This window comes from Rhinatrema bivittatum, chromosome 14 (genome assembly GCF_901001135.1).
Source record: "Rhinatrema bivittatum chromosome 14, aRhiBiv1.1, whole genome shotgun sequence".
NCBI classification, from domain to species: domain Eukaryota; kingdom Metazoa; phylum Chordata; class Amphibia; order Gymnophiona; family Rhinatrematidae; genus Rhinatrema; species Rhinatrema bivittatum.
In genome coordinates, this window is record NC_042628.1 from 47,776,403 (window position 1) to 47,898,233 (window position 121,831).

The 121,831-nt window shown below is 45.4% G+C and overlaps 2 protein-coding genes across 14 annotated transcripts; one reads left to right on the forward strand and one right to left on the reverse strand.

Moving 5' to 3' along the window:
- Positions 1-13,259: 13,259 nt before the first annotated feature.
- On the reverse strand, positions 13,260-48,863 carry C14H7orf26 (chromosome 14 C7orf26 homolog). 4 transcript variants are annotated; one of them, XM_029576280.1, is made up of 7 exons: positions 48,732-48,863; positions 47,127-47,325; positions 46,595-46,816; positions 34,909-35,074; positions 24,557-25,084; positions 18,404-18,443; positions 13,260-14,158 (listed from the first exon to the last, which is right to left on the reverse strand). In XM_029576280.1, the coding sequence occupies exons 2-7, from the start codon at positions 47,316-47,318 to the stop codon at positions 13,996-13,998; spliced, it is 1,311 nt and encodes a 436-aa protein (XP_029432140.1). In that variant the 5' UTR covers positions 47,319-47,325; positions 48,732-48,863; the 3' UTR covers positions 13,260-13,995. The 4 variants fall into 4 exon arrangements, with proteins under 4 accessions (XP_029432140.1, XP_029432139.1, XP_029432138.1 ...); XM_029576279.1 differs by having other exon boundaries at positions 48,456-48,733; XM_029576278.1 differs by lacking the exon at positions 48,732-48,863 and adding an exon at positions 48,564-48,731.
- Positions 48,790-120,797, forward strand: ECI1 (enoyl-CoA delta isomerase 1). 10 transcript variants are annotated; one of them, XM_029576283.1, is made up of 8 exons: positions 48,804-48,926; positions 56,745-56,872; positions 74,328-74,456; positions 88,516-88,643; positions 97,014-97,160; positions 98,632-98,753; positions 110,754-110,932; positions 120,227-120,797. In XM_029576283.1, exons 2-8 carry the CDS (start codon positions 56,830-56,832, stop codon positions 120,391-120,393), a joined length of 915 nt encoding a protein of 304 aa, XP_029432143.1. In that variant the 5' UTR covers positions 48,804-48,926; positions 56,745-56,829; the 3' UTR covers positions 120,394-120,797. The 10 variants fall into 10 exon arrangements, with proteins under 10 accessions (XP_029432146.1, XP_029432143.1, XP_029432147.1 ...); XM_029576282.1 differs by lacking the exon at positions 48,804-48,926 and adding an exon at positions 49,190-49,333 and having other exon boundaries at positions 56,708-56,872; XM_029576281.1 differs by lacking the exon at positions 48,804-48,926 and adding an exon at positions 49,196-49,339 and having other exon boundaries at positions 56,708-56,872.
- Positions 120,798-121,831: the final 1,034 nt, after the last annotated feature.

Sequence of the window (121,831 nt, forward strand, 5' to 3'; positions counted from 1 at the left end):
TAAGACCCTCTCCTTAACTGCTCAGCCCACTGTCCGAAACCTTGGAGTCCTAATCGAACCCCTCCTGAACCTAAAAACTCACATCAGCCCCGTCCTGAAAGGAGGTTTTTACAAACTTAACATCATCAAAAAGCTCAAGCCACTACTTCACACTCATGATCTTAAAACAGTTGTCCAAGCCACCATCTCATCCAAGCTGGACTACTGCAATGCCCTATACCTTGGACTCCCTCACTCTACCAACAAACCCCTCCAAATACTTCAAAATGCCACGATGAGACTCCTCAGCAACACATGCAGAACAGACTACATCACCCCGGTCCTTAACGACCTGCACTGGCTCCCCATCTCATTCCGTATCCTGTTCAAAACCCTTACCATCGTTCACAAATCTATTCACAAGAGTGACTCCTCATGGCTCACTGAACCTCTCCAACTCTCCCAATCGACACGCCCTACTAGAGCAAACCTCGCCTGCACCTTGCAAGTCCCACCCCTCAAGAAGGCCCGCCTCTCCACAACCAGAGACCGGTCCCTATCTATCGCCGGTCCAACCCAATGGAATGCCCTTCCTGCCCACCTCCGCCTTGAGCCATGCCCCATGAAGTTCAGAAAAATGCTCAAAACATGGCTTTTCCACCAGGCCTTTCCGGACTAGCCCCCCCTCTCCCACTTTTCACCCCGACCCCCCCCCCTCTTCGATGTAAATATGTTTATCCTCTTACCCACTTCTTCGATGTAAATATGTTCATACCCACCCCGAATCTTTATAAATATGCTATGTTCTATATATCATGTTTTGCAATCTTTGTAGATATGTTCATATCCCTCCACTCCCCCCCTCTTTCTTTCCTAGCTTGTTATCTGGCTCCTCCTCATAGCCTCTTCTCTGTTTATTGTTCTCATGTTACCCCCCTCCCTGTTTAATGTAATTTCTACCTTTCGTTATGATGTAAACCGATATGATGTGTATTTTAATGTCGGTATAAAAAAAAAGCTGTTAAATAAATAAATAAATATGTGGTGGGAGTGCCCCAAAGTGGTACAGACATGGGCAAGAGTACAGGAATATATCCAACATACATTAAGACCAGATCACTCTAACTCCCCAGCTTTGCTTATTACAGGCTGATTCGGAGGAGGGCAACGTCTGGGAGCGAGAGTTGTTAACGCAGGTAGCCCTAGCAACCAGATGTGAAATTGCTTATTGGTGGAAGAAAGCTGAGACACCAACGTTACGTGATGTTCTGAACAGATTAGATAAAGTGTATCTTATGAATCACCTCACGGCGGCAAGGCCTGATCAGCTACTTAAATTTCAGAAAGTTTGGGAACCGTTTGTTAAGGGGAAACTCAAGGAATGATGGTCTGGAGTCTAACTACTGCAGTTGCTGTTGATATACCAAAAGGTAGTTCCCCTAGGCTGCAAAACACATCTTTCTACCTTAAGACTTATCAGTGCCTCACTCACCTTATCACCACTCTGTTAAGCAAATAACCTCTGAGAATTGGATCAGAAGGGAGTGTATGCTGAGCCGGCTATTGGGGGGGGGGGGGGGGAACGGGGGACAGGGTATGAGTCGGAGCCGAAATCCGACGCACAAACTACCGTCGCACACAGACTCATTCAGCACAGAAAGCATATGCATCGAGGCAGCATTCCACGCCGACTCATAAGGAGTCGAAATAGACACTCTGCCTCGAAACAGACGCATTCGACATCGAAACAGACACACTCTGCCTCGAAACAGACGCATTCTGCGATGCGTTCAACGCATTAGACGTCAAAACCGACGCAACATAGATTGGAAGAGGCCCAAACATTTACGTCAACGCATTTGACTCCACAATCAAAACATTCCACTCATAAAAGACAACATTTGGTGCGTCGAGGTTCTTCATCTACACAACCTCGAAAATCGTCATTATCTCCAACGTAGGTGGACCCTGCTACTCCACATAGTCGATCTTTACCAGCAGAACCTTGTCCTAAACGTTCAAGATCTCACGTCTCCCATAGGCACAGAGATACAAAGAAGTACACAACCAGTGATCCAACTCGTCTGTTTTATGAGCAAAGTCCTAGTTCCTCAAGAACAAAACGAACCAACACATCCACCTCTTCTTCAGAGGTGGAACTGATTCATGTATCATCTTCTCCTACCTCCTTATGGAATGTTTCCGACAATTCATCAAGCTCTCATTCATATTCTGCACAACATCAGCGACCACTCTCTCGTGAAAGTAGAGATATGGTACCAGGGAAGGATAAACAACCATCGCACTTACAAGTAGAGACATCTCTCCCACGGGAGCCAATTCAGCAACCTAGTCGCCCGAATATGCCACCCCAAACATGAGAAGCGTTTTTTCAGTTGTCTCAAGCACTTTCAGGTTTTTTCAACACTTTGCAGACAACGTTCTCGTTGCCATCTCGGTTGCCCTCCACTTCTCCAGAACCTCCACAACCTGTCAAAGAATTATCTCCGACTCCTCCGAGGTCTCCGGTTTCACTTCATTCTCCTAGACTGGTTGATGATCCCTCCTCACCACAGGGAATGGATTCACCACCTTCCTCACCATCTTCCTCTATGGGATTTCCATCTGATCCACCAGATCAACCTCAGGAACCATACTCACCCCCGGAAGACCTATCATACCCAAGGTTTTTGGATAAGATGGGAGCGATTCTACATTTAGAGACCCAGAAACTCCCGGACCCCAGAATGGAAACCATGTTCCCAGTGAACCAACATTGCTCCCCCCACAGGCAGTACTTGACAAAGTGCGAGAGAAATCATGGGATACTCCTTTTTCTATACCAGCGGTGGCCAGAAAAACACATCTTAAATACAAGATGCAAAAAACACCTTGTTATTCTACACCGCAACTACCACACACATCTATCGTGGTAGAATCGGTGATGCAACGGGCTAAGAAGTCCAAACTACATGCATCTGCCCCACCTGGTCATGACAATTGCTGCTTAGATGAATTCACAAAGAAGATTTACCAAAATGCCATGCTATCTTCTCGAGTATAGCACCACCAATTTTATATGGTGCAATACCTTTACGAGTGCATCCAGGAAACTAAGGGAATGTTGGACTCCACAGACTCCGTTCCACACCCTCTTCAGGATATGGAGAAATGTACCAGACATTTGCTTCGCTCCATTTATGAAGGGTTCGAAACATCGAGAGCCTCAGCTACAACGATTGCAGCAAGGCGCATGGCGTGGCTCAGACCCAGCGCCATCCGAGAAGATCTCCATGAGAAACTAGCCAACCTACCATGCACGGGCGACAATCTCTTTGGAGAACATTTTCAGGAGACAGTCACAAAATTAAAGGACCAGGCGGTATCTGTTCAATCTTTTGCTGGCCCATCTCAATATTCAACCGCAAGACGCCAGTTTGGACCCTCGCGCCGTATCCAATATATGCATTGCCCGTACAGATCCTATCAGTCTTACAGACCTACGAATTACCAACCATACCAACGCCCTCAACAGCAACAACATCAGTTAAACAGGAGGGGTAAACCAAGAACTCAACGCCCGCAGACTCAACAGTCAACAATAACAGCAAAAACTTCACAATCTTAAGTTTTTTGCCGCCACCTCCACCTCAAAACCCACTGGGAAGAATCACAGCTCGTTTTTAAGCATGAACACATAACATCAGACCATTGGGTCCTAGACATTGTACAAAATGGGTACTAATTACAATTCATAACTACCACCTCCCTACCTCATCTACCGGTCCACACAATAAGGATGTTCCATCCTCAACTCAGACAAGAGATTCTCTCGCTCAAGCAACAGGGAGCGATCCGTCATATTCCACACACAGCCCAAGACAAGGGTTTCTACTCCCCATATTTCCTCATTCCAAAGAAATCCGGTGGCCTTCGCCCAATCTTAGATCTTCCGAGAGCTCAACAAGGAAAAATTCAAAATGGTATCCACAAATCAATCCTGCCACTCCTTCAACGAAATGACTGGATGTGCTCAATAGATTTGAAGGACGCCTATACACACATTCCTATCCATCCTTTCTAGTGGCGATACCTATGCTTCCAATACAAGAAACAGAGTTATCAATACAAGGTTCTTCCTTTTGGCTTGTCGGCAGCCCCAAGGGTTTTCACCAAATGCATGGTGGTGGCACATGTCAGACAGAAGGGCACGCGCATTTTCCCATACCTGGACGACTAATAGTAGCCTCAACCCCTGCTGCACTCATAGATCATCTTCATCAAGTGATTGATTGTTTGGACAAATTGGGTCTGGTCGTAAACTTTCAGAAATCAATGTTACAACCGACACAAGTCCTACAATTCATAGGAGCTCGATTGGACACCATTCGCTACAGAGCTTTCTTTGCAGAGGACAGGAAAAGCAAAATTGCTTACCTTGTAATAGGTGTTATCCCAGGACAGCAGGATGTAGTCCTCACATATGGGTGACATCAGTAATGGAGCCCTATGTACGGAAAACTTCTGTAAAAGTTTCTATGAAACTTTTGACTGGCACCAGAGTGCCTACTGAGCATGCCCAGCATGCTATGATATTCCCTGTAGCAATAGCGTTAGCCAAAATAAAATAATAAAACGTATTGGACCCAACTCCGCAGGGTGACGGGTGGGTTTCGTGAGGACTACATCCTGCTGTCCTGGGATAACACCTATTACAAGGTAAGCAATTTTGCTTTATCCCAGGACAAGCAGGATGCTAGTCCTCACATATGGGTGATTAGCAAGCTAGAGGCTGAGTCATTTTGTAGTGAAGCAACAGTGAACTATTGTTGTTGAAATGAATCAGCCGAAATCACAGCAGGTTGGATGTAGAAGGAGTTGGGGTTATACTGGAAACAAGTTCTTTAAGACAGATTGTCCATATGCTGAATCTTGTCTTCCTTCTTTGTCTAAACAGTAGTGCGCTGCAAAGGTGTGAAGAGAACTCCATGTTGCTGCTTTACAAATGTCCAGAATAGGTAGAGCGAAGGTGTGCTACTGAAGTTGACATTGCTCTGACTGAGTGTGCTTTTACTCGCCCTTGAAGAGTAAGGCCTGCCTTTTCATAACAAAATTGTATGCAATCTGCTAGCCAGTTGGACAGAGTATACTTACCCACTGCTTTACCTGGTTTGTTTGGATCATAGGATACAAACAGCTGACTGGATTTTCTTTGGGCTGCAGTGCGGTTTAAATAGAAGGATAATGCACGCTTACAGTCCAAAGTGTGTAAGGCTCTTTCACCTTGATGGGAATGAGGCCTAGGAAAGAATGTTGGTAAAACAATGGATTGGTTCAAGTGAAATTCTGTGACAACCTTAGGAAGGAATTTAGGGTGTGTTCGGAGGACTACCCTATCATGTAGGAACTTTGTGAAAGGTTCGTATGTGACTAGCGCTTGCAATTCACTGACCCTTCTAGCTGATGTAATGGCTATGAGAAATACCGTTTTCCAAGTAAGGTATTTAAGGTCACAGGTATTTATGGGTTCAAATGGAGAACGCATAAGCCTAGATAGTACTACGTTCAGATCCCATTGTATGCTCGGGGAATGAACTGGAGGTTTAATGTGAGTTAGACCTCTCATGAATCTGCTTACGAGAGGCTGTGTAGAAATAGGTGCATCTCCCAGTTTGTTATGGTAAGCTGAGATTGCACTTAAGTGTACCCTTACAGATGACGTCTTAAGACCAGAGTCTGAGAGATGGTAAAGATAATCTAGTAGCGAGGTAGTGGGGCAGGTGAAAGGATCTAAATCTTTCTGAGTGCACCACAGTGTAAACCTTTTCCATTTGTAAGAATAATTCTTTCTAGTGGAAGGTTTTCGTGAAGCTATAAGTACTTGAGATATAGTGGTTGGAAGGTTGAGAGGTTGTAAGATCAAGCTCTCAACATCCATGCTGCCAGGGACAGGGATTGAAGGTTGGGATGGCGCAACTGGCCCTGTTCCTGAGTTATCAGATTTGGAGCTACTCCCAGGCGAATTGGATCCCTGACTGATAGATCTAGCAGTGTGGGAAACCATACTTGTCGAGGCCAATATGGGGCTATGAGTATCATTGTCCCCTTGTCCTGTTGTAGCTTCACTAGTGTTTTGGTTATGAGTGGTATCGGAGGATACGCGTATAACAGGCCTGAATTCCAGTGGCGAGCAAAGGCGTCCCTTGGTAGGCTGTTGGACTGCCAGAGGAGGGAGCAGTAATTGTTCACTTTGTAGTTCAGGTGGGATGCAAAGAGATCTATTGTTGGTTGACCCCAACGCTGAAAAATCTTGGTTGCTAGCGATGGGTTCAGAGACCACTCGTGTGGTTGGAAGTGACGACTGAGGCGATCCGCTACTGTGTTGTGGATGCCTGCTAGGTAGGTGGCCCGCAGAAGAATTGAGTGTGCTAGGGCCCAGTCCCAAATCTGAGCTGCTTCCTGACAAAGGAGGTACGAGCCTGTGCCTCCCTGCTTGTTGATGTACCACATGGCTACTGTGTTGTCCGTTTGGATCAGAACAGTTTTGTGTGAAAGGCAGTCCTTGAACGCATGTAGAGCATAGCGTATAGCTCGAAGTTCCAGAAAATTTATTTGAAAGGAGGCTTCTTGCCTTGTCCACATTCCCTGTGTCTTTAGGTGAGCAATGTGCGCTCCCCACCCTAAGGTGGACGCATCTGTAGTTAAAGTCACTTGTGGAGCTGGTTGCTGGAAAGGCAGGCCTTTGAGCAAGTTGATTGTGGATGTCCACCAGAGAAGAGATGATCTTAGATCTTGTGTGATACGAATGGGAGTGGACAATGGTTGAATGGCTTGAATCCATTGAGATTTGAGTGTCCATTGCGTTAGTCGCATGGTGAGCCTGGCCATGGGAGTAACATGAACCGTTGAGGCCATGTGTCTGAGTAGGGTGAGGCACTGATGAGCTGTAACTCAAGATTGATTGCGAACAGAGTGCGCTAGGAGAACGAGCGCTTGAGCACGGTCTCTTGGAAGAAAGGCTTTCGCTGTGGTGGTGTTGAGATCTGCACCTATGAACTGCAAGTGGTGAGATGGTGTGAGATGGGATTTCTCATAGTTGATGAGAAACCCAAAGGAGTGAAGCAATTTTATTGTGAGATGGCGAGAAGAGAGAGCTCCGCTTTGTGTTTGACTGCTGATGAGCCAATCGTCCAAGTAAGGAAAGACATGTACTCTTTGCTTGTGAAGATGTGCCACCACTACTGCAAGACACTTTGTGAACACTCGAGGTGCTGAGGCTAGGCCGAAAGGCAGTACTCTGTATTGGAAGTGTTGACCTTCCACCAGAAATCGCAGGTATTGTCGATGAGGAGGAAAAATGGGAATGTGAGCGTAAGCGTCTTGAAGATCCAGAGAGCAGAGCCAATCTCCTTTTTGAAGAGGTAGCATGGTGCCTAATGACACCATCCTGAATTTTTCTTTCTTTAGAAATTTGTTGAGATTCCTGAGATCCAGGATAGGACGTAGGCCCCCGGTTTTCTTGGAATGAGGAAATATCGGGAGTAGAATCCTCTGCCCCACTGAGGCCTGGGAACCCTTTCTATGGCCCTGGCAGTCAGTAGGGTGGATAATTCTGCTTGTAGAATTGTGGAGTGATGAGACACTGTCCAAGATGGAATAGGAGGATTTTCGTTTGGTACAGTGAGGAAATCCAAGCGGTACCTTTGAGTTGTAATTGAGAGTACCCATTGGTTCGTTGTGATGGAGGTCCAAGTTTGATGGTAATGAGAAATTCGGCCTCCTACAGGTAATTGTGGATGAGGATTTTGGGAATGGCTCCTGCTCTCTGGTTGTATTTCAAAACCCAGAAGTGGATGCCGCAGGCGGAGGCTGCTGAGGCCTAGCAGGTCTCTGGCGAGGTTGTGACCGTTGAGTAGGCCGTTGTTGTCTGGGTCTGGTTGCTGGAGGATAATATCGCCTAGGACGATAATATGGTTTCCTTGGTTCCCTTCTTGGAAGCCTCCTAGAAGGTTGGTGTAATTCTTGTGGCAGCTGAGACAGCTGTTTAAGGGTTTCAGTGTGGTCCTTGATGGTCGCCACCGCCTCTTTGACTTTATCACCAAAGAGGTTTTCCCCCAGGCAAGGCAAGTCTGCCAAGCGTTCCTGTACCTCTGGTCTCAGCTCTGATGATTTTAACCAGGCCCATCTCCTAGCTGTGATTCCTGACGCTGACAACCGGGAGGCTGTCTCAAAGGAATCATATGTGGCCCTTACCTCGTGTTTGCCCGCCTCTAGGCCTTTGTGCACGAGTCTTAGCAATCCGTCCTGAAGTTGGTCAGGTAATTGGTGTGACAGTGTTTCAACCTGTTTCCACAGGTCTCGCTGGTACTGATTCATGAAAAGCTGGTAAGAATTTATTCTGGATACCAGCATGGCAGCTTGAAAGATTTTCCTTCCAAGATTGTCTAGGAACCGGTTATCTTTCCCAGGAGGTGTGGAGGCATGCTGTTTTAACCTCTTGGCCTTCTTCTGGGCCGACTCGACCACTACTGATTGATGTGGCAATTGAGTTTTTTGAAAACCTGGGATGGGCTGAACCAGATAAGTGGCATCAGCACGCTTATTGACTGCCGCCACAGACCCAGGGTGCTCCCACATCCTGTACATCAATTCCTGTAAGACCTCGTGAACTGGAATGGCAAGAATTTCCTTAGGAGGATCTACGAATTGAAGTACCTCCAAGGTTTTTTGTCTGCTGTCTATCTCTGAGAGGAGGGAGAAAGGGATGGTTTCAGACATTTTCTTTATAAAATTAGAAAATGAAATATCCTCCGGTGGTGATTTTCTCCTGTCCTCTGGTGGTGAAGGCTCAGAGAGGATATCTTCCTCAGATGAAAATTCTGAGTCACTAGTGTCCAGAGGATGCCCTGTTGGCCTAGGAGGCTTAAATGGGATCTCAGAGACTGGTGTTTGTGGTCTGATGGGTGGTATGACACCTGACGGACCTGGTAATGGTTCCTGATGTTGACCAGAACCTAGATCTTGTGGTGAAGAGGAGAAAGCATGGATAAGTGAGTCCAATCTGTCCATCAAAGGTTGAAAAATGGACGAATCATGAGTTGGCACCGATGGTGTCATCAGGGTCGGTGGCCGCATTGGAATCGATGGAATCTGAGGCATCGGCATCGACGGCATGGCTGGTTGCGGCATGGACGGCACCGGTGCTGGAACAGACGTCATCGATGATTGCGGTGATTTCCTCGGCATCGGCATCGAGGGTACTGGCGATGGAATCGGCGATCTTATTATGATCGGTGTCGATGGTAGAACTGGTGTAGCAGGTCGCGGCATCGCTTCGACGAAGGCATCCCTGACCGCTTGGCGTATGTAAACGTCAAGTTCCGCCCGCATGGATGGTGTGAACAGAGCACCCATGGGGGGAGGCGGTGGTGGCGACATCAGTACATCCTCAGAGCCCTGAGGAGGCACAGTTCCTTCCGCCGGAATCAGCGAGGATCGCCTTGTCGATGGCTCCGAAGCCTTACCCTGGAGCCGGGGTTTCTTAACCGGTGCCCTGTCTTCCGTCGATGGCTCTCCGGGTATCAGTGTAGCGGATGCCGTATGCGGCCTACGATGCCGATGGCGATGTTTGTCTTTTTCGCGGGCTTTTTCACTGCCCGATGTTGACGCCCTGGACGATGGCGAGGGGGAGGAAAATGGAGCGTCTCCCGACTCACCTGAATGGCGTTTTTTCAGGACGACTTTCCTAATCGACCCAGCCGGAGACGATTGTGTGGAAGTAGATGGAGCAGTAACCAGTTGTATTTTAAACAACTGTTCCATTTTGTCTAACCGCAGACGTCGACCTTTCGAGGTCATCGTAGCACATAAGGGACAATTTTTTACATCATGCCCTTCACCCAGGCAGAGGACACAGTCCTGGTGAGGGTCTGTGATGGACATGTTCCTCGTGCATTTTGGGCATTTTTTGAAGCCTGTAGTCATTTTGTGGCCGGACAGCCGTCGACGGCCTATGACTCAGGTAAAAAAATTGGAAAAACGGAACGGAACCGCGAAATCGGTAAAAACTTACCGCGATGTCTATACTAAGGGAGACCCTTTGCGGTTGAAGTTTTTTAGAGTTTTCCGTGAGGAAAAAGTTGTGGAGAATCCCACAGGACTCCTAATAACCGCGAGGCTAACTGCTTCGTGGAAAAAAGAAGACTAAAGGGAGACCCCTGTGGCAGGGAATATCATAGCATGCTGGGCATGCTCAGTAGGCACTCTGGTGCCAGTCAAAAGTTTCATAGAAACTTTTACAGAAGTTTTCCGTACATAGGGCTCCATTACTGATGTCACCCATATGTGAGGACTAGCATCCTGCTTGTCCTGGGATAACAAGAGATGCAAAAATTGCTACTTGCCATAAAGGAGATGCACAGACCTTCTGCACAAAACATACTCCAAATATTGGGACATATGGTGGCAGCCATCTTCACAGTCCCCAATACAAGACTACACATATGTTGTCTACAATGGGGATTGAAATGACAATGGCAGCAACACTGGCAACCCGTCTCTTATTCACCTCCGAAATGACAAAAGATGTCAATTGGTGGCTGAAATAGTCTGTTCTCTCCAAAGGAATGTTGTTCAGTCCTCCTCCACACAATGCAGTCCTCAACACGGATGCCTCGCGCAAAGGGGGGGAGAAGCACATCTAGACCTCTTGGAAACACAAGGACTGTGATCCCCACAAGAAAAGAATTTACAAATAAACTTACTGGAACTCAGAACCATCCGTCTAGCACTGAAAGTGTTTCAAAACCATCTACAGGGCTGGCGAGTGATGATCTACACGGACAATCAAGTAGCCATGTATTACATAAACAAGCAAGGCGGGTCCGATTCATGGTCTCTCTGCAAGGAAACTCTCCAAATATTTCAACACACACATCAACATTCAATTCACCTCCAAGCAACATACCTTCCCAGAGTGATAAACACTCGAGCAGACCGTCTGAGTCGGATATTCCATCCCCACGAGTGGTCACTCAATCAACAGGTAGCTCAGAACATTTTCAACGAATGGGGGATTTCAACCATGGACCTCTTTGCCATAGAAGTAAACACACAAGTTCCACGCTTCTGCTCAGTATGGCCCAGTCACAAAAGAATAGCACAGGATGCTTTTCTGATCCCTTGGACAGAAAACTTAAATGTACGCCTTTCCACCCCTTCCTCTCATCACAAGGACAATACAACAATGTATTGCGGACTCTGCTCAACTTATTCTAATAGCTCCAGCCTGGCCCAGGTAACCATGGTACAGTTACCTGTTACAACTCTCCATAGAAGAACAGATATGCTTACCGAATCGGCCGGATCTTCTCATACAACAAGGGGGAACACTTCTCCACCCTCTTCATTCGTCCCTTCATTTAACAGCTTGGAGATTGAACGGTTCCTTTTATCAGAATAAGGTATCTCGATTAAAGCCCAAGATATTATATTAGAATCTAGAAAACCATCAACCAAGAGAAATTACATTTTTAAATGGAAGCGTTACTCCGACTGGTGCACATCCAGAGGTATTCCTCCTATAGACTGTCCACCGGAATCCCTTTTAGATTATCTACATACACTCTATATGTCAGGGTTAGCAACGTCATCGATTAGGGTGCATCTTAGCGCCATATCACAGACCGCATGACGGTCAACCAATTTCAACGCACCCTCTACTGTCTCATTTCCTTAAGGGTCTATCACACATACAACCTCCAATTGCAAAACCACAAGTACCGTGGAACCTCAACGAGGTTTTGGAGCAGCTCATGCATTCTCCCTTCAAATCTATGGCCTCTTCTCACATAAAATACTTCACGTGGAAGGTAGTTTTCCTGGTCGCAGTGACATCAGCTCACAGAGTCAGTAAACTACAAGCCTTGGCTCATTACCCTCCATATCTGCAGTTTTATCACCATAAAAACAGTACTCCGCACTCATCCAAACTTCCTACCAAAAGGTAGTTTCACAGTTCCACTTGAACCAATCTATTGAACTGCCGACATATTGTCCAAAACAACATTCCAATGACAGAGAATGCTTATTCCATACGTTGGACTGCAAGAGAGCTCTACCCTACTACAAAAATAGAACACATTCAGACAACTGTTCCTTTCTTTCAACCCAAATTCCCCAGGTCTACCGGTAACAAAGAGGACTATATCCAGCTGGTTTATGCAATGTATCGAGTTCTGCTATGCGAAGCGAAACCTACCGCTTCCTTCCCAGCCAAACGCTCACCAAGCGAGAGCCGTAGCTACTTCAGTTGCCCATCTACGCCACGTTCAACCTGTGGACATTTGCAAGGCAGCTGCATGGTCCTCATTGCACACTTTTACATCCCATTACTAACTAGACCTGCAGTCAAGAGAGGACGCAAAACTGGGCAGAGCAGTACTAACATCATTAACGACAGATCTGGGTCGACAACCACTAAAACCAGATCTCGCACAATCGAAAGACTATTAACAGAGCATGATCGGGAGCTTAGGACTCCCATGACAGCATGGCTAATTCAGTCCTGCTATCGACGGGAAAAAGCAAGTTTGCTTACCGTAAATGGTGTTTCCGTAGATAGCAGGATGAATTAGCTATGCTGACCCACCCTCCTCCCTGGTTAGTCGACCCTTCACTTCTAACATGCTATAGCTTAATTACAGACTGAGGAGAATCTGTTACTTTCCTGCGTGGGAACCCATGCGCAGCCGTAGAGGACAAAAAACTAACCTCTGCTTGGGGAAGCTTCGCCTCCCAGGACCTGAAGACAGCTCCCATGACAGCATGGTTAATTCACCCTGCTATCTACGGAAACACCATTTACGGTAAGCAAACTTGCTTTTTCCCAGGAGTTTTTACCACTCCATTGGTTTAACATAATACTGGCAGTACCCCTTATAGCAGGAATGTCATCACTGAAGAAGTTGTGGCTTTGTCTCCATCCGATTGCAGTGTGGCATAAATCCATGCGCCTAGATTGGTCCAGCAGGATTTAATGAAAGGAAATTAATAGACAAGACTAAACTTTCTGTTTATGCTTATTCACTTCAGAATTTCTGATGCCTTGAATTGTCTGCTAAGCTTCAGGAAACTCAGAAAACTTAGAATTAGATGATACACAAACTAAGAAGGTGCCAAATATAAGTACAGCAGCAACTAAATAAAAGTAGCAAACAAAAAAAACAAAACAGTTTAAACAATGCAAAAAAAAAAAACAAACCTTCAGTGAAGCCTGAAAATTGTGTAATGGGCATCTTTATTGTAGTTCCAAACTTCAGCAGCCTTGGATATGAGAATGACTATCTCACAGTAACAAATACACTCTGCCATATACATACTTTCAGCAAAGGATTTGTGTTTTTCCTGGCGACAAGCAGGAGATGCTTACAGATTACACTGATGTGGGTTCTGTTTAAAATGCATGTGTTCTTCCTAGCCGATCAAGCCCCATATCCCTACCACCTCAACATCAGGCATGTGACAAAAAGAAACCAGTATTCCAAGGAGTTGGGGTTTGTTTTGTTTTTAATTATGAAAGGCTGGTAGCATCTAATGCAGTATTTCACAGATACTGCCCATATCAGCATAACAATCCATACCACCATATGTCCCTGCTGTGTAACAGAAAGGATGGCAAAGAGGCTGAAACAATCCAATAGTTACTATAACAGAGAGCCTTCTAAAGAGGGTGTAACAGGCAAAAAAAAAAAAAAAAACCTGGGAGACAAACATATTGAAAATACAAAAGGAATTATCCAGAAGACCTTATAAATATTTCTTTCTCCATGCGACAGATGGTATCAGTGCAACTAAAGCAGCTCATTTTGTATCCAGCTCATGTGCTGAAGGACACGGAAACCTTAAAACATTTCATGCCACAATCCGATGTCACAGTGGTGTAAAGAAATGTTCAGTCTGAAGAGTCCGCAGACCTCCTGCTTCCAAGTGAGACAAAACAGAGATCCTGGAGTCTTCTTAATGAATAGGCCTGTATGGGAATGTCATGCTTGGTATAAATGTCTGCACTGGATGGGCAGGATACCCCAATGGTGGAGTGTGAATATGAGGATAAAATCCCGGAGGTAACGCAGCATGGGATGTTTGCTGAACCGGACCAGAAATCACCAGCTGCAGCAGGCTGTGAAATAAACAGAAATAATATAAAATAGTGCTTGCAATAACTCACTAATTGCTTATTTCGGAAATGGCTCAAATGATGGCTAAATACCAGTTCTCCTTTCCCTTGCATGACCTTCTTCTCAACAAAAACCAGCTGTGGTAGCAAATAGGACTGATTGGGTCACCCAGTCTACTCATTTGTGCCCGTTTACTGTGCTGTCACAGATCCTACTTGATCTTTGCTCTCCCTCCTCCATCACCTGCTACCATGGTCCTTGTGTGTCTATGCCAAGCAATGCCTATATTCTCTCATTTTCTTCACGCCTACTGCTGGAAGACCTGTCGAGGGAGACTATCAGGGACAACAGAGCTGGTAGACAAGGTAGGTGCACTCCCTACAAGTGATGCGCATTGAACTGTGATGGGTCGGAGACTAAATGACAGGTTTACACCCTTACAAAAAAATTCTCTAACATTCCTGTTTACTACCTCTCCTTCCAGCTTCAAAGGATAAACCTTTGCTCGCCTCCTTTTCCTTATATAAAATATGCTATCTGCTGGAACACTATTGAAGATTTCTATCGTATATCCTCTTTCCCACCTTTGTTATAAAGAGTACATCTTTATCTCCTTCATTCTTTCCATGCCAGAATAATAAGACAGACCATGCACCATTCTGATGTGCCTCCTTGAACCGCCTCTGCCCTATCAATATTCTTTGGTAGATGTGGTGGTCATGGGGGCTCTCACTAGATATCTGTACAGAGGTAATACCTCTTCCTACCAGTGATCTCTCTCTTCATGCACCCAAAAATACCTTTAGCCTTTCCAAATGTTCTCTCACACCGATTGGTTACCTGGAGGTGATTAGAAAGCCTCTGGTGGGTTGAGTGTAACAGAGCAAGCTGTGGAGAGTTGGGCTACTGCAAAGCGAGACAAAACTGCTTACATTTTCCCTTTCACTATCAATTCTATATTTTTGAAAGGATGGTGGTACGCTTGGTGACAGCGGACACCGAAGCATCAACCTTAGGCACTTTAAGCATCTCCAGGCACTGGTCCGGCAGGGGGTAAAGTTTATCCATCGCCTTCTGCCACACCCACAGACCTGACTCAGGGGACTCCCACTCCCGTAGCAGGAGCTGCATAAGCATGGGGTGGAATGGAAAAGTGCGCAGTGGAGCTCTCAGTCCCGCCAGGACCGGGTCCATGGTGCGAGAAGACGAAGGAGTGGGGGGACTCCTCTGGGGGGGGGGGGGGGGGGTGTAGAAACATCATTTATTTATTTAAGGTTTTTATATACACTGGTATTCATGATACAATCACATCATGCTGGTTTACATTTAAACAGGAGTGCAATATTCCCAGTTCATCCAGGACAAAGGGAATGAGCAGTTCCAGCTCCTCCCGTTGGAACAATCGCAGGACCAGTGGATCATTCCCGTAGACTGGCAGGCCTGGAGGAACCAGGCCAGAATCAGGATCTGCATCCAGCGTGGGAGACGGCTGGGGGGGGGGGGGGGGGGGGGGTCAGGGGGATCCGGAACGCCCGGTACGGTCCTGACCCTAGTAGCGGCCTGTGAATCTGAGGCCCTAGGGCCCTGTCCTGCACCCACCCGAGGGACCTTGGGGGGGGGGGGGGGGGGGGGCCCTGGGAGGGATCATTGTCTTCCTCCAGACTAGCCAGAAAGGACTTATGCAATAATAAAACGTTATGTGTGTATGTGCATACGTGCGTGTGTCCAAAATCGGACCCGGAGAACCCGCGGGGCTGAGATCCAGCGGTGAAGAGTTAAAATGAGGCTCTGGAAAGTCAGCAGGGCTTGTATCAGCAGGCAGCTCCGAAGACAAAATGGCCGCTGTTCTCGCGGGAGCAGGCCTCTGTGCCTGCTCCGGAGGGACCCTCCGAGGAGACATGCAGAACAAAGCCCGTCGCAGGAGACCCGCAAGGCAGGCTCCCCGCAGACAAGGCAGGCTGACTAACGCTGCATGACTCAGTAGGGGGGGGGGGGGGGGGGGGGGGGGGGGGGAACCACACTGGAGCTGCTAGGAGAAAACGGCAGTGCCTGACTGACTATGAGCCGAAGCAAGGGAACAAACCCTGCTTCGCTTCTTCCCCAGAAGCTGAAATTAAAATGCTAGCGATTGCTGCCGATCGCCTGTGAGTCTGCTTTTTTTTTTTTTTTTAATTTGCTGTACAACTTTAGAGCAAACACCTCCTTGCAATGGGAACCCGAGGCAGGGACCTCAAAGGGTGCAGACTAAGCAGAGAAAGGGGGAGTGACTGGACCCCCAGTAACACCCCTGAGACAGGCTCCAGGTCACCGGGAAAGTGGGTCCCAGGCGGAATAATCAAGGGGACAAGTCCGGAATCAACCCAGTGGGAAGAAAAAGAGAAACAAATCCCGAAGGAACAGAAAGAGAGAAAACTAGGGAACTGCAGGTTCAGCTGCCTGCATCTGCTGAGAGACAGAGAAATACTGAAGGGACGCAGGGTGGGCTCTGTCCTGATATAGGATACCCTTTCAGTTTTTCTCTGTCTCCATCTGCTGGACAGGAGGTTCAACCCACTGTCTGGACTGATCGGGGTTCGTACAGGGAAACACTGTTTAAACTTTGTGAAAAGTGCAGTCATAAGATGTCCAGCAGGGATACTCACTGGAAATGCTCATCACTTGGGTCTCAAGCATGATACAAAAAAACTTTAAGTCCTGTGGCATTATGTTGCCAAGAGCGCTGGTGTATAGCGAGCTTAAACTCCGCTACAAGTTAGCTCACTCCAACGAGTCAAAAAAAAAAAAGTAAAAAAGCTTCCAGAAAAACTTCGAAGCATAAACATTCAAAAACTAGATTGCCAGATCAATCCTCCTCACATGACTTGTATCCAAGAGAAAGGAGTATAGTCCGGTCCTTGTTGAAAATTAAAGCAGTGAAATGCCGACTGGAGTCTCCAGGACCTAAAGATTCTGTGAAAAAACTTTGTTGCTCTGACTCTCCTTCTGGCGAAACACTCGCTTCTAAGCAGGCCTCATTGTTAAAGTTAACATCTACTCCATTTGAACCTCTTGAATTGATCCCGATGCAACTCCTATCCTGGAAATTAGCTTTTCTAATAGCAATCACCACAGCTAGGAGGATGAGCGAACTGCAAGTGCTGGTCATCTATGCTCCTTATACCATTTTCCACAATGAAAGAGTCTCCTTAAAAACAAATCCAAAATTTTTGCCAAAAGTTCCTTTAGATTTTCCAAACTTTCATCCAAAACCGTACTGCATAAAGGCTAAAGGTATCACAACCTCTTTTACTTAAAAAGGACACAGCCTTATAGGAAATCCATTCAACTGTCCGTGTCTTACTCTGAATACAAGCATGGAGAGAAGATCTCCAAGCAAACAATTGCAATTTGGTTAAGACAATGCATAAATTTATGTTACGCTTCTGAAAAAGCGGAACCTCCTGAAGATTTTAAACCTCACAAAATGAGAGCTATATGCACCTCAACTGCTTTCCATAACCACAGACCATTATCAGAAATCTTCAATGCTGCAACATGGTCAGGTGCAGATACTTTTATCCAACATTTTTACCTCAATTGCTATCTTACTCCAAGCACAGAATCTGGAAAATCAATCCTGCAAAGCATTCTCACTAAATGGATCCAATGCATATCTGCTTTCCGCATATTCTCAAGGATGGGAAGTATTAATTAAAAGACAAAATGATACTTCCACATCCACAGTTTGGGAGTCCCACTTGTGTGGCTTTATTGCGTGCTTGTCCACAGAGAAAACAAAAGTTTCTTACCTTGACAAGTGTGACCTGTGGGCAACAATACAAACAGCCACACAATCCCACCCTCCCACCACCCAGAAAGCAGCAGAACAGAAGTGTATTAAAAAAAAAAAAAAGAGATTTGACTAATACATTTTTCATCTCAAACTATTTGACTAAACTAAGGAGGAGAGATGACAGTCGGTGGGAATGCCTGCACATGCTCAGTTGACATTTTGAGAACTTTTTGAGCCATAGATGGACAGCATGCTTGAATTCATCGCTGATGGCTGATGTTGCTGTCCATGGAGAACAGCTGTTAAGGTAAGAAACTTTGATTTCTCATCGTGGGTGAGCTCACAAGACATAAGCATGTAAGCTTCCCTCGAATTAGGCAGGCTATTTTAGAACAGGCCATGTCCGCAGGTAAAGCATCATTTTACTCACAGCAATGGCTTTGCAATAATTCCCCCTCCCCTATAGGATTCTTACTTGTTATGTGGAAGTCTGGCACACACTGTTCTCAAATTATCTGAAAACAAAACAGAGAAAAAAGGAATAAGAAACAGCAGTTAGAATACAAACACAGCAATAATAAAGCATTAAAAATATACTTTTTTTTACTTTGTAAAAATCATTTTCTGACATTTCCAGGTCCAGTTATTTATTTGGTTCTTTATTAGAGGAAAAGAGTGCTGGACAGGAAGGGAAGGGATTAAACGAGGAGGGATAGAAAAAGAGATGGCTGAGGGGGGGGTTTTGATCAAGGTCTTTAAAATCATGAGAGGTCTAGAACAGATGTGAATCGGTTATTTACTCTTTTGGACAATAAAAGGACTAGGGGGCATTCCATGAAGTTAGCAAGTAGCACATTTAAAACTAATCAGAGAAAGTTCTTTTTCACTGAATGCACAATTAAACTCTAATTTGTTGCCAGGGGATGTGGTTAGTGCAGTTAGTGTGGCTGGGTTTAAAAAAAGGTTTGGATAAGTTCTTGGAGGAGAAGTCCATTAACTATTAATCAAGCTGACTTAGAAAATAGCCACTGCTATTACTAGCATCAGCAGTAGTGTTTTGAGTACTTGCCAGGTTCTTATGGCCTGGATTGGCCACTGTTGGAAACAGGATGCTGGGCTTGATGGACCCTTGGTCTGACCCAGTATGGCATGTTCTTATGAGGATAGAGACACAGAGGAAGAAGAGGATGGGGTAATCAGGGTAGAGAAGGGAAGGGAATGGGAGAGAGAATCTGGGATCAAGAGAGGAAGGTATAATCCATTCACACCACTTCTCTGCCCTCAACATTAAATCCCCTTCAAACCCTCAAATACTCTTACCTCTCACTTCCTCAGTCATTCTCCCTCCACCCATCACTCTCTCTCCATTTACTGCATCCCTTTCTTTCTCCCTCCGTTTCCCCCCACACCTTTACTCACTCTCCCTACAATCCCTCATATCCCCTCATTCATACTTGCGCCTCTCTGCAGACTGGCACCCCTAACTCACTCATGAACCCCATCCTTTTTACTCTACCAACCCCCACCTGCACCCCTCAAATCCCCTTACTTTCTTTCCTCCTCCACCACTCACCCTGCAATCAGCTTGAAAAGTAGGCGCACAGCGGTAATGCAGATCTTCAATCTGCTGCCTCCTACTCTTCCGCCTGGGGCTGGCGTCACGCTTTGAATTGCGCAGGACACGGTAGTGCCATTCGGTTCAAAGCTCAACACTCGGAGCCCAGCAGCAAAGGGGGAGGATGCGGCCTGAGGTGGTGCATTGCAAACAGGTGGGAAGTGCTACGGGGCTGCTACTGCCACAGCCGATGCTCCAGCCCAGGTCTCCCATGGGGATTCTGCAGGGATTGGAGAATTCTGCAGCCTTTCACATGGATCTCCCTTGAATGTCAGAATTATTACTGAAAAATACTGTCATTTCATACAGTTTCTGCAAGTAACAAAGGATTAAAATGGCACCAATGGAAAATCCTGGTTGGGGCAGAAAATGGAAGGCTGTATGGATTTGTCCATGTCAAGACAGAGAAAACATTATGGTGGTTTGCAAAGTGCATTCCAAAAGACAAAGATACAAAATTCCAGTGGTCATAAGGGGATCTAATACCTTGGTAGGAAAAAGGCTAACCATCTCTCAATGAGCCCAAACTTCCTATGGTCTACTGCGAATGACTTTAAAAAAAAATCAACCTTCCCCAGCACTTTTAGGAGCAGAAACCCCAACAGAGCTCATGTAACAAAAAAGTCCAGAGCCACAAACAACTTCTACAGCACAGGAAAAGAAAGGAAAATCTATGGACTCCTTGGGGACAGGGGAATGACATCATTCCAAGGTGGTCTCGGATCTCCACACTGTGCAAAAAGAAAATGGCTTTCTTAACAGTGCATTCCCCTCCTCCTCCATGAAGCAGAACTGTGGAGCAAGAGTGGGTGGGAAAAGCATCTCTCACAAGAGAAACAGAGTGATTTAAAACGTTTTCTGGTCATGGTGAAGAGATTGCAGAGTGGCTCTGAGTCTATGGAAATGGGAGCCGGAACCTGCGGTGATGTATAAGCCATCTGAAATGAAACAGCGATTGAGAAGAGGATTTAAGGGAATTCCATAAGAAAACAAGCGTTTCCCAGAAATAACATCCCCTCCCTGTGAAGAAAAGTAAACATGCTGTCCCCACAGGGATATGGGCTGGGCCAGTGATGTACACGCAGGGATTTCATTGTGAGACTTGAGACTTCAGCAAGTAAATATCTTGTACCTTTTACTGAACTGTGCAGAAGCCCAATTTCCTAAGTGAAAATGCAGATTGTTTAAAGCTGTGAGCCCTATAGCATGCACAAGAAACAAACCTTTGAGAGAACAGAGTGCTCTAGAACAAGAGGTCGTACTTCTTCACAGAAAGTGTAGAGGATGAATGGAATGGCCTCCAGGAGAAGTGGTAAAGACAAACAGTGACAGATGTCAGGTAGACATGGGACAAGCATGGAGGATTTCCTGGTTATGAAAACATGGAAGGACAGTAAAAAAATCAACTGGGATCTATGGCACTGCATTAGGAATGGAATAGGGTAGACCAGATAGACCTTGAGGTCCTCATCTGTCTTCACAGATAGGGAGTGCAGTAATTTTTTCGTTTCCTTAGTCTACTTACTGAAGGACAGAAGCTGACCAATCACAGGCCCAGTTTCTCTGGTTATCTTATACACGTATTTATTCCCAGGTCTGTGTAGTCTCTTGCTTTTCTCCTTCTCACCTGGCTTTCATTACAAAGCCACCTAAGCTTCATAAAGTGTACCCGAGTGATTTGGATAAATGAGGGGCCATGGGATCTTTTTTTCCATATTTAGAGGCAGTGTCCCTTGGTTAGGGATTATAGGGATGACATGATGGAATTAATTTTGGATATTGCTGGAATTTCTGTTATCAAAGATGCTAGGGTTGTTCTTTTGAGCTTGCCAGCTCCGAAATCTCCTGCTGGTTTGCAAGCTTTGATATTGCAAATTATCTTGGCAACTCAATGTAAGTTGGCATCTTGGTGGAAGAGAACAGTGCAACCTACTTTGGCACTGGTTAGGACAGTGGTTCTCAACTTGTTTTTTCTGTCGGGACACACCCGACAGATGGTTCTCACATGCATGACACCCTGAACCCATGATCGTCACGGGGCTAGATGTAAAAGTAGTTTGCATCCACGAGAACAAACCCCCCCCCCCCCCCCCCCCTCGACCCACAACAATGGATGTAAAGCAGAATTACAACATTCCCCATACAACTCACCCTACAAAAAAGATATTCTGGTGTCATCTCAGTAACAGCAACTCAAACTCCTTCTATTACCAGGCTCAATAGCCCTACTTATGAAAAGACAGCAGTTTACCACCAATAGTTTATTAGATTTTTTATACCGCCGTATTGGCGTTAGCCTTCACAGCGGTTTACAATATACAAATTAGAGATAATACAGTAAAACAATTCAATAAAAGATGACAGCTAAAATTAATTAATGCCTGTCCTCTTGAAAAAATACAACAAATAAGACTGATAACAGTAAAATACCTCACCTCGGTCCACATACACAGAACTGACCTAACATACTCCCAGGATCTGCAGTTAGTACATAAACTAGTCCGCATAGTTACACCTGTATTATGGAATGCATTCAATATGAAAAGGCAACGCTACAAATATTAAATCAGGCCCTAAACACCAATACACCTCCTATTAGGAAAACAGAACTAGCAAGCAGCTATAGATCCCCACACAGAAATAATTGTAAAACTATACTAATAAGCAGAATAAATGTTTCAAAACAGCTATGAACAGAATAACATCCAACAGTTAAAAACTCATAAAAAATTATTAAACATTCTCCAAACACCAATAAAATATTTCAAAAAAGCAGACATCACATAATATTAAATAATTAAAATGGCAGTCAATCAAGAAAGATAAAAACTTAAAAAGCAACCTTTACTTACCCCCTCCAGCAGCTCTCCTACTCCTGTCCTCTTCCATGCAGGCTGTAGCATACACCAAAAGCAGCAGTAGTGGCTAAGCTCTATACTCACGATCCTCTTCCTTAGGGCCCATGACCAGTCTCTGTCTCTCACACACCATACCAGTCACGCCCCCATGACCAGTTTCTGTCTCTCACACACCAATCATATCCCAACCAGTCTAACACACACACACACACACACACACACCAGTCACCTTCCTGAACAGTTTCTCTCATGCCATACACACACAGGCTTCCTACTCCCGTGTTCTATCTTACATATACGGCTTCTTACTCCCATACTGTCTCACACACACCCAGGTTTCTCATTCCCTTAATCCCTTTCTTTCACATACAGACACCCCCCCGGTCACCTTACTAACCAGTCTCTCTCTTCATGTATGCACACACACAGGAGATATATATAGATAGGCTTCTCACTCCCATGCTTTCTTTCACACACACCTCCAAAACACCAGGCTTCTTACTCCCATGCTTTCTCACTTCCATGCTTTTTCACACACACACACACACACACACACACGTCACCTCCCTGACCAGTCACTTTTATTGTCTCTCACACACACACACACACACATATCACCTCTCTGACCAGTTTATCTCAATCACACATGCTGTCTCTCACACACTTACACACATGCTCTCAATCACACACACACACATTCTCTCACTTACAGGCTGGCTGTCTTCTCTCTCTCACTTCCTCCCCCCCCCCCCGAGCACAAATGGTAGCTGCAGCAGCCGCTTCCTCCAGCCCCTGCGGGCAAAGAAAGAATCCCCCGCGGGAGGCTTATACTGCTGTCTCCTTTGCCGATTGCTAGATGCTTCGATTGCTCCGGGCCACGCTACTGCTCGGGGGCAGATACTGCTGCCGCAGCCACTAATTTTCTACGTGGCACATAAGAACATGCCATACTGGGTCAGACCAAGGGTCCATCAAGCCCAGCATCCTGTTTCCAACAGTGGCCAATCCAGGCCATAAGAACCTGGCAAGTACCCAAAAACTAAGTCTATGCCATGCTACCGTTGCTAGTAATAGCAGTGGCTATTTTCTAAGTCAACTTAATTAATAGCAGGTAACGGACTTCTCCTCCAAGAACTTATCCAATCCTTTTTTAAACCCAGCTACACTATCTGCACTAACCACATCCTCTGGCAACAAATTCCAGAGTTTAATTGTGCATTGAGTGAAAAAGAACTTTCTCTGATTAGTTTTAAATGTGCCCCACGCTAACTTCATGGAGTGCCCCCTAGTCTTTCTACTATCCGAAAGAGTAAATAACCAATTCACATCTAACCATTCTAGACCTCTCATGATTTTAAACACCTCTATCATATCCCCCCTCAGCCGTCTCTTCTCCAAGCTGAAAAGTCCTAACCTCTTTAGTCTTTCCTCATAGGGGAGCTGTTCCATTCCCCTTATTTTGGAAGCCCTTCTCTGTACCTTCTCCACGGCTCTTTCTCCTTCCCTCGCACTGCATTGCCTATCACTTCCTGTTCCGGGGCAGGCACGGGAAGGAGAAAAGGCCAGCCGCAGGTGCCACAGCTTTCTCTAACAACGCTGCCATTCCCATCGGGCTTGAACGTGCTGTTAGCCTGGCGGCAACGGCAGCAGGGAAGGAATAGCAGCGGGAGAGACCGGGAGCATGCGACACACCTGCCGGTGCTTGGCGAAGCACCGATTGAGAAGCGCTGGGTTAGGAAACGTCTTGCTCAAGTTTACTACTTGGAGAACCTTACTGCTATTAAAAATGCTACTCTACATAGCTGTAAGAAAGGTCTGAGCACCGTATCAGCGCTGGCAGAGCGCTCAGTGAACCTTTTCTATACTGAATCTGAATATTTTTTCCAGGCTTCTATATTCCTGTTTAGGGGAGGGAGTGGGATAGGAGTATGAATATTCAAAAACCTTTGGATATATGTATGCATTGTTTTGATTCAAATGTCATTTGGTTAGAGTACTGTAACCTGTATCTCTGTGTTAGTTGCCAATAAAAACTGAATTGAAAAAAACAAACAATGAAAGCCACCAACCATAGCTTTTCTCCTTACTCCTTTCCATATGATCCTCATTGTCAAACGTACTGCTGCTATCTGTTGAGGTGATTATCTTGACTCACCTCTACTGCAAAGCAAAGCTCCTGAGGCCATGGCCACCTGCAGTGCTTGAGCCAGCCTGTCCAATGACAGTTCCATCTCCTGTGCCGCATTCAAGGGATTCAGTTCCTCAGACAGTCTATTGATCTCCTCCACCAGAGAAACCACATGATCAAAGAGCACTAGACTCAATCGTCCATACAGGTTCTTCTCGGTCAGTTGGACCTGCAGCAGCATGAGAACCTGCAGCACACTCAGGTGCAGTTTGGAGTAGAGAGCGTGGCAGTCACTGTCCATTCCCAACACGCTTTCCTTAACCATCTTACTACTCGTGGCACCATTGGTGAGGGAGCTTTTTTTCCTCCTTTTGTAGGCCAAGGGAGCCTTCACACACCAGCGGATCAGTCCTGTGAGTGGCGTCAGTTCGAGAAAACCGATGGGGAGATTGGCTGTGATGGGAGTATTTAAAAAGATGATGAGGATTAGCCGGGGATCCTCAAAGATCCACGAGACCACAGTCTCAAGAAGGTCATTCGGAGGAATAAGGTCATCTGCAAAGAAGACGGAGATTACTGTGCTTTACTACAGCTTTAAAGAATTAAACTTTATTTAACATTGTGTGTAACATGTCCTATTGGAAAGTATAGTTAAAAGCACTGGACTAGGAGGCAAAAGAATGGCTGAGATGCAAGCTCAAGCCTGTTCTACTAATTCTGTCTCTCTATGGGGACGTCACTTATTTTACCATGGCCACCATTATGAACATACGCAAATAAAACAGCTGCTGTGCTGATTCCTGTCAGAAACTGGCACTACTAGCACAAAACATGAGCCCAAAAAAATAAAAAAGGAATAAACAGCTGAAAAATGCTCTCATGAAAGTGACCTGTAAAAGAAGGCCCATGACTTAATAAAAAATAAAAATGTAGGAAATCAAACATAGTATCCAGGGCAAACAAGCAAACCCAAAATAAAACACAGAAGGATGAACACAGTCAAGAAACAGATTCACTGATATTTGGAGCAATATGCATAGTGCTGCAAAGCGCAGAATTTGTGTAAATTTGTGTAAAATTCCCCTCTGCACAGAAAATGGCAGAGGAGACCCCGGCATGCCATGAACGAAGCACGCAAAGATGAAGGCCTGCGTGTGCCGTGGGACGCGCTCCGCTCGCGATGAAGATGAAGGCCCCCATGTGCCGCAAATGGAATGTGCTCTGCTCACGGCGAAGATGAAGGCCCCGGTGAGTGAATGTCTGTGTGTGAGAGAGCGAGCATGGAAGGTGAGAGAGTGGGGGGAGGGGGGGGATGCTTGAGTGTGGGTAACCAGAGAGAGGAGCCTATAGGAAAATTGGTTCTTACCTGCTAATTTTCGTTCCTGTAGTACCACGGATCAGTCTAGACAGTGGGTTGAGCCTCCTTTCCAGCAGATGGAGAGAGAGAAAAACTCAAAAGGTATCCTATATCAGGACAGTGCTCCCCCTATTTCCCTTCAGTATAATCGTTATCAAAGCAGGAAAAAACTGTAAACTATAATCTTAACCACAGAAAGATCAAGCAAGTAAAACCTGTAACCTCCAAATTGGAACTGGAAATTTGAAACAATGCAAAAAAGCGCTCTTAAATATAATGGTCAGATATTTCCATGCCTTATAGCTCAAATATGCGTTGCTCTGATAAGCTTAAGAGATATTCCCAAAATCTGTAAATGAAAGAAACTTCGAGCGGTCGTTTCCAAGAAAAGTGAGACTGCAAGAAGGGCGGTCGTCTGGACTGATCCGTGGTACTACAGGAATGAAAATTAGCAGGTAAGAACCAATTTTCCTGTCCCTGTACGTACCCGGATAAGTCCAGACAGTGAGATGTACCAAAGCTTCCTTAAGTAGGGTGGGACAGAGATAGGTGCTTTGAGCGGGACTGTCTGCCGAAGGAACTGAAAACTGGCGCCTGTACATCGAGGCGATAATGACGAGCAAAGTTATGAAGAGATTCCCAAGTAGCTGCTCTGCATATTTCTTGCAGAGAGACCATCTGGCTCTCCGCCCAAGAGGTAGCCTGTGAATGCAACGAATGGGCCGGCCCAGACAGATATACGCCAACGCAATCGCCTCCTTTAGCCAGCGAACGATGGTAGCTTAGAAGCCTTGTTCCACTTATTGGGTCTGCTCCATAAGACAAAGAAATGATCTGAGACCCGAAACTCATTTGTGACTTCTAACTATTGCAGTAGCACTCTTTTCACATCAAGGCACCTTAAGTCTCTGCCAGGTGTGCTCACAATGACATCTGGAGAAAAGGCAGGTAGCTCCACTGACTGATTTAAGTGAAAAGGCTTCCAATTAAATACAGGATCCAGTTCAAGTCTTTAATGATGATACATAAGGCCTTACACAACATCGCACCTCTCAACCTAACATTCCAAATTCAATTACACACATCTGTGAAACCAACCAGAAGCGCCTATCAGAATAGACTAATCACACAACCTGCGAAATCCGTTCTGAGGAAACGTGCATTATCCACAGCGGGCCCTTCACTTTGGAACTCGCTCCCTCCAGACCTTCGTTTGGAACCATGCCACTCTACATTTAAAGGGAAACTTAAGACTTGGCTTTTCAAACAAGCTTTCCCCTAGAGCCAAGAACACGAAGAAAAGTCTTTTCAAGCCCACAACGAGTTATTCAGATCTATTTTTTTTTCTTCCTTTGTTAATCAGAAATTTACACATGCTGACTTCAATGTAAAAACTTGTTTACTTAGTTTTTGTTCAATGTAAAACTTCTTTTATTCTGTTCTATGTAAACCGCTATTTGTAGCGATAGTTACTGTTCTTTGTGAACCGGGGTGAAATGTATATTATACAGGAACCTCCGGTATATAAATTATTTTAAATAAATAAATAAATAAATAAATAAATAAATAAATAAGAGAGGACACGACCTTTGGTAAAAAGGATGATACTGTCTTGAGGGAAACACCTGAATCAGAAAAACGAAGAAATGGTTCCCTACAAGACAAGGCTTGGAGCTCGGACACTCTCCTGGCCGAGCAGATAGAGACCAGAAATACTGTCTTAAGAGTCAGGTCTTTGAGCTTGGCCGTCTGAGGGGTTCGAGAGGTGCCCCACAGAGAACTCGAAGTACCAGATTAATGTCCACGATGGACAAGTAGCCTGGACAGTTGGGTTCAAATGCTTAGCCCCCTTGAGGAACCACACGACATCCGGGTGGGCCGCCACCGCGTAACCATCGACCTGCCCTAAACATAGAAATGACGGCAGAAGAAGACCAAACGGCCCATCCAGTCTGCCCAGCAAGCTTGGCACTTTTTTTTTTCCCCCTTATACTTATCTGTTACTCTTGGCTCTTAGATCCAAAAGGTTACTATTTCCCTTCCAGCCCCACCATTAATGCAGAGAGCAGTGTTGGAGCTGCATCTAAGTGAAATATTTAGCTTAGTTAGAGGTAGTAACTGCCGCAATAAGCAAGCTACTCCCATGCTTATTTGTTTACCAAGACTATGTAATTCAGTCCTTGTTTGTTGTTGTCTGTATATAGATCCACTTTTCTTCATTCCCCCTGCCGTTGAAGCAGAGAGCTATGCTGGGTATGCGTGACGTATCAGTCTTTCTCCCTTGCCGTTGAAGCAGAGAGCTATGCTGGCTATGCATTGAAAGTGAAGTATCAGGCTTATTTGGTTTGGGGTAGTAACTGCCATTAACAAGCAAGCTACTCCCTGCTTTTTTGTGAATGCAGATCCTTTGTCCCACATTCATTCACGTCCTCTAGACTTTATGGATCCACAGTATTTATCCAATGCCCCTTTGAAGTCCTTCACAGTTCTGGTCTTCACTACTTCCTCCGGAAGGGCATTTCAGGCATCCACCACCCTCTCCGTGAAGAAATACTTCCTGACATTGGTTCTGAGTCTTCCTCCCTGGGCCTTCAAATCGTGACCCTGGTTCTGCTGATTCTTTTCAGACGCAAAAGGTTTGTCGTTGTCTTTGGATCATTAAAACCTTTCAAGTATCTGAAGGTCTGTATCATATCACCTCTGCTCCTCCTTTCCTCCAGGGTGTACATATTTAGATTCATCAATCTCTCCTCATAAGTCATTCGATGAAGACCTTGTACCTTTTTGGTCACCCTTCTCTGGACCGCCTCCATCTTGTCTCTGTCTTTTTGGAGATACGGTCTCCAGAACTGAACACAGTACTCCAGGTGAGGCCTCACCAAGGCCCTGTACAAGGGGATAATCACTTCCCTTTTCTTACTCAATATTCCTCTCTCTATGCAGCCCAGCATTCTTGTGGCTTTAGCTATCGCCTTGTCACATAGTGTCTAATGATCTGAAGTCGGTAAAACAATCACCCCAAGGTCTCTCTCCTGCTCCGTGCACATCAGCCTCTCCCCCCATTGAATACAGTTCCTTTGGATTTCCACTCCCCATATGCATGACTCTGCACTTCTTGACATTGAATCTCAGCTGCCATATCTTCGACCACTCTTCTAGCTTCCTTAAATCCCGTCTCATTCTCTCCACTCCTTCTGGCGTGTCCACTCTGTTGCAGATCTTAGTGTCATCCGCAAAACAGAGACAAACCTTACCTTCTATCCCATCCGCAATGTCACTCACAAAGATATTGAACAGGACCAGTCCCAACACCAAATCTTGCCCTAAGAGGGAACAGAGAGCCAAACCCGCAGGGAATTGAAAGACAACCCTTGGAGAGGCCAATCTGTAGGAAAGATGGACACTGGGGCCTCGTGCGCCGGTACACCTGAGTTAGCACACATCCTCTCAAACACTCTCCATACCCGAATGTAAGCGAGAGAGGTTGAAGTCTTACGCGCACGCAACAAGGTGGAAATAACTTCCTCCTTATAACCCTTCTTCCTCAGTCTGCGCCTCTCAAAAGCCAGGCCACTAGACAAAAGCGATCCGCCTGATTAAAAATATGGGACCCTGCCGCAGGGTCCCATATTGGGAGGTGACCGAGGTGAAGAGGACCGTCCGTCGCGAGGTTCACCAGATCCGCGAACCAAGGTCTCCGGGGACATTCTGGTGCTATGAGAATGACCGGCTCCTTGTGAAGCTCTATTCTGAGTGCTTTTCCCACCAGAGGCCAGGTGGGAACACGGAGAGGAGGATGTCGCAAGGCCAGGGTAGCACCAGGGCATCCACCCCTTCTGAGCAGTGCTCCCGTCTACGGTTGAAGAATCTGGGAGCCTTCGCATTTTTCAGAGTGGCTATCAGGTCTAAGTGGGGAGCTCCCCACTTGCGAACAACAAGATACATCGCCTCTTCGGACAACTCCCACTCTCTCTGGGGTCTAGGTGTTGACGGCTGAGGAAGTCGGCCTGAATATTCTCCTTCCCCACAATGTGGGAGGCTGCCAGTCAGCCAGATGGCGCTCCGCCCAGGAGAACAGCTTGCTGGCTTCCAGGGCTACCAGCCGACTCCTGGTGCCACCCTGGCGAGTGATGTAAGCTACGGTGGTGGCATTGTCGGAGAGAACTCGCACTGCTTTGCAACGGTGCAAGGGCAGGAACGTCTTGAGCACCAGGCGAACCGCTCAGGCCTTCAGACGATTGATGTACCTTTGAGATTGGACAGGGGACCATTGCCCTTGGGTAGATTGATTCTGGCACACCGCTCCCCAGCTGAAAAGGCTGGCGTCCGTCGTAACAAGATCCACTGAGGTGTTTCCAGGCGCATCCTCTTCAACAGGTGAGCGAGTGAGAGCCACCACTGCATGCTGGCGATGGTAAAGTTGGAGAGCAGTAGAGGTGTCTGAAACTCCTCCGAGACTGGCTTCCAGCAGGACAGTAAAGCTTTCTGTAAAGGCTGCATGTGTGCGAAGGCCCATGGAACCAAATCTATAATTGAAGCCATAAAGCCCAGAACCTGGAGATAGTCCCAGGCTGTGGGCACAGAGAGAGATAACAGATGTCGTACTTGATTCATGAGCTTGAGCGCCCGGGCCCTGGGAAGAAAGACTTTGCCCACGTGTGTGTCGAAGCATGCCCCTAAAAATTCCAGGACTTGAGAGGGCTTGAGGTTGCTCTTGGTGAAATTGACTATCCAACCGAGGGAGGTGAGAAACGACAAGACTCTGTTGACTGCAAACACGCAGACTTTCTCCAATTTTGCCCGAATGAGCCAGTCGTCCAGGTAAGGATGGACCAGTATACCTTCTCGGCGGAGGAAGGCCGCTACTACCACCATGACCTTGGAAAATGTGCATGGAGCGGTGGCAAGACTGAACAGGAATGCTCGAAACTGGTAATGCCGTCCCAGGATGTTGAAATGGAGATACTTCTGATGTTCCTGGTGGATTGGGATATGAAGGTAGGCCTCTGTCAAATCGAGAGAAGCAAGGAATTTACCTGTGCGAACTGCCGCAATGACCGCCCTCAGGGTCTCCATCCGAAAATGGGGGACCTTGAGCGCCTTGACTCTCATGAGGTCCAGGATTGGTTGAAAAGAGCCATCCTTTTTGGGAACCACAAAGCAGATGGATTACTGGCCTGACCCCTGTTCCTCCAGGGGAACAGGGACTATGGCTCCGAGCTGTTGAAGCCTGTCGAGAGTCTGGCACACAACTGGACGCTTCCAAAGTCCGCAGGGAGAAATTAAATAGCGGTCCGGAAGATCCCGAGCAAATTCTAAAGCATAGCCTCGTTCGATTACTTTGAGGACCACCGATCCGTAGTAATTTTGACCCATTCCTCGTAAAATAGGGATAGATGACCACATAAATTGGGAATGGAGGAATGGACCGGCCGCATCTCATTGCGAGGACTTTGGGACGGATCCGTGATTGTTACCATCCCGGAATGGCCGTCATCCACGAAAGGAATGAGACCATGATTGAGATCTAGTGGAGGGACTTCTTTGAGAAGCCCCCCCCCCACCGCGACTTGCTATACCTGCGCTGCCCCCTGAAACGAGAGCGCGAAGGGGAAAAAAAAAAAAGGACTTGCCTGTTTAGGGCGGTCCTCAGGCAGCTTATGAATCTTGTTGTCGCCTAAAGATTTGATAAGCTGTTCCAGGTCCTCCCCAAAAAGCAACTTACCCTTGAATGGGAGAGTGCTCAACTGTGATTTAGAAGAGGAGTCTGCCGCTCAATTCCGCAGCCAGAGGAGATGTCTGGCCGACGCCGCTGAAACCATGGCTCTGGCCTGCACCCTGAGGAGATCATAGAGGGCATCAGCCCCATACGCAACCGCGGCCTCCAGCTGCTCCGCCTGTGCTGCCTCTGCAGACGGGAGGTTCTGGGTGCTGAGCAGTTGTTGAACCCACCTGAGACTGCTACAGACTGTCACCCGAACACCGAGCACTAGAACTTCAAAGATCCTTTTGAGATGTACCTCCAACTTCCGATCCTGAAGGTCCTTCAAAGCCGTCGTTCCAACCACCGGGATGGTGGTTCTCTCTTTTTTTTTTTTGTAATTTATTGTTTTATTAACACAACCATAAATAATGACATACAGTTAATTGAACGGACGAAAACTGTTAACAAGGTGTGGTTGTTCTCTTTGTGACAGCGGAAACCGAAGCATCCACCTTAGGGACTTTGAGCATCTCTAGGCAGTGGTCCGGGAGGGGATAGAGCTTGTCCATTGCTCTGCCCACTCGTAAGCCGGATTCTGGAGCTTCCCATTCCCGGAGAAGTAACTGCATTAGCATAGGATGAAAAGGGAAGGTACGTGGAGGGGCTCTCAGTCCTGCCAGGACAGGGTCCACGTTACTGGAAACCAGGGTACTAGCGGCTTCCGCCGGAAGGGTATCTATGCCCAACTCGGCTAGAACAAAAAGAGATGAGCAGGTCCAGCTCCTCCCGCTGGAACAAGCCTAAGACCCGCAGGTCGTCCCCTTCGCCCAGTGGATTCTGAGTTAAAGGATCTGCATCCAGATCAGGCTCTGGGAGCTGAGGAGGTGGGGTAGGAGGATCTGGCAGGTTTTGCGTCCCTGGTATGGTCCGAACCCGATTAGTCCCCTGGGAATCTGGGAGCTTGGGTCCCTGGTCTGTAGATACCCGAGGCACCTTTGCAGGTGGGGGGGATCCTCCTGCTGCAGCAAGCTAGCGACATAAGCTCTGTGTAATAAAAGTACAAAATCAGTAGTAAAATGAGAAGGGGCTTTCCCTGGAATTGGAGGAGGGGGGATATTGTCCTGGGGGTCGAGGATCAAATCCGGAGAGTCCACGGGGCTTAAATCCGAAGGGGATTGATGAACTACAGAATCCCTTCCCCCGTCCGGCAAAGAAACAGGCTCGATATGTTCAGCAGACCGGCTCTCCACATGTCGATACAAAATGGCGATCGAGGCATGGGGGGAATGGGGGAGGAGTTGCCGCAGAAATGGCAAAGTCCTTCTGTGCCTGGCTGCTGCGAGCGGCAGAAAGAGAAAACTGCTCTCCGCTCCTTCCCCCGTAAGCTGCCGGTCCTTGTACAGGGTACTGATTAATGAAAAGTAAAAACCTTTCCTTTTTTTTTTTTCAGATAGCTTAAAGTGACAGAGGAATTTTACTTCTCTGACAAGAGACCCGAGGCATGAAACTTCTCAGGGGTCTCAACGGGGGAGGGACTGGACCACCAGTATCACCCCAGAGCCAGGCAAGAGGCCACCGGGAAAAGGGTCCTAGGCTGAATAAATCAAGGGGACAGGACACCTCCTAGGCCCAAGCAAGAGCGAGGAGTCAGAACAAAACTGCTCCTGATGACTAAACTTTTTTTTTTTTTCTTCACTTTTTAAACACTGGGAATTAAACCAATACTTGCTTGATCCTTTATAACTAGAGAAGGAAGAAGAAGAACTTCTGCAAACCATAAACTGATACAAAGAAAGGGAACCACAGGTTCTGCTATCTGCATCTGCTGGAGACATAGAAATACTGAAGGGACACAGGGGGAGCACTGTCCTGATATAGGCTACCTTTTGAGTTTTTCCTCTGTCTCCATCTGCTGGAAAGGAGGCTCAACCCACTGTCTGGTCTGATCCGGGTACGTACAGGGAAATAAGATTGTGAAGGAGTGTATGTGTGAGACAGCCTGTGTGAAGGGGTGCATGAGAGAGAGACATAGGTAGCCTGTGTGAGGATGTATGTGAAGAGAGAAAGGGAGCTTGTGTGGGTATGTATGCAAGAGAGAGGGAACCTGTATGAGGGGATGTGTTTGTGCGAGAGAGTGAGAGAGCCTGTATGAGGGTGTGTATGTGTACTAGAGAGAAGGAGCATGTGTGTGCGCGTACTAGAGAGAGGAAGCATGTGTGTGAGAGAGGCAGGTCTGAGAATGGGGTCAAACACTGGGACTGGCGATAAGAGTGGAAGGGGTTGAGCCTAGAGGTGGAGGGGAGAGATACAGGCAGGTGGAGGAGTTGGGGCCTGAGAGGGTAAAGTGGCCAGGGGAGTAGGGAGAGCGAGTGGAAGGGACACACTTACAGTGAATTTCTAGGGAAATTCTGCCAAAATATTTAAACTTCTGCATCTCTAAGTAATAACTTTTTTCTGTATTAATTTAAAATGTAATTACTTAAAGGCTGTCATGTAAATTGTGTTATTTTGACCAATATAAAGTTTGCAGAATTTTAAGTTTTTGTGAGCAGAATTCCCACAGGAGAAAGTTATGCAAAATATTTTGTACATGTGCTTTTGAGATTTCTTCACTGAATTATTCTTTCACTGGTTGAATAAAGGATCTAAAAGCTTTCTACAGGACCAACAGAGCTATTACAACTGACTACAGTTAACCAATGCTCAGGCCCAAAAATGTCTTACCTGGCTATCACTGCATTATACAGGCACAAGGCTCTTTGGGAGGGATCTATAACTCTTACTGTATCAGGACTTGTTTCAGGAGTATTTCATGTGGGCACACTCTCAACCCCAGTTCTCTCAATATACACATTTCTCACCCTTCACACCACACACACTACCTCATTACCACTTCCAGAGGAAAGAGCACTGTGACAGATGTAAGGGGTACAAACTCTTAGCTCCACTCTTCTGAGAAGAGATCACAGAATACTTTTTACAGCTATTAGGGGGTTGAAGCTGTTATGTATGGTCTCTGAAGAAAGGTTTGATTTTTTTTTATATGTTTAAGGAACTACCATATATTAAATGAATAAAACTAAATTGATGAGCATTGCAAGAGCTGGAAGGGGTACAAACCCCATCTCACATAACCTTATTGAAGAGAGATCGTATACTGCTATAACAACTGTAAGGTATACGTACCCTCACACCAAGGAGAGATCAGAGAGTGCTGTAATAGGTTTAAAATCTGCACTGTTTCACATCCACTCCCCAGGAAGAATTCAAAGCACTGTGACAGCAGAAGTGGTACAGACTTATCTTACCTATACTCACCTGAGGAGAGATCATAAAGTGCTGTGACAGCTGTAATGAACTGACAGCAGAAGCGAGAGCTGGTACTAAATATCTGCTTTAACATCTGGATGGATCCAGGCACCAGACTGCAGTAATCTTCCACCAAAGTTCTTGCTAAGCGCACACAAAACACAGCAGGTGTTCTCTGCAGAGAGCAGCAGAGGTAAGCATTAATCCAATACAAAAAATATTACATTCCTCCCCCCACCAATAATGTATTTATTTTGCGATTTATAACCTGTCTTTCCTTAATTATACTCAGGGCGAGGACCATATAAATAAAATATAAACCCCAAATTTTAAGTACTTGGTCACAAAACATCTGATTTATTGAAAAAAAAAAAAAAAAAAAAAAATCAACCTAACCAGGCACTTTTACAAAAGTGCACACAGAAGGCAGTAATGCACAGCTTAGATTAACACTGTTCTCTTTGGATGATTTTTTCTTCACATAGCACTACTGACAGTAGCCAGAATTTCATCACAAATACCATTAGATAGAACTGTACCATACGGTGGGTGATGTAATTTATGACATCACAACAAATATGGACAATCACAACCAATCTATGTCACTGGCAACTCCCAGAGCGTCTCTGAAGTTGATTCTTGTGACTTACCACTGCACTGAGATTCCCCACTGAAACACATGAATCAACATTCATTTTAACTTAGAAACATAGAAACATAGAAATGACGGCAGAAGAAGACGAAACGGCCCATCCAGTCTGCCCAGCAAGCTTCACACATTTTTTCTCTCATACTTATCTGTTTCTCTTAGCTCTTGGTTCTATTTACCTTCCTCCCCCACCATTGAAATATCTAGCTTGATTAGTTAGGGGTAGTAGGGGTAGTAACCGCCGCAATAAGCAAGCTACACCCATGCTTATTTGTTTTACCCAGACTATGTTATACAGTCCTTATTGGTTGTTTTTCTTCTCCCCTGCTGTTGAAGCAGGGAGCTATCCTACTTATCCTACTACCAAACATTGCTAACCCTCATCAGTGAATTACTTGCATGAAACATTCCAATCCCTTACACTATCACCCAGGACTCCCTACGATTCTACCCACTTGAGACCTTCCAAACTCACACGCTCCTAACCAGTTATTTCTTGTGACTTAACCCCCACAATAAAATCCCCCTAGCCTCAAACACTGCCATCCAGCACTTATTTTCTCCTTTTTAATCCCACCATCTGCAGAGGGCACGCCCAGGTAGCTCGAGGGATCACCTGCCCAGGGGATGGAAGGGCATCTCCACCAAGATGTTCATTCAGTGCCACTCGGTGAACAGGTGATGTCACTGTAGTGGTGGCAGTCAGCTCTCTCTTCCTCCTGCCAACTGAGCATGCCACCTTTGTGGTATATCCCGACCCAACCAGCCCAGATAGTCAGAACCTAGAATCCCTGAACTGCAGCATATGAGCTATAGCATGAGCCATGGAGGCAGTCTGTGGCCATTTTTTCCTGTAATACAATAAAGTTCACTTTAGATCTGATCCAATCATCCTCTGAGTTTGTTTAATTTTGGCACACTCAGATATGAGGAAAGTGCACCTGAATGAATGAAAGATGCTAACTAAAATTCACACTCGATTGATTATTATAACAGATGTTTCCAAATTGATAGTCCAGGACTTGCAGTTGGCCTACTGAAGACTGTGGTTGGACCATTAGATGACTGAGGGGTTAAAGGGGCTCTTAGGGAAGATAGAAAAAAAGACTAAATTAATTATTTGCTTCTGTGTTTACTAATGAGGTTGTTGGGGAAATACCGGTTCCAGAGATGGTTTTCAAGGGTGATGAGTCAGATGAACTAAACCAAATCACTGTGAACCTGGAAGATGTAGTAGGCCAGACTGACAAACTAAAGATTTACTTATTTACTTAGTACACTTGTATATAATTATCCTCCTCTATCTCTTTTATTTCTTACAATCCCAGTTCATTAGCCCTTGTTAATTGTAACTGCTTCTCTTCTCCACGTTTATTTATGTTTTTGGTTATATTATTGCACCCCTGTTTTTCTGTAAACCGACATGATGAGAACGAGTTCTTGAATGCCGGTATAAAAAAAACCTTAAATAAATAAATAAATAAAGATTAGAAAATCATCTGGACCAGATGATATGCACCCCAGGATTCTGAAGGAACTCAAAAATGAAATTTCAGATTAGTTAAAATTTGTAACCTATCATTAAAATCACCCATTGTACCTGAAGACTAGCAGGTGGCCAATGTAACCCCAATATTTAAAAAGGGCTCCAGGGGTGATCCAGGAAACTATAAACCAGTGAGCCTGACTTCAGTCCGGGAAAAATAGTGGAAACTATTCTCAAGATCAAAATCACAGAATATATAGAAAGACATGGTTTAATAGGAACACAGTCAGCATGGATTTATCCAAGGGAAGTCTTGCCTCACAAATCTGCTTCATTTTTTTGAAGGGGTTAATAATCATGTGGATAAAGGTGAACCGGTAGATGTAGTGTATTTCAATTTTCAGAAGTCATCTGACAAAGTCATTCATGAGAGACTTCTAAGAAAACTAAAAAGTCATGGGATAGGAGGTGATGTCGTTTCGTGGATTGCAAACTGGTTAAAAGTCAGGAAACAGAGTCAATTTTCTCAGTGGAAAAGGGTAAACAGTGGAGTGCCTCAGGGATCTGTACTCAGATTTGTGCTTTTCAATATATTTATAAAAGATCTGGAAAGGAATCAATGAGTGAGGTAATCAAATTTGCGGATGATACAAAATTATTCAGAGTATTTAAATCACAAGCGGATTGTGATAAAATTGCAGGAGGACCTTGCGAGACTGGAAGATTGGGTATCCAAATGGCAAATGTAATCTAAATGTGGACAAGTGTAAGGTGATGCATATAGGGAAAAATAACCCTTGCTGTAGATACACGATGTTAGGTTCCATATTAGGAACTACCACCCAGGAAAAAGATCTAGGCGTCATAGTAGATAATACACTGAAATTGTTGGCTCAGTGTGCTGCAGCAGTCAAAAAGCAAACAGAATGTTAGGAATTATTAGGAAGGGAATGGTGAATAAATCAGAAAATATCATAATGCCTCTGTATCGTTCCATGGTTAGACCGCACCTTGAGTACTGTGTACAATTCTAGTTGCCACATCTCAAAAAAGATATAGTTGCACTGGAGAGGGTACAGAGAAGGGCAACCAAAATGATAAAGGGGATGGAACACCTCCTCTATGAGGAAAGACTAAAGAGGTTAGGGCTTTCAGCTTTGAGAAAACACAGCTGAGGGGGGATATGACAGAGGTCTTTAAAATCATGAGAGGTCTAGATTGGGTAAGTGTGAATTGTTTATTTACTCTTTTGGATGGTAGGACTAGGGGGCACGACATGAAGTTAACAAGTAGCACATTTAAAATTAATCTGAGAAAATTCTTTCACTCAATGCACAATTAAGCTCTGAAATTTGTTGCCAGAGGATGTGATTAGTACAGTTAATGTTGCTTGGTTTAAAAAAATGTTTGGATAAGTTCTTGGAGGAGGAGGATGAGAAGTCCATTAAAGGAAAATTGGTTATCAGCTGCTAGTTTTCGTTCCTGTAGTACCAAGGATCAATCCAGACCGCTGGGTTGTGTCTCCCTTCCAGCAGATGGAGTCAGAGAAAAAAAGCTGAAAGCACCCCCTCTTACACTGGTGTGTCACCTGTGATCCTTCAGTATAATCCATACCATAGCAGAATGAAAACATATCATAACCTCAACATAAGAACCAATGGCTATATCAAACCACCTAATTAAAATACTGCATAACTTCTGGAACTTATATACATGGAGGGAGTACTTCCATATGCAACGTGAATGCTGTCCACTTGAGAACATTCTGCAGAATGAAAATGATACCGAACGGACTCTCCAGATTCCATGGGCGGGCGTCTGGACTGATACTTGGGTACTACAAGAATGAAAATTAGCATGTAAGAATCAATTTTCCTTTTCCTGAACGTACCAGGATCAGTCCAGACTGCTGGGATGCACCCAAGTTGCTCTAAATGGGGTGGCACCTGGAGAGTCCAGCTCGAAGAACACTACTGCCAAAACAGTCGCCATCCGGAGCATGGACGTCCAAACAGTAATGCTTAGCAAAAGCGTGTAAAGATTTCCAAGTAGCCGCTCTGCAAATTTCCTGTGGCGAAAAACTGACTCTCCGCCCAAGATGCCGCCTGAGATCGAATTGGATGCGCTTTCAAACCATCCGGTACTGCGCACTCAAGACATATATATGTCGAAGTTATGGCTTTCTTCAACCATCGAGCAATAGTGGCTTTAGCTGTCTTATGTCCTTTCTTAGGACCACGCCATAAGACAAACAGATGATCAGACAAACGAAAAGTATTAGTGACCTCCATATAGTGAAGCAGAATCCGTCGCACATTTAATCTTCGCAAGTCACAATCCTGAGGCGAATTCCGATCCAAATCCGTGAAAGCAGGCAACTCCACGGTCTGATTCAAATGAAACTCCAACACGATCTTTGGTAGAAAGGAGGGCACCATCCTAAAGGACACCCCTGAATCCGAAATCCTGAGAAAAGGCTCCCTACAGGACGGATGGAGACAGACGTTTTCAAAACAAAAACTCCGCCTTATCTAGGATGGTGCCACCCACTGTCCGGCAGTATTACTAAATATGATGTACCCACGAATGTTGGTATAAAAAAGTTGTTAAATAAATAGATGTCAAAGCAGAATGGCTCTCAAAAAAACCACCATAACTATGTATAATAACCCTTCAACAAGAAAAAGAAATAACCGGTTCACTTAACCCTCCTAGGAACTAAACCTGTAGAAGCACTTGAGGATGGTCAATCCAATTTCTGCAGATCTGAAAACAAATCAATAACTGAGTAGACTCTCCCTTACTTCCTTGCATTCCCCGGGCGGGACTCTGGACTGATCCGTGGTACTACAGGAATGAAAATTATCAGTTGAGAAACTACTTTTCCTTTCCCTGTACATACCCGGATCAGTCCAGACTCCTGGGATGTACCAGAGCTTTCTTACCTGGGATGGGATCTGGAGAGACCCGCTCTAAGCACTGCTTCGCGAAAGCCTCCTTCACCCGGTGCCTGAACATCCAGTCTGTAGTGTCTGGCAAAGGTATGCAAAGACTTCCAAGTTGCCACCCTGCAGATCTCCTGCGGTGAGACCATTTGACACTCTGCCCAAGAAGCCGCCTGCGAACAGGTAGAATGAGCCCGAAGACCAAACGGTACAGGCTTACCACGCAGCAAATATGCAGAGCCTATAGCCTCTTACAACCAGAGTGAAATTGTAGCTTTAGATGCCATATTTCCTCGTTTCGGACCAGCCCACAGCACAAAAAGATGGTCCATCACACGAAACAAATTAGTAACTTCCAGATAACTCAACACCCGAACATCCAGCTTCTGTAAGTTTTTAGACATAGGGTCTGACCGGTCCAAAACGGGAAATGACGGAAGTTCCACTGACTGATTCACATGAAAAGCAGACACCACCTTCGGAAGAAAGGAAGAACCGTCCGCACCAGAATCCGAAATTCTCAGAAACAGCTCCCTACAGGATAGAGCCTGGAGCTCCGATACCCTGCGAGCAGATGTGATAGCAATAAGGAAAATCACCTTTAACGTGAGATCCTTTATTGTAGCCATTTTCAGAGGCTCAAAGGGTGCCGAACACAGAGCTGAGAGAACCAAAGTTCAGATTCCAAGGAGGACAAGGGTGCCTGATCGGGGGGACGTAAATGCTTTGCCCCCTTTAGGAAACGAGCCACACTGGAGTGAGCAACCAATGCCACGCCTTGAATGGAACCACGCAAACAAACCAAGAGCTGCCACCTGAACAGGGACCTACACGATAAGCCCTTGGCGAGTCCGGATTGTAAGAAACTAAAATATCCAACATCGAAGACAGAGTAGGAACAATCGCCCAGTCCATACACCAAGATTCTCCACACGCGCACATATGCGAGGTTGGTGGATGTCTTGCGCGACCGGAGAAGTGTTGCCACCACAGCGTTCAAATACCCTTTGCTCCTCAGGTGACGCCTCTCAAAAGTCATGCCGCTAGACAAAAGCTCTTCCAAACACTCGGGCCCTTGACGGAGAAGGTCCAGGAGCAGTGGCAACCGCAGGGGACCCGCCACTGCCAGATTGACCAGATCCGCAAACCAAGGCCGTCTCGGGCCACTCTGGAGCCACGAGGATGACTTTTGCTGGGTGTATCTCCACTCTCCTGAGCACTTTGCCTATCAGTGGCCAAAGAGGGAAGTCGTACAGCAGCAGGTCAGTCAGCCAGGGCAGCACCAGGGAATCTACCCCTTCTGCTCCTGTTTCTCTGCGGCGACCGAAGAAGCTCGGAGCCTTGGCGTTATGAAATGTTGCCATGAGATCCATGCGGGGTACGCCTCATGTGTCACATATGAGCTGGAAAGCTTTGTCTGTGAGCTCCTATTCCCCGGGATCAAGGCGGTGCAGACTGAGAAAGTCTGCCTGAACGTTGTCGACTCCTGCTATGTGAGATGCTGCAATACTTACTAAATGCTTCTCCGCCCAGCCGATCAGCTGCTGGGCTTTCGTGGCCACTGGCTGGCTCTTGGTTCCCCCTTGGCGATTGATATAAGCAACCGTGGTCGCATTGTCGGAAAGAATTCTGACTTCCCCTGGAGGAGAGGGTGGAATGCTTGCAATGCTAAGCGCACTGCCCTGGTTTCCAGACGATTGATCGAAGACTGACATTCTTGCTGGGACCATGGTCCCTGCACAGACTTCCTCAGGCAAAACGCTCCCCACCCGGAGAGGCTGGTGTCCGTGGTCACCACTGTCCATTCGGGCACCTCCAGGGGAACTCCTCGGGATAAGTTGTCCAAGATAAGCCACCAATCAAAACTGGAGCGCGCCATATCCGAAAGAGGGAGAGGTAAATGAAACTATTCGGAGACTGGATACCAACGCAAAAGCAACGCTGACTGTAAAGGATGCACATGAGAAAAAGGCCCAGGGCATCAGCTCCAGGGTGGAAGTCATGGAGCAGAGAACCCGCAAATAATCCCGCACTCTGGGGAGACGGTTGGCCAATAAGTCCCGCACTTGTCCTTGTAGCTTGACAATTCTGTCCGAGGTAAGGAACACTCTCCCCTGTTGAGTGTCAGAGTTCCCAAAAACTCCAAAGACTGGGTGGGCACCAGTCGGCTCTTAGCTAAGTTGATTACCCAACCCAGTGATCACAGGAGTTGAAGCACTGGCCGAGCAACTCCAACTTTGCCCGAATTAGCCAGTCATCCAGGTATGGATGCACCAGGAACCCCTCTCTGCACAGATGGCCTGATTTGGCCTCTGTTGGAAACAGGATGCTGGGCTTGATGGACCCTTGGTCTGACCCAGCATGGCAATTTCTTATGTTCATTACCTTTGTAAACGTTCTGGGCACGGTGGCAAGACCGAAGGGCAAAGCTCGAAATTGAAAATGACGACCCATCACAGAGAACCTCAGAAACTTCTGGTGGTCGGCCCGAATGCCTATGTGAAGATACGCTTCCATTAGGTCCAGTGACCTCAGAACCTCTCCTTTTCTTACAGAGGCAATGACTGACCGTAACGTCTCCATGCGAAAACGTGGCACCCTGAGACAGCGGTTTACGCGCTTCAAATCCAGAATGGGTTGGAAGGACCCCTCTTTTTTGGGGACTACGAAGTAAATGGAATAACGCCTTTTTCGCTGCTCTGCCTGAGGAACCGGGGTGATGGTGCAAGGTATCTTACACTGCCTGCCATTTCTCTTCGTAACCGCATCGGGGAGACCAGAAACCGCTCCGGAAGGCGGTGTGTAAAATCTAAAGCGTAGCCTTGATATATGACAGTAAGGACCCACTGGTCCGACGTCACCTTGACCCATTCCTTGTAAAACAGAGACAATCTGCCCCCGACAGTTGGAACAGAGGAATGAGTCGGCGTCCCTTCATTGGGAAGACTTGGCCCCAGATGCGGACTGGGTAGCTCCAGTTCTGCCAAAACGTCGGCCACGAAAGGGTTGAGACCAGGATTATTGGCTATCGGGCGCTTGCCAAAAGGAAGAAGCTGGAGCTCTGGACAGACGAAATCTCCGATTCCCTCTGAATCGAGACCTTGAAGAAAAGAGGCCCAAGTCGAGGGGCTCATCCTCTGGCAGTTGATGAAACTTGTTCTCCCCCAGGGATTGAATCATATCCTCGAGGTCCTTGCCAAAAAGCAATTTACCCTTGAAAGGCAACGACCCCAGCTGAGCCTTGGAGGAAACATCCGCCGACCAGTTTTTTTAACCACAGGAGTCGACGAGCCGAGACTGCCAACACCATGGATCTGGCTGAAATCCGTAACGGATCCTAAAGTGCATCCGCACTACAAGCGATCGAAGCTTCCAGACACCCTTGCTTGCTGTGTTTCTGCATCGGAAAGACCAGCATCAGCCTGTAACTGCTGAACCCAGTGAAGGCCCGCTCGTAAGGCAAAATTGCTGCACATAGCTGCCCGCACTCCCAGTGCCGAGACTTCAGAAATTTTCTTGAGCTGCAGCTCCAACTTTGTATCCTGCAGGTCCTTCAGGGCTGTAGCACCCGTAACCGGGTTTGTGGTCTTCTTGGTGACTGCGGACACTGCCGCGTGTCAATTGCTTCCTCCGGAAGAGGATATAGCTTATCCATAGCCTTGCTAACTTTCAATCCCATCTCCGGGGAATCCCATTTTCTATATAGCAAGTCCGTGGCAGAAAAATGAAAAGGAAAGGAAGTAGCCGGGCCCTTCAGACCCAACAATACTGGGTCCACAGCCCTTAGTCTGGATTCCTTTGGTGGCCCATCTATGCCTAGCTCTCCGAGAATGGCAGGGATAAGCGGAGCCAACTCCTCCCTCCTAAACAGACGGACCACCTTAGGGTCATCTCCTTCCACAATGTGAGATCATGCTGGATCCTGTGGATGCTGATCAGGGTCTGTATCCACCACCATCAGAGGCTTGCCCTGCGGGTCCTAGTCCCCTGGGTCCATATCCTGACCCGTGGAATCCGTATCGGTCTGATGAGCCCCTATACGCAAAGGGCGCTTAGCTTTGGAGGACCCAGAGATTCCCTTAGACTTAGATCGCTTTCGGGAAAGAGACTTAGGACCACTAGTAGAAGTTTTACCCCCAGTCTGCAGATTCCCTTCCCTCCTGGCTTTAAAAGCCTTATGGAGAAATAAAATAAACTCCAAGAAGGAGGAAGAGGAGGAGGAGGAGTCAGAAGCCCCCTCGGGGCTATTCTCCGTTGCAGGTGAGAGGCTGTAAAGGTTCGCTCCCTCCAGGAAACTCTGGCTGAGGAGAGAGAGGAGGCAGGAGAATCCCCTCCCCCATAGCTGCACGAGTCGCTGATCTAAAAGACTCCAAAATGGCCTCTGTTCATCTCGGTGCAGCTAAACACTGAAGGAGCTTGGGCAGCCTTGCCTTTAACCATTTTCGCGACCCCGGAGGATCCCTCCCCCCGGGAAGACACGCCGAGCACAGCCCCTCATGAGAAAGATGTGCACAGCAGGCCTGAGAAAGCTAAAATTCAATTCTGTAAAAAATAATCACGGTGTGCCTAAGCGCCGAGTCAGGGAGGAAAGAGAGAGCCGCAGCGCTGGTGACACTGACAGAAAATCAAAACTTTTTTTTTTTTTTTTTAAAGACTTGCCCGGCAGTAGTCCACGTTCCTGATCCAGTGGGGTGGAGTGAATCGGGCTCCCCGGTGTCACACCCAAAGCTGCTAGCATGGAGCAAAAGGGCCCTCGACCCTGTAATGCAGCTGCCTCAACAACCAGCAGGAGGCAGCTGCAGGGGGTTTGTAAGGACCTTACAAACCCCCTGAGAGGCTCAGGACAGAAATTGCTCCTTGTTTTCTTTTTTTAAATCAAAGTAAACAAGTTTTACAGACCGAAAGCTCTCAAACTCACAGAACTCTCTACTCAAACTAACTCCAATAAGCAATCAGCACAGACTGTAGGCCTTGCACCTCCACCATCTGCTGGAGACAGAGAAATACTGCCGGATTGTAGGTGGCACCATCTTATATAAGGCGGAGCTTTGTTTTGAAAACTTCATCTGCTGGGGGGGGGGGGGGGGGGGGGCAAAACCCAGGAGCCTGGACTGATCCGGGTACGTACAGGGAACTGCTATTAATCAGGTTGACTTAGGGAACAGCCACTGTTATTACTGGCATCAGTAGCATGGGATCTACTTAGTGTTTGGATACTTGCAGCCTGGATTGGCCACTGTTGAAAACAGGATGCTGGGATTGATGGACCCTTGGTCTGACACAATAAGACATGTTCTTAAGAGCATTAAATACATTCAATCCAGAGTGGTCAGGTCATTCCAGCACCAAAACAACTGTATACAGGATAAACCCAAAACCATTACAATATACAACATCAGAGGCAAAAGTACAAAATGTTTATTTCAGATTGTCTCACAAGGGAGAAAAAAAGATTTGCATTCACAAAAAAGCAGGGAGTAGCTTGCTTTTTATGGTAGTTACTACCCCAAACCAAATAAGCCTGATACTTCACTTTCAATGCATATCCAGCATAGCTCTATGCTTCAATGGCAGGGGAGAATGTCTGACACTTCACGCATATCCAGCATAACTCTCTGCTTTAAAGGCAGGGGGAATGAAGAAAAGTGGATCTATATACAGACAACCAACAAGGATTGAATTACATAGTCTGGGTAAACAAATAAGCATGGGTGTAGCTTGCTTATTGCAGCAGTTACTACCCCTAACTAATTAAGCTAGATATTTCACTTAGATGCAGCTCCAACACTGCTCTCTACATTAATGGTGGGGGTGGAAGGGAAATAGAACCAAAAGGTTACTAAGAGCCAAGAGAAACAGATAAGTATGAAAAAAAAAAAAGTGCGAAACTTGCTGGGCAGACTGGATGGGCCGTTTCGTCTTCTTCTGCCGTCATTTCATTTCTATATTACCTGCTTTCCATCTGGAGTTTGGTTCCAATGAGAGTTTAGATATACTATATGCATCTTCACTGTACATAAAAACACACCACAGGGATGCTCATACTTCCTGAAAGTTAAAAACCCATGTGCACATTTGCTATGTCTCACAAGTTAAAGACTCACCAGATCTCTCTTATAACACACATCTAGGCAAGGGACCTGAAACATTCTGTGAAGGGTTCTGTCAGCAAGAGACATTAATATAGTCAGATTAGATAATTAACCAACATTCTTCTCTTTTGTTAACAGCCTGCATGAGGCACAGTATAAGAGTGTTGTATAGCAAGTCTGGGCTGACAGAACCCTTCACAGAATGTCTCAGATCCTTTGTTTTCTAATTAGTAACAAATATGCTCAGAGAAGATCACAGCTGTACACAATCACCAAAGGAAATCTGAATAAAGCAGGTAGCTAGCTTCTATTCAAGTGATGGGCAGCATTTTTTATCTGAAGTGATAGTGAGTGCTCAACTAGAATATTCAAAATTAGTAGTGCCAGCATCAGTGTGACTATTTTTACCGGAAAGTTGCACCTCTAAGTGTCATTTTTGGTTTCATGCTGTTGTCTCCATCATGCGCATTTTCCCATGTCAAAGCAGGCTTTCATTCTTGCTCTCTTTAAGTATAAGACTTACCTGCAGCCAAGTAGCAGCACACTCTAAGACAGGGACTCTGCAGACAGCCACTGCCATGGAGACGAGCTTCCCCAGTAGGGCCATCCTGCTGTCATCAGCTTTGTTGCCCTGTGGGCTGAACAGGGATGAGAAGATGACCTGACGTACAGCATCCTTGCTTTGCTCCTGGAAATAGCTACACATGATATCCAGAAGCTGAAGTTCTTGCAAGGAGTTCAGCCTCTGTCACAAAAATAACAAAAGACAGTTACATTAGCCCAGAGATCTCTTTAAAAACTGAAAGCTAAATTCCATGCATAAAACACTGTTTTACGTTTGCTTGATACTTTAAATTTAGCCCTTTGGACAAAATCCTGCCCGCACCTACCAGACATTGCCTTTGATAAAGCAAATGGCAGAAGCACTGGGGGATAAGGAATGAAGCAAATGTGATATCAGTTTTATCACAGGCACCATCTACATTCCCCCATTAACTTCACAGCACCAGTAGGCAGACACTCAGGAAAGACTCACCAACACTGTCTAGACTTACTTTGGGTTGACAATTGCGATCTTTGGGAACTTGGAATATAAATTCCTCCAGCAGCTCAGTGCCACCTTTGTCCCCAATTGAAAGTGAAGCATTCTGGAGCTGACTGCTGAAATAGATATCCAGATGATAAAGCACTTCCTTTGCAGCACTGAGTGCATCCCGCCGCAGTAGTGAATGGCGAATATCACTCATTCTTCCCCTACAATAGACCAAAAACATTAGCCTCAACTTTCACGTCATTAAGTAGTTACTTGCCTTACAGTCTAAATACTAAGCTTCCCGCTCCCCACCCCAAAAAAAGACACAGAATGGGAAAAATGCCTTAGTAAATCAGACCCCTAGTAATATTTCATTATAAAAGACCAAAGAAGTAAAGCACTTCTAAAATATAAGCAACAGCACCTCTCACAGATATTCTCTTCCTTCCTAGGAATGAACTCAATATGAAACTCTGAGAATATGTCCCTTCCACCACATATTCTCTTTCTCCTAGAAATCCTCTTTTTTTATATTCAACCTACAGGTGGCCCAAAATGATTTTGGTGAATTGAGCCCCTAGAACTTACTACACAGAATAGAACTCGTACGCTGACTGAGTTTCTTCAAACACCACATTGTATTTATTTATAATGTCTCTTATCTTACTTTTTACAATATTCCAAGGGCCTACTTGTACTCATACAAAACGTTTTTAGAAGCTGTCCCACAAAACTATGTAAAAAAGTGTGCACAAAGATAAAACAAGTGGACCTTTGAGAAGCATTTTATTCAGCCTGAGTAATACATTAGTATCGTCTCTTGGATATACTGCTGTGGATTCTTGGAAAATAAAAAGCATTAAAACAGAATTCGTTTGTTGTTTATCCGTACCACCAGCTTAAGCAGCAGAAAATCACACCGAAAAGCCTGAAACACTTCTCGATAGATGCTTAATACTGCTCCTCTGCCAATGAAAGTCAAATCACTTACTCTGGGAAAAATGTATCTCATCATATACAATCTAGTAGGGAGAAATTCTAAAATTTTCTCCCAGACCGTGTTACGTTCTCAGAGAGCTTGTGGCAACAGCTGCTCCTCTCTCATGGAGCCTGGATCAAACTTCCTAGTCCACATAATACAGACCTCAAATTACAGAATTATGAAATTATGCTGCTTGACCTGCACACTGAGGCCAGCTCTGCAGGTTAGAGATACACACTGAAGTCACTTTCAGACAATCTGTACCGATTTCCAGAATATATATTTTAACTAGGCCAATAAAAGATAACCTGCAAAAAGCTACCTGATCATATGTGGCTATAAAGGAAAGGCTCTTCTTTTCCGATTTACCTGATGTACAACCCACCGAACGTGAAATTCCGAAACCCAACCCAGCGCCCTCCCCCGGAGTTCGCGACGATCACTATGCCCGCGGACTCTCCAGAGGCCGCCCTTTACCTGGCTCAGGAGCTCAGGCCCTACTCTCCAGCCTTCGAGACTCCACACAGATCCACTCTACGGGAACCGTCGGAGGACAAACCCAGCCAGTCACGGCCGCCCGCTCCACCATAGCAACGGAAGGCCAGTGCTCTCCCAGCAGCCCCAGCGACAGCAACTAGCCCAAACCTGGATCGTCAGAGTGAAGAGTGGGTGGGACATGTGTTCCTCGCCTCTCTCTGGATTACGTACTCGCCCCGCCCCATGGCTACGTATGACGTTGTGACGGTCGCAGCTGCTTCTTTGAGGGATGGATTGTTTTTCGCTGGGCCAAAAAACAAAAGCGTCGTTTGATAAGGCGCAGCCTTAGGTCCGAACTGTGAGGTGAGGACCGGCCCTCTTGTCTTGACCTTTCGGGTGAGATTAATAATCTGTACAACATTGATGCCCCGTCACTTGAAATCCCCCACATGGTCCTGCATATTCCATGTTTAGCTGGTTCCGCTGCTCGGTGCTTTAACCCTCACTAACGGGCCGATACAGTAAAATCGTAATGCAGTGTTTAACCATTCAGTATTTTCTTCATTGATTAGTTTATGGATTGTGCATAGTGACCGGATGGACGTCGGAGGTCACGGCGTGTGCGCATGCGCCTTCGCTGCCTTGCGCGCCCATATTGGAGGTACAGGCGTGCGCGTATTCACCTTCGCCGGCGGGGCTGCTGAAGCCGCTCTCTCTCGACGCCCTTCTACTTCTACTGCTGGGGGCTTGCCTGGCTGCGGCCAGGGCAGGTGAGGGTGAGCGGGGGCTGGGGGAAAGTTTGGGACTGTGAAATTTCGTCTCTCTCTGCTGGGGCTTGCCTGACGATTGGGTTGGTTTGGGACTGAAATTTCGTCTCTCTCTGCTGGGGCTTTGCTTTTGGTTGGTTTGGTTTGGGACTGTGAAATTTCGTCTCTCTTGTCCGTCTGAAGGAGGGTGCTTTGTTGCACTCCCTGCCTCCGATCGCCTGCTGCTGGGGCTTGCTGGCGCCGGGCGCTCAAGGCAGCGGAGTCTGTAGGAGAACCATTCACTTCCTGGTACCTGTCATTTCAAACGTCATTTGAGATGACAGGTACCAACGCGCCCAGGATACTGTATAAGTGCTGTATAGTGCCTATACAGTAAAATGGATTGCGCTTCATGGATGCGTGTTGGACACGGCTTGCATTTGCATGCCATTTAAATACAGTATCGAGCGATATGTGATCTGAACTGTGTGTGCGGCAAACGCGGGTGCGCCCGGCCCTAACGCACCTCTTTCTACCGCACCTTACTGTATCGGCCTGTAAATGCTTCACTGTGACTTTAGCTTGGGATTCCCCAGATGTAATGGCTAAGTCAAGCTGCTTTCGATGGACAAAGCAAGTTTGTTTATAGTAAACAATGTTTTCTATAGATAGGCTGTATTAGCCATGGAATACCCACCCACCTCCTTGGAGAGTTGACTAAATAGCTAGATTTAGCTCTGGTGCTGACTGAGGAGACTCTTGAGGCAACACCTGTGCAGGAATTCCCACACATGCTCAGTAGAGCTTAAAGCTCTACTATCTTGGAGCAACAAGTCCATTCAGTCCCACAGATTGTCACCCCACATGTAATGGCTAATCGGTCATGCTATTTATGGAAAACACGGTTTCTGGTAAGTAAACTTGCTTTAAAAAAATGCATAAAAACTGTTTTGTTTTTTGTTAATCTTCAGCCAGATCCAAAACATAAAAACTTGACAAAACAAAAAGGGATAATGTAACGATAGAAGGAGTTAAACTTCACTGTTATGAGCTAGGCCTAAACAAAAGTAGTATGCAAGAAAAAACAGATGACTGGTTTAAGTAGAGCTTTTGCACCTATTTCCTTTTTGTCCTGCAGCCCAGTCTGTACTCCTGCGATTCCACTCTTTCACCAGCAAGTGGAGATAGAGAACTCCTTTCCTTTTTGTCGCTATATATTCTGGGAGAGCCAGAACTCCGGCACTATTTTTCTGCCTCTGGTTGGTGGAAGACATGCTGGATAGCAGGAGTTACAAAAAAAGAAGAAGAAAGAGAAATTAAGGAGCAAAGATGGCAGACATCTGGGCCCTTGGGGCAATCCAGACCTACTCAAGCTGGTGCAAGGCTCCCCATACCCTTGTTGAGTGTGGGAGGTGTTTAAATGTGGAGAAGCATAAAGGGGACACCGAGAAGAAACAGGACCGTGACCCGGAGCAATGGCTGAAAGAGGAAGGAAATGTTTCCAATGCAGCCACCATAAACGGAGCACAATAGCAGGCTCTTTTTGCTGCAAATGTGAGTTATGGGACCCACTGAAAGAGACCACCCAGCTAGGGAAAGGGGGCCTGGAGGAGGGGAGCATGGAAACTCGGGGGCCGTGAGAGACGTACTCCAGGGGGAGGAGTTAACTCCAGCACAGAGAGAAAGCTGGGGAAGGGCTGAACTCGGCAGGGAATGGTTTATAGGCGAGCCTATGGAGGCAGGCCCAAGTAGTAAAGGGTAGCCTTTCAGCATTATAGAAGTCAAATGAGAATGAATTCTCTTTTGAGTTTATATTAATCATGCACAAAGCTTATTGTAAAATGAGGGGCAGTGAAGGGAAATGGAGCCACCTTCTGGGTAGGTCTGTAGGAGGGGCTGGTATGAAAAAGGCCCAGATGGAGGAAAGGAATGCTCCAGGGCTAACCAGGGTCCCTTAGGCCTCTACCCTGCAGAGGACAGTGGCCTTCTGGAGTCGAGGAAAGACTCGGAAAGGGAGTAAGGGGAAGGTAAAGATACAGTAGTAAGGCTATATAGAAGAGAAGAACTGGACACCTTATTCAACAAGTGGTCCAATCCGTAGAGCTGGGGGAGGAGAAGAAACCTGTGAAAAAAAGGGGAGATTCCATTCTAAAAGGTATAAAGAAACCAGGCAAAGCTTTCCCCCTGCAAGGATATGATAAATTTAGAATGGGACACCCCTGATATAGGTCTAAGATCCAAATGAGCTATGTGCAATTTGTATCTGCTGTATCAAGAGGAAGCGGAGCAATTTTTTATGTTGCCAAGGATAGATGCCCCAGTAGCAGTGACAAGCTGCAATCTGTGGTGGTTACACAGCTAGAGCCTTAATAAGATGGATTCAGAGGTGGTGTGAAGCAGCTGTGTTATCAGAAAATTGCTCCTTTAAGACAGCTCAGATAGAGGCAGGTGCAGTCCTTCTAGCAGACACATTATATGACTTGGTGAGAACCTTGGCGAAGGAGATAGCAATGGGGGTCATGGCTAGAAGATATTTGTGGTTGAGAAACTGGGCAGCGGATGCCCTATCAAAGGCTTGCATAACCGAAGTTCCCTTTAAAGGGCAGTTATTATTTGGCAAGGAGTTAGAGAAAAGAATGAAGATATTGGTAGAGTCAAAGGTGCAAAGGCTGCCAGAAGACCAGAATGGAAGCACATATACAGGCCCTAGGTGGAGGTTGGGCAAAATCAAGCAATATAATGCCCCAAGACCTTATCTCCAGGGAAGAAAAGCCCAAGAGAGATGTCCCTTTTGGAGCAATCAAAAAGGTTCTAGAGACAGAAGCCCCAGAGGAGAAGGGGTCACAGAGGTGGCTGGTGATGGTGTGGGGGTCTTCTCCTATCCCAAATTAGGTAGTTGCCTAGCAAGGTTCTTTGAAGAGTGGGCCCAAGTTACCAAGGACAGGTGTGTCCTACAAATCAGCCAGAAGGGTTATGCCCTAGAATTTGCCATCCCAGTCCCAGATTCATTCATGATTTCCCCAGAGGGGTCACAAGTGAAAAAAGAAATGATTTAAGCAATGTTGCAAAGGTTGCACCTATTGGAAGCTATAGTACTAGTGCCAGAAGATCAAAGGCGGAAGGATGTTATTCCCTATATTTTGTGGTGCCAAAGAACGAAGGTATCTTTCTTCTGGTACTAGACCAGAAGAAAGTAAACAGGCACCTAAGAACCCCCAGATTCAAGATGAAAAACTTAAAATCAGTTAAGGGGTCAGTGAAAAAAATAATTCCTTTCCTCCTTAGAGCTGTCAGAAGCATATTTACACATTCCAATAAGGGAAGCTCATCAGAATATCTAAAGTTTCTATGTTAAGCAATCATTTTCAGATCAAAGCACTGCCATTTGTCCTGGCAATGGCACCACACACATTTACCAAGGTAATGGCAGTGGTGGCATCTTTTTTTAAGAAAGCAGGGAGTATTGATTTATCCATACATGGACAAGTGGCTAGTCAGAGGTAGGAAAGCAGCGATTTGATAACAATAGTCTGACAGCTGCTAGAGAGAATGGGTTGGGTAGTAAACGAGAACATGAGCCATTTCTAGTATATTTGGGGGTCTGATTCGATACAGAGATAGGGAAAGTCTTTGTGTCTCAAGAAATGATCTCAAAGTTACAAGGCCAGTGAAGGGCCTGTTGCAAGGAGAGACCCCAGAATCAGGTAATATCTGAAGGTGCTAGGGTCAATGGCAGCAGCCATAGACATAGTCTCATAGGCAAGACCTCACATTCACCCCCTTCAGGAAACTCTACTAGCAAGATGGGCAGGACTATGACAGGAAGCTGAGGCTACCAGACAGAGTTATGTTAAGCCTATATTAGTGGATGCAGATGCCAATATGATAGAGCAGCAGTCTGGAATGCAGTACAAATAAATGCCAGCCAGATGGGGTGGGGATGCATTATGGCAGCCAGATGGCACAAGGTAGATAGACAGAGACAGAGGCATCCTGGATGATAAATTGGCTGAAGCTCAGAGCAGTCAGGATGGCTCTCAGGAGTTTTTACCCCAGCGTGCAGGAGCAAGCGGTAAGGATGTTCACAGACAGTGCCATGACAGTAAAACAAGCAGGAAGGCATATTAAATGCTCAGCTGCAAAAGGAGGCGACTGCCTTAATGGAATGGGCAGAAGCTCACTTGGGAGCCTTGGCAGCACAGAAAAGGCCAGCCAACAGGCAGATTGCCTCAGCAGACACACACTAGTGGGAACTCATGGAATTTTCATGAGGTATTTGTAAAGATAGTACAAGCATGGGGGATCCCCTCCTGGAATTTAATGGCAACCCAGAGTAATGCCAAGGCATAAAAAGATGCACTGATACAGAAGTAGCCAATGAATGAGTTACTATATGTCTTGCCACCATGGCCAATGATATGAAGGATCCTCAGAAGGATCTCTTACCACAGCTCATCTTAGTGGTGCCGGATTGGCCCAGGCAACCATGGTATGGGGAGTTTATGAGGTTGTGGAACAGGGCCTGATCAGACTACAAGGGATCAAAGGCTTTCTGTGACAGGGTCCAATGACTATGGAAGACTCGGGCCCCTAATGTCTTAAAGCCTGGCTGTTGAGAGAAGAAATTGAAAACTAGAGGGTATTCAGAGGCAGTCATTAGTATATTACTTAAAGCGAAGAAATGCTCAATCTCCCTAGCATAGAAAGAGTATAGAGAGTATTTGAAGCATAATGTGAGAGAAAAAACATAGTTCCTGCTAGTGCAGGGATAGGATTGATCCTGGAATTCCTGCAGGCAGGCCTGGGGAAAGGGCTAGCGCTGAATTCCATGAAGGTTCAGGTGACAGTTCTAGCTTGTTTTAGTTGCCAAGTTGAGGGATCCTCGGTGGGGTAGCACCCAGATTTGACATGCTTTTTGAGGGCAGTAAAGCATGTCTGCTCTCCAATTTGTTAGGTAGTGCCAGCTTAGGACCTGAATCTGGTTCTGAAGGTCCTGGGTGACCCTCCCCCCCCCCCCTTTGAGCCTTAGCGAGAAGCGTCCATGAAAGACGTGATATTAAAAAACAGTCTTTCTGGTAGCAAAATGCTCTGCAAGAAGGGTCTCAGAGCTGCAAGCTCTCTCGTGTAGGGATCCATATCTGGTGTTCCACAAGGATGGGGGGGTCACGATATGGCCGGTCCCTTATTTTCTTCCAAAAGTAGTATCAGAATTTTATATAAACCAGGAAATATCTCTTCCCGCATTCACAAAAGAGGAAGGTAGAGAACTGCATATTCTAGACATTAGGAGATTCCTCATGAGATACCTAGAAGTCACAAATAACTTCAGAGAATCAGATAGGCTATTTATTTTTTGCTCTGGGTCCCAAGGAAAGGGCATGCCACTTCTAAAGCTTCCATTGCAAAATGGATCAAGAAAGTGATAACAGCAGCTTACATTGGACGAGGCAAGAGGTGCCAGTAGGCCTGAAGGCTCACTCTATCAGAGCCCAGTCATCTACCTGGGCAAAATATAAGATGGCATCTCCACTGGAGATTTACAAGGCGGCAATTTGGGCATCTCTACACTCTTTTATAAAGCATTATAAACTAAATTTACAGGCAAGGAAGGATACAGGTTTCAGCACAAAAGTGCTGACAGCAATAAATTCCATACCCCTCCCAACTTAACACTGCTCTGGTACATCCCAGGAGTACAGTCTGGTCTGCAGGAGACAAAAGGGAAGGTGAAATTTAGTCTTACCTATTAATTTCCTTTCCTTGAGTCCTAGCAGACCAATCTACATCCCTCCCAGAAAAGAGAAAATCTCAAAGAAAGAAGTGGAGGGGTGCAAGGAGCAAGCAAGTAGGCAGGGAAATGTGCGCACAAAGGCGCACAGCCTTGGTGTATCTTTGAGTGTCCCAAAGAAAGAGTGGGGGAGGTGTGGTGTCTATAGATTCAGTAACTGCATTGACTACGATGGCCTACTAATCCGCTTCCTCTTTGTCTTCTAAACTGTGTGTAGGTAATTTCTAGCTAGGGTAGTAGGCTAATGATGGTGTTCCAGCTATCCCAGAATACATAGTAACAAAAAAGAAATAAGTTCTTTGCCTTCTCTTTCTGGTGAAAGAGGGGAATCCCAGAAGTACAGCTCATAATCAGATTCTGAAGTCCAAATTCCATCAGCAGGATTTGGACCAATTACTCACAGAGGGTTGATGGGCTGAGAAATTGTGTTATAGGAGGATCATTGTAAAGCACCACAAGTATCGGGGGTTTGGGAAGAGGCCATAAAGGGAAGCCTGGTATAAAAGGATCCAAGACCAGGGTCGGGGTGATCTAGGTAGGCCTGGTCAAATGGGTGATGTGTGGCCCAGGCCGAGATAGGTGGGCTGGTTTGAGGCGGCCAAATGGCGGCCTGGTCAAAAAAATGAGTGAGGCCTGCAAGGATGATCAGGGATAGGAGAGGCAATGGCACACTGCACGGAGCAGCAGTCGCCACAAGCTCACCCTGGTGGCATTCACTGAGCAGGATATAGCCTTCATGGTGCGGAAGTTTGGAGGGCAGCTACCTCACGTGGCTATCGTCAGCAGGCGGGCTGGGTAAGAAAGGAATTGATAAAAGAGTGCCAGTGGGGGTACAGGCTTGTTTTGTACAAGAAGCTTGTTATTGTTAAGCACTAGATTGTGTTAGGTTTCCATTGTTTGCAAATGTTAAGTTTTAAATTGTATGCTGTGGCCATTTCATCCATTCAATAAAAGGAAAGTGTCATTATTATGAACAGGAATGGAGAGAGAAGTTACAGCATGCCTCAGTTACAGTTGCCATGTTAGTTAATTTGGGTATGTAGAATTAAGGGTCAACAAACAAGTGGTAGGTGATACCTTTTATTAGACTAACAATATATCTGTGAGGAGCTTTTGACAGTTATCCTTTCTCTGGCCTGATGAAGAGAGGCTAATTCTTGAAAGATCATCACAGATATATTAAGGTATTACCCACAACTTGTTTATTGCTGTGTTCAGTGGGGTTTGCTTTGCTTTCCTCCCCCTCTGCCCTTCTCTCCTCTCCCTCCTCTGCATTTTATTATTATTTTTAGCATTGGTGCTGGCTCTCCTCTCACTTCTTCCTTTAGGAAAGAGGTCTGCCCTCCCCAGCCCTTCCACATAGTTTGTCAGTGGTTCCCAAAACTGTCCTGGAGGATCCCCAATCAGTCAGGTTTTCAGGATATCCTCAATGAATATATATGAGAGAAATATGCATGCAATTCGCAGTGTGTGCAAATCTCTCTTATGTATATTCATTGTGGTCATCCTGAAAACCTGCCAGGCTGGGGGTCCTCCAGGACAGTTTTGGGAACTAGTGGTTTAGGTAATATCAATAATCATAACATCGTCTGTCCTATTCTTCCCTTTAGACATCTCGCCCCATGGTCTTGTCTACTACTTTCCTAGACCTTTCTCCTCTAAGGCGGCGTGTTCCTCTGTCAGCTGACGACCTGACGTCCCGCCTCCTCCACTCCCCCTCAAGTCGAACAAGATGGCGACCCTGCTGCGGCTCCCGACAGCTCGGCTCCTGGCAGGTGCGTTCCAGCCTGCGCGAGACTGAAAGCGCGTGTGTGCTCGTGATGCGGCTTGTGGCACGAGAGGGCCGCTTTATGCCGAATGGCCGCTCCTGCGTCCCTGGTGCATGTGGCTTCGGGCTTGTTATTCTCTGGCTCGATGCATAAGAGGCGATAGTTTTATAGAGACCCGTAGAGGAGTCGAACGGAACGGGTTGTTGTATGTTCAGCTCTTGGTGAAAAGCATGCACCCTTTTAAATTTCTCAGAATTCGGCTGAAGAGTCGGGTGAGGAGCAAGGTCTGAAGATTACAGAGGTGGAAGAGACTGGGCGAAGTGAGGCATAGGGTCAGAGAAACAGGAATGCTGGACATAGTGAGCAGGGTTTGAGTAAAAGACTATAAGCTTTGCCACACTGCCTCAAGCCCAGCATTCCCTTTCTAAGAGTGGCCCATCCAGGTCACAAGTACCTGGCAGAATTCCTAAATTCAATAGATTCTATGCTGCTTATCCCAGAGACAAGCAGTGGATTTCCACAAGTCCACTTTAATAATGGTTTGTGGACTTTTCTTCCAGGAACTTGTCCTAATCCTATTTAAACCTAGCTATATTAACAGATTTTACCACGAATTCCAGAGTTTAATTATGTGTGGAGTAAAAAAGTATTTTCTCATGTTTGTCTTAAACCTATCATTAGGGTTACCAACCTTTCCACAGACCAGGACTGGGCACTTGAGGACTCGGGGGGGAGGAATCACAAGGTGTGTCTGTGCCCTCCTCATTTGCATTTACTTGCATACATTTCTGATCATGCACCTTAATCTCATATCAGGCCGATACAGTACAGTGCGCTCCAGGTTTGGTTGCAGGTTTTCGACGCGCTAGCTTTACCCCTTATACAGTAAGGGGTAATAGCGCGTCAAACGTGCGGCCAACCCCCTCCGAAACTAATAGCGCCTGCAACATGCAAATGCATGTCTGCGCGATCCAGAAAGCAAAATGTGCAGCGAAGCCGCACATTTTACTTTCAAAAATTAATGCCTGCCCAAAGGCTGGCGATAATTTCTGACGGCGCCAGGGAAGTGTACAGAAAAGCAGAAAAAACTGTTTTACTGTACACGCTCCGAACTAATATCATAGTATCAGGCCTATTGTAACATGCCCTGTTTGTGGGCTTTGCTGTCAGAAAGCTATGAATAAATTGAATTACTATTACAGTATGGTAAACTTCCCAGGCAAAAACAGGATGAACTGCCAGCACTCAAACAGTAACATCTTTACTCATAAAAAGGCAACACTGCAAATATTACATCAGACCCTAAAACACCAATATACTACTTATTGATGAAAAAGAACAAACCAAGCTGCAGTAGATTCCTACACAGAAGCTATATGCTAGCTACCTCACCTCTGTCACACATGCAGAGTTAGACACTTGCCAAAAACAATAAAGAGTCCATAGTATAAACAAAAACATATGACAAGTACTGAAATGGAAACCGCAACTCTACATGCAGTACAATAATGGAAAAACAAACATTACAATTTCTCGTAAACTAACTAATAAATCAAGAAATATAAAACATCAATTATAATAGTAAAACCATATCAATAAATAGAGTAAATAATTTAAAACATCTGATGAACAGAAGCTCATTTAAAATTAAAAACATTTTATAAAATTACCCAACCACCAATAAAATATTTTAAAACCGCAAACTAATCAAATAACACCCAATAGTTAAGGATTTAAAAAACTCCAACTCTCTATACCTGGGAACTTTTGATTTTCAATCACTCGTGAGTGTCATGGATTATTAGGTAGTGGATGGAGGCCAGGGGGATGCACAAACTTTCTTATCTCTCATATACACACACGTTTATTCTCTCATACACACACTCCATCTCTCTGCACTGACACACAGGCTCGCTCTGTCTACCCCCCCACAGGCTTGCTCTGTCCTCTCAAACCCACAGCCTCCCTCTCGCACACACACATGCACCCTCACATAGACTCCCTCGCTGGGGCCTCCCTTCACTTCGTAGCATTCTGCTCGTGCGCACCCGGGGCCGTCTCCTTCTTCAGCCGCAAACGGGATGGTCTCCGTTCGTAGCCCACAGGGTCTGGCTTCATTTGCAGCTTAAAATTCTGTCCAATGGCGCAGGCTTCTCTCCTCTCTCTTTTGCAGCTGCACCAGCCGCCAAAAACAAGTAAGCAGGCAGCTGATTGGTGCTACTCAGCCACCACTCAGGTCTATCCAGTAAAGTGCGGCCGCGTTCTACTCACTTTCCGGCCGCGTTAGCCCTTCCTGCGATCCGCAACCCCTTCCGCACGCGGCATGTATATTGCATGCAAACGAGCGAATTAGCTATTCCCTAGCATCCAGTAACCCGCGCCCCGACTATCGCTATTTTACCCTGCCATTTTGCCGCACGTTTAACCTGCTAACTTACCGCCTACCCTTACCGCAGCGTTAGAGGCAGGGGTAAGGGTAGGCGGCAAGCTTTCCCCCAGCCCCCGCTCACCTGCCCTGGCCGCGTCCATGGATGCTGGTCTCCGGGGCAGCCCCAGTCCTCTCCCCTCCTCCCGAAGCAAAAAAAAAGCGAAAAAAAAAGTTGCAAGAGAGAGGGGGGAGAGGACGGGCAATCCTACGCTCGGCGACTTACTTTTGAAGACCCTCCGGACATCGTGGCTTCCCCCGTGCCAGTCCCCTCTCCCCTCCTCCCGAAGCAAGGGGCGAAAAGCAGCCTTGCTCCGGGAGGAGGGAAGAAGGGACTGGCAGTGTAAAGCGGCGAAGCGACTTACTTTTTGCACCCCCCTCCGGACATCGGACGACCTCTCCTGCCTCCAGCTGTTCGCGAAGATGGACGCCTGCACGGCCGCTGAAGACGTGACGTCACATGCCGTGACGTCACGTCTTCAGCAGCCGTGCAGGCGTCCATCTTCGCGAGCAGCTGGAGGCAGGAGAGGTCGTCCGATGTCCGGAGGGGGGTGCAAAAAAAGTAAGAGAGGGGACTGGCAATCCCGACTTCCTGGTATCTGTCATTTCAAATGACATTTGGAATGACAGATACCAGCGTGGCTGTGAAGCGTTAGGCCCGCGCACCCAGGATACTGTATAGGCGCTCTATACAGTAAAATGGGTTGCGCGGGCCTAACGCTTCACGGTCGCTTCTTAGACGCAGCTTGCATTTGCAAGCTATTTACATACAGGATCGAGCGGTAGGTGAGCTGCACTGTGTGTGCGGCAACCGCGGGTGCGCCGGGCACTAACACAGCTCTTCCTACAGTTCGTTACTGGATAGACCTGACTGATTGGTAAATAGTCAGGGATAGACCACCCTTTGCTCGACTGGGTTTTACAGTATCTGGTTATCGTTTGTATTCGGACACTGTACAACAGGCTGCAAAGCTGGGCAGTTAATCACCTTACCTATCATCTAGTAATTTCATTGTGTATCCCCTATTCTTTGTGTTTTTTGAAAGAGTAAACAACCGAATCGCTTTTACCCTTTCCACTCCTCTCATTATTTTATAGACCTCTATCTCCCCTCAGCCGTCTCTACAAGCTGAAGAGCCCTAATCTCTTTAGCCTTTCCTCATAGGGGAATCATTTCATCCCCTTTATCATTTTGGTTGCCCTTCTCTGTACCATTTCTAATTACGCTATATCTTTTTTTGAGATGTGACCAGAATTGCACACAATACTCAAGGTGCGGTCGCACCATGGAACAATACAGAGGCATTATGATGTTCTCTGTTTTATTCTCCATTCTTCTCCTAATAATTCCTAGAATTCTATTTTCTTACTTGGCCACCACTGCACACTTGGGCAGAGGTGTATTAGTGATTAGGGCCTGGTTAAATATTTATAGTGGTAAATTACTGTCTTTTCATAAGGAAGGGGTATTGTGCTTGCCAGTAAAGAGAGTTTGTTTTGCTTTTACTGAGATGTCATCAGATCCAGAATATCTTTTTTTGTATGGTGAGCTGTATGGGTAATGCCCTGGTTCTGCTCTGCACCCATTTTTGGGGGTCGAGGGGGTTCCTGAGAATGCAGAATGTATATTTACATTTTGCCCCATGATGGTCACATGTTCAGTGTGTCACGCATGTGAGAACCATCTGTCAGGTGTGTCCTGGCCGAAAAAAGGTTGAGAACCACTGCTCTACAGGATTGTTGGTTCAGTGTGTGCGTCTAGCTATGTGTCTAAGTTGTGCGTCCAGTTTTTGGATGCTTAGGCAGGCCTAGTAGTCTGTGCTTCCAAGTTAAATGGCACTTTAAGTGGCCATCTGCTTACCTGTGTGCACAAATTGAGCGTTGCTGTGCACTTAATTTTTTTACGATGCCTATCCTAGTGTGAGATGCCTAAATTTTGGACGCCTTAAAAAAAAATTCTAGATATACACCGGCTGCTGATCAGTGCACTGCCGGTCTAATGGCACCTATATCTAAGAAACCTAAGCGCCTTTCTCTTTGCACTACTTCTTATATTCTGGCATCTCAACCAGGAGTGCCCGCTGACTTGTGCCAGTGCTGTTTGGAGGCTCAGGGACAATTATCTTCCTCTGATTTCTCTAAGCCTGGTTCTTCCCAGCCGGATGTAGGCCTGGGTAAAGACGGCTCATGTCGGGCACCTGATTTTGGAACTCCCCTAATTGGTTCTTCAGCAGGGGAAGGCAGCTCATTGAGTACACCTCAGGTACCTCCTGGTCTGGACACTTCTACATTTTCATGGGTAGAATTTTTCCAGGAATTGCAATCCTTTCTTCAGGTGCAGCCCTCAACCCCATCCAGTGCTCCCAGAGCAGAGTCGCAGGTGAAACCCTTGCCTGGATCTACTGTTAAGTGCCGGAGTACTCCTAGAGCAGCAGCAGGACTGCCCGATAGAGATCCAGATGGCATGGGTGATGGCACCGATCCTGACTCTCTTGAGAATGGTTAAATTCCTCCAGGATTAGAATCGTATAGGACTGTACAACGGTTCTTCCATAGAGATGAACTGCTGGCCCTGATTTCTCAGACCTTGAAAATGCTGGGAGTGCCTAGGGCAGATTCCATGCCTGAACCAAAGAAAAATACCATTTTGGTTTTCTCTGCATAAAGCCTATTGTTTTTTCCCCTATGATGGAGGCCATTCAAGAATTGATTGATCTTGAGTGGGGCACCCCAGAGGCTAATTTCAAAGGAGGTCAGGTTTTGGAAGGCCTGTACCCTCTGGATCCGGTAGTGTGAAAGCGTTTACATTTTCCAAAGGTGGATGCACTTGTATGTGCAGTCTCCAAGCGGACGACTATTCTCATAGAGAGAGGAGCAGCCTTGAAGGATGTACACGATATAGAAACATAGAAATGACGGCAGAAGAAGACCAAATGGCCCATCCAGTCTGCCCAGCAAGCTACGCACCCCTTTCTTTTTCTCTCTCATACTTGTTACGCTTGGCTATTAGTACCCCTTAGTTCCACCTCCCCTCCACCCCACCATCAACACAGAGAGCAGCACTGGAACTGCAACTAAGTGAATATCCAGCTCAATTAGGGGTAGCAACCGCCGCAACAAGCAAGCCACACCCCTGTCCACCCAGACCATACAGTTCAGACCCCGCTGGCCGTTGTCCACATACAGATCCCCCCTCCACACTCCCCCTGCCGTTGAAGCAGAGAGCCATGTGTTGAAAGTGAAATATCAGACTTTCTCCCCTGCCGTTGAAGCAGAGAGCTATGTTGGATATGCACTGAAAGTAAAGTATTGGCTCATTTGGTTTTGGGGAAGCAACCGCAGCAACAAGCAAGCTACACCCTGCTTCCCCGTGAATGCAAATCCCTTTTTTTATTTATTTTTTCTCACATTCCTCCTGCTGTTGAAGCCCAGAGCAATGCTGGAGTCCCATCAACCGTGTGTATGTACATTGAACAAGGGTATTATCTCCAGGTAGTAGCCCTCATTCTCGCGAGCCACATTAACAATCAAATATTGAACAAGCCTAATAATTGGCAATACCTATAGCCTATGTCCTCACTGGTAATTTTACATACTCTTACCCACCTCTGTTTTTGTTTGGGTTTTTTTTTTTTTTGGAGACTGCACCTCTCCATCCTTCCGCTCTGAGAAGGTGGTATACCATTGGCATCCCGCTCCGTGAATGCCACTCCATCCATCCGCTCCGTGAAGGTGGAACACTGACCAGTGGCATCCCGCTCCGTGAATGCCTCTGTGGCTACTGTCTTTCCCACCCACTTAACCCTTGATTTTTAGGCACGAGACACTTTCTCATTAAAAATCAGTCAGGGTCTTATCTAAATCATACTATTGTACCAGCCCTTATTGAAAGTTTAATCATCCCCTTGTAGGACACTAGCTGATTAATTAGTAAATTCACCTGTAAATTTAAAGTACTCTCATTCCAACTCCCTTAGTATCCTAAACTTAACTAGGAACTCAATAAAACTAAGATGAAGGCAGCAGTCCAGCAGCAAGAGGGGGCTTTCCAGTCTTTTGCATTGAGTGTCACATGTATGATAATTTACCCGCTGGTGAGAGATTGTATGTGTGCACTTGGTGCAAAGAGCTCCTGGCTCTCAGGGAACGAGTCCAATCTCTGGAGGCTAGAGTAGCAGACTTGGAGGAGCTGAGGAAGACAGAGAGGTACATTGATGAGACCTTCAGGGACATAGTAGCCAAGTCCTAAATCCAGTCTGGCAGCCCCAGTGCTGCCTTGGATCAGAAAGGTCTCCCAGTAGGAGAACATCACCCTGGTGTAGCAGGAAGTGATCCTGTAGCAAGGACCTGCTCTCCAGATGATGTATTGTCCTCTCGCACTGAGGACAAGTCTCCCAGGGCTACTGCCCAGGAGGGAAGGGTTAGGCCGGCCATCATAGTTGGTGATTCAATTATTAGAAATGTAGATAGGGTGGCTGGTGGATGTGAGGACCGCCTGGTAACTTGCCTACCTGGTGCGAAGGTGGCAGACCTCACGCGTCACCTAGATAGGATTATAGACAGTGCTGGGGAGGAGCCAGCTGTCGTGGTACATGTGGGCATCAGTGACATAGGAAAATGTGGGAGAGAGGTTCTGGAAGCCAAATTTAGGATTTTAGGTAGGAAGCTGAAATCCAGAACCTCCAGGGTGGCATTCTCTGAAATGCTTCCTGTTCCACATGCAGATCCCCAGAGGCAGGCAGAGCTCCAGAGTTTCAATGCGTGGATGAGAAGATGGTGCAGGGAAGAGGGATTCAACTTTGTAAGGAACTGGGGAAACTTTTAGGGAAAGGGGAGACTTTTCCGAAACGATGGGCTCCACCTTAACTAGAGTGGAACCAAGCTGCTGGCACTAACTTTCAAAAAGGTGATAGAGCAGCTTTTAAACTAGAACAAGGGGGAAAGTTGACAGTCACTCAGCAATGCATGGTTTGGAGAAATGTGTTCTTGAAGGATACTAATGAAACAGGAGAGTTAGGGCATCCCAACAGAGAGGTTCCATTAAAAGCAAACATAGCGCAAGTGCCTATATGTATAAAATCACCAAAGCTAATGATTTCCGAATTATCCCTAACAACTGAAAAGCAGTTTGTTAATACAAATAAAAAATCTGACTATTGATAAAACAGAGGCACCCCATACCCCACGAGAATAAATGCAATGAAATAGCACACTATTTTTCTGATAAAATCACTAACCTTAAAGCAAATATTCTGATATTAAGATGCACAAAAGAGATGTAACACCATGGTCCACATTTGACGAGGTGTCCAGATCGAAGTGGAATCCATGATAAAAAAGTTTGAACCTCGCCCCTCATAAAATTGACACCATTCCCACCATGGACATCAAAAAACTAGCTGACATAACCTCCCACACTATAGCAAAAATAATTAACCTATCACTTTGTGAAGGACTAATGCCAATACTGAAGAAAAAAAACAGTGACCCAAACATCTTGAGTAACTATAGACCTGTCTCAAACCTACACATGCTTGCTAAATTAATAGAAAAGATGATACAAAAGCAACTAGCAGAACATCTAGACAACAGCATACTTTTACCCCTCACAACACGGCTTCAGAAAACACTATAGTACCGAAACATTACTTGTCTCTCTAACAGTTAATGTACTACGTGGGTTCGACAGCGGAAAACACTACATTATGATATTACTAGACCTGTCAGCAGCATTTGACACAGTAAATCATAACATACTACTAAAAAGGCTAGAAGAAATAGGATTACAAAACAAAACAATTGAATGGTTCAGATCCTACCTAAACGATAGATTTTTTCAGGTACAGATAAAAAACACAATATCAGACAAAATCAATCTAAAAACTGGGGTCCCCCAGGGTTCAGCACTTTCGGCGACTCTATTTAATATTTACATGCTGCCCCTATGCCACCTCTTGGCAGGACTAGGTATCATACATTACATATACGCTGATGACATTCAGCTAATTCTACCAGTAGAGGAAACAATTGAAAAAAACGTTGAACTTAGCAATGTTGTACCTAGATATAATTAAACAACTTCTAAACCAAATGGAATTGGTAATTAATATTGAAAAAAACAGAATTCATACACCTTGAACGAAAAACCACTGAATTAATCCAGAATTTATTTATTTTATTTATTTATTTTTAGTTTTTATATACCGATGTTCCTGTATAATATACATATCACACCGGTTTACAAAGAAATCAAACTGACGCCTCAGTGGGCAGTTTACTTTGAAACAAGATAACAGATAATATGGGGGGGCGGAGGAACTTGGCGGAGGTTACAGAGATTAAGCATGAATAGCTAAATAGTGATAACTAAATATACAGTAAACTATATCAGAATCCCATCAAACTTAAAAATGATCAGATAGTGGAACTAACTGAAAAAGCTCGAAACCTAGGAGTAATAATTGACAATGAAATCAACATCAAACAACACATATATCATTGAAAGTTAGAGAGGGCGACGCCAAACTAATGGTCCTTAGACACCTAAACCCCTACTAACCCAAGTACACTTTCAAACTGTTCTGCAAGCGCTTATATTCACTAGCACAGACTATTGTAACACACTCTTCCTTGGATTACCATATACAACACTAAGACCACTACAAATCTTACAGAACTCCGCAGCCACAATTCTAACTGGAAAAAGCAGAAGGGATCACATCACTCAAACACTCGCCGAATCACACTGGCTGCCAATCGAACGAAGAATACAATTTAAAACACTATGCACAATCCATAAGCTAATCAATGAAGAAAATACTGAATGGTTAAACACTACATTACGACTACATGTCCCCCAGAGAAATCTCAGATCAGCAAATAAGAACATAAGAAATTGCCATGCTGGGTCAGACCAAGGGTCCATCAAGCCCAGCATCCTGTTTCCAACAGAGGCCAAACCAGGCCACAAGAACCTGGCAATTATCCAAACACTAAGAAGATCCCATGCTACTGATGCAATTAATAGCAGTGACTATTCCCTAAATAAACTTGCTTAATAGCTGTTAATGGACTTCTCCTCCAAGAACTTATCCAGACCTTTTTTGAACCCATTTACACTAACTGCACTAACCACAAGCTCTACTAACCATACCCTCTGTAAAGACAGCTAAACTGACCCAAGTGAGGAAGAGAGCACTATCATTAGCTGGTCCAATATTATGGAACTCAATGCCACCCGAAATAAGATTAATGAGAGATTTAAAACTCTTCAAAAAAAGTTTAAAAACATGGCTTTTCAAAAAAGCTTTTCAAAGTGAGAGTGAGGAATAGGTAGTACTAATAAACAAGAAAAGGACTCCTACACACAGAAAAACAGAAAAAGTCACCAAATATCATATATGCGTGTTTTTTTTATCATACTTATACTGTAATTCTTAAATTAATACTTATCTCATTTATGGATATCCCAAAAATGGAATTACAGTCCACATCACATATAGCGTATATTATTCAAATCATGTAACTGAACAATTTTGGCACATATTAGTTAAATTGTAATCCATTCTTAATTATTTACATGCCTATTTGTAAACCGTTGTGATGGTATATCACGAACGACTGTATAGAAAGGTTTTAAAATAAATAAAAAACACACTTTGAAATGTCTGTATGCCAATGCCAGAAGTCTAAGAAGTAAGATGGGAGAGTTAGTGTATAGCAGCAAATGATGAGATTGACATAATTGGCATCACAGAGGCTTGGTGGAAGGAGGATAACCAATGGGACAGTGCTATATCAGGGTACAAATTATATCACGATGATAGGGAGGATCAGCTTGGTGGGGGTGTGGCACTTTATGTCCGGGAGGGTATAGAGTCCAACAGGATAAAGATCATACTAGAGACTAAAGGCTCAGTAGAATCTATATGGGTAGAAATCCCATGTGTGTTGGGTAAGAGTATAGTGATAGGAGTATACTACCATCCACCTGGACAAAATGGTCAGACAGATGATGAAATGCTAAGAGAAATCAGGGAAGCTAACCAATTTGGCAGTGCAATAATAATGGGAGATTTCAATTATCCAGATAAACTGGTGCAGGAAAGGAAATAGGGTCCCATTCAAAATTCAGAAATATTTTTATTATATGTCCAAACAATCATAGTTCATTCAATAAGGCAACTCCATTCCAAGTGAACAAAAGGAAATTTTTAAAGTCCCCCGACACGGTCCGTGTTTCGTGTTAACTGCATCAGGAGGGACCACGGCATATTATGATCTTTGGCGCTCCTGAGGTTAACTACAAAGATCATAATATGCCGTGGTCCCTCCTGATGCAGTTAACACGAAACACGGACCGTGTCGGGGGACTTTAAAAATTTCCTTTTGTTCACTTGGAATGGAGTTGCCTTATTGAATGAACTATGATTGTTTGGACATATAATAAAAATATTTCTGAATTTTGAATGGGACCCTATTTCCTTTCCTGCACCAGTTTATCTGAGTACTTGCTTATGTGCAAGGTTTGCTTCTGCTGATTTTCAGATTTCAATTATCCCAATATTGACTGGGTAAATGTAACATCAGGACTTGCTAGAGACATAAAGTTCCTGGATGTAATAAATGATTGTTTCATGGAGCAATTGGTACAGGAACCAACAAGAGAGGGAGCTATTTTAGATTTAATTCTTAGTGGAACGCATGATTTGGTGAGAGAGGTAATGGTGGTGTGGCCACTTGGTAACAGTGATTATAACATGATCAAATTTAAACTAATAACTGGAAGGGGGACAATAAGTAAATCTGCAGCTCTAACACTAAACTTTCAAAAGGGAAACTTTGATAAAATGAGGAAAATAGGAAAAAACTGAAAGGTGCAGCTGCAAAGGTTAAAAGTGTTCAACAGGCATGGTCATTGTTTAAAAATTTAATCCTAGAGGCACAGTCCATATGTATTCCACACATTAAGAAAGGTGAAAGGAAGGCAAAACGATTACCATCATGGTTAAAAGATGAGGTGAAAGAGGCTATTTTAGCCAAAAAAAATCCTTCAAAAATTGGAAGAAGGATCCATCTGAAGAAATAGGATAAAACATAAGCATTGTCAAGTTACGTGTAAAACATTGATAAGACAGTCGAAGAGAGAATTTGAAATGAAGTTGGCCATAGAGGCAAAAACTCATAATAAAAACTTTTTAAAATATATCCGAAGCAAGAAACCTGTGAGGGAGACGGTTGGACCATTAAATGACCGAGGGGTTAAAGGGGCTCTTAGGAAGTTAAGGCCATTGCAGAAAGACTAAATGAATCATTTGCTTTTGTGTTTACTAATGAGGATGTTGGGGAGATACCAGTTCCAGAGATGGGTTTTCAAGGGTGATGAGTCAGACGAACTGAACGAAATCACTGTGAACCTGGAAGATGTAGTAGGCCAGATTGACAACCTAAAGAGTAGCAAATCACCTGGACCGGATGGTATGCATCCTATGGTACTGAAGGAACTGAAAAATGAAATTTCTGATCTATTAGTTAAAATATGTAACCTATCATTAAAATCATCCATTGTACCTGAAGACTGGAGGGTGGCCAATGTAACCCCAATATTTAAAAAAGGCTCCAGGGGTGATCCGGGTAACTATAGACCAGTGAGCCTGACTTCAGTGCTGGGGAAAATAGTGGAAACTATTCTCAAGATCAAAATCTTAGAGCATATAGAAAGACATGGTTTAATGGAACACAGTCAACATGGATTTACCCAATGGAAGTCTTGCCTAACAAATCTGCTTCATTTTTTTGAAGGGGTTGTTAAAACATGTGGATAAAGGTGAACCGGTAGATGTAGTGTATTTGGATTTTCAGAAGGCGTTTGACGAAGTCCCTCATGAGAGGCTTCTACGAAAATTAAAAAGTCATGGGATAGGAGGCGATGTCCTTTCGTGGATTACAAACTGGTTAAAAGACAGGAAACAGAGTAGGATTAAATGGTCAATTTTCTCATTGGAAAAGGGTAAACAGTGGAGTGCCTCAGGGATTTGTACTTAGACCGATGCTTTTCAATATATATATAAATGATCTGGAAAAGAATACGACAAGTGAGGTTATCAAATTTGCGGATGATACAAAATTATTCAGAGTAGTTAAATCACAAGCGGATTGTGATACATTACAGGAGGACCTTGCAAGACTGGAAGATGGGGCATCCAAATGGCAGATGAAATTTAATGTGGACAAGTGCAGGGTGTTGCATATAGGGAAAAATAACCCTTGCTGTAGTTACACGATGTTAGGCTCCATATTAGGAGCTACCACCCAGGAAAAAGATCTAGGCATCATAGTGGATAATACTTTAAAATCGTCGGCTCAGTGTGCTGCAGCAGTCAAAAAAGCAAACAGAATGTTAGGAATTATTAGGCAGGGAATGGTTAATAAAACGGAAAATGTCATAATGCCTCTGTATCGCTCTATGGTGAGACCTCACCTTGAGTACTGTGTACAATTCTGGTCACTGCATCTCAAAAAAGATATAGTTGCGATGCAGAAGGTATAGAGAAGGGCAACCAAAATGATAAAGGGGATGGAACAGCTCCCCTATGAGGAAAGGCTGAAGAGGTTAGGGCTGTTCAGCTTGGAGAAGAGACGGCTGAGAGGGGATATGATAGAGGTCTTTAAGATCATGAGAGGTTTTGAACGAGTAGATGTGAATCAGTTATTTACACTTTCGAATAATAGAAGGACTAGGGGGCATTCCATGAAGTTAGCAAGTAGCACATTTAAGACTAATCGGAGAAAATTCTTTTTCACTCAACGCACAATAAAGCCCTGGAATTTGTTGCCAGAGGATGTGGTTAGTACAGTTAGGGGTAGATTTTCAAATACCGCGAATAGGCGTACTTTTGTTGGCGCTCCAGGCGCCAACAAAAGTACGCTGGATTTTAGTAGATACGCACGTAGCCGCTAAAATCCGGGATCGGCGCGCGCAAGGCTATCGATTCCGTATAGCCGGTGTGCGCCGAGCCGCGCAGCCTACCTCCGTTCCCTCCGAGGCCGCTCCGAAATCGGAGCGGCCTCGAAGGGAACTTTCCTTTGCCCTCCCCTCACCTTCCCCTACCTAACCCACCCGCCCGGCCCTGTCTAAACCCCTCACTTACCTTTGTCGGGGGATTTACGCCTCCCGGAGGGAGAAGTAAATCCCCGCGCGCCGGGACGCAGCCTGGGGGTGGGTCCGGAGGGTGCGGCCACGCCCCCGGACCGCCCCGGGCCGTAGCCATGCCCCCGAGCCTGCCCCGGAACGCTCCTGACACGCCCCGAAAACGCCACTGCGCTCGGTCCCGCCCCCGACACGCCCCCCTCCTAAAACCCCGGGACTTACGCGAGTCTCGGGGCTCTGCGCGCGCCGGTAGGCCTTTGTAAAATAGGCTCACCGGCGAGCAGGGCTCTTAAAATCCGCCCCTTAGTGTAGCTGGGTTCAGAAAAGGTTTGGATAAGTTCTTGGAGGAGAAGTCCGTTAACGGCTATTAATCAAGTTTACTTAGGGAATAGCCACTGCTATTAATTGCATCAGTAGCATGGGATCTTCTTAGTGTTTGGGTAATTGCCAGGTTCTTGTGGCCTGGTTTGGCCTCTATTGGAAACAGGATGCTGGGCTTGATGGACCCTTGGTCTGACCCAGCATGGCAATTTCTTATGTTCTCAAGGGGCAAAGTATTCTCATTCAAACTGACAAATTTGATTGGGACACAGGGTCGTGGACGTCTCTGCCAAGAGGCAATAAAGATATAGGAATGGGCATGCAATCAAGCTTACCTTCCGTGGATCACCAACCAGAACCTCCTCAACAGGGTATTTTGTCTGCATGGATGGGCCCTGAAACAGTCAATAGCAGACAGGACTGTTTGATTTCTGGGGGCAACTTGAAATTGACAACTTCGGAAGAAGATAGAAAATGGTTTTATTCTTCCCACCGTACTCAGATCTGCTCAGGATGTTTTTTCTGCTCAGCTGGAGTGCAGATCTCATGCATGCTTTTCCACAGATCCACTGATAGCCAGAACGGTATAAAAAGCCCTCAAAGACCGGGGTCATCTGATTCTTATTGCATCAACTTGGCCCAGACAAGTGTGGTTTGTGTATATAGTATAACTGTCCATCGGTCCTCTGATCTCTCTTGGAGCAGATCCATCCTTGTGAACCCGCGAGGAACATCTGAACCTTCCCTTTTTCAACTTGACACCCCATTCTCCTTGCCCAAAGAAGTTGTGGACTTACTAGTGTGTGCCAGAAAACCTTCAACTAGGAGAGCTTACAGCTTTATTTACATATTTGTATACGGTCATTCCAAATAAAGACCACAACAGTTTACAATTTAACTTACATAAAATAAAATTAACGCAGTAAACTATGCATCTTTAAGAAAAAATAAAATCAGATAATCAAGCTTTACATCAATGTTAGCGTAATCCATCACATGGATATTCTCTTTAATTCTCTCATATATGGTCATAAGTGTTCTTAAATAGCCAGGTTTTAAATTCACATTTACATTTCTTTCCATCCATTAGTATAAGCAATGCCTTAGGGATAAAATTACACTCCTGCTATGGAGAAAGCACGATCTCTCACTTCACATAAGTGAACACTCTGAATTGAAGGAACTATTAGTAAACCCTTATTTTTAGATCTAAGTGAACACTGGGGAGTGTAGAAATGTAAAGTTGCCCCAATCTAACAGAATCTTGGGAATGAATAATGTGAAAATTAAGAATTTTGTACTGAATTCTGAAAATTATTGGTAACCAGTGTAAAGATATCAATGTCGGAGGGATGTGATCAAATATTTTACAGCCAGTTAGAAGTCTTGCTGTAGTATTTTGCAACACTTGAAGTGATTTTAGAATGTAAGCAGGGAGACTAAACAAAATTAAGTTACAATAATCTAATTTGGTAAAGATTAAAGTTTGTAGAACAGTATGAAAATCGTTAAGTTAATGGTATTGTAAGAGATGCAATTTACTGTAACCAGATTTAATCAGCTTTTTAACATGCTTGCTCATAGAGTTTTTCATCTATCAGGACTCCGAGATCACTCACATGGTTTAATAGCGCAATTTTACATGCACCTAGATTGAAAAGTGTTATCTCACATTAGATTAACATTAAATCCCATTAAGGCTGTAATAATTTGGTTGAATAGAAATCTCTCTCTTCGTAAGCCTTTGTATCGCAGCCATATAGATGTTTAATACTTTAGTAGTGTGCTTAATTGAATTAGTTATAGGAATATAGAATTGGACATCATCAGCATGTACATAGAATGTAAGTCCAAGGCCTGCTAGCAACTTACTTAGTGGAAGTAGGTAAATATTGAAAAGGGTGGCCGACGGAGCAGAGCACTGTGGCACATCTGTATCAATATTAAAAAGGTTAGAAAAGTGATTACCAATTTTGACTTGAAATGGTCTTTCAAATGTATTTATTTATTTATTTATGCTTTTTATATTCCGTCTCTCTTAGCGTTATCCTTAGCGGGACCCATACTATGGAACTCCATGCCCTTGGATTTAAGACTACAACGAGAAAACAAAACATTCAGAAAAAATCTAAAAACTTGGCTATTTAAACAAGCCTTTCAAAAAGAGAAGGGAGAATAGATTCCAAGGACTTGCAAGGTTCAAAGCAGGGAAGTGCAAGAGACAAAACACCCACATAAACAGGAATCAATAAGGGTGTTCATTTTTTAATAGAATTCATCACTAAAGGATAGTTACATTTATAGAATGAGTCCTGAACTCAAACTGCTATAGATTTGACCTGGACAGAATAGTGGTCACACTCATTTAACATCTAGCTTTGATTAAAACTTGTTACCGAACCTATTGGCACCTGTTTAAACGGATAAATTTTAATAACATTATTTTTGTGCCTTACTGTAAACCGTTGTGATGGTACCCACCTTAATGACGGTATAGAAAAGATTTAAAATAAATAAATAGCCTGGCTCGTGGTAGCACTCCAGGCCCTGACTGTACAATGGGGCAAGCAGCATCCTGGGCAGAAGCAGCTTTGGCCTGTCCAGAGGAATTTTGCAAGGCAGCTGTGTGGTCTTCCTTGCACTCTTGTGAAATGTTACAGACTGGACATCAGGCCAAGGTAGATGCTGCCTTTAGGGCAGGGATCATTAAGATGCCCGGCAAGGAGTAGCTTTGGTAAATCCCATACGTAATGACTGGTCTAGCAGGAAGAAAAGGAAGGTTTAAATTATTTGTGCCTGATAATTTTGTTTCCTTGAGTCCTGCTAAACCAGTCAGAAACCCACCTAGGAGCACGGGGTTAAACAGAGTATGATCATGTAACATACTCTTATTTCTAAGGGTGCTTGTTCTCTCTTGGTGATAGAACCTTTTTTCTCACTTGGATTAGTCATATGGGCCCTATGACATATTAAAAAAGAAAAGAAGAGGGGTATTCTGGATAGTCCCAGTGATCTGGCAATAAGTTGCTGATTTGGACTGGGTCCACACCCCTCTTATGGCACAGTGAGGTCATAAAAGAGGTGTGTCCTCTGTCTCCATCAACTGTGGAGGAAGGATATCCCATGTGTAATGACTGGTCTAGCAGGACTCAAGGAAAGAAAATTATCAGGTAAGAATAATTTAATCTTACTCCTGCACATATGTGGATGTGTTCCTTTCACATAGGTTAAGGACCAAATAAAAAAAGGGGACAGATGGATCTTTGTAGTATGCTTGCTTCTAACTATAACTTTCCTGTGCTGGAAGAAAACTGTAAAAATTCTGCTTACTATAATTTGCTAAAAAGAGTCAGGTATGGGTTCTGTCCCTAGGCGTCCCCTACACTGAGTGAGAGTTTTTCATTTGAATCATCCCCGTACCAGGAGGGATGGGCCCAGATTCTTTCCCAGCAACAGATAAAGGTTCATCTGTGGGTTTTCCCTGGACTAGGTAGGGGTTCAGGTGTTAGAGTACTTCCTCTGGTAAATCTTACAAAGCTAATTAATTTTGTATGTATGTGTTTTAGGAACACTACGTCTTTGTGGTGTGCACTCGAAGCATGGACATACTACAGACCCGACGCTATGGTTACTTTCAAGCCAAAGAAGACAGTTCAGTAACACCTACGTTTCGGTAGAGATGGATGATGCCACAGGTAATTCAGAGCCAGAGCCTGTATATTTATAGGAATGAATATTATTTCAGACCAGTGCACAGCTTAGCTTCATGACCTTCACACCGGATGAAAGTTGGATCCTTTGCAGCTTGTGATACCTTTTATTGGACCAACATTCGAATTATTCAGAGACACTGCTGTGCAGAAGCCTTCCAAATTGCTAAGTCTAGTTTTTGGAGGTCATTATCTGTATAGACAGGACTTGTGTAATCTCAGCATACACAATAACATCTTTGGGTAAGAACATGCCATACTGGGTCAGACCACGAGTCCATCAAGCCCAGCATCCTGTTTCCAACAGTGGCCAATCCAGGCCAAAAGAACCTGGCAAGTACCCAAAAACTAAGTCTATTCCATGTTACCGTTGCTTAGTAATAGCAGTGGCTATGTTCTAAGTCAACTTAATTAATAGCAGGTAATGGACTTCTCCTCCAAGAACTTATCCAAACCTTTTTTAAACACAGCTATACTAACTACACTAACCACATCCTCTGGCAACATATTCCAGAGTTTAATTGTGTGTGGAGTAAAAAAGAACTTTCTCCGATTAGTTTTAAATGTGCCACATGCAACTTCATGGAGTGCCCCCTAGTCTTTCTATTATCCGAAAGAGTAAATAACCGAATCACATCTACTCGTTCTAGACCTCTCATGATTTTAAACACCTCTATCATATCCCCCCTCAGCCGTCTCTTCTCCAAGCTGAAAAGTCCTAATCTCTTTAGTCTTTCCTCATAGGGGAGCTGTTCCATCCATGACGCCAGCTTCAGCTGTCTCTACAGCTTCAGCTCCAGTTCCTGTATCCATGAATCCAGCTCCAGTGCCTGCTTTTGCGCTGGCGAATTCAGCTTCAGCACCTGCTTTTGACTGAGTTCCAGTTGCCCCAGAGACTGCAAATCCTCCTAGCCTTGCTCCAGCTCCAGACCCAGACCAGGCCCTGATTCCAGTATGGCAAAATCTACCCCCATGTTTGTTCTGGACTTTACCTTCCCAGGTTAGGTCTGGGACCCTGGAGGTCTTTAAGAAATCCACTAATCAGTGAGGGGAATGGGATTCTGTCAGGGTCAACAGGGTTTGAACCTGTGGCCCTTGGAGTTTCAGTCTGTAAACATGCTGAAGAGCTAGAGAGGTTGCTGACTCCAGGAAGTACTAACATTTTCACCCTCTATACTGTGGAGAGCTAGACACAATTCTGCAGCAGTCTGAATGGACCAGCACTGGGTGTACCCCAAAATAAGGCCCTCCTGGAAAGCAAACAGTTCTGCTCCATCCAACCACCTCTGCATCTGCCCCATGGAAGCGCTATTCACCTGGCCTCTGATCCTGATCACATTCCAGCCGGGCAATCATGTTACAGTGCCTTATCTTGCTAGCCCATTCCAGTGTTCCTATCTTGCTTTCCAGTTCCAGTATTTCTGCTCCACTTCTCTTTCCTGGCTCCTGTCCAGCCCCTGGGCTCCATCATCGTGCCTTGGCTTTGCCTCTTCAGGTACGCACCTTCCATCAGGGGTAGTCTTGGATTGCCAAGCCCTGATAGCAAACTAATCCTGGCAAGGCCAACTTAATTCCTTCCAGATAGTAGGGAGGCAGACAAAGGTGACAGTACAGATACCTTTGACCTTCTCCCCTAGAGATTCCCAAACTTCTTGGCTGCTTCAGTACATCTGTATCCTATCTATCAACTGTCTCTCAAATTATTTCCTTCCCCCAGCTCTCGTGGTGCAATCTTTGTTCCCTGTACGTACCAGGATCAATCCAGTCTGCTGGGTTATGCCTCCCCTCCAGCAGATGGAGTCAGAGATAACTGAAAAGGCACCTCGTTGATACCAGTGTGCCACCTGCGTTCCCTTCAGTATCTCTCTGACTCCAGCAGATGCAGAGGCATAACCTGCGGTTCTGTTCCCTGTCAAATTGACTTCAAATATTTACACTTGTTTGACCAGGTTTGGTTTCATTTATATTTTTTCTATTAACTTTGACTAGATCAATTAAAATTATTTAAAAAAACTCCCAAAAAACGTCTTTTACAAATTTTTTCTTCCTCAGGCAGGCCTTATACCCAGAGATTTTGGCCACTAGCCCGGAGGGGAAGGAGACTATTTACCGGTGGGCCGGTCACTTTTCTCCTCGTTTAGTTACTACTTTGCTCCAGAGAAGTTTCTTCCTCTGGTTGTGTCACTGTCCGTTCTTTTTCACCAGCGAGGTTTTTTCCTCTGGTGCTTGTGACATGAAAAAAGAAGGAAAGAAAGGCAGCAAGGTTTTGGATATTTTTAAATTTCTGTCACTGTTTGTGCCTGTCGTGTTCCCCGGGCCTCCGGAATGGATGGAATTTTTTCACCCAGTCTCCACAGTTTTAAATTCGCGCCATTTTCATGCCTCGGAGGCATTCTTGTGCGGCTTGTGGAGACGCAGGGAGCCGACTCTCCCGCGAGGGTCTCTGTTCCCGTTGTCTCCCCGGGGGTGAGGGACCCTCGCGGAAGACGATGCAGAGCAGGACCTCCCGATCTCGTAGCGCCTCGGAGGCGCCGGTGGCCAAACGTTTTCAGCCGCGCATGCTCGGAGGCTCAGTGGCAGCCATTTTGAATGCATCGGATGCCGATGCGGAGCAGTGCTGGGAGGGGGAGGTGGATCCTTCTCTCTCCCCACTGGCCTTAAGTCCCGAAAAACAGTGCGATTTGATCGCTAGTGCAGTCCCTCCCTCTAATTTTACTCCGGAGGAATCTTTAAAGACACAGCCTCCTTTTTCACCTCAATTCATATTATTGATGCACAAAGCCTACTTAGAGGCTGAAGCAGCACTATCTAAAGCAGGGACTATGCTGACTAATCTTTTGCCTACAGCTTCGAGCATGGGGGTGTCAGGTTCAGAACTTCCTATTCCTACGGTTTCTGGGGTTCCCCAGTCCTCAGCACTTGCGGATCCTTTCCTTATGGACCTAGCCAACATGGATGTAAGTAAGGATGTGGATTCTGCCACTCCACTGGAGGGAGATGATCCGCAGGTGCTGCGATTATTCACTAAAGAGGAGTTGGATCCCTTGATTCCATATGTGCTCCGTGAGTTGGAAGTTCCTTTATCATCAAAGGTCCTACACCCTTCCCAAGGGGATTCAGTTTTATCCGGTCTTCGTTCTCTCTCCCCCAAACTTTTCCTTTTCATCCGAAACTTTTTTAAATTGTTTCTAAGGAATGGGACTCTCCAGAAGCATCCTTAAGGGTCAGTAGAGCAATGGAAAAACTCTGTCCCTTACCCTTGGAATCTTTGGATCTACTTAAGATTCCTCAGGTGGATTCAGCGGTTACGGCCGTTGTAAAACACACTACGATCCCTGTCACAGGAGGGACGGCACTGAAGGATCTTCAAGATAGAAAATTGGAGATTTTACTTAAACGCATTTTTGAAGTTTCAGCTTTGGGGGTAAGGGCAGCTGTTTGCAGCAGCTTTATGCAGAGGGCTACCCTTCGATGGGTTCAGCAATTACTCACGTCACAGGAACTTTCTCCTGAGGAAACTGAGCAGGCGAACCGCATGGAATCAGCGGTCGCTTACACGGCTGACGCATTATACAGGACTTCTGCTCGCACGATGTCCTCTGCAGTCTCAGCCAGGAGGCTCTTATGGCTCCGCCACTGGGCGGCGGATTCTACCTCTAAGTCTCAGCTGGGTTCTTTCCCTTTCAAGGGTAAACTTTTGTTTGGCGAACAGCTGGAGCAACTTATTAAAGACCTGGGAGATAATAAGGTTTATAAACTCCCGGAAGATAAGCCCAAGGCTTCCCGGTTTACAGGTACCTTCCGGGGACGTTTTCGAGGTCAACGGCGTTTTCGTGCCGGAAGAGGGACCCCCTTCGCTTCACGGCAGACACCATCCAGGTCTCAGGCATGGACACATTCCTTTCGTGGCAGGCGATCTCAGCGTGGTGAGACCTCGCACACTTTCGCCCCTCCTAAGTCTTCCCAATGAAGGGACGCCGGCCCATTCCTCCATACCACTGATCGGGGGACGTCTCTCCCAATATTTCGAGGAATGGGTCAAGATAACTTTGGACCAGTGGGTCCTCAACATTAGAAATCACGGTTACGTTTTGGATTTTGTTCACCTGCTTCGGGATTGTTTTCTAATATCTCCCGGCGGTCCTCTGGAGAAACGGGTTATTCACCAGACGTTATCTCGACTGCAGGCGCTGGGGGCGATAGTCCCAGTTCCAGCAGCCGAACGTCGAACAGGTCGTACTCCATTTACTTTGTGGTTCCCAAGAAGGAAGGTTCGTTTCGTCCGATATTGGATTTGAAGAAGGTCAATCGACACTTACGAATCCCGAAATTCCGTATGGAAACCTTGAGATCAGTAGTTGCAGCCGTCCACAAGGGAGAATTTTTGGCTTCTTTGGACTTAGCGGAAGCTTATCTTCACATAGGAATACAGGAACACCATCAAAGATTTATGTGGTTCATGGTGCTGGGCGAACATTACCAGTTCTGCGCACTTCCCTTTGGCCTGGCAACAGCTCCACGTGTCTTCACCAAGGTGATGGTGGTGGTGGCTGCGAGCCTTCGGAGGGAAGGAATATTAGTACATCCCTACCTGGACGACTGGTTGATTTGCGCAAAGTCGAAGGATCTTTGCAATGCAGCGGTACGATCAGTCTTGCTTCGTCTCCGCTCACTAGGATGGGTGATCAGTTTTTCCGAACGTCACCTAGTCCCGTCGCAAGTACTAGAATTTCTGGGAGCACGCTTAGATACCACGGTAGGAAAGGTTTTCCTACCACTGGGGCGCATGGAAAAGTTGATGACCCAGGTACGAACCCTGTTGGATCTGCCCTTGCTGACGGCGTGGGATTACTTGCAGGTTCTTGGTTCTATGGCATCTACCCTGGCATTGGTACCATGGGCCTTTGCACATTTACGGCCTTTTCAGAGGGCTCTTTTATCTCGATGGGACCCCAAGTCTGAGGAGTTTCACATGCCCCTACCATTGCTAGAACCAGCGAGATCCAGCCTACAATGTTGGTTGGTTCCACATCATTTACTACAGGGTGAAGACCTGGAAGCTCCTCAATGGATCATAGTCACAACAGATGCCAGCTTGACTGGTTGGGGAGCGGTTTGTCAATCCCGATCGGTACAGGGCCAATGGTCCCCGCTCCAAGCAACATGGTCCATAAATCGACTAGAAACAAGGGCTGTCAGGTTAGCACTATACCAATTCCTACCGATTGTTCGTCACCGAGCAGTCAGGATACTGTCCGACAATGCAACCACTGTGTTGCTTACATCAACCATCAAGGGGACACCAGGAGCCACCCGGTAGCCTCCGAAGCGGCCAAGTTGATGGCTTGGGCGGAATGTCACCTGTCTCACATAGCAGCTTCGCATATAGCCAGGGTGGACAACATTCAAGCGGATTTCCTCAATCGGCAATGGCTAGACCCCGGAGATTGGGAACTTTCCGACGCAGCCATGACGCTCGTAACACGCCGGTGGAGAGTTCCTCGCCTGGACCTGATGGCAACTCGCTTGAACATCAAAGCGGCCCGGTTTTTCAGTCACAGAAGAAAGCACGGATCAGAAGGAGTGGATGCTCTGGCTCTTCCGTGGCCCCTAGACATTCTACTATATGTGTTTTCCTCCGTGGCCCTTGGTAGGCAAGATTCTTTGACGCATAGAATATCACTGGGGGCCAGTCATTCTGGTGGCCCCGGAGTGGCCAAGACGACCGTGGTTTGTGGACCTCATCAATCTACAAGTGGACGGTCCTCTACGTCTTGGTCATCTACTGAAGCTTCTGCGTCAGGGTCCCGTATATTTTGATCAGGCAGATCGCTTTTGTCTAGCAGCCTGGCTTATGAGAGGAGACAGTTGAGAGAGAAAGGATATCCCGAGGCGGTTATTACAACTCTGTTGAGGGCGCGTAAGACGTCTACATCTCTTACTTATGTTAGAGTATGGAAGATATTTGACTCTTGGTACAGCGGGATAAAGGTGTCCCTGCGTAAGACTACCATAGTTAACATTCTTGCCTTCCTTCAGGCCGGTTTAAAGAAAGGTTTAGCTTATAGCTCGCTTAGAGTGCAGGTATCAGCCCTGGGCTGTTTGCGTGGTAAGATTGATGGGTCTTCCGTTGCTTCTCATCCCAGTGTTCGTGTCTTGCGGGAGCTAAACATTTAAACCCGCCAGTACGGGCTGTGTGCCCTTCATGGAGTTTGAATTTGGTTCTCCGTGGTCTTTCTAACGCTCCCTTTGAGCCTCTTAAATGAGCCACGCTGAAGGATTTGACTCTTAAACAATTTTTCTGGTGGCTATCTGTTCAGCTAGGCATATTTCAGAACTCCAAGCTTTGTCATGTAGAGAGCCGTTCCTGCGCATTTCGGATTCTGGCATCTCTCTTCGTACGGTGCCTTCCTTCCTTCCAAAGGTAGTCTCAGCTTTCCATGTCAATTAGTCTGTGGAGTTACCAGCCTTTTCAGATGTGGATAAAAGCTCACCTCACGGTCGAGAAATGTGGAAGTTGGATGTTCGGCGGGTGCTTCTTCGTTACTTGGAAGTTACTAATCCTTTTTGCCTGTCTGATCATCTTTTCGTATTATGGAGCGGTCCGAAGAAGGGGAGTATGGCTTCCAAAGCCACCATCGCACGCTGGCTGAAGGATGCTATTGCTTCCACGAACATATGTCTTGGGCGTCCAGTGCCGGATGGACTTAAAGCTCGTTCTTTCCATTCACAAGCGGCGTCGTGGGCTGAGAGCCAGTGTGTTTCTCCTCAAGAAATCTTCAGGGCAGCAACCTGGAAATCGTTGCACACTTTTGCTAAACATTACCGTTTAGATGTCCGAGCTTCGGATGTCTGTTCTTTTGGCAGCAGTGTGCTTCGAGCGGGACTCTGGGTCCCACCCCGTTTAGGGCAGCTTGGGTACATCCCAGCAGTCTGGACTGATCCTGGTACGTACAGGGAAAGGAAAATTAGTTTCTTACCTGATAATTTTCGTTCCTGTAGTACCAAGGATCAGTCCAGACGCCCGCCCAGCAAGGTTTCATTTCTTCCAGTAGAGTCTGTTCGTAGGTATTTCTTTTGCCTTCACAGATATATTCCTACGGATGACTTCCTACGGTTTCTTTAGGCTTGGTTGCCATTGTTCAAATGATTTTTATATCTGTTACTCTCAATCTGTTTTTTATAAGACAGTTACTTTTACTTGATCTAGTCATTAGTTATGGGTTTTTTTCTGCTTTGATATTAGTTATACTGAAGGGAACGCAGGTGGCACACTGGTATCTAACGAGGTGCCTTTTCAGCTATCTCTGACTCCATCTGCTGGAGGGGAGGCATAACCCAGCAGTCTGGACTGATCCTTGGTACTACAGGAACGAAAATTATCAGGTAAGAAACTAATTTTCCTTTCTGAGTGTCCATGGGTGGTTGTCAAAGTAGACAGGTGAACATTCCTCTTCATCCTGCCAGACCAGTGAACCTGTGGGATTCTCCTTCCTACCAGCAGATGGGGACAGAGAGTGAAAGCTTCCTTTCTGATGTCACTACCATAAAGGCTGGCGCAGCAGAAGAGAAGTCGGTAGTATCTGCCTCCAACAGATGGTGAGAAGCACAGGTGTTGCTAGTCCAGCAGTTTGAGGAATGGCCCTAAAGCAACTGCCTTCCCTAAGGTTGCTTTCCCTAGGAGCCAGGACCAGGGTGGGGAGCCCCTTGGGATGGCAGCCTCCATAGGTCTGATCTTCCCTCCCCAGGGCAACCAGGTGTTGCGGTCTCCTGGTTTCCCAGATGAAAGTTTCCAAACAGTAATTTAAAAAAATATTTAAAAAAAATGGCAAAACAGCCCAACCTAAAGCTTCCACAGCCTGCCCCAGGTATGAACAAGGAGAGGAAGTGCACCAGATGTGGGACCCAGCAGGTGCCTAGCATCACTGAAACCTTTTGCCACGATTTTGATGGTGAGAAGCAGCCCCTGGCAGAGGAAGGGTGTGAAACTGGGGGAAATGAACAGCGCACGCTGGGAGCAGAGTCTTTTCCACTGCTGCTCGAGCCGACTTTAGGTCAGTCAAGACATTCCTCCGTGGCATCAGAGGGAGTAGCAGCCCCAGCTAAACAGTGCCCGTGGCCAGGAAAAGCATGGCAAGGCAGAGTCCCCGGGGCAGAAGCCCAAGCCACAGCCACACTGGGAGGATTGGAGACCGGATATAGAGGCCCTTGGGGGGGTTAGAAGATGAAGAATTCTTCTCAGGAGGAGATTTTAGTTGAAGAGGAGCTGAAACTAGGGACTGAGCAGTGTCTCTCTTTAGATCAGAAGACCTGAGGGCCTGATTTCAAAGGTCTTGCAGGTCCTTAGTCTGAAGGATGAGGTGCCCAAGGCCAGAATGAAGGGCAATCCTATTCTGACAGGGATAAAGAAGCCATGTAAATCCTTTCCCATCCATCCAGCAATCCTGGATATGCTGCAGCGGAGTGTAAGCTTCCAGAGTCTAGGCTTAGCCATGCAAAGGCTGTATCTCATAGAATAAGGATAGACTTCTAAATCTGCCCAATGTAGATGCAGCTATTTCTGCAGTAGCAAAGAAAGCTACAATCCTTGTGGAAGGAGGAGTAGGCCCTTAAAGACACCCAAGACGCTCCTGAAAAAGGAGGGTAGAAAGGTTCTTGAAAAAAGGGTTTTGAGCTTTCAGCCTTAGCCCTCCAGGTGGCTATTTGTGGTGGCTATGTGGCTAGGGCCCTTCTAATCTGGTCTCAGGAAGAGGTAGGAGCTTTGGCTAAACTGCGGACGTGACCCTAGTAGAATCTGCAGCAGCTTTTGTGGCAGATACTGTGTATGACCTCAGAGTTTCAGCCAAGTTAGCAGCAACAGAGGTCATGGCAAGGAGGTTTTATGGCTGAAAAACTGGGCAGCAGACTCTGCGTCCAAGACCAGATTAGGAGAGCTACCCATTAGAGGGAAGCTATTGTTCGGAGAGGACCTAGAGAAAATGGTCAGAGTTTGGGGAAGAACGAGGCCCCACAGGTTGCTGGAAGAAAGACCCAGAGAGTTTGCAAGGGGGGGGGGGGCAAATGGAAGCAGTGGCCCAGGGAGTATAGACAGAGGTTCAGTAGAGGCTAGATCTCCTGCTCAGTTAGGATTCCGGGCAGATCACAGTCCTTTTTTGGGGAATAGGCGATTTCCTAAGGAAGGGAATTCCCAAACCCCCCTTAGTGACAAAGGCACACAATGACGGGGAGCAGGCCTTCTCCATGGGTCCCCCCCAGGTAGGGGGCAGATTACAAAACCTTTACCAGGAGGGGGCCTTGATATAAGCAGAGGGTATCACCCAGATTTAAAATTCCCAGTAAAAGATTTTTTCATCTCCTCTCATACAAGGCAAGCAGAAAAGAGGCTGTCCGGCAGCCCCTGGACAGGCTAGTCCAGTTACAGGCCATTATGCCGGTACCTGCTGGTCAGGAGGGCACCAGAGTGTATTCCATTTATTACCTAGTACCAAAGAAAGAGGAAAGCTTTCGGCCAGTACTGGACCTTAAGCAGGTGAGCAAAACATTGGTGGTTCCCCATTTTCATATGGAGTCACTAGCAACAATAAAGGCGGCCGTAAGATCAGGGGAATTCCTCGCAGCCCTAAACCTATCGGAGCCATATTTTCACATACCCATCAGGAAGGATTTTCAGTGCTGCTTGCATTTCGAAATAGGCCAGCATTACCAGTTCAGGGCTCTGCCCTTTGGACTGCCAACAGTGCCAGGGACTTTTACAAAGATAATGGTGGTTAGTAGCAGCTTTCCTAAGGAAGGAAGGAAGGAGTCAAAGTACACCCGTACCTGGATGACTGGCTAATAAGAGCCGACTCCCAAAAGGAGGGACAGCAGGCAACAGAGAGAACAATTCAAGTCCTGGAGAAATTAGGCTGGATTGTGAACAAGGCAAAGAGTCAGTTAAGACCATCTCAGACGGTGGGGTACTTGGGGGTGCTTTTGAACACCAAATCAGGGAGAGTGTATCTCACAGACAAAAGGAGAGGGAAGCTGCAGAAGCAAATAAAAGCCCTGTTACAAAGCCCTCTTCCATATATGTGGGAGGTATCTACAGGTTCTAGGTTCCGTGGCAGCAGTAATTGGGGTAGAGAGCTCACATGTGTCCCCCTTCAGGCACACCTGCTACACAACTGGTCGCCACAAAGTCAACAGTATGACAAGAAACTTCAGTTAATGTCCCGAACCAAGCAGATTCTGCAGTGGTGGCTAGATTCAAACAATCTAACCAGAAGAGCTTACCTAGACTCTCCACAGTGGACAATAGTGACCACAGATGCGAGCCGTTTAGGGTGATGGGCACACTATCTGGGCCAAGTAGCTCAGGGAACCTGGCCGTACCAATAGTCTCCAAGTTCCACAAAGGTATTAGAGTTAAGAGCAATCAGGCTAGCCCTAGGCCATTTCAGATCCTGTTACAGAATAAAGCAGTACAGGTTCACTCAGACAATGCCACAGCGGTGGCCTATGTAAATGAGCAGGGGGCAGCCCTCATGAAAATGGCATAAACACATTTCTTGGACATCTCTGCGGTTCACATAGCAGAGGTGCACAATTTACAGGCAGACTTCCTCAGCCGGCAGAAGCTAGATCTGGGAGAATGAGAGCTAATGGAAGAAGTGTTTGCGCTCATAGAGGGTGCATGGGGAATGCCACAGTGGGAGCTCATGGCAACAAAACGGAATATTAAGGCCAGTCGGTTCTTCAACTGAAGGAAGGACAAGGATTCAGGGCCAACAGACCAGTTGGCGTATATATTTCCGCCCTGGCCGATGATAGGCAAAAGTGATCAGGAAGATCTCCCAACATCCAAAATGGGTGGTACTAGTAGCAACCAAATTGGCCAAGGCGACCCAGGTATTCAGATCTGGTAAGACTGAAGATGGCGGAACCAATCAAGTTCCAAAGAATAGCTGCACTCCATAAGAACATGCCATACTGGGTCAGACCAAGGGTCCATCAAGCCCAGCATCCTGTTTCAAACAGTGGCCAATCCAGGCCATAAGAACCTGGCAAGTACCCAAAAACTAAGTCTATCCCATGTTACTGTTGCTAGTAATAGCAATGGCTATTTTCTAAGTCAACTTAATTAATAGCAGATCCCTGTACGTACCCGGATCAGTCCAGACCATGGGTTATGCCTCCCTTCCAGCAGGTGGAGACAGAAAAAAACTTGAAAGGCACCCTCACTTAACCTAGTGTGCCTCCTGCATCCCTTCAGTATTTCTCTGTCTCCAGAAGATGGAAGTGGTGCAAACCCTGCAGTCTTGCCCTGTTTCTGGGGTTTAGGCTACCCCTTAAAATTAACCAAAAGTGAACTAGCTATAAGTTGTGAATCAAGCAAGTTTAAAAAAAAAAAAAAGAGAAAAGAAGAAGTTCTTCTGCAGAGGGAAGTTTTCCCAATCCTCCCAGAGGTTTGTTAGATCCTGTGGGGTCATCCTTTCTGGTAGCAGGTTATTGGAGCTGGGGTTGGTAACCCCATGGGGCTCCAGACAGGTAAGGACCTGGGGAAGAGATTACTGGTGGTCCAGTCCCTTTCTTAACCAGTGGTGTTTCTGAGCATTTAAAAAAAAAAAAAAAAAAATCAAAATGTGTGAAAAATTTTTCTTTTTTGGGCTGCTGCAATCCAGGACCCCTCCCCATCAGAATCGCCATATTTTTGACTAATTTCGCTGCGTTTTTCACGTGTTTTGGGCCGTTTTTCCCTCTGAACTGATCCGTGGTACTACAGGAACAAAAATTATCAGATGATAACCAATTTTCTTGTAATGGACTTCTCCTCTAAGAACTTATCCAATCCTTTTTTATACACAGCTACAATAACCGCACTAACCACATCCTCTGGCAACAAATTCCAGAGTTTAATTGTGCATTGAGTGAAAAAGAACTTTCTCCGATTAATTTTAAATGTGATACTTGCTAACTTCATGGAGTGCCCCCTAGTCCTTCTATTATTCAAAAGAGTAAATAACAGATTCACATCTACCTGTTCTAGACCTCTCATGATTTTAAACACCTCTATCATATCCCCCCTCAGCTATCTCTTCTCCTTAAGCAGGGGGCCAATAATTATGGCAAATTCAGCAAAATTATCTCTCATGGCCTGCCTATTGATTGAAGAAGCGTTATTAGAACAGGGTACTCAAGCCAAGTGGTCTCTACGCTGCTAAAGGCCATGAAGAGAACCACGTCCTTCACATACAGTCGCATTTGGAGGGTTTTCAAAACCTGGTGCAAAGGTAAAAGGTTGAGCCTGAGGAAAGCGGGGATTGCATCAATCCTGCAGCTTTTACAGGAAGGGCTATACAAAGAGCTAGTGGTTAATACACTGAGGGTGCAAGTGGCGGCAATCGCATGCTTCAGAAGGCCATGCAGAGGAATCTTTGTGGCCGCTAACCTAGATGTGGTGGGCATCCTCTCAGAGGAGCAAACAAGTGAGACCACCTTGAAAGGTCATAGTTCCACCTTGGGACCTGAATTTAGTATTATGGGCGCTAGCCAAAGCACCATTTGAGCCCATTAGAGATGATTCTCTAAAAGATCTGACTCCGAAGACAGTGATGTTGGTTGCTGTGTGCTCATCAAGAAGGATCTTGGAACTTCAAGCACTGTCTTGCAGGGATCCATACCTATCCTTTTCAAAAGAAAAGGTGGCAATCAGACCGGTATCAACCTTCCTACCCAAAACAGTATCAGAATTTCATCTCAATCAGCCCATCTCTCTACCCGGTTTTAGGAAGGATGACTGCATGGGGAAATGCAGGAACTTGAGATTCCTAGATGTTCGCAGAAACTTGCTGAGATACTTGAAAGCGGCCAGTGACTTCAGGAGATTGGACAGAATAGTCCTATTCGCAGGGCCCAGAAAAGAATAAGTGGCATCCAAGGCCTCGATCACTAGATGCATCAGGGAAATAATAGCAGTGGCCTACATGTTGATAAACAAGCCAGTTCTGGAAGGGCTTAGGGCACATTCTACGAGAGTACAAGCAGCGTCTTGGACAGAATACAGAGCAGTCATGCTAAGGGATATTTGCAGGACTACCACTAGGGCATCCATCCACAAAGCATTATAGATTGCACCTCCAGGAAAGGGAGTAGACAAAGTTTAGCACAGGGGTGCTAGAGGCAGCACTAAGAATCCCACCAGGGGTGAATACAGCTTAGGTACATCCCACAGGTACACTGGTCTGGCAAGACAAAGAGGAAGGTAAAGTTAACTATAATTGGCTTTCCTTGAATCCTGACAGACCAGTCTATATCCCACCCAAAAGAAAGAATCTATATATCTAATAAATGTATAAATAAAGAATATAATACAGACCCAGATAAGCATCTTAAGAGTATAGGGAGAAAGAGAGCACAGCGGAATGCAAAGGCAATTTATTCTTCTGGTTTTTTTTTGTCATTTTGTTTGATTTTTCTGGATTCCTATACTGCAAAAAAATATATATATAGAGAGAGAGAGAACCAGCGATCTAGAATACCAGGGGGAATATACACTCTGGGGGAGGACGAGACAGTCAAAGGAGCAGGCCGGGTGATGAGCTGATAAGGCTCCTTTAAAAAAAAAAAAGAGAAAAAGGAGGGGGTTATAAAGGAACAAGCAATAGGCCATGCTTTGGCAAAAGACTGCTGATTTCCCTTCTGCAGGGCCAGCCTTTATGGTAGTGACATCAGAAAGGAAGCTTTTGTACTCTGCTCCCATCTGCCGATGGGAGGGAGAATCCCACAGGTTCACTCCTCTGTCAGGACTCAAGGTAAGCCAATGGCAGATAAGACCTAATTGTATCTTCTACTTTCATTGGCCCATGTCACAACATGGTGAGACTGGGGCACTGCTAAATTTGATCTCTATGAAATCCAAGTTTCATTCTGAAAAAGATGAGCCATTTCTGATATTTTTAATAGGATACTTGCAAGTCTTCTCTTCGCCTAGATGAAAATTGTTCTGACAGTGTAATGGGTTGGCTTGGATAACCTGTGGCTTTGTTTTGACTATGCTGGGTGCTAGGGGTTGCGGTCATGAAGATGAAGAGTGCCCCTGTGAACAGCCTCAGCCTGGACTTCCTCACAGAGTTTGCCATCAGCATGGAGAAGCTGGAAATCGATCGAGGTTGCAGAGGGGTCATCCTAACTTCTGTAAGTAAGAGGCCAAGCCTGGAACATCGTGTGAGGCACCTGACTGGCACTGAGCAGACAGAGGCATTGTGTGAGATAGTATGGCCATAGTTATCCTGGGGGGAAACTGGCTGTTTATAGCAAGCTTCAAACTAAGGCTTCCCCTGGAGGTAGTCACTGCAAGTAGGGATGGGAATTGCTTACAAATCTGCTACTATTAAACATTCATATGTTGTTATTTGTATAGCACTAAAAGGTGTACTACATAGCGCTTCACAGAGATCCATGACAGATGAGAGGCACTGTGGGATAGTCTTGGTGGAGACTTCCCTCCAGCTATCAGGGCAGTAAGGATTCCTGTGTTCTGACTAGTACATGCCACCTGGGAAGAAGATAATTTTATAAAAACAGTGGGCCAGATCTTAAAATCTATGCGCGGGCTTAGATTTGTTCGCCCAACCGGGCGCGAACAAATCTACGCCGGATTTTATAACATGCGCGCGCATGTTATAAAATTCAGGCTCGGCGCACGCAAGAGGGTGCACATATGTGCACCTTGTGTGCGCCGAGCCCGAGGGGAGCCCCGATGGCTTTCCCCGTTCCCTCCAAGGCCGCTCCGAAATCAGAGCGGCCTTGGAGGGAGCTTTTTTTCCTTCCCCCCCCCCCCCCCCCCCCCACCTTCACTCCAAAAGTTATGCCTGCCCGAGGCAGATGTAACTTCCGCCGCCATGCCCCTGCACAGGCCACTGTGCCAGAGCACTTGACACCGCCCCCGGACCACCGCCACGCCCCCGGACCGCCCCTTTTTGCAAGCCCCGGGACATACGCGCGTTCTGGGGCTTCCGTGCACTGCCGAGCCTATGCAAAATAGGCTCGGCGCGCGTAGCTTTTGAAAATCTGCCCCAAACTACACATGTACGCTTAAATATATGTCACACATGGGTTTAATATCTATCACATAAAATCTTTTATATGAGCAACCGTTAAATAAAATTTGTAAGAAGCTTTATCATTCATGGTGTATAGAAACTCCTCCTGTAACTAATGATCAGTGACCAGAGAGAGATTTATCAAGTAGTAAGCATTGCATATTCTTGATATACTAAATACAGAGACCTATAAATACTTATTTGCTTAGGTTGTATCAGCTCCTTTAGGATTACTATTGAAGCAACAGAAGTGCTTTCTACGCTCAAGAAAATTGGCCACAAACAGAAAGAAATAGCACTTTCTAAAGCTTTCCGTAACTAAACGTTTAATCATTTGGATCCCAGAAAATGGCTTTTGATATCCCTTTCTCTTCTCTCTTGTTCCTCGAGCACCAGCTGGATGCTGCGACTGAAACATCCCCTTAGTGTTTAAGGCAATAAGCCAAGGGACCCTGAAGGGCCTCCAGCCATTTACTCAGCTTACCGTTCATTGCATTTAACCCTGGTTTTTCCCCAGCATGGAACTTCTTGGGGTGCTAGAATGCTTACTGCTGGATAGAAATGTAAGAGATCTCCCTCAGAAACAGGCTAAAAATCAATGATCCCTGCAAGTAAAATTGCAGTCTTCTAAATACTTATCCTGCCATATAATGATTATGGCCAGTAGTTAATTGGGTAAAACAGAAGCGACTTTATGGCATCACACAGGTTAAAACAACTGAACAGGAGCCACTGTCACTACAATGGCAAGAAAACAGAAAACTCCCTTACCTGCAGTCCCTGACGGTACTGATGACAGGAATCCTGAAGCAACTAAATAAGTTAAAATGGAGGCGGCTTCCCTTAAGGCATCATTCTCTTTATTTCAGAAAATAGTGGATGAGGTGGAGGACAGGACTTAAGTGTTGGAAGGTAATATGCACTGCTGAAGGACTGGACTGGATTTACCAGTAGGCAGAATAGGCAAGGAGCTGATGGTGGCCCCCACAGGAGCATCCACCCTGCCTGTGTTTAGGGCTCTCTGCAGGGACAGGAATGCGGAAATGAGCTCCACAGCTGCATTGTCACACGGGGGACTGGCCAGCCTGTGGTAGAAGCTGGAAAGCTGCAGAGTAGCCACATCATTTAGGAAAGGCCATGGACATTTACCCTTCAATGTTTGCTTTTTTGACTGCCGCAGCACACTGAACTGAGGATTTCAATGTGTTGTCCACTATGACGCCTAGATCTCTTTCTTGGGTTGTAGCACCTAATATGGAACCTAACATTGTGTAACTATAGCATTGGTTATTTTTCCCTATATGCATCACCTTGCACTTATCCACATTAAATTTCATCTGCTATTTTGATGCCCAATTTTCCAGTCTCACAAGGTCTTCCTGCAATTTATCACAATCTGCTTGTGATTTAACTACTCTGAACAATTTTGTATCATCTGCAAATTTGATTCTCACTCGTCGTATTTCTTTCCATATCATTTATAAATATATTGAAAAGTAAGGGTCCCAATACAGATCCCTGAGGCACTCCACTGTCCACTCCCTTCCACTGAGAAAATTGTCCATTTAATCCTACTCTGTGTTTCCTGTCTTTTCGCCAGTTTGCAATCCACGAAAGGACATTGCCACCTATCCCATGAATTTTTACTTTTCCTAGAAGCCTCTCATGAGGAACTTTGTCAAATGCCTTCTGAAAATCCAAGTATACTACATCTACCGGTTCACATTATCCACATGTTTATTAACTCCTTCAAAAACGTGAAGCAGATTTGTGAGGCAAGACTTGCCCTGGGTAAAGCCATGCTGACTTTGTTCCATTAAACCATGTCTTTCTATATGTTCTGTGATTTTGATGTTTAGAACACTTAAAGTCTGACTAGTACCCACTTTCAACTTCCCTCTCTGTTTCCCAAAGCTGGATTCAAACTCACAGCCCTTGATACTCCAAACACCTCTCCTGCCAGGCTAGGCCACAGGTACAGAGAAGGGCTACCAAAATGATAAGGGGAATGGAACAGCTCCCCTATGAGGAAAGACTAAAGAGGTTAGGACTTTTCAGCTTGGAGAAGAGACGACTGAGGGGGGATATGATAGAGGTGTTTAAAATCATGAGAGGTCTAGAACGGGTAGATGTGAATCGGTTATTTACACTTTCGGATAGTAGAAAGACTAGGGGGCACTCCATGAAGTTAGCATGTGGCACATTTAAAACTAATCGGAGAAAGTTCTTTTTTACTCAGTGCACAATTAAACTCTGGAATTTGTTGCCAGAGGATATGGTTAGTGCAGTTTAAAAAAGGATTGATAAGTTCTTGGAGGAGAAGTCCATTACCTGCTATTAATTAAGTTGACTTAGAAAATAGCCACTGCTATTACTAGCAATGGTAACATGGAATAGACTTAGTTTTTGGATACTTGCCAGGTTCTTATGGCCTGGATTGGCCACTGTTGGAAACAGGATGCTGGGCTTGATGGACCCTTGGTCTGACGCAGTATGGCATGTTCTTATATTCTAATTGTTGGCTGAAAATTTAGGATCCTAAGTTTGTCTGAAAATAGACATCACAGAATGATGAATCCCTTGAAAAAGGTAGGGGGAGGGGCGGACCTGTGAAAGGCTGCAGCCGTTCGCACCGCGGCGGTGCGGCTGGCTGCAGCCTTTCATAGTGAATAGCGACACCGTAAAAGGTGTAGATATTCGCTGCGCTACTGCCGGCGATAATGTTCCTCACATTATTGCCGGCAGCGATGCAGCGGCCGACTCCTCCCCTCCCGGTCCTTTACTTCCTATCGCATGCGAAAAGGCCCTTTTCGCGTGCGATAGGGGTTTATCGCGTGCGTCAAGGCCCTAAAGCATGCGATAAACCTTTAGTAAATAACCCCCCTTAGGTTCCTAAATTTAGGAGCCTGGCTTTTTTTTTGTTTTTGTTTTTTATATCATCCTCGTTGTGTTAACTTTAAATGTGATGCATTGAGCTCTGTTTAACGATCATGGCTTCATTTGAGAATTTGGAGGATGAGGCATAAAAATGCATGATTTCTCCTATGATATTTTTTGTATTGTGGTGACATATATGTCTATCTATGGTTAAGTAAAAAAAACCATAAGAATCAGTGAGTAGGTTATATTGGTGTCTAGAAGTAATAGCAGTTTGGCTACAGGCAAACATGCTAACACTGAACCCTAACAAAACAAATTCTGTGGGTAATAATTTTACCTCAGTCTCAGGTGCGCAGGAATTTGGCTGGATTCGGGGTTAAGTATAGACAATCATATTTATGTATTTGTTTATTTTTGAGTTTTATATACTGTCATTCTGTAATGCCATCACAACGGTTTACATATATCAACAGTGGATATTAGAAATACATATTTCAATAAGGGGATATTATGATGGGTAATAAATACAAAGATCATCATCAAAGGTTGAAAATACATGGAAAATAAAGGTAATAGGATAACAAACTATGTTTGTTTATTTAAAAATTTTTCTATACCGTCAAGTTAAATACCATCACAACAGTTTCAGAAGGGTACGATAAAGAGAAATATGGGTGGTATAGATTACAAAATACTTGTGTGCCTTCATAGTACGGTAACAATTTAAAATAATAAACTAGGTGTGTAAGTTAAACCTGATTGTTGGGAACAGATTAGGCAGTTTGATTTTAACATTAATATGCTTATGTAGGTTACTAAAAACTTCTAGTTTGGTGCATCCTTATCTCTCAACTATTTTTCTCCTTTTCTTTATCTTTATAAAATGCTTGTTTAAAAAGCCAGGTTTTCAGATTAGTTTTGAATAATTTCAGATTTGTCTGTGGTCTTATTTCAAGTGGCATGGTGTTCCAGAGTACAGGACCAGCCAGTGACAGTGCTCTTTCCCTTACTTGCGTGAGATATGCTGATTTGACAGAGGGGACAGTTGTTAGAGCTTTATTTGCAGATCTCAGGTTTCTTTGTGGTACATGCACGTGCAGTGCCGTGTTAAGCCAGTCGGCTTTATCATCATGGATTAGTTTATGGATTATACAAAGTGCTTTATATTGTATTCTTTGTTCATTTGGAAGCCAGTGTTCAGCAAGTGTTCCTGTAATATGGTCACTCTTTTTTTTGCCTGTCAAAACTCTGGCAGTGGAATTTTGCAGTATTTGCAGAGGCCGAATTATAGATTGGGGTAGTCCTAAAAGCAGGGAGTTACAATAATCTGTGCTAGCGAATATCATTGCTTGTAGAACTGTGCGAAAATTGTTAATCGTTAATAGAGGTTTTAGTCTTCTTAGGATCATTAGTTTTGCATAACCTTCTTTTATTTTCAGTGAGATGTGTTGTTTCATGTTTAGCTCAGGGTCAGTTATTACTCCTAGATCCCTAACTTTTATTGCTAACTCGGTGGTTTGAATATTTTTGATTGTGAATGTTGGTTGTGTGTGGTGAGTGTTTTTACGTTCAAGGTGTAAGAATTCAGTTTTGTCAGTTTATTACCAATTCCATTTGGTTTAGGAGCTGTTTGATTATTTCTAGGTACATATTGGCTAGTTTCATTGTTTCTTCAATGGTGTTTGGAATGGGTAACAGTAATTGTATATCATCTGTGTAAATGTAATGTATGATTCCCAGTCCTGCTAGTAAGTGACATACTGGGAGGAGGTAGATGTTAAAGAGTGTTGCAGATAGGGCTGATCCCTGCGGGACACCAGTTAGCAGTTTGACTTTGTCTGAAAGTGCATTTTTGATTTGTACCTGAAAACTATCTATGGGAAAAACTGTAACATTTATAATAGGAGATGAATCTGCATTATGAAGTCATTAGGAGTTAAGCATGTTGAGACATCATATCATTGCTGTCTCAAATGTAGCCTGTTGAAATTGCAGCTAGTATGTCAGTTAAGGCCCTATTTATGGTTAAGTCCTGTACTGAATATTGTAACATTAGATATGTAGGTTTTTTTTTTTTACTAAGACTACCTGGAAACTGCAAATGGTCTGCAACATGGCTGTGGGTGATTTTGTGAAAAAGAAGGTGAGAGAGCACAACGTCACTACTAAGAGAACTCCACGCTACCTGTGTCCACGTTAAATTTCTAACTTTGACTTTTGAAGCGCCGATAAACCAGAGACCACATTATTTCATGGTACAAACCCTTTCATTCCCTGAGCTCGGCACAAGAAGATCTCCTGTGCACTCCATTGCTAGCACAGATGATACTGACCAGGACCAGAGAGGAAGCATTCTTGGACATTGTCTCAATGATCTGGAATGTACTCCCAAAGGACATCCTTTGGAAGAATAACTGTGACGTTAGATAAAAACTTGAATTTTTAATTAATTTCTGGTCTTGGAGGATCTTGCTTTTTGTATATCTTATGTGTACTTAATTTGTCTCTGATAATTTTAATGGGTTAGATCTTTATGATTTTATTAGAATTTAAATATTGTACCCTTTTAATCCGGCTTTATTTTTGTTTTATTATTTTTTATTGTTCTTAGATTTATTTGATTTATGCATGGATATTTTATTGTACAATCTGTTGATTTGATTTGTAATTTATTGTTCACCATGGTAAGCAGTAATTTTTATTAAAACGTTAATAGATTTGTAACTTAATATATGGGAGAATATTCTGTATTACGGGGAGCTATGAAACTATGTGCATAAATCTTGAAAGATAACTTAAGAGGAAGGATGGCATTGGGGAACCTGCAAGTTTAATCCAGAAGTAGAGGAGCAGCCTAGTGGTTAGAGCGGCAGGCTGAGAAGCAGGGAAGCCAGGGGCTTATCTCGCTGGTGCTCCTTGTGACCTTGGGCAAGTCATTTCACCCTCCATTGCCTCAGGTGCACATTTAGGTTGTCAGCCCTCTGGGGATAGGGAAATGCCTCCAGTCCCTGAACATAATCCGCTTTGACGTTATAATGAGATACTTGAAATGTTAATGTGGGTAAACTGAATGCAGTAAGTTACATGCGTAGGCGTGATGAAATGCTGGGATCTGAGAGGGGCGGCACACTTTCGATATGACCTTTGCAATAATTGTTGAATATGGTCATTGAAAATGGTGTGCAATTTTTCAGAGATTTCGCTGTGGGAAATACAGTAGTTCATCTATATATGTAAGGACCTTCCAAAAAATGAATCAGTGTTTATTATGATAAACAAAAATAGGAGAAAATCAGTGGGAAAGTTCTTTCCTCTGACTTTCTTCCATTTTTGTTTGTCATAATATATTTATTTATTTATTTAATCATTTTTATATACCGAATTTTCATGCAAGCATATTAAATTGGTTTACAGTAGTTAGCAAATATTCATTTAAAAATATTTGCATTTCCAAAAGAAAAGGAAGTAGATACATAGTTTCATAATGTTCATTAATAAAATAGTAAATTAAAAATAGTAGGCTAAATAATCTAAAAATGTAATCAATTAGACAGTATAGTAGGAGTAGGGATAATAAAATAAAAAATATATACATTATCTTGGTATAAAATCAGCAGTTTGAACTCATTATGTTAACAGCTCTTGGAAGGCTTGTTTAAAAAAGCCAAGTTTTAATGCCCTTTTTAAATAATTTGATATCTTCTTCTAATCGTAATTCCTGTGGAATAGAATTCCATAGTTGTTACATTCCTGGGAAAATAAAATAAAAACTGAAAATGACATATGAATGGGATTAAAGGAAAGGAAGGAAAATGCAGAAATCTGTCTGGAATGAGTGAGATAGTGAGACTGAAAATTGAATGATTGGAAAAGGAATAGGAGACTATTTGTTTTCTCAAACTGGTCCTTGAGGACCCCCCAGTCGGTCAGGTTATTAGGATAGCTGTACTGAATATGCATGAGATTTATTTGCATATACCTCCTGGTATGCAAATATTTCTCTTGCATATTCATTAGGGCTATCCTGAAAACCCGACTGGCTGGAGGAGGTGGGGGGAGAGGCTGAGGACCCGCTTAAGTGCCCCTGTGTTAGATCACTGCTTTTAGACCTATCGGGAGGAAAGTGGCCTTGTGTGGGAAGATATGGTTGAATAACAGATTCCTCGTACAGGCCTTCTAAATGCAACTGGTGGAGCCAAATATTTGTTCTAGGGTAAGTTTACGGTTTTATAGGTTGTTCCTGGGAAGATTCATCTGCAGAAATGGCAAAAGGTTTAGTGCGTGCTGGTTGCTGATAGTGAAATGTTGCCTGTAAATGCTGCTGACCCTTTAACATTCAGAAGTTTCAGTGGAAAAATAAGATCTGACTTATCACAAAATGATAAAGCCCTTTCCCAAGGGTCCGTTAAAACTTTCAAATTGTTTTAACGTAATTGCTTTCCTTTTCTTCAGTCCCACTGACCAGTGGCTGGTAGGATCTCTGAAAGAATAAAATGGCGACTTCCTTTAAAGGAGCAGGGCCTCCTAAAGAGAGCAGCGCTTTTAGTAAGATCTGCAATGTATGTTTTCTTTCCCACTGCAGGCCGTTCCTAGAATCTTCTCAGCGGGGCTGGATATCACTGAGATGTACGGGAAGAGCGCAGAGCACTATGCGGAGTTCTGGAGAGCTGTGCAGGAGATGTGGCTGAAACTCTACGGCTCCAGCATGGTGACGGTGGCGGCTATCAATGCAAGTGCTTTCCAGGGGACATTGGGACACATTTATTTTTGGGAGGGGGTTTCCTTACTATTTGGAGGTAGATAAAAGCATATAAAATTCATTGCTGTGTATCAGTGTTCTGTATTAATGGTGATGCAGTCAATGTCTTGCTACTGACTTGCAGTGCAGAATGTTCTGAATGGTAAAACTCAGTTTGATATTAGCAGATAGGTTGATTGTAGCAATTTTATGGTTTCAAAAATATATTTGACGGGGTGAATATATATTGTGAATGAAACTGGAATTTACTTAGCAAGTAGGGTTTCATGTACTCTGTCAGAAAGCAAAGAATGAGATGTTTGAAAAACCAGACCATATTTCTGATATTTTTATTAATTGGCTTGATGTTAATTGTGGTTTTAAAAGTATGAACAGGGAGAAATTGCCAGCATTTTCCTCAGTGGTTTCTGATGGAATAGAATGAAATATTTGTAAAGGAGGCAGACATTCGGTAATCCTGACCTGTCCGCAAACTCTTGCAACAAAGGTACAAAAACCGCTAAGATGTAATGTGAGGTCTGAGCTATGAACTGAGGATGCTCCCTTCCCTTCTTGGCCTTTTGGCTGAGCTTAAGAACCTGTTTAATGCGGGGGTGCCGGAGGCCCTGGTTAACACCCTACCACCAAGCCCAGTATAGGGTACCAAACTGTTTGGATCTGGACTGAATTGGGAAGATTAAACCTTGTTCCTGGTGGAGTTTACTGTGCATGGTAGGCTGCACACGTGGAGTGCCGCTATGCTGCCAGAAATTTTGCTGACTCTTCGGGGGATGCTGGCTGCATTCACCACATCAGTGGAGCCTGTGCAATGTCCAAGCTTTCTGCTGAGATTTAGCTGATGTATAGATGCAAGCGTGACACTGCGATATTGTGGCAAATGCAGGGCAGCCAGTTTGCAAAGTGGCTGAGGATGCAAATTGTTTTTCATAGTGAACACTGTTGTGTCTGTTTTAGCTGACAAAAAAACAGTGTGTGCCACTTAGCTTGGTGTAGAACTGAATTCCTGACGAAGGTCAAATATGTTGTCTTGAATGACTCCAGGTAGTGCAAGCCTTTGGAAGGTTAAGTCTTTCTGCATATGTTCTGCTGGTGGCTCCTGTGTCTTATGCACATGCAGTGTCGAGTATGGGGTTTCTGTACCCAGGGTTAGATATCCTAACAGCAAGTCAGAAAATCATTTTGCCCTAAAGCACTAATGTGTACATGAAACTTGCCACTGGAGTGGATACTTCCTGCCAGATCACAAAGGGACGGGATTGACCACAGCCTTCCAATCTCCATATACTACAGAAATAAAAAGTGTTAAGAACAAAAGTCCAAGGAACTCTTGCACTATAATTTTGTGTTGTTAACTGTGCCTCATTGTATCTTCATTATAAGACCTCAGGAAACAGAGAGGTTCATGTCAGGTTAGCTACAAGCTTTTCCTGTCTGATTCCAGGGATCCAGTCCCGCAGGAGGCTGCCTGATGGCTATGTCTTGTGACTACCGGATTATGGCGGACAACAAGAAATACAGCATTGGACTGAACGAGACACAACTGGGCATCGTTGCACCTTTCTGGTAGAGGTCGACTTCTGAAAATAATTTTGGGTAGTGTAGGAAGAGCGTTCCTCTTGCCCTAGTGATGTGACTTACGGAGAAGTAATTAGTTTTGTAATTGGAAAGCTCAAAGTAATTCATTTCAGATTTACTCTACATATTTATAATTTACTGTGTAGTTCTGAGACCTCATTACTCTTTCCACACATTTAACTCCTGAAGCCTGAAAACAAGGTCACAAATAACATGACACACCAAATTGCATTACACTCAAACTGACAGCTGGTATAAGACCCCCCCCCCCCCCCCCCCATCTACTGATTTTGTTTATCTGTTTTATAAATGTATTTTCCTAGCGTGTAGCAGATGGACTCAGGACCAATGGGTATAGTGTACCCCTGATAGCAGTTGGAGACGGATCAGATTTCAATCTGACGTCAGCCCCTAGTACATATATCCCTGCAGGAAGTGCAGCTCCTCAGTATTTTCCGTCTCCATAGCAGTTAGGGACTATCTGCACGCTCTCAGAGCGTTAGACCAAAATTTAAAGAACAAAACCGAAATTTAAAGAAACCTACTGAAGACGAGCCCCGCACTCCTGCGGTGATACCCTCGGGTCCCTCCCCCAGTTGAGTTTCCCGAGGTGATTTCCGTGAGCCTCGGTCCGGTGGCCGATTCGCGGCAGGGACTTAGCCCCCGAATCCTCGAGCGCGGCGGTGAAGGTATTTGCCCTCTCCCCCCGCAGCCGGAGACCGCCCGGTCTCCGAAGATCGAGGAAGAGCACAGATCGGCGATCGGAAATCTGTGCCACCGGGTTGATCTGCCCTAGCAGGGCCAGGCCCTGGCTGTTCCAGGGTCTGCCCACGTGGAGACCCTCCAAGGAGGTCGCCATATTGCCCGCACGCTTGCTGTCACCATCTTGGCCTTGTTCGCTGCGCCGTCCGATCCGAGCGCACAAATTAAGCTAAGCACACAAAATTATTTGTGCGACGAGTGAGATAATCAAATTTGCAGATGACACAAAATTGTTCAGAGTAGTTAAATCACAAGCAGATTGTGATAAATTGCAGGAAGACCTTGTGAGACTGGAAAATTGGGCATCCAAATGGCAGATGAAATTTAATGTGGATAAGTGCAAGGTGATGCATATAGGGAAAAATAACCCATGCTATATTTACACAATGTTGGGTTCCATATTAGGTGCTACAACCCAAGAAAGAGATCTAGGTGTCATAGTGGATAACACATTGAAATCGTCAGTACAGTGTGCTGCGGCAGTCAAAAAAGCAAACAGAATGTTGGGAATTATTAGAAAAGGAATGGTGAATAAAATGGAAAATGTCATAATGCCTCTGTATCGTTCCATGGTGAGACCGCACCTTGAATACTGTGTACAATTCTGGTCGCCGCATCTCAAAAAAGATATAATTGCGATGGAGAAGGTACAGAGAAGGGCTACCAAAATGATAAGGGGAATGGAACAACTCCCCTATGAGGAAAGACTAAAGAGGTTAGGACTTTTCAGCTTGGAGAAGAGACGACTGAGGGGGGATATGATAGAGGTGTTTAAAATCATGAGAGGTCTAGAATGGGTAGATGTGAATCGGTTATTTACTCTTTCGGATAGTAGAAAGACTAGGGGGCACTCCATGAATTTAGCGTGGGGCACATTTAAAACTAATCGGAGAAAGTTCTTTTTTACTCAATGCACAATTAAACTCTGGAATTTGTTGCCAGAGAATGTGGTTAGTGCAGTTAGTATAGCTGTGTTTAAAAAAGGATTGGATAAGTTCTTGGAGGGGAAGTCCATTACCTGCTATTAAGTTCACTTAGAGAATATGCACTGCCATTAGCAATGGTTACATGGAATAGACTTAGTTTTTGGGTACTTGCCAGGTTCTTATGGCCTGGATTGGCCACTGTTGGAAACAGGATGCTGGGCTTGATGGACCCTTGGTCTGACCCAGTATGGCATTTTCTTATGTTCTTAAATTCTTATTCTTAGGCGCACATAAAACCTTACACGCATAAGTTACGCACACAGTACAAGGCGCACATCTACGGCTAGGCGCACACCTGCGCGCACATATCAGATGCAATGGAGCGCATAAGAGCTTACGCGTCCACAGAAATGGCACCTCCAGAAATAGGAATAAAAGCTCAAGGCCTCTGCCCAGCATGCCACATCAGAGCCGCACAGAGCAAGGAAGCAGACGCCCTATGCGCACACTGTGAGGAGGCCCTGGGAGATCCAGGTCAGGGCCAGTCCCACCCAGGGCCCAGTGCTAGCTCCTCAGGGGGCACCCCGGACCTAGCAGGTCCCAGTGAGTCCATCCCACAGACGGGGACCCCCAGGGATCCGGCGCCCCTCAACTTAGACCAGCATCGATCTCCTAGGTAGTTATTTAAGGGGATTCATGCCTTTGTCAAGATGCAGACTGAACCGTATGCGACACCGGAAGACCCTCATGCCCCAGGACCCTCGAGGCCTAGGCACAGGCTCCCACCACCCAGAAGCCCCACCTACGGGGACACGGATTTCTCCGAGGAAGAAGTCGAGCCCCTTGAGGAGGGAGAACTTCCCTCGGGGACAGAGCCACACCGAACCATGAGACACTTCTTCTCAAAGGACGAGCTTCTGGACCTGGTATCCCAATGCCTATCAGAACTCGCTATCCCGGGCCAAGGCACCCCGGGAGAACCTAGAATGAACCCCCTGCTGGAGAGCCTTCGGCAGACGTCTCGCCATTTTTCTCTCTTACAGACGGCACAACAGCTAATTGACCTGGACCCAGCAACCAAGGAGCTTCTGGCATGCCATAGAGAGGACGCCATAGTTTGCGTGGTCGCTAAGCGCACTACCATCCTAGTGGAAGGAGGAGTGGCGCTCAAGGATGCACACGACCGGCGCCTGGAAGCCATACTAAAACAAGCATTTGAGGTGGCAGCCATGTCCCTGCAAATTGCGACCTGCTGCACCGTGGTGACACTTTCCTGTTTATCCCAAGCCAGGAACAATACCCCAGGAGAAGACATGGAATCAGCACTATCATTCCTCACTGACGTGGATTCCGATCTAGTGCGCACAGCAGCCATAGGAGTATCATCCACAGTGGCAGCCAGGAGACAACTCTGGCTTCGAAATTGGTCGGCCGACGCCTCCTCCAAGACACGCCTCACGAGAATGCCCTTCAAAGGATCCCTCCTGTTCGGCAGCGAACTAGAGAAACTGGCTAACAAATGGGGCGACTCCCCATTACCTCGTCTGCCAGAAGACAAGACGAAGAGAAACCAGCGTCCCTTTCCCAGGTCCACCAGAGGCAGAAGCTCACAGCGCTTCAACCCTTACAAGAATAACTATCAAGCGCCCCACCCTACGGGCAGGAACCAGTCCTTTCGGAACAAACACAACAAGAGGGGAACCAGCTCGGGTCCAGGCCCCAGCCACACCCCACAATGAGATTCAGCCAACCCATCCAAGGGAAGAAGCCATAGGGGGCAGGCTAACCCTATTCTACCGCAGATGGGTCGAGATAACTTCGGACAAGTGGGTCCTAGCCATCATCCGAGAAGGGTACTACCTGGACTTCCTTCGAACCCCTCCGGACAAGTTCATGGAATCTCCCTGCCACGACCCCCGCAAGAGGGCGGCAGTGGAAGCTACACTGACCAGACTTCTGGACCTCAAGGCCATAACCCCGGTACCTACTCGGGGAAACAAATACTGGACATTACTCCATTTACTTTATCGTACCCAAGAAAGAGGGTACATTCAGGCCCATCCTGGACCTCAAGTCGGTCAACCGACACCTAAGGATCCCACGCTTCCGCATGGAAACCCTACGATCGGTCATACGTGCAATACAGCCAGGAGAGTTCCTCACATCCCTGGACCTGTCTGAGACCTACTTACACATCCCAATTCATCAGGAACACCAGCGCTACCTACGCTTCAAGGTCCTGAATCGTCACTACCAGTTCCGGACACTACCCTTCGGGTTAGCCACTGCGACCTGGACGTTCACCAAGGTAATAGTAGTGGCGGCGGCAACACTCAGGAAGGAAGGAATCCTCGTTCATCCTTACCTGGACGATTGGCTGATCAGAGCAAAATCACCAGAGGAAAGCCAAGCAACCAGCAGAGTCATAGCTCTACTGGAAAGCCTGGGATGGGTAGTCAACATAAACAAAAGCTTCCTACAGCCCTCGCAGTCGCTGGAATACCTAGGAGTCTGATTCGACACCAAGGAAGACAAGGTCAGCCTGACCCCCACGAGGAGATCAAAGCTGTGGGACCGGCTCCAGACCTTGCTGAGCGCCCCTCATCCCACAGCATGGGATTACCTGCAAGTCCTCGGACTAATGGCATCCACACTGGAAGTGGTGCCATGGGTGCGGGCCCACATGAGGGCCCCTACAACGCTCACTCCTATCACGGTGGAGCCCACGATCCCAGAACTACTCCATACGTCTACCACTACCAGGCAGAGTCCGGACCCAGCTAAGGTGGTGGCTACAGACCAACCACATGAGCCGGGGATCAAGACTATCCTCCCCAACCTGGACCCTGCTCACCACAGATGCCAGCCTACACGGGTGGGGAGCACACTGCGAAGAGTTAACCGCCCAAGGGCGGTGGAACGAAGAAGAGGCAGGGTGGAACATCAACCGCCTAGAAGCACGGGCGGTCAGATTAGCCTGCCTGCGGTTCACCCACAGACTTCGAGACAAAGCGGTCAGAGTGATGTCGGACAACGCCACGACGGTGGCCTACATCAACCGGCAGGACGGAACCAGGAGCCAACAGGTGTCCTTAGAAATAGACCCTCTGATGGCTTGGGTGGAAGCAAATTTCCAGGACATCTCCGCCGTCCACATCGCCGGGAAGAACAACACCACGGCAGACTTCCTCAGCAGGGAAAGTCTAAACCCAGGAGAATGGAAGCTGTCACCCACAGCCTTCAAGATGATAGTGAATCGGTGGGGGACTCCAGACATGGATCTTCTAGCAAACAGATCCAACGCTCAAGTACCCAGATACTTCAGCCGCAGGCGAGATCCGCAGTCCCAGGAGATCGACGCCCTAGTACAGACCTGGCCACCGGGGACCCTGCTATACGCCTTTCCGCCGTGGCCCTTGCTGGGCGCAATCATTCACAAGATTCAGCGGCACAGGGGACTAGTTCTTCTGGTGGCCCCGGACTGGCCAACAAGACCCTGGTACGCAGACATGAGAAGACTACTGGCAGGGAATCCACTACCCCTGCCTCCACACAGAGACCTGCTACAACAAGGTCCCATCCTCCACGAGGACCCAGCTCAATTCTCTCTTACGGTCTGGCCATTGAGAGGGCCCGCCTGAGAAAGAGGGGATACTCGGGGGCAGTAATAGATACTCTCCTCCGAGCACGCAAGTTCTCCACATCTCTAACATACATAAGAATCTGGAAAGTCTTTGAGGCCTGGTGCGAAGACCACAATGTCAAACCACGTTCCTCTAAAGTTCCCGTGATCCTGGAATTCTTACAGAACGGACTTCAGAAGGGTCTGTCCCTCAACTCCATCAAGGTACAGGTGGCCGCATTGTCATGCTACGGCTCCAGGAGCGAGGACGACAGCTTAGCCTCGCACCCAGATGTATCACGCTTCCTGAAAGGAGTCAAACACATTCGCCCACCACTAAAGTGGCCAGTGCCCCTATGGAACCTCAACCTCGTCTTGGAATTCCTAGCGGGATCCGCCTTCAGACCCCTCCGAGGCCTGTCCCTCAGTCTGTTAACCCTGAAGACGGTGTTCTTGCTGGCCGTGTGCTCGGTCCGCCGCATCTCAGCTACAGGCCCTGTCCTGCCGTGAGCCATTCCTCAGACTTACCCCGGGGACCATTCAGCTACGCACGTTTCCCTCCTTCCTCCCCAAAGTGGTCTCACACTTCCACCTTAACCAAACCATCTCGCTACCTGCGATGGACGGATTGAAGAAGTCTGAAGAAGCCCGTAGTCTGCGCCATCTTGACATCGGCAGACTCCTATCCAGATATCTGGAGATGTCGGAACCAGTACGAAAGACGGACCACCTCTTCGTCCTTCACAGCAGAAAGAGACAAGGGGAAGCGGCCTCGCGGGCAACCATTGCCCGCTGGATCAAGGAAGTTATCAAGGCGGCCTACGTAGAAGCGGGAAAACCACCACCTCTACAGGTCAAGGCCCATTCCACCAGAGCCCAGGCGGTTTCCTGGGCAGAAACTAGAATGCTGTCACCTGCCGAGATCTGCAGGGCAGCAACGTGGTCCTCCATCCATACCTTCTCCAGATTCTACCGTCTGGATGTTCAGGCTCGGGAGGACACAGCATTTGCAAGAGCAATCCTTAATGGACCATGGGCAGCCTCCCACCCAGTTCGGGAGTAGCTTTTATACATCCCATTGGTCCTGAGTCCATCTGCTACACGCTAGGAAATGGAGAAATTACTTACCTGATAATTTCGTTTTCCTTAGTGTAGACAGATGGACTCAGCAGCCCACCCTCGGCTGCCACTATACATGGTCCTTCAACGATTCAAGGGTAAGCCATGCTTTCATTTCCTTAGGGCATCCACCCTGCTGGGTGTCGACGCTTTCCGGTTGGGCACACTGGCGGTCTCCAGCTATAGTCAACCAACTAGTTCAAGTTAATCAAGTTTTAACGTTCTAACATAAGTTAATCAATCAGTCAGTCACACATATATCCACAATTCTTTGCAAGGAAGAATACTGAGGAGCTGCACTTCCTGCAGGGGTATATGTACTAGGGGCTGACGTCAGATTGAAATCTGATCCATCTCCAACTGCTAACAGGAGTACACTATACCCATTGGTCCTGAGTCCATCTGTCTACACTAAGGAAAACGAATTATCAGGTAAGTAATTTCTCCAATGTTGTGAACCGCTTTGAATTTTAGATAATGTAGTATAAAAATATTTTATAATAAAATATTGTATTGTATATTGTTATATTATATAGAAACATAGAAGTGACGGCAGAAGAAGACCAAATGGCCCATCCAGTCTGCCCAGCAAGCTTTCACACCTATTTGTTTTCATAATCTGTTACTCTGACCGTTGAGGTCAGGGCCCTTATTGGTAACTTTTGGTTCCAATTCCCTTCCACCCGCACCATCGATGCAGACAGCAGTGCTGGAGCTGCATCTAAGTGAAGTATCTAGCTAATTGGTTTGGGGTAGTAACCGCCGTAACAAGCAAGCTACTCCCGTTTGTTTACCCTGCATGTGCAATTCATCCATTGTTGGTTGTCTGAATAAAAATCATTCTCTCTGCCGTTGAAGCACAGAGCTATGTTGGATGTGCATTGCAAGTGAAGTATCAGGCTTATTTGATTTGGGGTAGAAACCGCCTTAACAAGCAAGCTACTCCCCTGCTTTTTTGTGGATGCAAATCCTTTTTTCCACATTTCCTCTTGCCGATGAAGCATAGAGCAATATTGGAGTCGCATTAACTGTGTGTATGTTTATTGAATAAGGATATTAATCTCCAGGTAGTAGCCGTCATTCCCGCAGGCAAGCCACCCCTTGCCTCTTCTCTTCATTCACATCCTCTAGACTTTATGGATCCACAGTGTTTATCCCACGCCCCTTTGAAATCCTTCACAGTTTTGGTCTTCACCACTTCCTCCGGAAGGGCATTCCAGGCATCCACCACCCTCTCCGTGAAGAAATACTTCCTGACATTGGTTCTGAGTCTTCCTCCCTGGAGTTTTAAATCGTGACCCCTGGTTCTGCTGATTTTTTTTTTTGCAACGGAAAAGGTTTGTCATTGTCTTTGGATCATTAAAATCTTTCAAGTATCTGAAAGTTTGAATCATATCACCCCTGCTCCTCCTTTCCTCCAGGGTGTACATATTTAGATTCTTCAATCTCTCCTCATAAGTCATTCTATGAAGACCTTCCACCTTTTTGGTCGCCCTTCTCTGGACCGCCTCCATCCTGTCTCTGTCCTTTCGGAGATACGGTCTTCGGAACTGAACACAGTACTCCAGGTGAGGCCTCACCAAGGACCTGTACAAGGGGATTATCACTTCCCTTTTCTTACTCGATATTCCTCTCTCTATGCAGCCCAGCATTCTTCTGGCTTTGGCTATCACCTTGTCACATTGTTTTGCTGACTTCAAATCATTAGACTATCACCCCAAGGTCTCTCTCCTGCTCTGTACATATCAGCCCTACTCCCCCCATCGAATACAGTTCTTTCGGATTTCCACACCCCATATGCATGACTTTGCACTTCTTGGCATTGAATCTCAGCTGCCATATCTTCGACCATTCTTCCAGCTTCCTTAAATCCCGTATCATTCTCTCCACTCCTTCCGGCGTGTCCACTCTGTTGCAGATCTTAGTGCCATCCGCAAAAAGACAAACCTTACCTTCTATCCCGTCCGCAATGTCGCTCACAAAGATATTGAACAGGACCGGTCCCAGCACCGATCCCTGCGGCACTCCGCTCAACACCGCTCTCTCTTCAGAGTAAGTTCCATTTACCATCACACATTGTTTTCTGTCCATCAACCAGTTTGCAATCCAGGTCACCACCTCGGCACTCACTCCTAAGCTTCTTATTTTATTCACCAGTCTCATGTGCGGAACCGTATCAAAGGCCTTGCTGAAATCCAAGTAGATGACATCGAGCGCTCTTCCTTGATCCAATTCCTTAGTTACCCAGTCAAAAAGGTCAATCAGATTTGTCTGACAGGATCTTCCCCTGGTGAATCCATGCTGCCTCTGGTCCAGCAATTCTTGCGACTGTAGATAGTTCACTATTCTTTCTTTCAACAGTGATTCCATTACTTTTCCCACCACCGAGGTGAGGCTGGCCGATCTGTAGTTACCAGCCTCTTCTCTGTTCCCACTCTTGTGAAGCGGGACCACCACCGCTCTTCTCCAATTACTCGGCACCACTCCCGTTTCTAAGGATCTATTGAACAGTCACACAGCGGACTCGCCAGCACATCTCTAAGCTCCCTCAGTATCTTGGGATGAACCTCATCAGGCCCCATGGCTTTGTCCTCTTTCAGTTTCCCCAGCTCTTCCCATACATTCTCTACTGTAAATGAAGTTACATCTACTCCATTCCCCTCCAGTTTCTTGTTAACTAGCGACGGTCCTTCTCCAGGGTCCTCTTTAGTGAACACCGAACTGAAGTATTTGTTAATATTTCTGCCATTTCTTCGTCTCTCTCCACACATTGATTCTTTTCATCTTTCAATTTCAATATACCACTTTGGACTTTTCTCCTTTCACTGATGTATCTGAAAAATGTTTTGTCACCTCTCTTTACCTCTTTGGCAATCCTTTCTTCTGCTTGACTTTTTGCCATCTTGATTACTTTCTTAGTCTCCCTCAGTACTACCAGATATTCTTCCTTGTGCTCCTCCCTTTGGGATCTTTTATATTGCTTGAACGCTGTTCTTTTAGCCTTTATTTTGTCAGCCACCTCCTTTAAGAACCAGATAGGTTTCATTTTTCTTTTGCTTTTCTTTACTTTTCTAACATATAGATTAGTTGCCTTGGTAACTGCTCCTTTTAGATTGGTCCACTGTTGATCCACATCTCTCTCGTTCTCCCAGCCTTTTAGTTCTTCCTCCAGGTACTTCCCCATTTCATCAAAGTCCGTGTTTTTGAACTGCAAAACTTGGGTCTTTGTGCTTCTTTTCCGTATTCTATTAGTGATATTAAACCATACCGTTTGATGATCACTGGTGCTGAGGTGGGTGCCCACCTGGACATCAGAGACATTATCTCCATTAGTGAGCACTAAGTCGAGTATAGCTCCTTCTCTCGTGGGTTCTATTACCATTTGTTTCAACAAAGCTACTTGCAGGGCATCCACTATTTCTCTACTATTATTAGATTCTGCAGATGGGATTCTCCAGTCTACATCCGGCATATTAAAGTCTCCAACGATCACCACTTCTCCCTTCTTTCCTATCTTTTGGATGTCTTCAATCAGATCTCTGTCCAGTTCTTCCTTTTGGTTTGGAGGCCTGTAAACCTCTCCAATAAAAATGGATGCCCCATCTTTTTTTAGGTCGGCCCATAGTGCTTCTTCATTGCCCCATCTTCCTTGCAGCTCAGATGCTTGGATATTGTTTCTGACATAAAGAGCCACTCCTCCCCCTTTCCTATCCTCTCTGTCCTTCCTTAACAAGTTATAGCCTGGTATTGCAGTATCCCAGTCATGAGATTCCGTAAACCACGTTTCTGTGACAGCAACAATGTCCAAGTTCGCCTCCACCATTAGGGCTTGCAAATCTGGGATTTTATTGCCCAAACTACGAGCATTTGTGCTCATAGCTTTCCAGCTTCCTTTGTTCAGTTTACTGCTGTTCCTGGACTCCTTTTGTGACCTCTTTATTTGAGTTTTGTTATCCACTTTTCCCTTTGCATTTGTGCAAGGGGAAAGATTAGTGCCTCCGAGTCATCCATCTCAGTGAGCTTTTTTCTTTGGTTTCTGATCTGGAATTTCTGTATGCATTGGGTTTCTTCTCTCTTTTCAGATAACACTTCAATCTTTTTCTCAAGAACTTCTTCAGTATTTAGTACAGAGAAGGAATGTTGTACTTGTTGCACTTGATACAGTGTGTGACTCTGGATCACAGGTCTAATTCTTCCAGAGCCCACTGTAGTACTGTTTTAGAGTTGTGGGATGCACAGCTGTCAATAACTGGTGTCTGTGGGTCACAGGTCTTATCCTTCCTGAGCCCACAGTAAATCTATTTTTCCTTGACTTTTGGTTATTCTGTGGTAATGGGTAATTAATTCCTGAATAATGAAAAGTGGCTGGGACTTTCTTTATTGAAGCTAATTCAGCTTTAACTTAAGCCAGTTCCTTTTCCAAGGTAGAGAGTTGTGAACAAATGGGGCAAGCCTTAAGTTTCCATATGATTAACCTCAATATAAAGGCTCCACAGCAGTTGCATTGTATAGTACTCATTTTTTGTAAATTTGATGGATAACACTTAAGGAATTACCAAATTACCAGCCTATAAAGGTGAGAAATTATGTATGCAGGCAGATTATATCAGAAACAAAGCCCCAGGGGTGGGAGGGAGTCAAACAGTTACCCTTGGTCAAGGTTGCTCTCAGGACCCTGTATCTGCTATTGCATTTGACGATAGCCTCCCACAGATTGGCTTACTATGTTAAACTTTCTTAGGTAGCTGGACACAAGAAGCTTTAATATCTCCTGTGTTCTGGCTGAGCAAGCCCTCAAATGATCTAATTGCCCCCTGCTGGTTCTGTGAGTCTGCTGCCCAAGCTGCTTACAGCAAGGCTGTTTCAGTAATGCTTTTAGTTTTGCTTTAAAACCCACTCCACATCAATTTTTGACCCCAATGTTTATATCTAGACAAACAGTGATTTTTAATAACAGCTATATGTAGTTAAAGAAAGAGATTAAAGTGTAGAGTGATTATAGAGACAGAAGTATCTCAACAGGAATTTCATTTTTTGTTTTTTTGTCTTGAAATAATTAACCCACAGCAAAATTAATATACAATCTCAATAACTAAAAACAGAGAGAGAAATATGAAGTACAGACAGCAATATATTCTATCACAAAAGCACTCTGAAATTAGAAATTAAAATATTCCTTATCTGTTAGCTGGATGCTTGAACAGAGTCTATTTTGCTTAGACACAGCCCTCCAATGTGCTGTGTCAATTATAAAATATTACAACCAAATCTATGGCCCACATGAGAAATTTCCCCACAACCAGTATCACATCCCAACTTATGGTCAACATGAGAGATGCCCCCAACCAGCATTACCTAAACTGACAGCATAAGAGGGAGACTTCCTTCCCCCACCTCTTCATCCATTGCCACATCTGACATACCCAAACCTTGTACACTGCTTACTTTCTCCACACGCAAGTACAAGCTTCGGTGTGAGGATCATGTTACAGTGATAAGTGCACTGAAAACACATCCACTAAAGCTCAGGCACTAATGTACTTCATCTTTTAATCCTAGGTTTAAGGATGTAATGTTGGAGGTTGTTGGGCACAGGGTTGCAGAGCGTTCTCTTCAACTGGGGCTCTTGTACTCTCCAACCGATGCCCTGAAGATAGGCCTTCTGGATGAGATAGTAGCAGAAGACAAGGTCCAGAGCACCGCCTCTGCTGTGATGGCACAGTGCTTAGCTCTTCCAGGTAAGGGATTATGCCGTGTGTGCTAGCATAATTCCTCGCAAGCGTGTTGAATTTTGTTTAGAATAACTAACTGAAAGGATATCTGAAACTAGCCCATGTGAAAGAGAAAATTGTAGGAGCTGATGCAGCCTAGTAGTGAGAGCAGTGAAGTGTGCGGCAGAAAACTTCCTGGGGCGTAAGGGTCAGATTCCAAGGCTGCCAGTGGCTTTTGGTGATCAGGAGCAAGTCACTGTAGTTCCTTGTGTTGCAGTTATAATCCTAGCTCTGTACAGCTCCTTATGTGACCTTTGACAAGTCGCTTTCACTCCCTGTGCTTCAGTTTTAAACCTGGCTCTGCCATGGACCCTCTCTGTGATCTTCAACAAGTTATTTTGTCTCTCCTTGCCTTCTTTCTAATCCTGGCTTTTATCACTCTTTCTCTGTGTGACCTTAGATCATATTCTCTCCTGAGCCTCACATTTCTCAGCTGTAATAGGGTGGTGGTAATAGTGTACATTCCTAGTGAGAAGACAGATGGACTCAGGGCCAGTGGGTTATTTATTTATTTTATTTATTTTTAATTTTTATATACCGAAATTCCTGTATAAGATACAAATCAATCCGGTTTACCATAGAACTGTAAATTGCCCTGGTCTTACAAGTCCGACCAGGGTTTATTACATGGAACTGTAACAATGAGTCTCCTTAAACTATACAACTAACAGAAACAATGAGTCTTTGTGAACTATACAGATAACGTGTTATAACAGTGAGTCAGAATAAAACAGCTTATGCTCCCCTGCCAGCAGATGGAGACGGAGCAAGCTGACGTCACAGTATATATACTCCTGCAGTGACCTCAGCCTGCCAGTATTCTCCGTCTCCATCTTCATCAGATAGTGGACGTGCATCTCCCTAAGGGGATTGCTTCGAAAATTTTGGAAGGAGAATTTCAAAACAATATGAAAAGCCCCGCTCTCCTGTGGTGAGAATTCCTGAGGTGATTTTCGTGGTCCCTCAGAGATGTGTGCCTTAGTTCAGTAAATGATTTATGCCAGCGTAGACTTAGCTGATTATACAGCTTAAAGGCAGCGGGTGCAGGATGCAGAATGCGGCAGTGACAGCAGATGCCCTCTTCCCCCCACAACCAGAGATGGTCTCTGTACTCAGCCAGGTAAGGCTGAGCTCTGGTAAGTTTAAAAAAAAAATTTCAAACAGAGACAGTGAGAGGGGTTTTGCAGGACTTCCTCCGGTCTCCGTGCTAGGCATGCCGTTCCAGTGTTCCCGCTCCCGTGGAGGTTAGGGGAACTGGGCAGCCTGGCAGGTTGAGCAGCCCAGGTGGGCTAGGGCTTGCTGTTAGGCTTTTCCCGTGTGCTGCGTGGTAGGCCGTGGCGGCATTTTCATGTGCTGCTCTGACTAAGTCTGTTCCATGTTACTGTTGCTAGTAATAGCAGTGGCTATTTTCTAAGTTAACTTAATTAATAGCAGGTCGGTGGTATGCTCAGATTTGTGCATATAAAATTTGTATGCTTGAAATTTTTCAGCGCAAGCCGGCTGGACACACATTTTCCGTCGGCTGTGATCTAATGGCACCGATGAACAAGAAACCTAAGCGCCTGTCATATTTGGACTTCTTAGCCTGGAGTATCCTCTAACATGTGTCAGCGCTACTTAGAGGCTCAGGGTGAATTGTCTTCCTCTGATTTTGCTAAACCTGGGTCTTCCCAGCCTGCTGATCATCTGTTAAAGATTTGTCTGGAGGTACGCCCGATCTTAGAACTCCCTTGTCTGGTTCCTCTGTAGGAGATTGCAGCTCCGTGGGCCACGCTGCAGTTCCTCCTAGGTTTGGCCTGAATCCTTCTGCCTTTTCTTGGATAGAGTTTTTTTCAAGAATTGCAATCCTTCCTTCAGGCTCAGTCCTCAACTTCAACCAATCCTGTTAGGTCGGATCCTCAGCCGGCGGCCCCTCCCTCTTCCAGTCCTCTGTTTAAGCGCTGAAGCATGCCTCTGTTAGCTGTGGGCATTCCAGTTGGGAACCCAGATGACACTGATGAGGCAGATCCTGGCTTCCTGGAAGACAGGGAAATTCCTCTGGGATTGGAACCATATCGGACCATGTTGCGGTTCTTTCATAGAGATGAATTGCTGGCCCTGATTTCCCAGCCGTTGAAGATGCTGGGTATACCTGGAACTGATTCCATGGCTGAGCCAAAGAAGAATCCTATTTTGGTTTCCTTGCATAAAGCCTCTTGTTTTTTTTCTCTGTTATAGAAGCCATTCAAGAATTGATTGATGAATGAGATGTTCTGGAGCCAAATTTCAAAGGGGGTCAGACATTGGAAAGCCTGTACCCTCTGGATTTGGCGGTGAGAGAACATTTGTGTTTTCCAAAAGTGAATGCGCTTGTCTGTGCCGTCTCTAAGCGAACAACTATCCCCGTGGAGGGAGGAGTGGCCTTGAAGGATGTGCATGATAAGAGGATTGAGGCCATCCTTAAGCAAGCCTTTGAAGCAAATAGTGATGACTTTACAGACAGTTTCCTGTTGCGCTCTAGTGGCTCACTCTTGTCTGTTTCTCTTTCAGGAGGTTGATTCGGAAGTGAATTCCAGAGCAGTTATGGAACCCGCCGTCGATGTGGGCTGCAATTTGGTCTGTGCCGCGGCTACAGGAGTGGCTTCAGTAGTAGCAGCCAAGCGTCAGCTGTGGCTGCAAAATTGGTTGGCCGATGCGACCTCCAAAGCTAATCTTACAAAAATGCCTTTTAAAAGCTCACTTTTGTTTGGGAGCGAGTTGGAGAAATTGGCCAGTAAGTGGGGCAAATCTCCGATTCCTTTGTTGCCAGAGGATAAGAAACAGGTGCAGCGCTCCTTTGGTATTGAGGGGTCATCTGCGGGCTTCCCTACAGAGGGTTGATCTTTCAGAGGACTCAGCAGGTCTCAGTCCTTTCGTCCCAGACAGCCCGAGCAGGGAGCAGACTCGGGTAGCGGATCCTCCCCTGCCTCCCAATAAAGGTTTGCCAACCCACCTTCGGAAACAAGAGATAGGGGGACGCCTCTCTCTTTTATCAGAGGTGGGTCGAGATCACATCGGATCACTGGGTCCTGGAGGTGATACGAGAAGGATTTCCACTGGAATTTCGCAGTGTTCCTTGGGACATATTCATAGTGACTCCTTGCCACTCCCCGCAAAAGAAGCAGACATAAGAACATGCCATACTGGGTCAGACCAAGGGTCCATCAAGCCCAGCATCCTGTTTCCAACAGTGGCCAATCCAGGCCATAAGAACCTGGCAAGTACCCAAAATCTAAGTCTTTTCCATGTTACTGTTGCTAGTAATAGCAGTGGCTATTTTCTAAGTCAACTCAATTAATAGCAGGTAATGGACTTCTCCTCTAAGAACTTATCCAATCCTTTTTTAAACACAGCTATACTAACTGCACCAGAGTTTAATTGTGCGTTGAGTGAAAAATAACTTTCTCCGATTAGTTTTAAATGTGCCACATACTAACCATGGTTTTTCTATTATCCGAAAGAGTAAATAACCAATTTATTATCCGAAAGAGTAAATAACCGATTCACATCTACCCGTTCTAGACCTCTCATGATTTTAAACACCTCTATCATATCCCCCCTCAGCCGTCTCTTCTCCAAGCTGAAAAGTCCTAACCTCTTTAGTCTTTCCTCATAGGGGAGCTGTTCCATTCTCCTTATCATTTTGGTAGCCCTTCTCTGTACCTTCTCCATTGCAATTATATCTTTTTTGAGATGCGGCAACCAGAATTGTACACAGTATTCAAGGTGCGGTCTCACCATGGAGTGATAGAGGCATTATATTTTCCGTTTTATTCACCATTCCCTTTCTAATAATTCCCAACATTCTGTTTGCTTTTTTGACTGCCGCAGCACACTGAACTGACTATTTCAATGTGTTATCCACTATGACGCCTAGATCTCTTTCTTGGGTTGTAGCACCTAATATGGAACTTAACATTGTGTAACTATAGCATGGGTTAATTTTCCCTATATGCATCACCTTGCACTTATCCACATTAAATTTCATCTGCCATTTGGATGCCCAATTTTCCAGTCTCACAAAGTCTTCCTGCAATTTAATCAAAATCTGCTTGTGATTTAACTACTCTTAACAATTTTGTGTCATCTGCAAATTTGATTATCTCACTCGTCGTATTTCTTTCCAGATCATTTATAAATATATTGAAAAGTAAGGGTCCCAATACAGATCCCTGAGGCACTTCACTGCCCACTCCCTTCCACTGAGAAAATTGTCCATTTAATCCTACTCTCTGTTTTCTGTCTTTTAGCCAGTTTGCAATCCACAAAAGGACATTGCCACCTATCCCATGACTTTTTACTTTTCCTAGAAGCCTCTCATGAGGAACTTTGTCAAACGCCTTCTGAAAATCCAAGTATACTACATCTACTGGTTCACCTTTATCCACATGTTTATTAACTCCTTCAAAAAAGTGAAGCAGATTTGTGAGGCAAGATTTGCCTTGGGTAAAGCCATGCTGACTTTGTTCCATTAAACCATGTCTTTCTATATGTTCTGTGATTTTGATGTTTAGAACACTTTCCACTATTTTTCCTGGCACTGAAGTCGGGCTAACCGGTCTGTAGTTTCCCGGATCGCCCCCGAGCCCTTTTTAAATATTGGGGTTACATTAGCTATCCTCCATTCTTCAGGTACAATGGATGATTTTAATGATAGGTTACAAATTTTTACTAATGGGTCTGAAATTTCATTTTTTAGTTCCTTCAGAACTCTGGGGTGTATACCATCCGGTCCAGGTGATTTACTACTCTTCAGTTTGTCAATCAGGTCTACCACACCTTCTAGGTTCACTGTGATTTGGTTCAGTCCATCTGAATCATTGGCAGTGGAATCTACTCTATTAGGGCTCCTCAGACTGAAGGCTGTGGTTCCAGTGCCTATGTCTCAAAGTATGGGGTGATATTCCATTTATTTTGTTGTGCTCAAGAAGGAGGGCTCCTTTCATCCCATCCTGGATCTCAAGAGAGTCAACCGTCATTTGCGGGTGATTTATTTTCACATGGAAACCTTGCATTCAGTAATAATGGCCGTGCAGACGGGGGGGATTTCTGACATCCCTGGATCTATCTGAGGCCTACCTTCATATTCCCATCTGATTTGGAGCATCAATGTTTTCGGGCTCCATTATCTGTTTCGGGCACTGCCTTTTGGTCTAGCCACCACTCCCAGAACTTTTTCCAAGATTATGGTGGTAGTAGCGGCAGAGTTGAGAAGACAGAATCCTGGAACACCTGTATTTGGACGACTGGCTGATTCAAGTCAAGTCTCTGAAAGAGAGCCACCTGGTAGCCCACAAGGTGTCTCCTTGTTGCAGGAGCTCAGTTGGGTGGTGAACCTGGCCAAGAGCAGTCTTCAGCCATCTCAGTCATTGGAGTATCTGGGGGTTCAATTCGACACAAGGCAGGACAAGGTTTTCCTGCCAGAAATTCAAATTCAGAAGTTGATTTCACGGGTGTGTCTTCTGGTGAACACTATAAGCCTAAAGGTGTGGTACTCTCTTTAGGTACATGGTTTAATGGCAGCAACCCTGTAAGTGGTACAGTGGGCGAGGGTGGATATGCTGCTTTATGCCTTTCCCATGTGGCCCATGTTGGGTATAGGATCGAAGGCCACAGGGGAATGGTGCTCCTGGTGGCCCTGGATTGACCCAGACAACCATGGTATGCAGATATGCAGACTCTGGTGGAGACCCTCCTTTGTCTTCCCCCGCACAAGAATCTGTTGCAGCAGGGACCTGTCCTACATGAGGATCCAACTCTGTTTTGCCTTAAGATTTGGCCCTTGAGAGACTCGCTTGTTGTAGTGTGGATATTCTTTTGCGGTAATTGCCATCTTGCTTCGCTCTCGAAAGTTCTCTACTTCCTCAGCTTATATGCGGGTTTGGAAAGTGTTTGTTTGAGGCCTAGCGTGAGGATCAAGATGTTCTTCCTCGTTCAGTTAAGATCCCGCTTATTTTGGAATTTGTACAGGATGGGTTAGATAAAGGCATGGCCTTAATTCCTTGAAGGTACAGGTTGTGATTCTTGGCTGTTTCTGAGGCAAGGTAAATGGTGAATCCTTATTGTCTTATCCTGATGTGACCCGTTTTTTTTAAAGAGTGAAGCATCTTCAGTTTCCCTTGAGGTTACCGGTTCCTTTGTGGAATCTTAACCTGGTGTTGGATTTCTTGGCGGGCCTTTCATTTCGACCGCAGCATAGCTTTTCTTTGCAATTCTTGATCTTGAAAACAGTGTTCCTGGTGGCAATATGTTCTGCACGTCGAATTTCTGAGCTGCAGACCATGTCTTGCTGGGAGCAATTCTTTTGGGTGACTCCTGGGGCAATACAACTGTGTAATGTTCACTCCTTCTTGCCTAAGGTGGTTTCAGATTTTCACTTAAATCGGTCCATTTCCTTGCCATCCTTTGATAAGGACAGGGATGCAGAGGAGTATTGTTCCTTGCGTCCCTTGGACATCAAGAGACATGTCGTGCGGTATCTGGAGGTTTCTAAACCTTTCAATAAGACGGATCGCCTGTTTGTCCTGCATGGTGGAAAGAAGCAGGACGAACCAGCTTCGCAAGCTACGGTATCTTGCTGGATTAAGGACGTAGTCTCGGCCATGTCTGTGGATGCTGAAAAGCCATTGCCTACTCAGGTTAGGGCTTATTCCACTAGGGCTCAGGCAGTGTCATGGGCGGAGGCTAGATTGTTGTCTCCCGTCGACATTTGCCGAGCTGCGATGTAGTCCTTCTTACACACTTTTTCCAGGTTTTATCTTCTGGATGTACAGACCGGGGAGGACGCAGCCTTTGCACATGCAGTGTTGCCTGGACCCTATTCGGGAGTAGCTTTGGTACATCCCACTGGTCCTGAGTCCATCTGTCTAACACTAGGAAAGGAGAAATGACTACTTACCTGATAATTTCCTTTTCCTTATTGTAGACAGATGGATTCAGCTTCCCACCTGCGGCTGCTGAATGATTTGTGTCAGTTGTTCTCCTGTGGGGCTCCGGGTCCCAGGGGATTACTGGGAAGTGTTCATCCAGTCCCTAGATTGGATGGATACAGCAGAGCAGGAGTTACAATATTTACTTATTTATTTTAGATTTTTATATTGCGCTTTTCACACTTTTTTCAGCACTTTAAAGGGGATTACATTCAGGTACTGTAGGTATTTCCCTATCCCCAGATGGGTTTACAATCTAAGTTTGTACCTGAGGTAATGGAGAGTAAAGTGACTTGCCAAGGTCACAAGGAGTCACTCCTTGAACCATGGTTTCTAGCCTGCTGCTCTAACCACTAGGCTGCTCCTCCATTCCAGAATAGGTCATGCATGTGACAAGGGAATCTTTTCACTTAAAAACAGCTGTCAAGGCTTGGCCTGGTGGCTCCAGTGGCAAATGCCATTTACTACTCTGCAGAAAGTCCCTGGCTCAATCCCTGAATTCAGTCTTTGTTCCCTCTAAGACAGCTGGGGTTGTGAATGCTGCATATGCAGCACTCACAGCCCATGTGGGAGAGGGATTCATGATACTTGCTTAAGGGTGACACCTGATGGCCGGATTGCAGGGTTTAGGAAGGAGCCCTAGTGCATGGCTCCTAGCCTATGACCATTCTAGGTGTCTTGTAGAGCATGAGGGGGGAATATAAAATAGGGGCAGAATCCTCAAGTAATTGCAAATGAAGGCCATGGCACCAGATCCAAGCCTTGGTTCCAGTTGAACTGGAAGTATAAAGGAGCAGGAGGGAGACAGCCAGGTAGAAACAAAAAAACAATTGTTGAATGTGTATGAGTGTCATATTTCTTTTTATTTATTTATTTAAAAACTTTTCTATACCGACGTTAAGTTAGATAACCGTCACAACGGTTTACAGCAAGGCACGATAATAAAAATGTGAGTGGTATAGATTACAAATTAATCATGTGCCATCATAGTGCGGTAACAATTTATTTCAATAAACTATGTGTGTAAATTAGGCTTGTCTGTTGGGAACATATTAGGCAGATTTGAATTTAACATTAATGTGCATTTGTAGCTTACAAGTAACAACTTCTAGTTTGGTGCGTCCTTATCAATCAACTGCTTTTTTCCTTCTCTTTATCTTTATAAAAAGCTTGTTTAAAAAGCCAGGTTTTCAGATTGGTTTTGAATATTTTGAAATTACTCTGCAGCCTTAATTCGAGTGGCATGGTGTTCCATTGCAACGGGCCAGCCAGTGATAGTGCGCTCTCCCTAAATTGCATGAGGCGTGCTGTTTTGACAGAGGGGACAGTTAGTAGAGCCTTATTAGCAGATCTTAGGTTTCTTTGCGGGACATGTACACGTAGTGCAGTGTTAAGCCAGTCAGCTTTTTCATCGTGTATTATGCATAATGCCTTGTATTGAATTCTTTGTTCAATTGGGAGCCAGTGTAAATCAGCTAGCGTTCCTGTAATGTGTTCATTCTTTTTTTTGCCAGTCAAAATTCTAGCAGCTGAGTTTTGTAATATTTGTAGTGGCTGAATTGTGGATTGTGGTAATCCTAAAAGTAGTGAGTTACAGTAGTCTGTACTTGCGAATATCATTGCCTGCAGAACTGTGCGGAAATTGTTTAGCGTTAGTAGAGGTTTTAGTCTTCTCAGGACCATTAGTTTCTCATATCCTTCTTTTATTTTCAATGAGATGTGGTGTTTCATGTTTAGCTCAGGGTCAATTATTACTCCTAGATTTCGTACTTTTGTTGCTAGCTCAACGGCTTGGTTATTTTTAATTGTGAATGTTGGTTGAATGTGATGTATGTTTTTATGTTCAAGGTGTGAGAATTCTGTTTTGTCAATGTTTATTACCAGTTCCATCTGATTTAAGAGCTGTTTAATTATCTCAAGATACATATTGGCAAGTTTCATTGTTTCTTCAATGGTGTTTACAATTGGCAGCAGTAGCTGTATGTCGTCTGCGTGTAAGTAATGTGTGATTCCAAGTCCCGCTAGTAGGTGACATACTGGGAGAAGATAAATGTTAAAGAGTGTTGTGGACAGTGCTGATCTGTTGGGGAAAGTTGTTCTAGTTGTAACATAGTTTATGATGGCACAAAAAGACCCAAGTGGTCCATCCAGTCTGCTCAGCAAGCTTTATTTATTTATACTTTTAGTTAATTTATTTTTATTCTGGTTAGTAACTACTGCGCCATGCAAGTTATAAGAGTTAGTGGGCACCGGTGCCTATTCCTACCTTGTTTATACATTTAATCTTACTATGGAACCTTTGTTGTCTCCACAGACCACGCTCGACAACTTACCAAATCAATGATGAGAAAGCCAACCTTGGACCGCCTGGTGACACACAGGGAATCTGACATCAAGAACTTTGTCAGCTTTATCACAAGAGACTCTATTCAGAAGTCTCTTCAGATGTACATGGAGATGCTTAAAAAGAAGTCAAGTTAGAGGAGAACCATGGGGCCAACAGGTGCATGACACCCAGTTGGGAAGCTCTATTGGAGGAAAGCTAGGCCCCCAAGCCTCTGCAATCCCACGTAGCAGATGCCAAAATGAAGAATTTGCCTTAATTTACAAGCAATTATTCCACTTGTTCTACGCTCGTCTTTTGTCTGTGGCCTAATGCTAACACTAACACTGATGCTACATCAAATGACCGAGGGGCTGGAGGGCAGGTGGTGGTGGTTTGGTTTCTGCAGTCTGGGTGTGAGTGGGAAGGAAGCATAAGTGCAATCAAAATCCCTTTTGAGTACTGAAGAAATTACAGAGCACACACCTGTAGAGCGAAGCTCCTTAGCAGATTTTTACAAAAGTTTGTGAATTGCTAATAAAATATTTTGAAATTTTAAAAATGTCTATTTTTACATTGTGTTATGCACCACATTATATGTACTGGTGTAACTATCAAACAAATGGAGTGGACCATGAGAAACAGTAACTGTCTTGTACAGATGCATGTGCTATCATTGTTAATTTGCCTCCTTTGATTATTGCCCTCATAATGTGTTTATATAAGATTTATACTGAGTTATGGCAGCAGCTTGCTCTTTTCACATAGGCTTTTGTGGTTCACAGTTGCAGTTTTCCGTAGGGGCTTGTGAGGACTCCATGTGTCCCTTCTTGGCAAGATCCTCTCTTAGGAGTTCAATGTTTCTCTGTTGACAAGCAGGCAGGAATCAGTTGTAATGCATAGGTGACTCCATCTGATGGAGCTGTCATAAACCCAGTTCTTAGAGCTCAATAAAAGTTTTACTGAGCATGTGTAGGAGTTCCCACACATACACGTTGCCTTGTGAGCTCCTTGGTCTTTCTTCATCCGAGCTACTGCACAAATATGTGTGGGCCAATTCTATGGCCTGATTCTGCCTCTTTGAATCTTTTTCTGTTTTGTTTTTGCTGCTGCTTTGGCAGCTGCTCAACAGAACCTTTCAGTTCTATGACAAAAATAAAGAATGGAAAACCCAAGGCTAAGAAAAATGCGGTTAGCCATGTTAAAGCCTGAATTTATGGGCATCGGATGCCATTACAGACAGACACACATTCTGTTTGCTTTTGCTGCCTGGGTCTGGATCATAATATATACCATTGCTATGGTTGTGATAGGATGTCCCTGAGGGTGCAACAGTACCATGCCTAGAGAGTGGAGGCCTTGCAGAAGGTGCTATCAGGTCAATGCCTGAAGCCACAGCACGAGGTTAGAACACTGGAGCCACTCCTCTTTTCGGAGTGAGGCATCGATAACATCTTTGCACAAGAAGTTGAGACAGGATTATTCTTTCCTATTTATCATACTTCCCCCCCCCTCCCCCATGGGGTGAAAAGTAGTGGGCAAAATTAAAAGCAGATATCATACCACACAGGTGCGTGGTCTGAAACAGCCAAAGGG

What these genes read in the sequence shown, in the direction of transcription:
- C14H7orf26 (XM_029576277.1), bottom strand. An exon ending in GTGCTGCTACTTGGCTGCAG is followed by an intron (nt 35,075 to 46,594) that starts GTAAGTCTTATA and finishes TGCTCTCTGCAG; the next exon opens with AGAACACCTGCTGTGTTTTG. An exon ending in GCCAGACTTCCACATAACAA is followed by an intron (nt 14,159 to 18,403) that starts GTAAGAATCCTA and finishes TTTATTTCACAG; the next exon opens with CCTGCTGCAGCTGGTGATTT.
- ECI1 (XM_029576283.1), top strand. Translation starts at nt 56,830, where the DNA reads ATGGCGACCCTGCTGCGGCTCCCGACAGCTCGGCTCCTGGCAG. An exon ending in GACAGCTCGGCTCCTGGCAG is followed by an intron (nt 56,873 to 74,327) that starts GTGCGTTCCAGC and finishes TATGTGTTTTAG; the next exon opens with GAACACTACGTCTTTGTGGT. An exon ending in AGAGATGGATGATGCCACAG is followed by an intron (nt 74,457 to 88,515) that starts GTAATTCAGAGC and finishes GCTGGGTGCTAG; the next exon opens with GGGTTGCGGTCATGAAGATG.